We start from the raw sequence: 127530 nt of genomic DNA, 5'->3' as shown, positions 1-127530 counted from the left end.
AGATGGAGACTGAAGCTGTTCCTATTCGGCCATCTTGCTCCGCCCCTCCCCAGCACCATTTATTAAATAGGGAATCCTTTCCCCATTTCTTGTTTTTCTCAGGTTTGTCAAATATCAGATGGATGTAGATGTGTGGCATTATTTCTGAAGGCTCCATTCTGTTCCATTGGTCTATATCTCTGTTTTGGTACCAGTACCATGCTGTTTTGGTTACTGTAGCCTTGTAGTATAGTTTGAAGTCAGGTAGCGAGACGCCTCCGGTTTGTCCTTTTGACTTAGGATTGTCTTGGCAATACGGGCTCTTTTTTGGTTCCATATGAACTTTAAAGCAGTTTTTTCCAATTCGGTGAAGAAACTCATTGGTAGCTTGATGGGGATGGCATTGAATCTATAAATAACCTTGGGCAGTATGGCCATTTTCACGATATTGATTCTTCCTATCCATGAGCATGGTATGTTCTTCCATTTGTTTGTGTCCTCTTTGATTTCACTGAGCAGTGGTTTGTAGTTCTCCTTGAAGAGGTCCTTTACATCCCTTGTAAGTTGGATTCCTAGGTATTTTATTCTCTTTGAAGCAATTGTGAATGGAAGTTCATTCCTGATTTGGCTCTCTGCTTGTCTGTTACTGGTGTATAAGAATGCTTGTGATTTTTGCACATTAATTCTGTATCCTGAGACTTTGCTGAAGTTGCTTATCAGCTTAAGAAGATTTTGGGCTGAGACGATGGGGTTTTCTAAATACACAATCATGTCATCTGCAAACAGGGACAATTTGACTTCTTCTTTTCCTAACTGAATACCCTTGATTTCTTTCTCTTGCCTGATTGCCCTAGCCAGAACTTCCAACACTATGTTGAATAGGAGTGGTGAGAGAGGGCATCCCTGTCTTGTGCCAGTTTTCAAAGGGAACTTTTCCAGTTTTTGCCCATTCAGTATGATATTAGCTGTGGGTTTGTCATAAATAGCTCTTATTATTTTGAGGTACGTTCCATCAATACCGAATTTGTTGAGCGTTTTTAGCATGAAGGGCTGTTGAATTTTGTCAAAAGCCTTTTCTGCATCTATTGAGATAATCATGTGGTTCTTGTCTTTGGTTCTGTTGATGTGCTGGATTAAGTTTATTGATTTGCGAATGTTGAACCAGCCTTGCATCCCAGGGATGAAGCCCACTTGATCATGGTGGATAAGCTTTTTGATGTGCTGCTGAATTTGGTTTGCCAGTATTTTATTGAGGATTTTTGCATCGATGTTCATCAGGGAGATTGGTCTAAAATTCTCTTTTTTTGTTGTGTCTCTGCCAGGCTTTGGTATCAGGATGATGTTGGCCTCATAAAATGAGTTAGGGAGGATTCCCTCTTTTTCTATTGATTGGAATAGTTTCAGAAGGAATGGTACCAGCTCCTCCTTGTACCTCTGGTAGAATTCAGCTGTGAATCCATCTGGTCCTGGGCTTTTTTTGGTGGGCAGGCTATTAATTGTTGCCTCAATTTCAGAGGCTGCTATTGGTCTATTCAGGGATTCAACTTCTTCCTGGTTTAGTCTTGGAAGAGTGTACGTGTCCAGGAAATTATCCATTTCTTCTAGATTTTCTAGTTGATTTGCGTAGAGGTGTTTATAGTATTCTCTGATGGTAGTTTGTATTTCTGTGGGGTCGGTGGTGATATCCCCTTTATCATTTTTGATTGCGTCTATTTGATTCCTCTCTCTTTTCTTCTTTATTAATCTTGCTAGCGGTCTGTCAATTTTGTTGATCTTTTCAAAAAACCAACTCCTGGATTCATTGATTTTTTGGAGGGTTTTTTGTGTCTCTATCTCCTTCAGTTCTGCTCTGATCTTAGTTATTTCTTGCCTTCTGCTAGCTTTTGAATGTGTTTGCTCTTGCCTCTCTAGTTCTTTTAATTGTGATGTTAGAGTGTCAATTTTAGATCTTTCCTGCTTTCTCTTGTGGGCACTTAGTGCTATAAATTTCCCTCTACATACTGCTTTAAATGTGTCCCAGAGATTCTGGTATGTTGTATCTTTGTTCTCATTGGATTCAAAGAACATCTTTATTTCTGCTTTCATTTCGTGATGTACCCAGTAGTCATTCAGGAGCAGGTTGTTCAGTTTCCATGTAGTTGAGCGGTTTTGATTGAATTTCTTAGTCCTGAGTTCTAGTTTGATTGCACTGTGGTCAGAGAGACAGTTTGTTATAATTTCTGTTCTTTTACATTTGCTGAGGAGTGCTTTACTTCCAATTATGTGGTCAATTTTGGAATAAGTGTGATGTGGTGCTGAGAAGAATGTATATTCTGTTGACTTGGGGTGGAGAGTTCTATAGATGTCTATTAGGTCTGCTTGGTGCAGAGATGAGTTCAATTCCTGGATATCTTTGTTAACTTTCTGTCTCGTTGATCTGTCTAATGTTGACAGTGGAGTGTTGAAGTCTCCCATTATTATTGTATGGGAGTCTAAGTCTCTTTGTAAGTCTCTAAGGACTTGCTTTATGAATCTGGGTGCTCCTGTATTGGGTGCATATATATTTAGGATAGTTAGCTCTTCCTGTTGAATTGATCCCTTTCCCATTATGTAATGGCCTTCTTTGTCTCTTTTGATCTTTGATGGTTTAAAGTCTGTTTTATCAGAGACTAGGATTGCAACCCCTGCTTTTTTTTGTTCTCCATTTGCTTGGTAGATCTTCCTCCATCCTTTTATTTTGAGCCTATGTATGTCTCTGCATGTGAGATGGGTCTCCTGAAGACAGCAGACTGATGGGTCTTGACTCTTTATCCAGTTTGCCAGTCTGTGTCTTTTAATTGGAGCATTTAGTCCATTTACATTTAAGGTTAATATTGTTATGTGTGATCTTGATCCTGCCATTATGATATTAACTGGTTATTTTGCTCATTAGTTGATGCAGTTTCTTCCTAGGCTCGATGGTCTTTACATTTTGGCATGTTTTTGCAATGGCTGGTACCGGTTGTTCCTTTCCATGTTTAGGGCTTCCTTCAGGGTCTCTTGTAAGGCAGGCCTGGTGGTGACAAAATCTCTAAGCATTTGCTTATCTGTAAAGAATTTTATTTCTCCTTCACTTATGAAACTTAGTTTGGCTGGATATGAAATTCTGGGTTTAAAATTCTTTTCTTTAAGAACTTTGAATATTGGCCCCCACTCTCTTCTGGCTTGTAGAGTTTCTGCCGAGAGATCTGCTGTCAGTCTGATGGGCTTCCCTTTGTGGGTAACCCGACCTTTCTCTCTGGCTGCCCTTAAGATTTTTTCCTTCATTTCAACTTTGGTGAATCTGGCAATTATGTGTCTTGGAGTTGCTCTTCTGGAGGAGTATCTTTGTGGCGTTCTCTGTATTTCCTGAATTTGAATGTTGGCCTGGCCTGCTAGGTTGGGGAAGTTCTCCTGGATGATATCCTGTAGAGTGTTTTCCAATTTGGTTCCATTTTCCCCCTCACTTTCAGGCACCCCAATCAGACGTAGATTTGGTCTTTTGACATAATCCCATACTTCTTGCAGGCTTTGTTCATTTCTTTTTCTTCTTTTTTCTTTTGGTTTCTCTTCTCGCTTCATTTCATTCATTTGATCCTCAATCGCTGATACTCTTTCTTCCAGTTGATCGAGTCGGTTACTGAAGCTTGTGCATTTGTCACGTATTTCTCGTGTCATGGTTTTCACCTCTGTCATTTCGTTTATGACCTTCTCTGCATTAATTAGTCTAGCTGTCAATTCTTCCACTTTTTTTCAAGATTTTTAGTTTCTTTGCGCTGGGTACGTAATTCCTCCTTTAGCTCTGAGAGGTTTGATGGACTGAAGCCTTCTTCTCTCATCTCATCAAAATCATTCTCTGACCAGCTTTGATCTGTTGCTGGCGATGGGCTGTGCTCCTTTGCAGGAGGAGATGCGCTCTTATTTTTTGAATTTCCAGCTTTTCTGCCCTGCTTTTTCCCCATCTTTGTGGTTTTATCTGTCACTGGTCTTTGATGATGGTGACGTACTGATGGGGTTTTGATATAGGTGTCCTTCCTGTTTGATAGTTTTCCTTCTGACTGTCAGCACCCTCAGCTATAGGTCTGTTGGAGATTGCTTGAGGTCCACTCCAGACCCTGTTTGCCTGGGTATCAGCAGCAGAGGTTGCAGAAGATAGAATATTGCTGAACAGCGAGTGCACCTGTCTGATTCTTGCTTTGGAAGCTTCCTCTCAGGGGTGTACTCCACCCTGTGAGGTGTGGGGTGTCAGACTGCCCCTAGTGGGGGATGTCTCCCAGTTAGGCTACTCAGGGGTCAGTGACCTACTTGAGCAGGCAGACTGCCCCTTCTCAGATCTCAACCTCCGTGTTGGGAGATCCACTGCTCTCTTCAAAGCTGTCAGACAGAGTCGTTCGCGTTTCACAGGCTTCTACTCCTTTAGCTGAGCCCTGTCCCCAGAGGCGCAGTCTACAGAGACAGGCAGGTTTCCTTGAGCTGCTGTGAGCTCCACCCAGTTCGAGCTTCCCTGCGGCTTTATTTACCTACTTAAGCCTCAGCGATGGCGGGTGCCCCTCCCCCAGCCTCGCTGCTGCCTTGCGGTTAGATTGCGGCAGACTGCTGTGTTAGCAAGGAGAGAGGCTCCGTGGGCGTGGGACCCTCCCGGCCAGGTGTGGGATATAATCTCCGGTGTGCCGGTGTTACAGCGCAGTATTGGGGTGGGAGTTACCCGATTTTCCAGGTGTTGTGTGTCTCAGTTCCCCTGGCTAGGAAAAGGGACTCCCTTCCCCCTCGCGCTTCCCAGGTGAGGCGATGCCTCGCCCTGTTTCAGCTCTCGCTGGTCGGGCTGCAGCAGCTGACCAGCACCAATTGTCCGGCACTCCCGAGTGAGATGACCCCAGTACCTCAGTTGAAAATGCAGAAATCGCCGGTCTTCTGTGTCGCTCGCGCTGGGAGATGGAGACTGAAGCTGTTCCTATTCGGCCATCTTGCTCCGCCCCTGATCTTGAACTCTTGAGCCCAAGTGATCCTCCAGCCTCAGCCCAGATGGGATGAGTTTTCATTCTTCCTCCACAATTCTCTGTGTGCTCCTGGGGAGGTCACTGAACCTTTCTAAGCCTTAGTTTCTTCATTCATAGCAGGGAAAATAGCTGCTCTACAAACCTCAGGCAATCATCATGGGATCAAATAAGAAAACATGTGAAACATTTTGAAAACTGTGGTAGGCATTTGTAAGCTCTAAAGAGGCATAGATTTTTGTCTGTTTGTTCACTGTTGGAGCCCTAGCATCTAAAACAATGCCTGAATCACAATGAATTCACAATACAAATTTACTGAATGAATGCACATCATAATAAAGGAACTCACCTTTTCACTTTAAACTATTCAAGATTATGGTAATCAATTATATTCTATTTTACAAAAGGAGAACACTAATTTTTTTTTTTTTTTTTTTTTTTTTTTTTTTTTTCTGAGATGGAGTTTTGCTCTTGTTGCCCAGGCTGGAGTACAGTGGCGCGATCTTGGCTCACTGCAACCTCCGCCTCCTGGGTTCAAGCAATTCTCCTGCCTTAGCCTCCCAAGTAGTTGGGATTACAGTCATGCACCACCAAGCCTGGCTCATTTTGTATTTTTTGTAGAGATGGAGTTTCTCCATGTTGGTCAGGCTGGTCCCGAACTCAGGTGATCCACCTGCCTCAGCCTCCCAAAGTGCTGGCATTACAGGCATGAGCCACCATGCCTGGCCAGAGAACACTCATTTCATATAATTTCTAGAGTCACTGTTTTTCTCAGGGCTGGAAGGCATCTTAATGAGTACATAATCCAGTCTTGCAGGTTGATGAACGCCTCGACTCTGTCTTTGCCAGGTGCTTATCCAGCGTGTTCCAGATCATAGCCACCAAGGGGGAACTCTCTGGGCCAGCTGGCAGAAGTTCCCCTCACTCAACTGAAACCTGCCTCCACCTGAGGCCCAGAGCAAGTCTCCCTCAGCTTCTGGGCCTTCAGACATTTGGAGACAGTTATCACCTCTCCCTGCCCTCAGGTTTATCATGTCCAGGCTAAATGGATGATTTCTCACTTATAAACGTAAGTCATTTAATAATTACATTTCTTGATAATAAGATAAGGAGAAATTTAGGGTTTTTAAACAAAAACTTTTATTGGTATATGTCTGCTGTTACCCACAGGGGGCCCTTGTTTGCAAAGCTAGATATTGCTGGACCCACCAAGGTAGACATCTGAAAAATTTCTGCAAATGTGAAATGAATATTAAGGTACAGAGAGAATAACTGTATTTTGTAATATCTGTCATATAGCTGTGTGTTTTATCATATCTGCCTTTATATAAGATAAATATAAATATCATTGCAGCAATAGTTATAGTAGAAAATAATCTGGAGTCTACCTAAATGTCTATTCATAATGAGATAGTTAAATAAATTATGGTGTCTACTCAGCCATTAATAGTTGGTGTTTGGATTTAGGTGCAGTTGTGCCTGCCTGTAGTACTGGCTACTCAGGAGGCTGAGGTGGGAGGATCACTTGCACCCAGGAATTTAAGGTCAACTTAGGTAATATATCAAGACCTCCCTCTCAAAAAAGAGTCGATGCTTATAAAGTTATATAATAATATAGAAAATGCCTACAATATAATGGAATTATGTGAGAAAATCAATATACTTATTTAAAGGTACCATATGATATGGTCTGGCTCTGTGTCCCCACCCAAATTTCATGTTAAACTGCAATTGCCAGTGGGAAGTGGGAGGCAATTGAATCATAGGGGTGAATTTCCCCCTTGACTTTCTTGTGATAGAGTTCTCACAAGATCTGGTTGTTTGAAAGTATGTAATACCCTGCCCCTTCTCTCTCTCTCTCCTGATGGCCATATGAAGATGTGGTTGCTTCCTTTTCACCTTCCACCATGATTGTAAGTTTCCTGAGGCTTCCCCAGAAGCAAAAGCCTATACAGAACCATGAGCCAATTAAATCTCTTTTCTTTACAGATTACCCAGCCTCAGGCATGTCTATATAGTAGTTTAAGAATGGACTAATACACCATATGGTTACTATGTAAACAGCCATGTTTTACAACAGTCTAAAAGTAAATGCAATATGTTAAGTAAAATAAGCCTGACACAGAAAGACAAATATCTCATTCTCTCACTCATATATATAGGAGCTAAAAAAAATTGAACTCATGGAGATAGAAAGCAAAATGATGGTTACCAGACACTGGGAAGGGTAGTGGGGAGAGAGGATAAAGAGGAATTGGTTAATGGGCACAAAAATACAGTTAGATTAAAAAAAAAAAAAAGATCTAGTGCTCAGTAACCCAATAGGGCAGCTATAGTTTACAATAGCTTATTGTACATTTCAAAATAACTAAAGAGTAGAATTAGAATATTCCTAACACAAAGAAATGTTAAATGTTTTAGGTGATGGATATTCCAATTACCCTGCTTTGATTATTACATTTTGACACACTGGTACCAAATATTACATGTACCCCATAAGTATTTACAACTATTATGTATCCATAAAAATTAAAAATAAAAATATTTAAAAATAAATAAAAGTACAAAATGCTATCATTGGTGGTTTTACAGTAGTGAAGTTATAGATGATTTTATCTTCTATTTCATTTTCCAAAAAGTGGAAATATTTAAATAATAAAAAATTTAAATATTTCATATTTATTTCAACATTTCTTTCTGAGGTTTTGTACACACACATACCCAGATACACACACACACGCACATGCACACGCATGCACGCTCTCTCACACACACACACCTCCTTCTTTTTATTATTCATCTTCTTCACATTGGGTCAGTTTCTACAAAATGGGCATGAATTTTGGTGGGACCAGAAATGCTAAGAATAGTATTAAAGATAATTTGAGCAGAGGCAGAAGAACGCTGAATGCTTTCAGCACATAGTGATCACAGAATATCTTTGAGGTAAAAGAACCAAGAAGAGAAAAGTGACCCTCATGGGCAGATGAAACCACCCAGGGCTGCAAGACCTCATCTTCCCCTCACTGCATAGACAGATGTGCAGGCATGTGGGAAAGAGAGGGGGCATGAGTATGTGTGAACTCCACCCACACTGCTGTAACAGTCAATGTCTAGGCTCAACGTGTTTCTCTATTTCGGAATAATTCCGTCATGCCTTATACTGGCTGTGACACAATCGAAGGAATAACAAGGAGCAAGGCACCAGGACAAGCTAGTCTCTCTTTTCCATTTGCTCTCTGAGAGTGGCTGAGCTCCGTGCCAATAAACCAAAGCTTCCTCATTATTGTGTGATAGTAAACAAGAAGCCATCAGGCTTTCACTTCAAAATGCACCAATTCAATTTTGAGGGGAAGAAATTTGCTAGTGTTAGAGCCTAGGGCTACACGTGATTGCCATGAGGCTACAGTTTCTCCTCGGTGCACCATCTCTCTCTCTTTCTCTCTGGTAGTGTAAAATGAATTTTAGCTGGCATTTCAGCATGGCTCACAGCTTTGTCTTCTTGATTGAATGCCAAGCATGAACTAAGATATATCAGATGTTTTGTCTGCCTAGTGCCATGTTATGTGGGTGAAAATCTGTGCAGTTCTACTGGAGGAACAAAACAATAGGATTAGCACCAAGAGGGAAGCTTTAAGTAAATGATTAAACATTGGAAGGGAAAGAAAAAATGAATATTACCAGGAGGTAGGGGCTGAGGTCCTGTATGTATGTGCCTGCAGGGGTGTGCGGTGCCCTGGCATGTGTTTCCTGGAATAAAAAGGAATGATTGGCAAGTAAAAGCAGTGCACATATATTCAGGAATAATTGTGCTAATTTGAAAAGAACAACAGTATAAAAGCAAGACAAAGCAAATGAAATCCAATTGATGCCAAAGAGTAAGAAAGTTTATAATATACAATAAACCCTCAAATCACCTAAGAAAGAAATGGGCAGAGAATTATTGCCATTAATGAGATGGGAGCAATTCATAATGAGAACATGACCATCTGCAGCATGCCCTCCTCACATCTTGGAAGCCTCTAGGTTTCTGAACACTCATTCCTTTTTATTTTCTGAAACTTAATTGAGGAAAAGGAGGAAACTGTATCCTTGATATGAGTTGTACTTGCTGCTCCCTGGGATGGCTTTAGCTAGTAGAATTCCTGGGTTCCAGTGTGTGTGTGTGGTTTTGCCTTTGATTTGACTGGATGATAGATTATCCTAGTCTCTAAAGGAAACAATCAAGTTAGAGAGGTAACTGTGTCATAGTATGTACTTTAACATCTGAAAACAATGTCAATTTTTCTTTCTCATCACTTTCTTCATTTGGTCCTGCCTCGTTGTTGGACTCATTATTAAAAAAAGCCAGGTTTTCCATGCCCAGACACATTAACTATCAGGGACGTGTTCTTCTTCTCTAAGACAAATCTTGATTTTACTGCTTCCTGCTGAGCCTGACTGCTGGCATTGGTCCTAATCAATTGGAAAATAAATGGAGTTTCCCAGGTCTCGAGTCAACACTGAGCCCCTGTTTTCCTGATGCTGAGAGCTGCCAGACGGCCAATTGCCAAGAGACAATGCCAGAGCTCATGTTCCCTTATTTTCTCTCTACTTCCTTTTCCGTATCTCCTCTCCACCTCTGCTGTAATGCCTCTGGGCATTTTCTCAGTTCACTCTGTTTTCAAATCTTTCTTTATTACTCAGACTTCTGGGAATATTCTTGCTGTGTTTCATTGCTGTGTATTTTTTCTATAAAATACTTCTTAACTAGATGGTGTCACCTTGAACAAATGGAAGGGAATATATCTTACGTTTTCTTTTGTATCCATCCTGACTCTCCAACCCTTCAGTATCCCGACCCCAGAAGGGCTCAGGAAAATGCAAGATACTCATCATTGAGTGACTAAATGATTAAATTTCCTGAAGGATAATTCAGGTTTTTTCCCCCTCCAGAAATTCTCTTGATTTATTCTCTTACTCTTTATTATCTTATTTCATCAATGATTTCCTTTCTCAACTCTTATCTTCAACTTCTCTCTTCCTTTGGGGTCCTTGTTCTCAATCTAGAAACATGTTTATGTCTCTCATCTGAAACAAATGAATAAAGAAAAAACAAAACAAGCACAACCGTTCCCTTGACTCTGCATCCCATTGGTTTATTCAATGTTTGTTTCCTGTGCCTACTATGTGCCACTGTTCTGGGGGCTGCATGGAGGCAGAACAGTTGCTTCTCTCCTGGAGCTAGGGAGATGATTCAGATATATAAATATATCTGATATATATATATCTGTGTGTGTGTATATATATATATCTGTGTGTATACACACACACACACACATAAGAAAAGCTACAGCTAGAGCTTTGTTATTCAAGCCTAGGCCATTTGGAGTCTTGGTTAGAAGGCCTTCTACTGGCCCTTCCAGCAGGCTGATTTAGCTTTGACGACTGGGCATGGGCTGGATATTAGGCCTCCTGACCTCCTGCCTCCCATAAATCTACACCAAGGTCCCTCAGCAACCCCCTTCTCCTCCTTCCTCCCAAGCCTGCTTAGAAGAGTAGCCTGTAATTGCACTACCTTCTGTTTTACTAGCAGCAACCTGGCCCCAATGCCTACCACGTGACCTCTATGCTAGGGTCCATGGGGTTTGGTTCTTAAATACATGTCCTTGGGCCTTAGACATTATTACCCATTTCTCCACTGGGTTCCACCTTCTTTTATTCACCTCTATGTCCCTAGTTGCTCTTTCTGACATCAGCCATCTTCTCTTCTCACTTTATGTTTCCAAGAAGCAATCTCACCCATCCCCCATCTTTAATCACACCACCTCACTGATGAACCCCAAGTTGTCTTCAGATCTCCATTTCCCAATTCCCAAGGCCTAGCTTCATGGGTATGTGACTGGTGCAGTGGCACAGGACACCATGCTCAGAAGGGCCCCTCCCTGGGGATTTAATGCTCTGTGGTCACCATCTTGGAATTCTTTAAAGTTATCTTTGAAATTCGAATTGGTATCCTATAAGTCTATCAGTCTGCTCAGGCTGTCATAACTATGTACCACAGACTGGGTGGCTTAACCAGTAGAAATTTATTTTCTCACAATTCTGGAAATGAAGGCCAAAAGCAAGGTGCCAGCAGGGTAGGCTTCCTCTGAGGGCCATCAGGAAGGGCTCTGTTCTAGGCCTCTCTCCCTGCCTTGCAGATAGTCACCCCTATGCTGCCTCTTCACATTGGTGTCCTTCTGTAGCCACATGCCCCTTTGTGTCTCCCTGTGTGTTCTAGTCCCTTCTTATAACATCAATCAGATTAGATTAGGGCCCACCCATATGATCTCATTGAACCTAATCACCTTTTTAAAGGCCCAATTGCCAAATACAGTCACATTCTGAAGTACCAAGGCTTAGGACATAGGAATTTTGGGGGACACCATTCAGCCCATCGCAGTAATTGAAGTCAGATGAGGCAATGAAGTATGCACTTAGGGCTTAGAGTCATGGCTCTCTGTGGTCCTGCTTTCTGCCACCTTCCCAGGACACACTCTTAGGTGCCTCCCTGCCTCTTGGCCTTCTGGCCACCCAGCAATCCCTTCCTTCCACACTTAGAAGGCACATGGGTGCAGGTGCTGGGAGGACCAGGGCCCAGCCATCCTTGCCCGGGGATATCAGTGCCACTGCATGTTTGGATGTGATTTGGCAGGGGCAAGGCTTGCACTCACCCCAATCCAGGTATCCAGCATATCCTGGTTGATGTTGCAATTCCTTGGGATTTCCTGTAGTCCATGGACCTACGGAAGGCTGTGGGAAAGGAAAGTGATTCCCTACTTCCTAGCCCTGGGTCATTCAGCCTCTTTGAGAATCTGACTAAAGTTAGATAACCTCTAGCCTGGAAAGTTGACATACATAGACAGCCATGATTTTTATACATATTAAGGGAGTGATGAACTTCATAAAGCTACTCTGTGCACCTCTTGTGATTTGGTCCTGCTTACCTTTCCAGCCTCATGTCAACTCTGCTCTCACCATGCTGCAGCCCTCTTGAATTGGCATACCCATTCTCAGAATGCATTGTATCCTTCCATGCTTGTGTTTTTGCAAGTGCTCTTTCCTCTGTCTACCATATGCTTTTCTTCATTATCATTGTAACAAACTTCAAAATTAAAATTACATTCTATCTTCTTCGAGAATCCTATTTGTCATCTCCTACTTCCCACAACCTAAGTTAAACCAAGTGCTCCTCTAGGACCTCCATCAGTCTAAAAGATTTATAATACTAAGTTTTTATTATTTCCTTACCTTTGTCCTTTCTACACGATTGTGAGCATTTTGAGGACAAGGACTGTGTTTTAATCATTGCTATTTTCCTGATATCTAGGACAGAGCTGAGCACAGTCAATGTTTGCAAATATCTGGAAAGATCAAATGAATGTATTCCTGAAAGAACAACTGAAAGAGGAGAAGTATGAGCTTGTGGTGAGCTCATTTTGGAGCCAAACAGCGCTGGGTTTAAATCCTGGCTCTCTTGAAGACTAGTATTGTGACCTAAGGGAAATTACTCTAAAGCCTCCATTTTCTAATGTCAACTTATTGTCAACTTATATTGTCAACTTATATTGATGAACAACAGCTATAGCTACATATAACTCAGTCCTGTCACTAAATTTCTGTGAGTTATCTTGGAATGAAAAGACAAAAAAGATCTGTATTCTTGCAGATTAATTTATTAACAACAACAGTAAAAATATACTCATTGAATGTCTACTGGGTAGAAGACATTATGCTAGGACCTGTGGAGAAATGAAATGTAAATTAATATTTGGCCTATGGAGAAGTTAAGGTATACAGTATAGGCTAAATTTTAAAATAAAGTAGAAAGTATCAGGTGCCATAAGAGAGGTATCATGTTTTAGATTAAGAGTTCGTTTGTAGCTGAGACAATGAGGAAGGCTTTCTGGGAGAAGTGGTGTTTGAAATGAACCCTGAAGGAAAGGTCAAAAGATTTTTGCTGACAGTGGAGGAAGGAAGATGGGAATGAATGCAACCATGAGGAGGTGGAAATACCTAGGAGAGAAATGTGGGCTCCGCCTATTGTTATTGTTGTTTCACCAGATGCTGCAGTTTCATCTTCTGAAACTAAGGGTTAGTGACCTGCCTTTTTCACAAAGTACAATGTGCCCTGGTTTTCTGTCTGGAGCCATTGACACTCTGCCCAGAACAAGGCCACCTGATGGCAACAGCTAAGGCAGAAACTGGCCTGTTCATGCCGTAGCCCCTCAGAAGCAGCAGTTCTGTCATTCTGTCTCGCGATGCCCTGAAGACACTTGGCAGAGGTTCTACAGCAGGGGTGAGGAATCACATCCCTGTGAATAGGAATGTGCAACTGGAACTGGTGTGGACACTTGGGGAATGACTAACAAATCTTATCACAGATTGTCAAATTATGTTATTTAGAATCAAACTGCTTGCAAATGAGGCAGAAGATATACACACATGCTGTAAAGATGGTTTTCTCTAATGAGCAGTGATGATGAGCTTTTTTCCATATGTTTGTTGGCTACATAAATGTCTTCTTTTGAGAAGTATCTGTTCATATCCTTCGCCCACTTTTTGATGGGGTTGTTTCCTTCTTGTAAATTTGTTTAAGTTCCTTGTAGATTCTGGATATTAGATCTTCCTCAGATGGATAGATTGCAAACATTTTCTCCCATTCTGTAGGTTGCTTGTTCACTCCAAATGCCCATCAATGATAGACTGGATAAAGAAAATGTGGCACATATACAGCATAGAATACTATGCAGCCATAAAAAAGAATGAGTTTATGTCCTTTGCAGGGACATAGATGAAGCTGGAAACCATCATTCTCAGCAAACTAACACAGGAACAGAAAACCAAATGAGCATGTTCTCACTCACAAGTGGGACTTGAATAATGAGAACACGTGGACACAGGGAGGGGAACATCACACACCCGGGCTTGTTGGGGGGTGGGGGTCAAGGGGAGGAAGAGCATTAGGACAAATACCTAATGCAAGTGGGGCTTAAAACCTAGATGACGAGTTGATAAATGCAGCAAACCACCTTGGCACATGTATACCTATGCAACAAATCTGCACGTTCTGCACATGTATCCCAGAGCTTAAAGTAAGAAAAAAAAAAAAGATGTGTTCAAAATATTTCGTTTCACACATGGTAATGAAACTGAGCTTTAAAAAAAAAAAAAAAAAAAACAAATCAATGATGAGATGTCATTTCCAGGAATCCTTTTCTGGCACCATCAGGTTGAGTTCATCACACTGCCACCAGCCTGCATGGGTGCTGCATTTCCCCTGCTACCGTATAATGGTGGTTAAACTATGGTTCTGGGGCACCAGGCTTCCTGACCTTGAAGGCAAGCTCCTCTATTGACTAGCATATGACCTTGGGCAGTTCTTTTAGCCTTCCTAAGTTACAGTTTCTCATCAGTAAAATGGAAATGGTGGTAATACCTGCCTAATATGGCATATGGAGAGTAGTAAAAGAAATGACGAGTGCAGTAAAGAACATCTCAGTGCCTGCCACACAGCAAGTGCTTTCTCTCCAGATACCAGCGTGACTTCTTTCTGTCTCATCTCCTTTAGATCTTCACTCCGCTGTGAGGCCATCTTTGACCATCCCATTTAAAAATGCACCCCCTACATCCAAACATTATCCCATTATCTCCCTTCTTTTTTGTCCACCGCACTTCATCACTATCTCACATACTATGTATTTTAGTTATTTGTTATGTTTATGCCTGTCTCTTTAGTAGAACGCAAGCACCAAGCATCCATATTCCCAGATCAATGCCTGGCATGCAATATGGACTCAAGGGAGAAAGAGATGAGCCAGCCCTGCTATGCTGAAACTACTCCAGACCCAGTGCTAGCCCTTTGGGACCCCGTTTGAACGTTTGACTGCCCTTTGACACCTGGACCAGTGGGCAGGAAGTAAAACTAAAATCGAGGTAGTAATTTAAGTAGCACATTATGGGGGACTCTGACCTTACTGAACTTGAACTTAATGCTGCCGATTTTTCATAAACCTCGATTCATGCTACCCCACTCCCTCTCGCTCAGCTAATGAGCTCCTCCTGTTACCCAAAGTTCACCCGAGAGACCCACTGTAGTGCCCGGGATGGCAAAGAATTCTCTGACTCAGGCTCTGACCCGGACTCGGAGGGGCAAAGCGAGCAGGAAAGGGATCTGCAAAGCTCACCTCCTCTTGGCCAAGGCGGCCTCGCGCCGGGGAGGCGGCCCCAGCGCTGCAGCCCCGGCTCCAGCGCCCCGCGCCGCCTCCGCGGCGGTCGGGAGCGCGCATCTCCGCCGCTCCTCGGAGACAGGAGCTACTCGCCCGGCCCTGGGCGTGGGAGACGGCGGCGGCTGCGCTCGCGCACCTCGGAGGAGCCGGGAGCCGAAACCAGGGCCGAGCCCGCTGGCCGGGGCGAGCCAGCTGGTAACCACGGGCGGGACAGGGCACCCAGGGCCGAGCAAAGCCCGGGCGCTGGGTGCGGGGCGCGTGCAGCTTTGGTCAAGGCAGTAGGGCTTGCTTGGGTTTGGGGACAGTCTTTAGTTTGGAGGGGCTGGAGAATGGGGTGCGAGGAGGAGAACTGGGATGTGAGGACCCCCAGGGAAAGAGTGTGGACCCTGTGGAGAGCACCAAGTTTAAAACCTTTCCCGGCAACCCGCTGATATGCGTTTGGACGCCGCTGGGCGTCCGAAAAGCCTGGAAGCGGCGGCGCTCGCGGCTTGGGTGGGCTTCCTCCCCTCCGCTGGGCCCCAGCGGCAGAGGCACACCCTTTCCCGCAGGTGAGAAAACTTTCCTTGCTGCGGCCCTCCTGCCGCGTTGGTGCGCTGCGGCTGAGAGAGCCCCCCTGCACTGGGGAAATGTGCTGACTCCTGGCCCCGGGCTTGCACCCCATACATTGGGCAGGGTTCTCAGATGATCCCTGGCTTGACAGTTGTATTCATTTTATTTGAACTGGGGAGCCTGCTCTGCTCGCAGGTCATTTTACTGATTAGAGGAAAATAGGGGTTTCACACTTTCCCCGCCGCCCCACCCCGCAATCCCCCCACCCTCCCGCGCCCCGTGCCTTCCCATCCTTTGTGCAATTGAAGAAGGCAAAGAGCAGTCTCTGCCGAAACCTGTTTGGAGGCGTTGTGATTTCCACAGCATGTTAGATGGCGCAGAATCTCAGCCACTACTCTGCTTTTAGTTTGACAACAATGAAACACTCTGATGTTTTGAAAGCAAAGGAAGCTTGAATGAATGTGTCCAGGGAGACGAGAGAAGGGAACTCTCATGCGTAAATTAATTCTTACGAAAACCCCAAAAGTAAGTAGTGTTTTCAGTTTGCAGGTGGAGAAAATTAGATTGCGATATTAAATACGTTTTCCAAGGTGACTATCCCAGTTAAGTAATAGTGAGGAGTAGGGGTCTGGAAGCTAGGACTGTGAGTCTAGTGTCCTTTAGGTACATTGCATGGGATACATAGCCAAGAACAGGTGCTGGAGAGTGACATGGGCCTGCAAGGATAAGGTCAGGAAAGCCAGAGGCCACTGTGAGCTCGGGTACCCACAAGGAGTTTTGTTCTTATGAAGAAGACCATCCAGTGTTTATGGAAGAATAGATGATATTAACAGGTGATAGGAAAAGGAAGAGTTGCTTCCAGTCTGTATCTTTCTTTTCAAAATGGGAAGGCCAGCCTAAACCCTTTAAAGAGGGTCTCAAAGCCCCAAACTGGACTGGATGTTCAAAGCCCAAATGGCAGATGTCCTGGAGTAGTGAAAGCGATTATAGTCATCTTTGTGCAGGTATGAGAGATGAGAACGGACCCAGGAGGCTTTTCAAGAGGGAAACATTGAATCCTCAAAAGAGGGAAATATTGAATCCTGGCAAAGTTCTAGAACAAATTCTTTAAGATAGCTCAAAACAACCCAGGGAAGCATTTACAAAGACTTATGCCAAACCAACTCCCCTCCCTTTTCTAGCAATCTCCTGGGCTATAGATCAGGGTATGCTGTATCCATTGTCTTGAAATGGATCAGTTTAGTGAGTTGCAAACAGCAGTTTTTAAAACATGAAAACCAAAAGAAAGAAAGATAAGATATCAGAGTGTATTGCATGAGCAAGGGGAAGTATTGTTTTTGGAAGCACGCGCTGGTGATGCATGTGTCCTGTTCTGCGTTGCTGATCCTGCTGCCTCTGCGTGAGTGTTCATATCCATCGCTGGCTGCCCCCTTTCAGCCTTCTGAGCTAGGCCCACTCTGGTCACAGCGGGGGTCATCTTCTTTTACCTTGCAAATTATATGTCATCAACATATTCTGGAAAGGTGTTCCCTTCCTCCTCCCCGTTTCTGTTGGTCCCTAGATGCTGAAGTATTTTGTCAGTCAGAATTCATCTCTGAATTATTTATCTGTGAACTTTTTTTGATAGCCACAGTTCATAGATAACTTTTATCAAACATATTAAATTAGTCCAAATTGCGTAAAGAGAATATCACATCTGTCCTTTTTAGCTTTCAAGTGAAATGTTTTTGTTATTTGGAGTACAAAAAATACGGGAAAAACAATATTCTTATGATGTTTGTGTAATACATTTAAGGAACTGTTATTATACCAAGCTATGATATTTGGGAGATTACCAGATAATGCCTCAATGTGTCATTTTCTGTCTAGTCTTTTTTTTTTTTTTAATTTTTCTTATTTTGGCTTTTTTTCCTAAATGAAATATCAAGGTAGATATATGAGAACCTCTCCATAACTCTTGAACCCACTGGTTACTTCAAGAGTATGAGGGTTCATCATGCAAAGGAATATGAAGAAATGTTTAAATAAACAAAACGAAAAATAATGTAAGGGTTGAGCAAGGAGGCTTTGTTGAACAGATTTACTTCCTTCATCCCAAAGATAGTGATGGGGCCATCTGAGGGTGAGTTGAGCTGTCCATGTGCCTCTTGCATTTGGGGCTCACACAGCGGCCTAGGCGGCTGGATCACTCACTTTCCCAGAATTTGTTGGGCAAAGGATGTCTGATGATGATCTGGGAGCCAGGTTGGGGCCACATGGGAAGAAGAGGTGGCCTAAGGGCGAGGACATCTGGCAGCAGAAGTAGGAATGAGCAGCCAGCTGAAGGAAGGTGAGTATTACTAATGCACCCATGTGAGGTATGAAGATAGATAATTCAGTCCTGTCCTCCTGCTTTGATCTTGGAGTGATTTGAAACTGGCCAGCACTTGAGTGGATGTGGAGAAATAGAAAAGAAGTTTACCTTCCCCTAACCCCAGCAGGAGACCAGCATGCAGCAGGACATTGCTGAAATAGGGCAGATTCATGTTATAATGGGTCAGTTTCTTTTGTTTCCAAAGATTAGATATTTTAATTCTTTTAGGTTTTTATATTTCTTATTTATTTATTTATTCATTTAAGACAAAGTCTCTTTCTGTCTGTTGCCCAGGCTGGAGTGCAGTGGCATGATCACAGCTCACTGCAGCCTCAACCTCCTGGGCTTAAGTGATCCTCCTATCTCAGTCTCTCAGAGAGCTGGAACTACAGACACACACCACCATGCCCAGCTAATTTAAAAAGTTTTTTTTTTTTTTTTTTTTTTTTTTGTAGAGATGTGGTTTTGCTATGTTGCCCAGGCTGGTCTTGCATTCCTGGGCTCATATCCTTGCCTCCACATCCCAAAGTGCTGGTATTAAAAGTGTGAGCCGCTGTGACTGGCCTCTTTTGGGACTTTGAAGTTGTTGCATGAGCAGAAACATCATGGGATCTACTCAAGTATTTGTCTGAGGGCAGGGAAGATGAATCCTTGAATATATTTTAAGGAGCAACAGAAAACCAAAATACAATTGACATTTGAGTAGGCCCCACAAGTTGTGCTAGCTCAGAGTAGGTAATATATGCTTGGGTTAAAATTAAGTAGAATAGCAATCTGTGTTTATTGTTACATTTACTTTTGACAAAGGAAGACTTAGAGGCAGAAGCAGTTAGAAAAGGAAAAAAAATGTTTACTTCCCCAGAGTGCAAGGGAGTCAGACTTTATAAGACTGGCCCATCAAATAAAATCACAGTAAATACTTGAAAGAAAATATTCCTCCAAATCACCAAAGTTCTCCATGTACATTAGTCTGTTTTTCATGACTGAAAACAATTTTCTCACACAGTTACCATATTCCTAAAAGTTGTGACTTGTTTTCAGACATCAGCATAGCAAACAATCAAGGGAAAAATGGTTTCTTTAAGGGAGTGAGATGTGTTTGAAATTTTATTTTGGAGACCAACTTTCAGGCAGGGTGATCATGTTATTTTTGCTTCATGTCAGGGTACAAAGTGATTTTTTCTTGACTGCAGTGTGAGAAATACTTAGTACTATTGGAGAAGAGGAAAGTATGCATTTTCCTTGCAAACATGATTCTGCAGTCCTTTATAGTATTGTTGAGATGTGAGGTAAAAAAGCAGTTGAGAATATCTCTATGAGATGCTAAAATTATGTATGTTAAAATCTGAGTTTAATTGTTGCTCATGTTTCTGTTATTAAGACCTGTGTAATTTTTGCCTCACTAGAGAACATTAGTAGAATTTCATAACCCTTCAAGTGAAAATAGTTTGTAAGCTTCAAATAATTCTCCTGCAAGGTGCATTTTGTTTTCTTCTTGCATGTCCTTGGTAATAGCAAAAACAACAATCACTGGAAGGCAGAGCAGGCTGAGGGAGGGGCTTCTGAAGGATTAGTTTGGAAGTTGCCTGGTTGAACAAGAGAGAAAAATTAGGAGCTGAGTGAGGGAATGTGCTTATAAACGTTTTCTATCTTTCTACAAACCTTTGTATAGATTATTTCAGGAAATATAATTCTGTCTTGTGTGGGGAAAAAAAGAAAGAAGAGAGAGAAAGAAACAAAATTAAGATCTACTATATCATATAAAACCTACGTCATATTCCTACCAGTGTGATATGGTTTGGCTGTGTCCCCACCTAAATCTCATCTTGAACTGAATTCCCACAATCCCCATGTGTTGTAGGAGGGACCCACTGGAAGGTAATTGGATCAGGGGGCGGGTTACCTCCATGCTGTTCTCATGGTACTGAGCTTTCAAGAGATCTGATGGTTTCAGAAGAGGCTTTCCCTGTCTCCACTCTGACTTCTCCTTGCTGCCACCATATAAAGAAGGAAGTGTTTGCTTCCTCTTTTGCCATGATTGTAGGTTTCCTGAGGCCTCCCTAGCCCTGCGGAACTGTGAATCAATTAAACCTCTTTCCTTTGTAAATTACTCAGTCTCATGTATGTCTTTATTAGCAGCATGAGAATGGACTAACACAGTAAATTGGTACTGAGGTCATGGGGAGCTGCTTTTAAAGATACCAGAAAATGTGGAAGCGACTTTGGAACTGGGTAATGGGCAGAGGTTGGAACAGTTTGGAAGGCTCAGAAGACAGGAAAATGTTGGCAAGTTCGGACTTTCCTGGAGATGTAGAGGGCTCGGAAGAAGACAGGAAAATGTGGGAAAGTTTGGAACTTCCTAGAGACTTGCGGAATGGCTTTGACCAAAATACTGATAGTGATATGGACAATGAAGTCCAGGCTGAGGTGGTCTCAGATAGAGATGAGGAATTTGTTGGGAAGTGGAGCAAAGGTGACTCTTGCTATGGTTTAGCAGAGAGACTGGTGACATTTTACCCCTGCCCTAGTGATCTGTGGATCATCAGAGAGATGATTTAGGGTATCTGGTAGAAGAAATTCCTAAGCAGCAAAGTGTTCAAGAGGTGACAGAGCATAGAAGTTTTGGAAAATGTGCAACCTGACAATGTTGCAGAAAATGTTGTAGAAAAGAAAAACCCATTTTCTGGGGAGAAATTCAAGCCAGCCGGTTGCAGAAATTTGCATAAGTAACAAGGAGCCAAATGTTAATTGCCAAAACAATGGGCAAAATGTCTCCAGGGCATGTCAGAGACCTTTCCAAGCAGCTCTTCCCATCACAGACCTGGAGGCCTAGGAAGAAAAAATGGCTTTGTGGGCTGGTTCAGGGACCCCCTGCTGTGTGCAGTCTAGAGACTTGGTGCCCTGCATCCTAGCCATTCCAGCCATGGCTAAAAGGGGCCAAGGAATAGCTCAGGCTGTAGCTTCAAAGGGTTTAAGTCCCAAGCCTTGGCAGCTTCCATTTGGTGTTGAGCCTATGGGTACACAGAGGTCAAGAATTGAGCTCTGGGAACCTCCACCTAGATTTCAGAGTATTTATAGAAATGCCTGGATGTCCAGCCAGAAGTATGCTGCAGGGGCAGAGCCCTCATGGAGAACCTCTGTTAGGGCAACATAGAAGGGTAATGCGGAGTCAGAGCCCTCACATGAGTCTCCAATGGGGCACTGCCTAGTGGAGGTCTGAGAAGAGGGCCACTGTCCTCCAGTCACCAGAATGGTGGATCCACTGACAGCTTGCACCATGCACCTGGAAAAGCCACAGACACTCAATGCCAGCTGTGAAGGCAGCCAGGAGGGGGGCTGTACCCTACAAAGCCACAGAGGTGAAGCTGCCCAAGGCTGTGGGAGCCCACCTCTTGCATCAGCATGACCTGAATGTGAGATATGGAGTCAAAGGAGAATATTTCAGAGTTTTAAGATTTAATTACTACTTTATTGGATTTCAGACTTGCATGGGGCCTGTAGATGTGAGACATAGAGTCAAAAGAGATTATTTCAGAGCTTTAAGATTTAATTACTGCTTTACTGGATTTCAGACTTGCATGGGGCCTGTAGCCTCTTTGTTTTGGCCAATTTCTCCCATTTAGAACAGGTGTATTTACCCAATGCCTGTACCCCCATGGTATCTAGGAATTAACTAACTTGTTTTGTATTTTATAGGCTGATAGGTAGAGGGACTTGCCTTGTCTCGGGTGAGACTTTGGACTTGAACTTTTGAGTTAATGCTGGAATGAGTTAAGACTTTGGGGAACTGTTGAGAAGGCATGATTATGTTTTGAAATGTGAGGACATGAGATTTGGGAGGGGCCAAGAGTGTAATGATATGGTTATGCTTTGTGTCTCCACCCATCTCATCTTGAACTGTAGTGCTCATAATCCCCATGTGTCGTGGGAGGGACCTGGTGGGAGGTAATTGAGTCATGGGGGCAGTTATCCCCATGCTGTTTCCCTGATAGTGAGTTCTCATAAGAGCTGATGGTTTTATAAGGGGCTTTCCCCTTTTTGCTCACACTTCTCCTTGCTGCCGCCATGTGAAGAAGGATGTGTTGGCTTCCCTTTCCACCATGACTGTAAGTTTCCTGAGGCCTCCTTAGCCATATTGAACTAATGTGAATCAATTTATCTTCTTTTGTTTATAAATTACCCAGTCTCAGGTATGTCTTTATTAGCAGTATGAGAATGGACTAAATCTTCCACTGAATTAGCCCAATAGGAGAGGAGAGTTAATCCTTATTTCTAGGATTCTGAAGCAGAGGCCAAAGGTGGCAGGAGCAAACATTTATTTGGTTCTTACAGTTTACTCTGTAACATATCTGCACTTATTTAATATAAAATATAATCCTCCAGGTCCTGTATTATTGATGCTCCAGGAAGATTAACCAGGTATGCCTTGAGACTCTGGGGACTATTTGGGACCCTTAGACCTAGGCAAGCTGAAGGACACTACATTCTTGCCCTCACTTTATAAAGCCCCTCTTTTCTGGCCAGGCCCCTCCCTGAAAGATGAGGAGGCTATGGTGTGCCTTGAGCCTGCACTGCCCTTGCACCCCAAGCTCTGGTTTGCTTGTAATTGATTGTACTGAGGTGGCAGTGGGTGCAGTAGGTGGAGAAACTACAAGAGCTACACATCCTAGTTTAAGACCCCAGGCCTCAGAAGATAAGATGTCATTAGAAAGTTCAGCTTTTCTACTGCTCTGTCTTAAGCTCTTAAATAAACCACTGCTCTAGCTTACATTTCCATTTCTGCGGAACACAGCTGGAAATACCTGGTACCGAGAGATGACAACACGCTAGGAGCCCTCGCTCTCCGCGACTCCTCAGCCTTGGAGTCCACTTTGGCGGTGCTTGAGGAGCCCTTCAGCTCTCCCAGGGCACTGTGGGAACCCCTCTCTGGGCTGGCTGAGGCCAGAGCCAGCTCCCTCTGCTTTTGGGGAGGTGTGGCAGGAGAGGCGTGGGCAGGAACTGGGGCTGCGCCTGCAGCGCCCACAGCGCTCCCCAGCCAGCGTGAGTTCTGGGTGGGCGTGGGCTTGGCAGGCCCAGCACTCGGAGCAGCCAGCCAGGGGCACCAGCCCCCGGCAGTTAGGGGCTTGGCACCTGGGCCAGCAGTTGCAGAGGGTGTGCCAGGTTCCCCAGCAGTGCCAGCACGCTGGAATTCTCCCCGGCCTCAGCTGCCTCTGTGCGGGGCAGGGCTTGGGACCTGCAGCCAGCAATGCTGGAGCTTCCTCCCCTCCGACGTGGGCTCCTGAGCCTCCCGAGCCTCCCTGACAAGCACCGTCCCCTGCGCCTCCCCACTAGGTCCATGGACCGCCCAAGGGCTGAGGAGTGTGGGCGCACAGCTTGGGACTGGCAGGCAATTTTGCCTGCAAGCCCAGGTGCCAGATCCACTAGGTGAAGCCAGCTGGGCTCCTAGGTCTAGTAGGGACTTGGAGAACCTTTATGTCTAGCTAAGGGGTTGTAAATACACCAATCAGTACTCTGTATCTAGCTAACCTAGTGGGGACTTGGAGAACTTTGCTAGCACTATGTCTAGCTAAAGGATTGTAAACGCACCAATCAGCACTCTGTGTCTAGCTCAGGGATTGTAAATGCACCAATCAGCACTCTGTCAAAATGGACCAATCAGCTCTCCATAAAATGGACCAATCAGCACGATGTGGGTGGGATCAGCTAAGGGAATGAAAGAAGGCTGCTGGAGCCAGCAGTGGCAACCCTCTTGGGTCCCCTTCCACACTGTGGAAGCTTTGTTCTTTTGCTCTTTGCAATAAATCTTGTTGCTGCTCACTCTTTGGGTCCATGCCGCCTTTGTGAGCCCTAACACTCACCGGGAAGGTCTGCAGCTTCACTCCTGAAGCAGCAAGACCATGAACCCACCAGAAGGAAGAAACTCTGAACGTGTCTGAACATCAGAAGGGACAAACTCCAGACACACAGTCTTTAAGAACTATAACACTCACCATGAGGGTCCATGGCTTCATTCTTGAAGTCAGTGAGACCAAGAACCCACCAATTCCGGACACAGTACCTCTCCTTTTCACTCGTTTGCTAAAAGAATAATTCAGCTCAGGACCGTAATAAATAGTGTGTGATATGGTGTGTGCTGCTTGGAGACAGATACTATGAGCCAAAAATACAAAATAGTCTTGTTTGGCAAGTCATCCTCACAGTGATTTAAGACACGGTCAGTCTCTCTTATTCTTATTGTGCCAAGTGTTTCAAAAACTCCACTAATTAGAATTTAAAGAGTGGTTGATTCCCTGGTATTCTTAAAATGGTCTAATTTGAAAGTTTAAAATCTTTAAAGTTTTAATTCACTTAGCCAGGCTGTTTTAGAATAGCAGCTATATAAAACAGTATGACTCAGTGAGAGGCCAAGTCTAGTCTTTGGGGAGTCTGATGTATACTTTCTTGCTGCTAAAATGAGAGACTCAGATAATCCAGGTAATGGGATTTGAGAGAAGAGAGAGATCCTCATGTGGTGAAATAGTTGGAGAGATCTCTTTGGAGGAGGTAATATCTGATCTCTACCCACAAGGGTAGACAGGAATCTGGAGAGGAGAAAGAGGAAGTCCAGCTTGCAGGTGGAACTGAATGGGCAAAAGCTCAGAGGACCATCTTTAAGGGTTTCCCCACCCCAGGTTCCTGTACCATCATGAGCTCTCCCTTTTTTAATGACCCTGTTGTTTTTACTGTCTATGTCTTCAGGCTTTTTTGTTGCCCCTTAACCCGTGTGTGTGTGTGTGTGTGTGTCAGGGTGGGTGTGACACAGTGTTTAGAATATCCTTGTTGATCTGAATGGACTCATAATAATTTTAACATGTTCAAAACTAGTGCTCTTTCTCCAGGAAGGGCATATTTATGAGAACTTAGTGGACGTGTTTGCTGAAGATGGCATGAAGTGGAATAGATTAATGACATTTTGTAAATGTTTTCTTTTCAAAAATGTATTTATTTTTTAGTTATAGTAAGAGTGATTGGTATAAAGTTAGTCATTTTTAATGGACTTCCCAGGACAGTTTAATTAGTGCACCAAAGAGAACATTCCACATCCATGGATTTAGCCAATTGTGGATGGAAAATATTTAAACAAGAAAAGGATAGTTAACTAGATTTGAACAACAACAAAAAAAAGGATACTGAACATGCACAGACATTTTTTTCATTGTAATTTATTCCCTAAATCATACAGGATAGCAAATATTTACATAGCATTTATATTGTATTAGGTATTATAAGTAATCTAGAGATTAAAGTATACTGGAGGCTGTGCATAAGTTCTATGCAAATACTACACCGTTTTATACTGGGGACTTGAGAATCTCTGGATTTTGGTATTTGAGAGGTCCTGGAACCAAGCCTGCACAGATGCTAAGGAATGACTGAATATATGTATACACAGTAAATAATGGTAGTGACACTGGACATGCTGGATATGGGCAGCCAAGATGAACTTGAATAAGGTGTCGGTGGAGCTGTCAGATGCAGCTGATGAGGCTGCAAAGGCAGAGATCCAAATCTGCATTGAAGTCAATAAGGCCCTGATGAAGGCCCTGGAATTGGCAAGCCTGTCCCCGAGACCTATGTGCTCTGGAGCCACCTCCACAAATGACCTGCCCCCACCCCTCACCCTTCCTTAAAGATGAAGAAGCCTGAAAAAAAAAAAAAAAAGGTATACACACAGGCTGGGCACAGTGGCTTACACCTGTAATTCTAGCACTTCAGGAGGCCAGGGGTGGGCGGATGACTTAAGGCCAGGAGTTTGAGACCAGCCTGGCCAATATGGTGAAACCCCGTCTCTCCTAAAAATACAAAAATTAGGTGTGGTAGTGCACGTCTGTAATCCCAGCTGCTCGGGAGGCTGAAGCATGAGAATGGCTTGAACACAGGAGGCAGAGGTTGCATTGAGCCGAGATCGCGCTACTGTAGTCCAGCCTGTGTGAGGAGCAAAACTCTGTCTCAAAAAAAAAAAAAAAGTATATATAGACACACACACACAATGTGTATGTTCACATGCGTGTGCTTTCACATGCATGTGAACACGCATACACACCCATAATACAAATAGATACAGACCACTGAGTTTGTGATACAAGTGAAAAGCAACTTGATAATTTTGTTAAGTTACAGAATCACAGATCTGGAAGGATTTTCACTACATCCCTTTCAGTTCTTTTCCTTTGTTTATAAAGGGGGTGAATATTTCAGCCATAATAGGTAACTCTCATGTGAATGTAGTAGACAGAGGCAGTGTCATGCGAACCCCCATGGAAGTGTCTGCTTGCTGTGAAAATATCGATGTCAAACTGCTAGCCCTCCTGTCTTGCAGAGGACTGCCTTTATTGTGAAATTATATCTTCTCTACCTGGATGGTGTTTAAGATAACTGTCTACAAAATGATAATTATTAACAATAGTTCTTTTTAAATTTTTTCCTTACTTTGCAAAATAAAAATGCTGGCAAGTCTGTATTCCAGGTCCATGAAAACTGGCTGGTCTCTAGAAAACATTCCCCAGAGACTGGATGGAACCAGTTTAATGAAATTAAGGTGCTTCCTTTTTGTTGTTGGGAAGCTGCTAATTTTAAATGTTATCCATGAGAAGGGCCTGAAAGCTTTGGAATGATAATTTGTAGTGGACTTCTCCTGAAATGAATTGGGGTAATGACAGGTACGACAGAAGGTAAAGCTTATAAAAAGGAGAATTTGACCAGGTGCGGTGGCTCATGCCTGTTAGGTTGGTGCAAAAGTAATTGTGAATTTTGCCATTAAAAGTATTTGCAAAAACCACGATTATGTTTGCACCAACCCAATACTTGCTGTCTTTAAGAATCTGGCTATTCTAGGTACCTCATATATGTAGAATCATGCAATATTTGTCCCTTTGTAACTGACTTATTTCATTTAGCATAATGTTTTCAAGGTTCATCAAAGTTGTGGCATGTTTCAGAACTTCATTGCTTTTTAAGGCTTAATATTGCATTGTATATACAACATTTGGTTTGTGATTCATCTGTGATTGGACACTTGGGTTGTTTTGACCTTTTGGCTATTGTAAATAATACTATTATGAACATAGGTGTGCATAAATATCTGTTGAAGTCTCTGCTTTCAGTTCTTTTGTGTATATATCCAGAACTAGAATTGCTGTATCATATGGTTATTCCATGTTTAAATTTTTGAGAAACTGCTATACTGTCTTCCACAGTGACTGTACCTTTTTACCTTCCTACCAGCAGTGCACAAGGGTTCCAGTTTCTCTATACCCTCACCAACACTTATTTTCTGATTTTTGATAATTACCATGTTAATAGGGTGTGAAATGGTATCTCATTATGAAGATTTCTTTTTGATAGTTGGTTCTTTGACTTGACACTAGTAATTTAAAGCATGCTTTCCCTAACAGTTTAGAGATAGAGCAATAATCAAGTAGTCATGGGAACTCAGAAAGCCTAACTCTAATAAAAGTGACTGACTTGGTATTCTACTGGTGCCCTCAACTAGGCTAGAATTTTTTGAAGGACAGACCAAGAAAAGCAAGGTCTAGAAAAGGCTGGAGTTAAGCCTATGCCTTTCCTGTGATTGGGGAAGCCAGCTCCACCATGATAGCATGTTGTGGTGGCAACAGGACATTGACATTGGAATACAGGACGGCAGTCTAACACATAGACACACGTAGTGGGGTGGAGCATTACGGTTCTGTTTTGTCATGTTATTACAACTCCCTTGTCCTGATTCTACTTTCACCAGCTAATCTACTGATCTTAAATTTTATTTCCCAGACCATGTAAAACATGTGCTGTGGTCAGCGTGAAAATTGTTTTCCTTATTCAACAAATGGATATGCTCATTATAAATCATTCTGCTATGCTTGGTTAGCATGACTGAGTCCATAAGGGCTTTCTCATCTCTGGAAGACTGAAAATTCAGTTCCCTGAATCTGTAGAGCCAGGGGCAGAGGTGCAGTCGTATCTCAGGGCCATGCCTCTTCTCTTCTCTGGAAATTTTCTCCAGATGGAGACTTTACAGCTTCTTTCCTGGGTGTGTAACATGAACTTCTTCTTGATGTCCAGCTGAAGTCTATTAGAATGGGACTAACCTGTGGAGTACTACAGAGCCAGGAAACACTCACTTTAAAAATTACTTCTGGCTGGGTACAGTGGCTCATGCCTGTAATCCCAGCACTTTGGGAGGCAGAGGCAGGCGGATCACCTCAGGTCAGGCGTTTGAGACTAGCCTTGCCAACATGGTGAACCCTTTCTTTACTAAAAGCACAAAATCTAGCCAGGCATGGTGGTGCATACCTCTAATCCCAGCTACTAGGGAGGCTGAGGCAGGAGAATCGCTTGAACCCAGGAGGCGGAGGTTGCAGTGAGCTGAGATTACACCACTGCACTTAAGCCTGGGTGACAGAGGGAGACTCCATCTCAAAAACACAAAAACAACAAAAAAAAACTTCCTAGCCTGTTTACTACCATATAGGTGCCCAGGCATAACAGGAAGAGGTAGATTTATGAATACAAACTGCTTGTCCCCTTTGAGACACCAGCTGGTGAAAGAAGGGTGCCTACTTCTTAATTAAGCAATCTTTATTTCAGATGGTGACTACATATCTATCAGTGTAAAATATTAAGTCCCATTTCTGTTTTTGGAAGTTGTTCTTCTGTTGGCATTGATTTTTATGTTAAGATGGAAGAAGTCTTCAGGCTTGGGAACACTTTTTGTTCGCTGCCTTGCTGCTGGAAACAAGTTGCTGACGTGCACAGGAGAAGCAGGGATAGGCAGGAAATAGATGTATCCTGAATTCTCTGTTAGCTGTCAGTCACCATTTCTTGAGGACTGCTGGGTAATTGAGTACTTTCTAGGAAACACTAGAGAATGGCATAAAACTTGGCAGTGTAGAGAAATTTGGGAAGTACGTCCATTTGAAAAGGAAGAGCCCAGCATGCGTACGTTTGTGTGTGTGTGTGTGTACGTGCGTGTAACACCTCTAGACTTAATTGAGTGGCCAGAGCATCAGACTTCAAAAGAGTCACACTTGAGTCAAAATAGTAGTAAGGAGAAGACTACAAAGTCCTGGAAGCACGATCTTTTTTATTTAATTGGAGGAAAGAAAAATCCGCGCCCCATGAAAGACACCACTGACTTAAAATGGCTTCACAGAAAAAGAATCAGCAGACCTGGGAATTAAGTAGGAAGTGCCAGTAGAAGGTGGTGGTTTACGCAGACTCTATAAAAAGGAGAAGTAAACTGGAGAATAGCACCATGTTACTATTTTTAAAGCACTGCCCTGGGAGGACAATGTGGCAGCTTTGATTGAGAGGGTCAAGCATGATCCCTTGCTGGGAGGTGCTGCCTTGTAGAGATGCTTTAAGAAGATCCAGCTGGCTCAGAGTGTGATTCATAATGTTGAAGTCTCTCATTTTCTATGTGACCCTACCCACTTAGACATGGGTAAGCTGGGTGCACCATTGTTCTGTGCAAGGAGGAGATTAAGCTTCTAAAGTTGCAGTTCTGAAGTTCCCACCTTGGGCTCATCAGCTGCCAAAGTGCAGCGTGGCTGAGCTTTATCTTTGGTTTCTCAAGTCTCTTTGCTGGAAGAGAGAGAGGGTTATGAGTCACAAGGGTGACTTCTCTATGTTGTGTGGGGGACAGTCATTCCTGGAAGTAAGAGGAAGAAGGATAAGAAGAGGTAACTAACAAGACCTTCCTGGCCTGGGCCAGAACAGAGGTTGGTGGTCCTGGGTGGCATGCCTACTTTTGGAGTTTGAGGATTGAAGAGGAAGGTAAGAGAGTCATTGCAGTTGGGAATTTTGATCATCTGACTGGCCATTAGGTCTTCCCCAGTACAAACTGGTCAGCATAGGTCTTTGGATTTGTGGCATTGGCTGGCAGTTTCTTGGAATGCCTTAGTAGCTGCGCTGTCAGTTGTGTGCATGTTTGTGTGGGGGCATGCTCATTTTTCAGGGTTTCTGGCACCTTTTGGCTTTCTTCTTAATGTGCTAGTCCTGTGCCTAGGTTAGTAGTTACTTGAAAAACTCATCTGCCGATGTTTACCCCTTAACATGGAAAAAAAGTGTCTAACTCCAAAGAAGCAGCCCTCTTACCGTGCATACCATCGTAATCCACCAAGGATATTGACACAAAGCCATTTATTCATAGAATAATGGCTTTTTTATTAGAATAGAATTTATTCATAGAACTTCTTTGGGAAGTTCTATGTCTGAGTACATCTCCTCAAATTCAGGGAGGTGGAGAGAATTGCTTGGTCCATTTTTAAGAAGGTAGAGAGGGCTGGGCGTGGTAACTCACGCCTATAATTCCAGCACTTTGGGAGGCCTAGGCAGGCAGATCACCTGAGGTCAGGAGTTTGTAGACCAGCCTGGCCAACATGGCAAAACCCTGTCTCTACCAAAAACACAAAAATTAGCTGGATCTGGTGGTATGTGCCTGTAGTCCCAATTTCTTGGGAGGCTGAGGCAGGAGAATCACTTGAACTCAGGAGGCAGAGGTTGCAGTGAGCAGAGATCGCACCACTGCACTCCAGCCTGGGTGACAGAGGGAGACTCCCCTCAAAATAAAAGAAGGAAAAGAGGCCAGGTGTGGTGGCTCATGCATGTAATCCCAGAACTTTGGGAGGCCAAAGCAGGAGGATTGTTTCAGCCAGGAGGTCAATGCTGCAGTGAATTGTACCATTGCACTGCCCCTTGGGCAATAGAGTAAGACCTTGTCTCAAAAAAAGAGGGACGAGGAGGAAAAGAGAGTGCCCAGGAGTGGTTTAGGAACCTGGGTTGGAGCGGGGAAAGATTGGATAGTCCGAAAAAGGGATGAAAGTGCTGGGAATGTGGGCTGGAGAAGAGGTGATGGTTTAGTGAGAGGTGTCTGGGCCTGCTCACCATGCTTTCTCTGTTTGGGTTTGTGATCTCCCCTCTTCCCCGACAATGGGCTGGCCTGGGCCACACCACCCTGTGCACACCTGGAAAAGGTAAGCTTCTTTTCAGGGCTAGCTTTGGGGTGCAGTCCTAATCTTCATTTTTGCTTTTGTTGGCAATGATGCTTTCAGCTGTTCAAAAGAGCAATTTAGTCTCTGGGATGTGGAAGCTTGTTTAGGATGTGTTCCCTGTCAAAGAAGTTATTTTCCATGACTCTAATATTATAAAGAAATCTGACATTAAGAAAATCTCAGTGCGGGGAGGGTGGTTCTCAGGAGTGATAGCCACACAGACAGCAGCTGCCCGTGGAGCTGCCACTTCCTGCTGTTGTGTTCAAGAGAGAGCAGCTGCTGGCCTGTCAGCACCCCAGGGAGTGAGGCTCAGTGCCAGGCTGCCTCCCTTACTGCTTGGATGGCCCAGATCATGCACACTGTGGTGGAATAGCAGACTCTGGGGGCTGCTGCTTGGACATGCTGGCAGTTCCCAGCTTATGTTTCAGCAAAGCTTGGAGAGTCACTGCGGGCTTGGTAATGGGGATGACACAGAACACTTCCCTAGCACTGCCTTATGTTTGTTGTTGGTCCTTGTGCATCTGATGGCCTAAGCTGGTTAATTTGAGACTTGCATGAAAAAATAATGCCTCGTGGACTTTTTCAAGGGCACTAGGTGACTGCTTTAAAGAAGAGGTCAGAGGTTCTGTCCTCCAAAGCTATCTTTGGGATTCAAGAAGTGAGAGGAAAGAGCCAGTGGAGACAAATGCCCCTCCTTTTGTTTGAAGGCTACTCAGGCAACTGGTGGCTGCTTGGGGAGAGCTGGTGTCACATTTCATTCTGCAGAATGAGAACCTTCTGTAGGTTGGCTCTGTTATTCAGTCATTCTTGTCTGTCAGTGTTGGTCAGAACTTCACTCCTCTCTGGAGTTTTGCAAATGTAACTTACATTACCCTTTGGTAATGCCCTTTAGTAATCAATCTCTAAATAGTTCATTTAGATGAAAGGGGATAGTGTAAGGGGGAGAAAAAGAAGGCATATCTCTGTTACAGGGTGGGTGGTTGATATTCCTTACAGTTAACTCTTACACGGACATATTTTATTGACTAGTTCCTGACCGGCCCTATGAGGGTGATGTTACTGCTGCTTTCTGACTGGTCCTGTGGACCCTGGCAGCCACAGATGAGGGTCCCCACTGTGTGCTGACTTTGAGAACTGTGTGGCCGTGGGAGAACAGCTGTTGGTTCTGTGGTGTCCTGAATACACACCCTCCATCTTTATTTTCTTCATTCCTTTAAGTACTTTTCACTGTTTTTCTGTTCCAGATGAAGTTTAGTGCCTCCCTCCGCTCTGCTGTTACAGTAGCTGTAATGTTGATTTCTACTAAAAATGATATGATCAAACCAGACTTCATCTTATTTTCCTTAATAAAGAAAAACAGGAGAGAAATATTATTTTATTTTTGAGTTGGTAGAACAGCATGAATCCCAGGATGTAAATGTTGATCATTTTAACTTTCAAATGATCTAAACACCTTTAAGTAATTTTTGGTCATAGTTTTATTTATTTGTCTAGGCACCGTGGCTCACAGCTGTAATCCCAACACTCTGGAGGGTGAGGCAGGTAGATTGCTTGAATCAATCAATTCACACTTGGTGCATTTGGTAAGAATTGGCTGGCCAGGGAGTTGGGTGTGTCTGAAGAACAAAGCGAGGCTTTTCTATTCAAGATCAGCATTTCTAATTAATAGTTGTGCGGACTGCTAATATTTTTCTTAATTTTTCATGCAACATCACATTTAATTTTTATAGCAACTCCATGAAGTGGGTACCATAATCATCTTCATGTTATTAGTGGGAAAACTGAAGCTCAGATTTTTTTTTCATGGCTCTATAGCAGGGATTGGCAAACTTTTTCTATAATATAAGACCAGAAAGTAAATATTTTAGGCTTTTTGGGCCCATCCTTTGAACAGTATGATGACATGGGGTTGGAGTCTTTTTCTGTGGAGTCATGTCTGTGATGGGAAAGAAGGGGTGAGGGAAAGGGGAGAGTGATGTAGAAGTGTGGCGGAAGGGTGGTGGTGGTGATTTTGCCCCAGCTTCCCTGAGGATTGTGCCCTGGAGGCAGTGGGGAGGGGTGCGGGCGAAAGAAACCTCAGAAAGCTCTTGAAGCGGGCGCAGTGGTAGTGACTGCTCATGAATCTTCGTTTCCGCTGATATTTCATTCAAATTTTCCCTTATGTTACTGCTATTTGTCGCTTTGTCTCCCTTTCTCCATTATAAGGGAAGGCCTGTGGTGTACTGATCTGTCTTATGCATCTCTGCCCACCCCACAGTGTGCAGTGTCTTGCACACCGTAGGTGCTCAAACACAGTTATTGAACACAGGCTGCATTGACTTAATCACCTTCGGCATCCATGCTGTGCAGTGCAATCATCTTCTCCCAAAGAAGTCAGGATTTTTTGGTCTAAAATATTCACAGTTAACAAAGATACTTGGGAAATCCTAAAAATATGATAAATTTCAGGAGTAAGCAGTTGGACAAGTTGTGGACTTCTGTTGAGGATCTTCTGCAAGATCCACTATGCAACTTTTGTTGCCTGTTTTTCTTTATTCACTCCTTTTTATTAAACTTAGTTTCCTCCAACCCCACTGGAAGCAAGAAAAGCAAACAAACAAACAAAACCTTAGGTTGCTTATCTCCGTTGTTGCATAGTAGGTGTTCAATGGATACATACTGAGCTAGTTCATTTCTGATACTAATTTAATTACTTCTCCTAAACATTCTTTCTTCTTACAGACCTCTCTGTCCTCTACCTCGCAAATCCCACAAAACATCTCACCTCCACATATAGGCTGATTACTCGGGAATGGTACAGGAGGCCCTTGGTGATTCTAATTGATGAAAGACTAAAAAATTCCCTTATAGGAGAATAGAAATCAATGTCAATCTGAGATTGAGTAATACATCAAATTAGTATCAGAAATGAACTAGCTTCAGCAGACTCTTTACATACTCTTGCAGGTATAGGTGCTGAGGCTGAAGCTGTAAGCTCAGAGATTTTGACATACTCTTTCCCTCCTTTCCTTCTTTCCTTCATCAATTACTGAACATTGGTTATGTGTCAGGCATTGGGTTAAGTTCACAAAAAAATACGGTGTCTGGTTTAAAATACATTTATTCCAGTCTAGTGGCGAGATGGAAGGAAGTAGTGGCCATATGACATGAGGTGTGGGCAGCTAGTAAGAACCTCTCCTGGCCTAGGGGGTAAGACCTCCTCAAGGGGTTTGCTGCCAATCTCCTGAATGTGATCAAGAGTAATTAAGGTAACTGTGCAGCTCTGGATGAATTAGCAGGTTCTGCACTTGACTTTCTCCATTTGTACAGGTTGAAGATGTCTGCCCAGAGGTTAATTTCTAACAGAACTTCCCAGCAATCAGCATCTAATTCTGATTACACCTGGGAATATGAATATTATGAGATTGGACCAGTTTCCTTTGAAGGACTAAAGGCTCATAAATGTAAGTTTTATACAATTCCTCATTGTAAGCATAAATTGTATTTCTCTTAACCTGTGAAATCCCCAAGGATTATTTCTCCTGAACATTCTGTCTTGTTACAGAACTCTCTGTCCTCTACCTCCCAAATCCCACAAAACATCTCGCCTCCATACATAGGCTGATTGCTTGGAAATGGTACAGGAGGGCCTTGGTGATTCTAATCGATGAAAGACTAAGAAATTCCTGTAGTAGGAGAACATGAATCAATGTCAAGCTGAGATTGAGAATTTTAAAAAAGCATTTGCTATTTTAGCTCCTCCAAACTGTGAATGTTTGAACTATCAAAAATATGTATAAAAATAGGATCTGGAACTGTTATTTGAAGAACCTTCTTTTGTAACACAGCAGCATCTTTTCATCCTAGTTGGTTTTCTAGAGCTGTGGAGAGCAGTGTATCCATGTGTGTTCATAATGACGGGACAGAATAGCCTGCGATCATTTCTAACCCTGTGTTCTAGGCATGAATTGTGTTTCATGCTATTGGAGTAATTAAGGGTCCAGCACAGAGCAAGGAAATGTAATTCTGTGAGACGTTGCTATTCAACTCCAGTCATAACTGAATGCTGACTGGCCAGCAAGAGACATCCTTGCTTCACTAAGTAGAGTTAACAGTTAACATGGTAGGCACGAACTGCTACCCAGTCTCAGGTCCTGTCTTGGACCCTGTAAATATCCCTGAAATGTTCATTTTTGTCAGAGTGAATTATCCACAGCACTGTAAAATTTTTACGTTCTTAACTGGTCCAGGTTAGTGGGACACATTAGGAAATATAAGAGGACTTGGAGACACAAATGTAGCAAAGAAAGTGTTTTCATTCCTTTAATTATTTCCTGGTTGCTTCTATCCTGACCTGTTTTGGCATTCATGATCTCTTGCACCAGCTTGGTGCTCTTTTGCAAGAAGGGCTTTCTATTTTTGTTCCTTTAGCAAAAATCATTAACTAAACCACATGTCCTTTACCCCTTAAGTGAGTAGTAATAATTAAATACTTTCACTCATTCCTTTATTGACATCTACTCAGTATTTCTTTGTGGAAAAAAAGCACATGGCATTCATTAAGGTATGCTGTCATTGATTATCTGATAGAAGGCTGTTGGGTGTGAAATCACCCTCCTTAATTTACTTAAATTCTTTAATATGTTGTTTTTCTAGGATAACTTTTATGTAAAGACAATTGCTTGTTCTGAATTATAGTGGAAATCAAAATGACTGGGAAAATTGCCACATATTTTCTTGAAATGTGGGCTTTTACAGCTTGGTGACATCAACTTTATTTTTGTGTCAGCTTGCTCCTGTCTCTTTTCCTTAGTTTAAGAGGCACAGAAGACAGGCCTACTGCTATAATTTTGGTTGGTACATTTCCGGAGACAATTGAATAAAATCTTTTTTGAGGATATTTCATTCTAGAAATAATTATAGCTGGAAAACTTCCTGAGAAACATAGACAGAGGTGTGACTCATTCTTTCCTTACTTACACTACCTACTATACCATTAATAACAACTGCTTTTGTTAATTTTAATATTCACATCAAGATAAAACAAAAATACCTGAATACTTACTGTTCTGATATAAGAGAGCTGATAAGTAGAAGCCCTTAGCTTCAGAAACCTGACAATATGTGAGACACATTGATAACAAAAAACAAACAAACACAAAACCCCAGATATACAGGAAAGTGAAAAGATCATGTCAACTGTTGAAATGTGTGCTTTGGTACAGTCTCTTTCATTTAAAAATGCTGTGATTCTGACCTTCAAGTATGACTCCTTGTTTTGCTGGGCAAAATACAAAGCCAATTAGATGCAGATTCAAAAGAACAGAAGCAGGACATTTCAAGGGGAAGCACTCATTGAGGACAGGAATGACCATAACAGTTATCTTTATTTGCCCTACCTGTAATGGATCATACTTGGCAACAATAGCTCCATCTTTAGACTAAGTTCCTCTGCTGAAATTAAGATTCCTACCTTCAAAGCATGTTTCATCTGAGAAACACCCTCAGATGGTCATTGATAATTCTTGTACCATTGGTTTTGAATCCCATATTAAACCTTACCATATATCAGAAGTGGACATGTATCTTATACAAATTTGGCACCAACAGAGTGGAAATTTATTTATTCATTCATTCAATATCTATTTATTGAGCACCTGTTATGTGCGGTACTATTTTAAGCACTGGAGAGACAACAGTGAACTGAAAAGACAAAAATATTTCCTCCTATAGAGCTTGCATTCTAGTGGGAGAGACAGACAATAAATAGTTAAATATATAATGTCAGATGGCAATATGAAAGGATAAATAGAGTGAGGGGAAAGGAATGTGGAATGTGGAGTGTGGAGGTGACAGTATAGATAGAGTGGCCATGGAAAGCCTTACTGAGAAGGAGAGATTTGATAAAAGACCTGAAGGAAGTGAGAGATTGAGCTATAATATATCTCGGGGAAAAACATTCCAGCAAAGAATCCTTGGCGGGAGTGAACTGGATCATGCAAGGAACAAGGAGGCCAGCATGATACCAAGGGAGTGATAAGAGGCAGAACAGCAGGAAATGAAGTCAGAGAGGCTATGGGGACATGGACATGGTCGGGGGGCTTAGAGGTCATGCTAAGGACTTTGCTTGGCCTTTTACTGTGAGCAGTTACTTGAGGGTCTGGAGCAGAGGAGTGCCATCTGGCTTAGGTTTCAACACATCACTTTGCAACTGGGGAGTGAAAGGTAAGAAATTAGAAGCAGAGACCATTCACGAGGCCTTTGCCATAGTCCAGGCAGCTAATGATGGTGGCTTGGAGCCAGGTAGGGAGAGTGAAGTGGTGAGAAATGCATACATTCTGGATATTTTTAAAAGATGGATCTGGCAAGATTTGCCAATGGATTGGCGGTGTGTGTAAGAGAAAGAGGAGTCAAGAATGATTTGAAGATCTGTGACCTGAGTAACTAGCAGGATGGAATTGCCTTTAACAAATTGGGAAGAGTATGGGAGAAGGAGGTTTCAGAGAGGAACGCCAGGAGCTCCATTTTGGACTTGTTACATTGAGACACCTATCATATCCAGGAGGACAAGGGAGGAGAGGGTAGGGGGAAGCTGTCGACTTGAGAGTCATCAGCATGTAAATAGTATGCGTTCAAAGCCAAGAGGCTGGATAAGTGAGTGTAGATAGAAAACTGAAGAGTCCAAAGCTGAGCCCTGGGCACGCTTGTGTTTTGAAGTTGGAGGGTTGCATAGCAGTATAGGTGCCTGAGAGGAATGTACAGAAAGTAGGAAGAAAACTAGGCAATTTTGGTTTTCTGGATGCCAACTGGAAAAAGGGTTGCAAAGACAGACTGTGTCAAATGCTGCTATTAGGTCAAGTTAATTGAAGACTGAGATTTGACCATTGGATTTATAATGTAGAAGTTACTGGCAATGATTTGAAAAGCAGTTTTAGTGGGGTGCTGGGGGTAAAAGGTTGATGGAATTGGTTCAAGAAAAAATGAGAGGAGAGGAACTGGGGACAGCATGTACAGACGCATCTCTCAAGTGTCTTGCTATAAAGGGAAGGAGAGGAATGGGTCATCTATGAAGGGCGTGGCTGGGTGAGACAAGGTGTTCTTAAAGCAGCAGAAGCAAAAGCTGATGAGTCAATGAGTGGACAATCACATTTTAGCAGGACCACTCTGACCGCTGTGTTGAGAAAAAACTGAAGGAATATCCTCTTAATATGAAGCATCAGTGGTGGCCAAATCCATGCTTTTTTATGTGCCGCCTTGCGGATATCAGACCTATGCATGGATGAGTCAGCAAGAAGCCAGGTCATTAGGATGAGAAACAGAGCTAGAGCTTGCAAACACTTGGAGTAAGACAGTAGAGACAAGTGTGAGAACATCACTGTTGGCTCTTTGCCAGGAATTCGTATCACAGAATTGACCCTACTGCCTTAGGAACCAAAAGTGGTGTGAGAACAGTGTCAGGAACCCTCTCTTTCAAGTGAAATATGAACCCTTGTTTTTCATATAACCACGAAATGGGAAGTTCACCATTTATTCTCAAGAGGTGGAGAGGAGGGTGAGTTGGATGGAGTAGTTAACCTAGTCCTACCCTAGAATGGGAAGGAAAAAAATCATGTCAGCTTTCAGCTCTCTTGTTCCATTCCATTCACTAAAGGTTAGGTTAAGGGGGGTTACTTTATTATGACACATTCCATTTGCAATTCCCCTGGGCAATTGTTCTACCCATTTACAATAGTAGTCTCCAAGTATCTCAGTGTCTAGACAGGACAGACCGTGGTAGCTTGGCTGTGGTGGAAACTCCTTTGGAAGGCTTCTTTTGACTTTCTTTTTTTTTTTTTTTTTTTGAGACGGAGTCTCACTCTGTTGCCCGGGCTGGAGTGCAGCGGCGGGATCTCAGCTCACTGCAAGTTCCGCCTCCCGGGTTTACGCCATTCTCCTGCTTCAGCCTCCCAAGTAGCTGGGACTACAGCCGCCCGCCACCTCGCCCGGCTAGCTTTTTGTATTTTTTAGTAGAGACGGGGTTTCACCGTGTTAGCCAGGATGGTCTCGAACTCCTGACCTCGTGATCCGCCCGTCTCGGCCTCCCAAAGTGCTGGGATTACAGGCTTGAGCCACCGCGCCCGGCCTCTTTTGACTTTCTTAACCATCTAGCCACATTGGAGCTTTGCTCTGTATAAAACTTTATTCTGACTTCTTCCCAGAAAAGGACGCTTTTGGGAAGACAAGGGGCTCCACTTTTCCCATCTTACTGTAGTGCCTATGCCCATGAAGCTTAACATGTGAATAAAACTTCAGGAGAATTTGGATATTTCTGGGATAAGATGGGGATCTCTGACGTTTCTTGTAAGAGGCTCAGGGTGAGAAAGTCCCCTGGGGATGGGTCATAGGGCAGAAGATGAGGTTGGGGGAAATTAGTGGAAATAACTTGAGGAAGCTAAATTTTGTTCAAAGTGGAATGTGAATAAGCAGAGCTACTTAAAGCATATTGCCATGGAAAACATAGATGCCGCATTATTAAAGAAATGTTTGAAAATGCTGTTGGATCATGAGGATTCTCAGCTTCTACCCACAGCCTGCCTCTCCCCAACATTGTCGCCGCCTGACTTCTCTGAAGGCTGTAGCCCTCCCATGCTTCACATTATTGCTGCTTTTTGATTAGCTCCCTGGGGCACTTAGAAGGGCAGAGGGAAGGGGGACTGGGCTGGGTTGAGGGTACACTTTCCTCCGCCTCCAGGAGTCAGTCCACCATTTGCAGTGTGAAAGCTGTCCTTAGGGGAACACCTTCCTAGTACACAGATTTGAAAAATGTCAATCAACATGATTCAATTCTAAACCAAAGATTTAAATATAGCATTGGTGTATAATTTTAGAATTTGCTTTTGTTATGCAGGCAGTTGATAAAGTACAGTGCAGGGAACTGTTATTTAACTGTACAATGTGTCTTCATAGTCCACGCCTAGATAGTTGAGATTTTATTTTTTCATGTTAGTTGTACCTCAGTACATATGGTGTTTGGTATTCGTCCTTGCCTTTTTTTATGCCTCATTTCTACTATATTAAAAGGCAAAGTATACAATTTCTATTTCTTTGGCATTTAAGGTTAGACACGTTAGTTTTTCAGAGTGCCAAATACACATTGTTAACCTCTAGGCAATAGTATGTGGAGGATGAAAGTATGAATTATGCAGAGTAAATTGTTAATCTGATTTCTTCACTTTGGAAAAAGTGCTACACATACATAATTTAATTAGAATAAAGCTTTGCATTTAAACACATTTGATATTTAAACTCCAATCACTTATTTTTAGAAAATTGCTAAGCATCCTTAATGTATTTCCACATAGATAAGCTTCATAGTATAGGCCAAAAAATGTAGAATGATTCAACTCTGTTGTGTCCTAGATTTGAGGCCCTACTGTGCATATACCACGTTCTGTAGACAATCCAATCTAACCCTGAACCTAGAGATAAAGAATTGTGATTGTTATCCAAGATAGGACCAAGGAGAGCCCTGTTTAGGGAAGTACAGACAAAAGTGTTATTGGGTTCAAAGGAGGGAGAGAGCACATCAATTATGGAAATTAGTTGAGGCTTAGTAGATACTGTAGCGGATGGACTTGAAAGGATGGATACACTTTCATTAGCTCCAGGTTGGGAAAAGTTGTTCCAGGCAGGTAGTGGTCAGAGCCCTGGTAAGGTGTGGCTGTAAGGAAGCTGTGGCTAAGGTTACGGTAAATACAGGGACACAGTGTCCCCTAGTATGATTGGAAACACACGGTTTTTAAAGTGAGGTAAATTGGGAGAAAATGACAATTCTAATGACAGTAGCCAGCACCTGTGGTGTACCGTTTTCTCAGCTGTCAGACATTGTATAAGGTGCTTTACATATGGAATCTCTTTTAATCTGGAAAAGTGGGTCAGTCCTGTTTTTGTTGGAGAGCTTTTCACGAAAGAGCAATATCATGAGGGCTGTGATTAAAGCAGACTTGTACAGAAATAAAGCACAGGGAAAGGCAGAAGGCAGAGAGAGCACTCAAGAGGCTGTCTGTATGTTCTCTGCAAGAAGTAATGACAGCCTGAATTATTCCATGGTGAACATAAGTGAGAATGCAAAGTTGCTACCTAATTGAGCTGCTAACCAATAGAGTTGCTGAACTAAAATTTGGCCCAAGAAGGCCTCCATATTTGCATACTTGCATTCTTAGGTATGATCTGTGACCTAGCTTACTAGGTAAGGCCTCCATATTTGCATACTTGTATTCTTAGGTATGAGCTGTGACCTAGCTTACTAGGTAAGCAAACTGAAAACCTAGTGAATGCTTCCGTAACAATAGCTGAGTCTCAGCTAATCATGCAGCTACACTTCAGGCACTCACAGGCAGACAGCTGTTCAAATGGTGTTCAAATCCAGCTGTTTCCGTACCTTGTTTCTTTTTTCTGTACATCATTTTCCTTTTACTGGCCCTAAATCTTAACCAACCATGAGGCAGACCAGAGTCTCTCTGAATCTGTTCTGATTCTGGGAGCTTCCTGGTTCAAGAATTTTGTTTCCCTTGCACAGTTAATATCTGTTAAATTGAATTTGTCTACAGGTTTTCTTTTAACAGTAGGAATCCAAATGCACTTAAAACTTGAGTTGGTAGTGTGCTAAACATTTTATTTTCTAACTCAAAACACATTAGTGGAATCTTGAGGCCCTAGATGACCTATGCTCTGGCCTAAGTTCCTTCCTTGAGATATGGAAACCATGAGTCAATGAGGCCTAAATCCCTTCATGCTATCTGAGACAGAAACCTGGAGGCAGAGCAGACTCTTCCTTCCCCGTCATCCTTTCCATCTTATCAATCTCCAGCCAACTGCGGATCAGACTGTTGATTTCCTTTCATGTTTCATGTACCAAAGCTTCTCCAAGAAGCTCTGATTCTTGAATGTTCAAGTTTTAAACTACTGTGAAATACTAATCGCAGTATTAACTGTCTTGCAGATTCCATTGTGATTGGATTTTGGGTTGGTCTTGCAGTCTTCGTGATTTTTATGTTTTTTGTGCTGACCTTGCTGACCAAGACAGGAGCCCCACACCAAGAGTAAGTTTGGGCTGTTCCTAAATGTCTCTTAAGCCTCACAGGAGACGGAGGAAATGGAAACTACTACACAGGGGTGGAGGTGCTTCCAGTGGATGAAGAGAAGGGGGTGGTTATGGATTTGCTGTCTGAACCCAGATGCCTGTGGATTGGATCCAACTATTCTCCTGCTTTTTGTTTCTTGCGTCTTGGGCTTATTTTCAAGTGGACTTTTATGAAATTGGGTTTCTTGGTCCTTTCCTATAGTCTTAATGATGATGCGGGGCTGATTTTTACATTGAAATGTTTATTAATTACAATGTATTTTATCCATATTCCCAAAAGGATTTAGATGATTCACCATATTAAAAACAATGGAAAAGATAATGGCAAAATAGGATGAAAACCAGTTTTAAAAATTATTTCAAGAAGCAGAGTAATAGTTGTTCCTGGATACTCAACTCAATTAACTATTGACAATGATTAATACATTTAACAGAGTTTTCTTGAAACCAGGATACAAAGGCCAACACTGTGGTTTACATAATTCTCATAACATGGTAGGACTTATGATGATGCTACACTTTGGATTGAAGTATTACATGAGTGCTTAAAGAACACTGAGAAACATCAAAAAGCATTTGTTCACTAATGGCTTGTAAAAAATTCAGAAATATCTTAAAGGATTTATATATTTTATACCAAATTTTTAATAAAAGGGAAAACAGATAATATTCAATACCTTATTAGTCAGCACCAGCAGGCAACAGTAATTAAAAGAGTTTTTGGCTGGTATGGTGGCTCCAGCCTGTAATCCCAGCACTTTGGGAGACCAAGGCAGGCAGATCAGTTGAGTCCAGGAGTTCAAGACCAGCCTGGCTATGGTGAAACCCTGTCTCTATTAAAAATACAAAAAATTAGCAGGGTGTGGTGGAGGGTACCTGTAATCCTAGCTACCTGGGAGGCTGAGGCACAAGAATCACTTGAAGCCGGGAGGCGGAGGTTGCAGCGAGCCAAGGTCGCACCACCGCACTACTGCCTGGGCGACAGAGCGAGACTCAGTCTCAAAAAAAAAAAAGTTTTTGATAAAGGGGCTGTTCAGAAGTTATGGACAGGGAAGAGGGCAACTACACAGGCTCATGCAGGACAGCAAGGCTGGCAACACTGAGGAGCAGCCATCTTAGATCCCAGGAAGCAAGGGGCGGGGCCACAACTAGAACCCGCGAGTCTGCTGAGAGTAGCTGTGACTTTGGGCTGAGGGACACAGCTAGTCCAGTGTGACCTCTTAGGGAAGGAGCCTCAAAGTGAAGACCAATACCTCAGTCTTCTCCCTCCTTCCCATTTCTCACCATTGCTCCCCACTGGCTGAACACAGCCAGCAGCCAGAGGCTGCATCAAAGGCCATTTTCCCATGCACAGAGCATGACAGGGGAGGGTTGGAGAGACCCGGGAGAGTGAATAGAATAATTTTCACAGGAATCCTGGCATTTTTATATTCAGTATCTTATTTTTGCTTCACAGCCTGGGAGCAGCTCTCTTTCATGGTTGTGTCTCATCATAGCCTCCAGCATCTGTTGTTCACTCTTCAGCCTGCACTTCAACTATGACAAACGCCTGTGCAAAGGGAACAGTTCTTGTCATCACTCAGCTATTTGTAGATATCAGGGGCTAGAAAGAAAAATGTAAGCACAGCCAGGTGCGGTGGCTCATGCCTGCAATCCCAACACTTTGGGAGGTGGAATTGAGAGGATTGCTTGAGCTCAGGAGTTTGAGACCAGCCTGGGCAACATGGCAAAACCCTGTCTCTACAGAAAATACAAATATCAGCCAGGCATGGTGGTGCACACCTGTAGTCCCAGCTACTCGGGAGGCTATGGTGGGAGGATCACTTGAACCCAGGAAGTTAAGGCTGCAGTGAGCTGTGATTGTGCTGCTGCACTACAGCCTGGATGACAGAGTAAGACCCTGTCTCAAAAAAAAAAAAAAAAAAAAAAGTAAACACAAACATTTTAAATGAAAGGAAAACATCATTTTTATTGACGCATTTGGAGACATATGGCTGAGAATCTATTTAACAGCCACTAAAAAGACACGAGCTTTCCTTTTTCTCTCTTCATGTCATTGTAAATATTCGCACATGCTTCACTTCTATTATATTGGCCCGGGGAATTTGAAAATATGGTATGGGTTACAAGAGGGGTAAGAAAAGCCTAGAATAAACTCAGATTAAGGCACAACTCATAGAGTGGTCAGGGATTAATAATACCCTGTTATCTTCCTTTTCCTCAGAAGAACCAATGGATTTTTGTGGGTTATTGAGATAGATGTGTGTGATGTAGAAGGCAGGAGATTTTAGGACTAGGAACACTAGCACAAAATAGAATGTGACTTTCTGTGATGGTTAATTTTATGTGTTAACAATTCTAGATGTTTCTGTGAAGGTATTTCTTAGTTGAGGGTACCATTTATCAGTACTCTTTGGGTTAAGCAGATTACCCTCCATGCTGTGAGTGGGCCTTATCCAGTCAGCTGAAGGCCTTAGGAGAACAAAGACTGACCTCCTCAAGCCAAAAGGGATCTACCAGGACACTGCCTTTGGACTGTCCCCACCCTGCCAGCCCACTCTGTGGATTTTGGACTTGCTGGCCCCCCAAGTTTCATGAGGCAATTCCTTAAAATAAAACTCTGTCTTTATACACACACACACACACACACACACAGTGTTGGTTCTGTTTTCTCTGGAGATCCCTGACTAATCATCACTTCTGTGTGGTGTCATGGCCACCCTGGGTAGTTGAGACTTGCCTTTTAGCCTTCCAGTTGGCAGCTCACTTTTGCCACTAGACAGTCTCTCTTTGATGGTTGTTCTGAACAATGCTCAATCACAGAACAGAGGTCATTGTAACCCTGAATGCTTCTAACAAGGTAAAGGAAAAATAACCTTTTTCAACATTTAAGAAAATAATGGATCTTCCCTCAGGACCACATTTTGAATGCTTCTGTACACAGTCTGACACAGCATAAGATATGGCATTTGGTTGCACTTTTTAATAATAGAAAAGTAAAAGAATCAGACATGTGGAAAAACATTGAAATAAATCTGTTATAAAGGCTTTTAGGTCTTAACAAACTTGTTATTTGTTTGTCAGGAATTTTCTTCTTAAGTGGACATTTTTTTTTCCATATAGCCAATATTAATAGAAAACAACTAATTTTAAGTTTGCCTGTGATAATTAGGGTGTAGGGGGAAGGACAATACAACATTGAAAATAATAAGAGCCATTTTTTTGATGCCAGGGTCAACTAATTACTTTATATCTCACCAAGTCCTCACAAGAAGACGAAGTAAATTCCATGTGTTACCACATTACAGATAAGAAACATGAGGCTGAGACACTTGTCTAAGGCTTCACAGGTTAAAGAAAAAATGTGGAGTCAAACCTCAAACTAAAGTCTCTTCAGTGCTGAAGTTCCTGTCATTAACCACTACACTATCTCAGATTGGCAATTTTTAATCTCTTTCTTCTATTAAACCAAAGATGTTAGCAAGCAACCAGATTTGTTATTTTTTCTGTAAGTGACTGGGGTACAGGTGGTATTTGGTTACATAAGGAAGTTCCTTAGTGGTGATTTGTGAAATATTGGTGCACCCATCACCCAAGCAGTATATGCTATACCATATCGGTAGTCTTTTATCCCTCACCCCCTCTCACTCTTCCCCCCAAGTCCCCACAGTCCATTGTTTCATTCTTATGCCTTTGTATCCTCATAGCTCCCACGTTTTCAATACCTGAGTTACTTCACTTAGAATAACAGTCTCCAGTCTCATCCAGGTTGCTGCAAATACTGTTAATTCATTCCTTTTTATGGTTGAGTAGTGTCCCACCATATATACATATATATGTATATACATATATATGCAAAATATATACAAAATGTGCATACAAAATATATACATATGTATGTATACACATATGTACATATACATATACCAACAATATGTGTATTTTTTTTGTTCCATATGAATTTTAGAATTATTTTTGCTAATTCTGTGAAGAATGATGGTGGTATTTTGATGGAGATTGCATTGAATTTGTAGATTGCATTTGGCAGTGTAGTCATTTTCATGATATTGATTCTATCCATCCATGAGCATGGGATGTGTTTTCATGTGTTTGTTGTATCTATAATTTCTTTTGATGTATATATCACAGTTTCTTTATCCACTTGTCGATTGATGGGCATTTGGGTTGGTTTCACGATTTTGCAATTGTGAATTGTGCTGCTATAAACATGTATCTGCAAGTATCTTTTTCATACAATGACTTCTTTTCCTCTGGGTTGATACCTGGTAGTGGGATTGCTGTATCAATGGTAGATCTACTTTTAGTTCTTTCGGGAATCTCCACACTGTTTCCCATAGTGGCTGTACTAGTTTACATTCCCATCAGCAGTGTAGAAGTGTTCCCTGATCACTGCATCCATGCCGACATCTACTGATTTTTGATTTTTTGATTATGGCCATTCTTGCAGGAGTAAAGTGATAATGCATTGTGGCTTTGATTTGCATTTTCCCTGATCACTAGTGATGTTAAGCATTTTTTCATATATCTGTTGGCCATTTGCGTATCTTCTTTTGAGAATTGTGTATTCATGTTTTTAGCCCACTTTTGGATGGAATTGTTTGTTTGTTTTTTCTTACTGATTTGTTTGAGTTCGTTGTAGATTCTGGATATTAGTCCTTTGTCAGATGTATAGATTGTGAAGATTTTCTCCCACTTTATGGGTTGTCTGTTTATTCTGCTGACTGTTCCTTTTGCCATGCAAAAGCTTTTTAGTTTAATTAAGTTCCAACTATTTATCTTTGTTTTTATTGCATTTGCTTTTGGGTTCTTGGTCATGAAATCCTTGCCTAAGCCAACGTCTAGAAGCATTTTTCCAATGTTATCTTCTAGAATTTTTACCATTTCAGGTCTTAGATTTAAGTCCTTAATCCATCTTGAGTTGATTTTTGTATAAGGTGAGAGATAAGGACCCAGTTTCATTCTTTTACCTGTGGCTAGCCAATTATCCCAGCGCCATTTGTTGAAAAGGGTGTCCTTTCCCCACTTTATGTTTTTGTTTGATTTGTTGAAGATCAGTTGGCTGTAAGTGGGTTTATTTCTGGATTCTCTGTTCTGTTCCATTGGCCTATGTGCCTATTTATATACTAGTACCACACTGTTTTGGTGACTATGGCCTTATAGTATAGTTTGAAACCAGGTGGTATGATGCCTCCAGGTTTATTCTTTTTGCTTAGTCTGCTTTGGCTATGCAAACTCTTTTTTTGTTCCATATGAATTTTAGAATTCTTTTTGCTAATTCTGTGAAGAATGATGGTGGTATTTTGATGGAGATTGCATTGAATTTGTAGATTGCATTTGACAGTATAGTCATTTTCACAATATTGATTCTATCCATTCATGAGCATGGGATGTGTTTTCATGTATTTGTTTTATCTATGATTTCTTTCAGCAGTGTTTTGTAGTCTTCCTTGTAGAGGTCTTTCGATTCCGTTGTTAGAAGGAGTTTTCTTAAGTTTGTTTTTTTTCTTAAGTTTTTTTTTGTTTGTTTGTTTTTTGGGTTTTTTGCAGCTATTGTAAAAGGGGTTAAATTCTTGATTTGATTCTCTGCTTGGTCGCTGTTGGTGTGTAGAAGAGCTGCTGATTTGTGTACATTAATCTTATATCTGGAAACTTTGCTGAATTTTTTTTTTCTTTTCTTTTTTTTTTTTTGAGATGGAGTCTCGCTCTGTCACCCAGGCTGCATGCAGTGCAGTGGCGTGATCTCAGCTCACTGCATCCTCCGCCTCCTGGGTTCTAGCAATTCTCCTGCCTCAGCTTCCTGAGTAGCTGGGGCTACAGGTGCACACCACCGTGCTTGGCTAATTTTTTGTATTTTAGTAGAGACGGGGTTTCACTGTGTTGCCCAGGCTGGTCTCAAACTCCTGAGCTCAGGCAATTCACCCGCCTCAACCTCCCAAAGTGCTAGGATTACAGGCATGAGCCACTGCACCTGGTCTGCTGAGTTCTTTTATCGGTTCTAGGAGCTTTCTGGAGGAGTCTTTAGGGTTTGCTGATGATCATATCGTCAGCAAACAGTGACAGTGTGACTTTCTCTTTACCGATTTGGATGCCCTTTATTTCTTTCTCTTGTCTGATTGCTCTGTCTAGGACTTCCAATACTATGTTGAAGAGGAGTGGTGAGAGTAGGCATCCTTGTCTTGTTCCAGTTCTCGGAGGGAACTTTTCAACTTTCCCCCACTCAGTATTATGTTGGTTGTGGGTTTGTCATAGATGGCTTTTGTTACATTGTATGTCCCTTGTATGCCGATCTTGCTGAGTTTTCATCATAAAGAGATGCTGGATTTTATCAAATGTGCTTTCTGCATCTATTGAGATGATCATGTGTTTTTGTTTTTTAGTCTGTTAATATGGTGTATCACATCTGTTGACTTGCATATGTTAAACCATCCCTGCATCCCTGGTATGAAACCCACTTGATCATGGTGTATTACCTTTTTGATATGTTGTTGGACTCAGTTAGCTAGTATTTTGTTAAGGATTTTTGCATCTCTGTTCATCAAGGATATCAGTCTGTAGTTTTCTTTTTTGGTTATGTCCTTTCCTGGTTTTAGTATTGGGATAATGCTGGCTTCATAGAATAAATTAAGGAGAGTTCCTTCTTTTTCTATCTTGTGGAATAGTGTCAAAAGGATTGGTACCAATTCTTCTTTGAATGTCTGGTAGAATTCTGCTGTGAATCTGTCTGGTCCTGGACCTTTTTTGTTGGTAATTTTTAAATTACTATTTTAATCTCGCTGATTGTTATTGGTCTGCTCAGGATACCTAATTCTTCCTGATTTAAGCTAGGAGGGTTGTATTTTTCCAGGAATTTATCCATCTCTTCTAGGTTTTCTAGTTTATGTGCGTAAAATTGTCTTTCTTAGTAGCCTTGAATGATCTTTTGTATTTCAGTGGTGTCAGTTGTAATAACTTCTGTTTCATTTTTTAATGAGGTTATTTGGATTTTCTCTCTTCTTTTCTTGGTTAATCTTGCTAATGGTTTATCAATTTTATTTATCTTTTCAAAGAGCCAGGTTTATATTTATCTTTTGTATTTTTTTGTTTCAATTTCATTTAGTTCTGCTCTGATGATCTTGGTTATTACCTTTCTTCTGCTGGATTTGGGTTTGGTTTGTTCTTTTTTCTTAAGTTCCTTAAGATGTGACCTTAGAATGTCAGTTTGTGCTCTTTCAATCTTTTCGATGTAGGTGTTTAGGGTTATGAACTTTTCTCTTAGCACTGCCTTGGTTGTATCCCAGAAGTTTTGATAGGTTGTGTCATTATTGTTTTCAGTTGGAAGAATTTTTAAATTTCCATCCTGATTTCACTTTTGACCCAATGCTCATTCAAGAGCAGGTTATTTAATTTCTGTGTATTTGCATGGTTTCGAAGGTTCCTTTTTGAGTTGATTTCTAGTTTTATTCTACTGTGATTTGAGAGAGTGCCTGATATAATTTCAGTTTTCTTAAATTTATTGAGGCCTGTTTTATGGTCTATCATAAGGTCTATCTTGGAAAAGGTTACATCCGCTGTTGAATAGAATGTGTATTCTGTGGTTGTTGGATGAAATGTTCTGAATATATCTGTAAAGTTCATTTGTTTAAATCCATTGTTTCTTTGTTGGCTTTCTGTCTGATGACCTGCCTAGTGCTCTCCATGGAGGATTGAAGTCCCTCACTTAGGTCTATAAGTAATTGTTTTATAAATTTGGGATCTCCAGTGTTAGGTGCATATATGTTTAGGATTGTGATATTTTCCTGTTGGACAAAGCCTTTACCATTACATAATATCCCTCTTTGTCTCTTTTAACTGCTGTTGCTTTAAAGTTTGTTTTGTCTGATACAAGAATAGCTACCCCTGCTTACTTTTGGTGTCCATTTGCATGAAATGCCTTTTTCCACCCCTTTACTTTAAGTTTATGTGAGTCCTTACATGTTAGGTAAGTCTCCTGAAGACAGCAGGTAGTTGGTTGGTGGGTTCTTATCCATTCTTTGGTTCTGTATCTTTCAAGTGGAGCATTTAGGCCATTTACATTCAATGTTAGTATTGAGATGAGAGGTACCATTGCATTCATTGTGCTCTTTGTTGCCTGTATACTTTGTTTTTTTTTTGTTTTTGCTTTTTAACTTGTATTTTTGTTGCATAGGTCATGTGTGATTTATGCTTTAGAGTTCTGTTTTGATGTGTTTCCAGGATTTGTTTCAAGACTTAGAGCTCATTTTAGCAGTTCTTGTAGTGGTAGCTTAGTAGTGGTAAATTCTCTCAGCATTTGTTTGTCTGAAAAAGACTGTATCTTTCCTTCATATATGATGGTTAGTTTCACTGGATACATAATTTTTGGCTGATAATTGTTTGATTTGAGGCGGCTGAAGATAGGGCCCCAATCCCTTCTAGCTTGTAGGTTTTCTGCTGAGGAATCTGCTGTTAATCTGATAGGTTTTCCCTTATAGGTTACCTGATGCTTCTGTCTCACAGCTCTTAAGATTCTTTCCTTTGTCTTAACTTTGGATAACCTGATGACAGTGTGTCTAGACAATGATCTTTTTGTGATAAATTTCCTAGATGTTCTTTGTGCTTCTCGTATTTGGATGTCTAGGTCTTTAGCAAGGCCAGGGAAGTTTTCCTTGATTATTTCCCCAAATATGTTTTCCAAGCTTTTAGAATTCTCTTCTTCCTCAGGAACACCAATTATCCTTAGGTTTGGTTGTTTAACATAATCCCAGACTTCTTGGAGGCTTCTTTCATATTTTCTTATTCTTTTTCTATGTCTTTGTTGGATTGGGTTAATTTGAAGACCTTGTTTTCGAGCTCTGAATTTCTTTCTTCTACTTGTTCAATTCTATTGCTGAGACTTTCCAGAGCATTTTGCATTTCTATAAGTTAGTCCAGTGTTTCCTGAAGTTTTGATTGTTCTTTCTTTCAAGCTATCTATTTCCTTGAATATTTCTTTCTTTACTTCCTGTATCGATTTTTAGATTTCTAGTATTGGGCTTTGCCTTTCTTTGATGCCTCCCTGATGAGCTTAATAACTAACCTCCTGAATTATTTTTCAGGTAAATCAGGAATTTCTTCTTGATTTGCATCCATTGCTGGTGAACTAGTATGATTCTTAGGAGGTGTTAAAGAGCCTTCTTTTGTCATATTACCAGAGTTAGTTTTCTGGTTTCTTCTCATTTGGGTAGGCTCTGTCAGAGGGAAGGTCTAGGGCTGAAGGCTGTTGTTCATATACTTTTGTCCCATGGAGGGTTCCCTTGATGTAGTACTTTCCCCCTTTCCCTATGGATGTGGCTTCCTGTGAGCTGAACTGCAGTGATTGTTGTCTCTCTTCTCGGTCTAGCCACCCAGCAAGTCTACCTGGCTCTGGGCTGATACTGAGGGTTGTCTGCACAGAGTCCTGTGATGTGAATCGTGTTTGGGTCTCTCGGCTGTGGATACCAGTGCCTGTTCCAGTGGAGGTGGTAGCAGGGGTGCAAATGAATTCCATGAAAGTTTTTAGCTTTGGTGGCCTAATGCTCTATTTTTGTGCTGGTTGTCCTCCTGCCAGGACATGGTGCTGTCCAGAGAGCATCAGCTGTGGTTGTTTGGGGAGGAACAGGCAGTGGACAGGGCCCTAGAACTCCCAGGAATATATGTCCTTTGTCTTTAGCTACCAGGGTGGATAGGGAAGCACCGCTGGGTTGGGGCAAGGCTAGGCGTGTCTGAGCTCAGATCTCCTTGGGTGGGTCTTGCTGCAGCTACTGTGGGAGATGGGGGTGAGGCTCCCAGATCAATGGAGTTATGTACCTAGGAGGATTATGGCTGCCTGCTGAGTCATGCAGGTTGTCAGGGAAGTGGAGAAAAGCCAGCAGTCACAGGCCCAGCTCCCATATAAATCGAGGGGCCAGTCTCATTCCCACCATGTCCCCACTAACAGCCCCTAATTTGTTTCCTGGTAATGGGCAGCCAGACTTGAGAACTTGCCCCAGGTTACCCTCCTCCCAGCTGCAAAATAAAAGGGCTTGTTTCGTCCCCCACCTGTGGAGTCTGCACACTGGATTGTGTCCTTCCCTGAGTTCTGGCCAGGAGGCTTCTTGTCCCATTCAAATTGTTACAAAGTTCAGCTGGAGATTTCCTTCTCCCTGTGGTGTTTCTCCCCACCAGCCCCCGGCTTCTCTGGCCGCCCTGCTGATAGATTCCTATGGTGCTAGGCAGGAATGGCCTGCTTGTGGACCCAGCAAGCTCCTAGGACCTTTCTGCTGGTTCCTCTGCCCCTGTATTTCACTCGGCCCTCTAAATTGACTCAGCTCCAGGTATGGTCAGAAACTTCTCCCAAAAATAGACCTTCAGTTTCTCTAGTGGGGACGTGTGTTTGGGAGAAGAGGCTCTCCCTTTCCCACTTCTGCAGTTGGGGCACCCACAGTATTTGGGGTATTTCCTGGGTCCTGCAGGAGCAGTCTGCTTCCTTCAGAGGGTCTGTGGGTCGTCTTGGAATTGCTGGTTTGTTCTTGCAGTCGATCTGGAGCTAAAATTCACAATGCGAGCCTCTGCACACTGCTCTGTCCATCCAAGTTGGAGTGCAGTCTAGTCCGCCTCCCATCTGCTATGATGATTACTTTTGTTTTTTTGTTTTTGTCACATACCGTGCCAAGCACGGGGCTCTGAAATCAAGCATTTCCAGGTTTACTTATTGAGACTTTGGCCTGGATTCTTAACTTCTCTGTGCTTGAGACTCCTTGTATATAAATAAAGTGTCTGCCTCCTGAGTTTATTGTAAACCAAGCTTATCCAACCTGTGGCCCAGGATAACTTTGAATGCAGCCCAACACAAATTCGTAAATTCGCTTAAAACATTATGAGATTTTTTTTGTGATTTTTTTTTTTTGGCTCATCAGCTATCATTAGTGTTAGTGTATTTTATGTGTGGCCCAAGACAATTATTCTTCTTCCACTGCGGTCCAGGGAAGCCAAAATATTGGACATCCCTGTTGTAAACAGTGAGCAGACTGTGGAGCTTCTTGCAAAAGCTGAGCTCGGTGCATCCCTTAGTAAAGATGAGTCACTGTGTGAGCTGAAGGGTCTAGGTAAAGAGTAGGAGGGAGAAGAAAAAGGAACCCATTCTCCCATGGGATAGCCAGACCCTACGCATTATATCTGCACTGTTCGAAATGTTGCCTCATCTATCCCAGCTTAACCTTGGCTGAGTCTCCAAGTGAAACAGTGAGATGAATCTAGAATAGCAGCTAGGTAGAGAATCCTGGTGATGAGTCAGAAGGATCAACACCTTTGAATTCTGATTGCTTTACATATCTGGCGCTCTGGGTGGTTTGTCACTAAGACAGTTACTTCCTAAAGTAGGACATCAACAGCATCCTTTTGGAACGTGATTCCAACAACCAGCATGGTTAAGATATCTGAGTAAGTCTAGAAGCTCAGAGTGGACTGGTGCTGGATCTACCACTGAATTTAATATTTTTCTCCATGGAGGCATCTTAGGCTAGGGCCAAATGGCCTCCTAGGATCTCATCATTGCTGACACATGGAAGTGTGTGAGCTTCCCTTTGATAGTAGTAAGACACAGGATGACAGATAACACCACCTGTGCCCTGACTCCCTGTGCCCGTGCCCACAACAGACATCAGCAATGGACTGCATCATCTTCCCCGCATAGCCAAGACTTTTGCCTGAGAATCATTTTCAAAACAGATCTCCAGGCAGCCACCAGTAACCAATCACAGTTTACCTGAAAGAGAATGTTTATCTGCCATCCCTGGCTGGACTTTCCTTTAACGTACTGGATGGCAGGAGCTGAGATCCATGTAACTGCACAGGGCCAATCACACCGCAATAAAATGGGTATTTTTTTCCCCTGAATTTTTGACCTGGGATCATGCTAGAATGAGAACTTCTGGAATCACTAACTACTTAGTGGCTTCTGTTAAGGGGGGAAATATGTGCTAGGCTAGGCTGTCAGACAATAAGAAGTTAATCCTCAAATCTTGGTATAACACAACAAAGGTTTATTTCTTGCTTAAACTCCATGTCTGCTAAGGTTGGCAAGGGGCAGACAGAAACATCTCTACTTGCAGCTGCCCTTTCCCCACCACTCGGCCTCCTCGGTTGCTGTGACAGGATAAGAAAACACTTGGAGATCTCAAGGCTGCCCCTCCATTCTTCAGCCAGAAGCAGCGCACATCCCTTCCTCCCACAGCTCATTAGTCAGAACTAGCCACACCCACCTGACTGCCCGGGGCTGGGAAGGGTGGTCTTCTGTGTATCCAGAAGGAAAGAGGCAGGTATTGGTGAGCACTGAGAAGGTAGACTGCAGAGGAAGAAAGACTGTTATAAAGCTGACATCACCCTTCTTAAAAGCTTTTAGGCCTAAGAAGTGGCTTTGATGGGGATTATTTTTTCCATGGAATACTTGCTTTTTTACGGTGGGGCAGGCAGGGGATCTCTTATCTGGATTTTTTAAGGACAGTGAAGATAAAAGAAGCATTTCCTCCTGCCTTCTGACCTACGGAGTCATTTACTCTGCATGCTGTCTTGTTTAAAGCATTGTGGCCCCATTATCATAAATCTGCCAGATAGAGAGCAATGGGAAAAGCTTGGGTCACATTTTTATGTAGAATACTTTGGACTTGTTGAAAAATTGTCAAACCCCAGACATTACGTGCCTCGCATACCCTCCTTCTGTAGCCTTTGTTAAGTACACCTCATCTGGGTGGGCCTGTTCTTCACTTAGGGGCCAGTGCAAGATTGCTCAGGACCTTGTAAAAATGGGAATTATATTCTACCTTGAATAGCAATTTACCTGAATATAGCACTCATTAAAGAGTGGGTACATGAAACTAAAAACTAACAGCAGGGAAATGTCATTGTTCTAAATTTTTGATATTGACCATGGCCATAGGAACTAGATGGCAAAGTGCAGATGTAGTGAGTGATTCCTGAGGAAGCCCTGTCATTCTGAGGTATCTACCGCTATGAATGGGTAGAAAATCTATTTTATGTGTCTGGTTCTGTCTGTAACTTTTGTTCAGGAGTTATTATTTTTTTTCTTTTGAGATGAGGTCTCACTCTGTCACCCAGGTGGGAGTGCAGTGGCACGATCTCAGCTCACAGCAAGCCTCGACTCCCCAGGCTCAGGTGATCCTCCCACTTCAACCTCCTGAGTAACTGGGACTGCAGGTGTGTGCCACCACACCCAGCTAATTTTTTTTTTTTTTTTGAGACAGAGTCTCACTCATCTCAAATTGTAATCTCCATGTGTCATGGGAGGAACCTGGCAGGAGGTGATTGGATCATGGGGGCAGTTTCCCCTATGCTATTCTTGTGATAGTGAGTTTTCACAAGATCTGATGGCTTTAAAGTATGTGGTGATTCCTTGGCCGGGCACAGTGGCTCACGCCTGTAATCCCAGCACTTTGGGAGGCTGAGGTGGGTGGATCACTTGAGGTCAGGAGTTCAAGGCCAGCATGGCCAACATGGTGAAATCCTGTCTCTACTAAAAATACAAAAATTAGCCGAGGGTGGTGGTGCATGCTTGTAGTCCTAGTTACTTGGGAGGCTGAGGCAGGAGGATCACTTAAACCTGGGAGGCAGAGTTTGCAGTGAGCCAAGATCAAGCCACTGCACTGCAGCTTGGTTGACATAACAAGACACCATCTCAAATATAAGTAAATGAATGAATAAATAAATAAATAAAAGCATGTGGTGGATCCCTGTCTCTTGCCGCCATGTAAGATGTGCCTTGCTTTCACTCTGCCTTCCACTAGAATTGTAATTTTCCTGAGACCTCCCTAGCCATGCAGAACTATGTGTCAATTAAACCTCTTTTCTTTATAAATTACCCAGACTCAGCCAGTTCTTTATAGCAGTGTGAAAACAGATTAATACAGGTGCTTTGGTGAACATTAGACTTGTCCCTTAAAATTCACCAAGTTTAAGGTTATAGGGCTTCAGAAAGAGAACAGTTTGTATTTTTAGTAATTCCATGGTAGAGAGTTGGATTGAAAGAATCTAGAATAATTCAGGATCCAGTCTATTCTGTAGGCAGATACCAAGAACTTGAAAATAATGCACAAGGCTAAAAACCTAATAACAAGAGTGTTGTAGTTTTTCTCTAGAAATATCTTTTTCTCTCTTGTATTAGTGAACTTTTAATATTAAAGCTCACTCTTTAGTAAGGCTTATAGCTAATTTCCTTCTAATTATAGCCTTCTTGAACCTTTCATGACCTGCTCAGATCTTCAGTAATATGCTTAAGCCTTTAGTTTTGTCCCATTCTTCCTCTTTCTTAAATAACCATTTTACTTTAGCGCAAAAATTTACTAGATAGATTCTTTCTTATACAAAATTGTTCTGTTTTCTTTTTAACCTTCCTTACCGAAAGTTCATCTTCTTTCTTATAACTTTCTCCATGTGTCTCTCTCCTGCTTACCAGTAGAAATGGGCTTTTGCCATGTTGCCCAGGCTGATCTCGAACTTCGAAGCTCAAACAATCCTCCTGCCTTGGCCTTCCACAGTGCTGAGATCACAGATGTGAGCCACTGTGAGATATGACAAGATTTCTCTTCAAATAGCCTGATCAATCCTTTATTCTTTAATTCATAGTACCCACCCCTTCACCCCTTTTTTCTTTTTCTCTTTTTTTTCTTTCTGCCTTTGTTACATGCCCGAACACGCCACAGTACCAGGCTTATCAGTACGAGCTCACGTTCCTTTCCTTATTTTAAAAAAAGACTAGCCCTCTCTAGCTCATTACAGACACCTCTTCCCCTTTTCCCCTCTCTCCCTTACATGCCCACCTTATCTAAAAAAAGTTCAAATGTCTAACCCACCGAGATTAGTTCGGATTGCGCAACTCGACCCCAGCCAATAGAAACAGAGTACAGGGACAGGACTTGCGTCAGAAATACAGGCTTTCATGCCCCTTTATTCAAGTGTGCTCTCGTGGCAACTGGCCAAAAAACAAACAAACACCCCTCAACACAAAAGTAAAATTGCTTTGCTAAAAATCCTTTGTTTGAGTGTTCAAGCTCTTTAAGATTTTGAGGGTTATTCCCAACAGCCACCATACCTGGCCTCTTTACTTTTAACAGTTACACCTGGATTCTCATAGAAACTGCGATATTAGACAAAGCTAGTCATCATTTTAAATTATTTCCCGTTAATCATTTTTATAGCCTGTGAATATCAGGTGTTCACCTAAGTAAGAACCTTAAAGTTAAATATATGGGTATTTTGTCAATAACTCAGAAGATACAGCTGCTTTTATTAAGCCAACAATATGAAATTAGTCTTACATACCAAAGAGTTTCAGAAACAAATTTATTCTGTTTTTAGAGTGAGTTTGTAATTTCATTACCTTAAAATATCTAGTACAATCTTGATGAACTGTTACCCCAGGCAAAAATGTATGCTGACAATTTTGAAGACCTCTCTATTTTTATTTTATCAACAAACTTAAAACCAACTTATTTATCAAAAATTTACTTAAGTAATGTGAACTAAAAACACTTGGATTAGTTACTATATTTTTGTTACAGTACTCAATTTAAGTGCTTTTGTTCCTTTTAAATTTATTAATCAGATCTCTTTAATATATTTTAGTTGAAAAATATTATATACACACAACATTAAAACATACAGACAACACAAATACATAGAAACAGATTCTCTAGCTTTCCTTTGGATATTTTAGTCATGAGACAATGTAACATTGTAATACAAACTCAGTTTATAAAAGGACAGTTGAACTCAAATTATATTTCTGACAAAATGGGACCTGTTTACATGGCTAATGTTTATTTGCCCCAATAGATAATCTTATTAAGGCTGTGAACTAAAATTTTGGATAAGGAAATTTTCATAGCAGTTTGATAATCATAATAAACCTTTATTATTATCCTTTATTTCAGTTTCAAATGAGTTTAGGGTATATTTTTAATATTTATATTTTAGCCAGGACTGGCTAAATTGTATAAGAAAAATAAAATCTTCAAGTGGTCTTGAATTTTTAGTAACAAATCTATCTTTTGTTTGCTAGTCTGGTTTGCTTTACTAGTCAATGTGGGTGAGGAAGCATTTTAACGGTTTTTTTTTTTTTTCGGGCTTTTTCTAGTCCCTCCATAGTATATAAAGCAATTTTTATGCCAGACAAAGATATAATATTCCTCTGAGCTCAAGATTTTGACTTGTTTGATCTGAGAGACTATTATAAACATTTATGTAGTTATTTGCTTTTAGAATACCAATCCTTTAATTAAGTGTTCCATTACACAAAGCACTTTTTAGTCAGACAAACCTAGATTTACATTTCCAAAGGTGTCTAAATTGTTGGTTTTCATGAACCTGTTGTAATCTCTAAAGCTGTTAAGTTTTTTTGCATTTTGACTGGAATGCTATAAGCAGTGAGTTTGTCTTAACACCAGCAGAAAAGTCAGCAGATTCAAAATAGGCAGAAAAAAAAATAGAGAGAGAGAGAGCCTAAAACCCTTTGTGTATTAACTCTGTAGTTGCAGTTTCTATTTCAGCTCTAAGAAAAACAGGCTTGGGGAGTTTGAATGATCTCCATGATGCCCATTGAGTTTGTGTGCACCAGGAAAAGCCATGTAGCCAGCTGGAGTCCCAGAAGACCTGGCATGCCTTGGTGTTTGAGAATTTCATTTCATTTCTTATTCATTTCTTAAAAGCAAAGAAGATCCCATAAATCGTGTCAGGGGAACATCAGGAGTTTGTACTGGCGTGCAAAGAAAATTCATTAAATCTTGTCAGGAAAATGTCAGGAGTTTAGACTGGTGTCTTATGCAGTGGCAACCGACATAGTGTTTTTAAATTAGCCATCCTGCATCCACCATTTAGGATGTTTATTTTTGCTCTTGGAAGATTTTCAGAAACAAGCAAGGGGGAAGGGCCAAATCATTTACACACATGCATAACCAAACCCAAATCAGAGTGTTCACAGAAATTTTAACCCAGGCATGCAGATCAAACAAAATATTAAACTAGGCATGCAGAAAGAACCAAAAATGAACTCACCGGAAAAGACATGCTTCCAAGACAGATTGTAAATTCTGTAGAAACTGGAGTACTCTCCACAAGGACGCTTCTCAGGAAAGGCTTGCCAAAAAAAAGAATTTTATAGTTCCAAGAGAGATGCAGCATTCTTCACTGAAGGTAGGCTTATAACCAAACCAAATCTCAGATAAAGTCAAAAAGCCTCTATCAGGAAGAAGGAGCTTAACCTGAATGAAGACTTGCCAGGGCAGAACAGGTGAGCCATGGAAGCAGAGAGCTCAAAGGGCTCAAGGTGAGCACAGCCCACAGGTTCCAAGAATCACTGATTCCTTCCAAAAGTGATCTTGCTTCAGGTTCCACTTCTGGAAACCATTTATGTCAACCTAAATAACAAACACTGAGAGGTTCTCTAAAAGAAAATGATGTTTACATGGTAATGGGTCATTGCAGTGGGAATACTCATGCCATATACCTATGTGCATATTCTGGGAAGTAAAAGAAGACAAAGATTTTTAGAGGAAAAGTGAGGAGGATTACATGGTGGTTTGGAGAGAGTGATCCTTAGCTACAAGGAACAATACGGGTGGTGCCAGTTCCAGATTGGACAGGCAGTTGCTGGGCAGATGTCCTTATAGTATTTTTTTGTGCAAGGTTATGGTTTTTGCAGTCTTTTGTGATGGTTTTTGTTATCAGACATTTGTGAGTGAGAATTCCTACTTCATGGCCTTCCCCAGCTCTATTCATCAGGATTTTTTTTTTGTATAACATTAAGTGACTTCAGATTTATTCTGACAACTTTCACAACTTACAGGTCCTTTTGTTTATCAGTCAAGGAAAGAGGAGACAAATAAAAGTCCAGTGTATTGAGTGTTTAATATTTACTGGACTCTAAGAGTACAAAGATGAACTTTTTGCTCTTCTCAGGAAGGGAAAATCAGACACATTGTACTGTTGCCATACCAAGGGATCATCAGGAGGAAGCTAGAGGGGAGGGGGTAGCCATGGGAGCACAGGGTAGCCTCAGGGAGCAGGAAAGGCACCTCAGAGGGGCTTTAATGTACACTACCTTGGCACTGTCCTGGGGAGGGACAGAATTCTCTTGGTCTCTTGTGCCTTAGTTCTCCAACAAAGGTAATTAATGGACTTTAATTCCAGGAAACATAGCTGTGTTATGGAAGAGCAACCACACACAGTTGGGCTTCTGGGTCTGCTGTCACACTCAGCTGGTGCCACAGGTAGGCAGAAAAGCTATTTCTCAGAGCTTCTTAGCCTTGGAATTGAGGAATGGTGTGGGCCCCAGCAATCTTAATTATGCTTTCTCCAAATGCTTTGTGAACCCCCAAAATCTGAGAGACAGGTCTCAGTTAATTTAGAAAGTTTATTTTGCCAAGGTTGAGGACACGCACCCATGATTCAGCCTCAGGAGGTCCTGAAGACATGCACCCAAGTTGGTTAGAGCAGTTTGGTTTTATCCATTTTAGGGAGACATGAGACATCAATCAACATATGTAAGATGAACATTGGTTCGTGTCGGGGGAACCAGCCCCCACTATTTCAACATACGTTCTTTTCTATTTTCCCTAAGTGTTGGCCAGTCTGAGAAATAAAGAGAAAGAGTACAAAAGAGAGAAATTTTACAACTGGGCCTCCGGAAGTGTCATCACATGTCAGCAGGTTCTGTGATGCCCACTGAACCTCAGAACCAGCAAGTTTTTATTAGGGATTTCAAAAGGGGAGGGGAGTACAAACAGGGAGTAAATCACAAAGATCACAAGCTTCAGGGAGCAATAAAATATCACAAAGCAAATGACAGAGCAAGATCACAAGGCCAGGGTGAAATTAGAATTACTGATGAGGTTCCATCCCACTGGGCACACATTGTCATTGATAAGTATCTTAACAGGAAACAGGGTTCAAGAGCAAAGGACCAGTCTGACTAGAATTTACTAGGCTGGAATTTCCTAATCCTAGCAAGCCTGAGAGCTCTGCAGGAGACTAGGGTGTATTTCATCCCTTATCTTCAACCACATAAGACAGACACTCCCAGAGCGGCCATTTTAGAGACCTCCCCCTGGGAATGCATCCTTTTCCCAGGGCTATTCCTTACTGAGAAAAGAATTCAATGATATTTCTATTCGCTCTCTGCAAGAAGAGAAATATGACTCTATTCTGCCCAGTCCCTCAGGCAGTCAGACCTTATGGTTATCTCCCTTGTTCCCTGAACATCGCTGTTATCCTGTTCTTTTTCAGGGTGGCCAGATTTCATATTGTTCAAACACACATGCTTTACAGACAATTTGTGCAGATAATGCAATCATCACAGGGTCCTGAGACGACATACATCCTCAGCTTATGAAGATGACAGGATTAATGTAACATAACAAGATTAAAGACTGGCACAGGAAATTATAAGAGTATTTGATTGGGGCAGTGATAAATGTCCATGAAATCTTCACAATTTATGTTCAGAGATTACAGTAAAGACAGGTGTAAGAAATTATAAAAGTATTAATTTGGGAAACTAATAAATGTCCATGAAATCTTCACAATTTATGTTCTTCTGCCATGGCTTCAGCCGGTCCCTCCATTTGGGGTCCCTGACTTCCTGCAACAGGTTCAGTCTGGAAACGTGGGACAACTTGAAGCAGGGAGGGGGCTTCCAGGTCATAAGTAGAGATAAGAGACAAATGGTTGCATTGTTTTGAGCTTCTCATTGGTCTCTCCAAAGGAGGCAATCAGATATGCATTTATCTCAGTGAGCAGAGGGGTGACTGAATAGAATAGGAGGCAGGTTTGCCCTAAGCAGCTCCCAGCTTGCCTTTTCCCTTTAGCTTAGTGATTTCAGGGGGTCCAAGATACTTTCCTTTCACAGCTTTAAGCCACTCTTTTTCCTAGGTGACATTTTAGTTTATCAGGTTACAGGTTGCTGGCACACTCATCCCTTTTCTCAAATATATTTTAAACCTGAGTGAAATGACAATTGAGGGAAACTCATTTACAGAAAGACAAAGAAGTCCATGTAAATTTGCACTAAAGCATAAATCTTCAGTCTCTCTAAAATGATTTTCTCTGAATTCTGAATACCTGACATAGTAGAATACTGGATTCTTACATAAACCCTTGACCTTCACAACATGTTTGTGTAGTGGGCAATGAAAATTGTTAACCAGGCTTATTACTAAAAGGAAAAAGCAGGTTTCTGAGAGGATTTCTTGCCTGATGTCACCCAGGTAACCATGCTAGGAGATAGATCTGATATTAAAATTCCTTCAGCTAGCTGGATTACAAACCTTCTAGGGTTGCTGACCTCTGAAATCCAGGTGATTTTGATAATTTGGAGTTTAGTGATATATGATCAGGTTTTCCAGACTTGTGTTTTTTTTTTTTTTTTTCCTCCTCTGCCCAAATTCTTATAGAATTTGGTCATAAATGCTTTTTCCCTGAGTGATACGACGGGAAGGAAGAGATTTAAGAACTGGAAACACTAAGAGGATTACGCATCTGTTGAGCACAAACTCCAGAGCCTGATTTTTGTCAGGTTCTGTTCTGGACTTGAAACACGTTCAGTAATGATTTGTGCCCTTAAGGAGTCACTACCTTACACGGGCAATTCTTATTTAAGAATTGCCTGGAAAGGATGGTGATGAAAGTAGATGAAGTATCAGGTTCTCAGCTTACCTGGGCTCTTTCACGTACTTGTGGGACTAACTGAGAGTTGTTTTATTCACTCATTGACTCATTTATTCCCCTTGAACTGCTTATTTGTTCCACATTAAAGGAAACAAGGAATTAGGAAGCTTGGATTTATTCCCACTCATATCACAAACTGATTGTGTGACTAAGTGGGCAATTTGACTGTTCCTTACCTTAGTTCATACGTTTGTAAAATGCATATCATAATTCCTGCCCTAAGTGACTGTTTTGGTTACTTTAGAGAATCAAGTGAGAAAAATTGATATTATAGCATTTTGACAAATATTTAATGTACCCCTATGAGATAGTATTATTATTTTTAGGCCAGTAGTTCTAAACTTCAGTATGAGTAATGATCCTTAGAGAATATATGAAAATGCATATTACTGAACCTACATTCACAGTTTCTGAGGGTCTGTGACCAAGGAATCTGCATTTTAAGAAGCACTTCAAGTAAGTATGATGCGAATGGTCCAAGAATTCCACTGAAAAATACTAGTGTGTCTGCAGAATATTGGGGAATTCCTCAGCAAGGTGTCTGTTTTCAGGATGATCTGGGGGCCCTCATCTCAAACCCTTTTCCTTGGGTTTATTTGTACATGTTCAGAAGGGATTTCTCTTATTTCTCATGTTTGTCTGCATGCCATGCAAGGGGCTTACAATCAATAGGTGCTTAGTGGAAATGTGCTGGCCTGCCCTACATGCAGAAAACCATGATTCTGCAGGTGAATGGGCTGGAGTGTAAGCAGTCTTTTGTTTTCTTTTTTTAAAATAGCAATGCAGAGTCCTCGGATAAGAGATTCAGAATGAACAGCTTTGTGTCAGACTTTGGAAGACCTCTGGAGCCAGATAAGGTATTTTCTCGCCAAGGCAACGAGGAGTCCAGGTCTCTCTTTCACTGCTACATCAATGAGGTGGAACGCTTGGACAGAGCCAAAACTTGTCACCAGACCACAGCCCTTGACAGTGATGTTCAACTCCAGGAAGCCATCAGAAGCAGTGGGCAGCTAGAGGAGGAGCTGAATAGGCTCATGAAATTTGACATCCCCAACTTTGTGAACACAGACCAGAACTCCTTTGGGGAGGACGATCTTCTGATTTCTGAACCACCTATTGTTCTGGAAACTAAGCCACTTTCCCAGACCTCACATAAAGACCTGGACTGAGAAACATGCTCTGTAAAGGGTCTTCCTGAGGATGTGGATTCTATCTTTATGTGGCAAGAAATCTACACCCACCAAAATTGTGTGTATTTGGGGGAGAGAGAGACACAGAGATACAGAGAGACAGAGAAGAGACCCCTTTAGAAGAGAGCGGAGCTGATTAAGCTGAGTGGTTTTTTGTTTTGCTTTGTTTTTGCTTTTTAATACATTCGGAGCTTTGGTGGTATTAAAGTATTTACAACAAGCTTGTCCAACCCATGGCATGTGTCCCAGGGCAGCTTTGAATGTGGCCCAACACAAATTTTAAACTTTCGTAATACACTATGAGATTAAAAAAATTTTTTTTTTTTTTTTTTTTGCTATTTTTTTAAAGCTCATCAGCTATCGTTAGTGTTAGTGTATTTTATGTGTGGTCCAAGACAACTCTTCTTCCAATGTGGCCCAGGGAAGCCAAAAGGTTGGACACCTCTGATTTATACTAGCTCATCTTCCTTGTTGAAAAATTTGGCCAAATACTTATTCTCAGCATTCTTGGGTGAGGATTAGCCTACCACATTCTAATCTGGCCCTGCCACTACCATGCTCTACCTTTAGCAAGTTGCTTTACCTCTCTGGGCTGCCCCATTTTTAACTGTAGGTTGACGTGTCTGAAGTGATCCATCCACCTCTAGTATTTTGTGAATTTATGACTTTGCCTTCAGATGAGGCTAAGCTATACACAAAACAGTATAAACTAGGGTACTGCCTTGTACCTCTTGTAGGCTCTCCCAAATCTCTGTACCTTCCACTCAACCCTTAATTGAACCAAGCTTTAGTCAGGGGGTCTGAGTGTCTGCCAGAATATCAGGAGACTCATCTTGCACAGTCACAGTGGCCAATGTTTCTGGTGGGTTGTGCTGAAACAGCTCCCTTCTGAGAACTTCCAACCACCCTTGCTCTAACCTGGGGACAGCCATCCCGTGCCTCAGAATAAGTACCAATTCATAGGTCATGCATGGTACTCTTGTCCCCAAGAAAAGTTAGGAAGGTTGTCAGCTGAGTGAGGGGAGGTGCCTTCTGGGTATCTCTGTGTTGGTGTATCTGTGCCATTGGCTACAGAACAAGAAAAATACTATTTGCCATGCTATTACCTTGGCAGATGTGTGGGTGATAGTCATCTGTATTTGAGTTGAGATGGTCAGTGGGTTGTAAATTCCCCACTAGCAGATATTCAGGGTGGCCTGAATTATGTAAACTTGTGAGCAACACAGAGTTAATTTATGGAGGAATCAAAGCTGCAGACTGGTGTTAAAACAGCTTGGTTTTGTGCACAGTTGCATGCATGGCAAGCTGTTAATCTCTGGGTGGCATTTTCATTATGAATTTGTTCTCCACCTGTCTTGCTTAAGCTATAAAATAAATGCATTTGACTGCACAGAAATTTTCTCTGGTTCTTTATTTTCACACATCCAATTTTTTATTTCCCAAAAAGTTGTACCATGTTTATAATGTCTCTTGGAGTAGGCAGTGCTGACTCTTCCTTAATATCTGGGATTCTGGTGATCTGAGTCATGCATGAGATTTCATTTGGGGATTATTTCGCTAAAACAAATCCTTTTTCTATGATGTATTTTAAAGAAAATATCATTCTTTAAGACTATAACACTAAACAGTAAAACAAAGCATGGAATTTTTTTTTGTAATTAAAGTGACTAACATATTTTTACAAATAGATGCTTTTTCATGAATTTTTTATGCAAGAGAGCAAGAGTATTAAAGAATGCTGAGTTTGTTAACTTTTTTTTTTTTTTTGAGAGACGGAGTCTTGCTCTGTCACTCAGGCTGGATGGCTCACTGCAACCTCCACCTCCTGGGTTCAAGTGATTCTCCTGCCTCAGCTTCCCAAGTAGCTGGGACTACAGGCACGTGCCACCATACCTAGCTAATTTTTGTATTTTTTAGTAAAGACGAGGTTTCACTATATGTTGGCCAGTCTGGTCTCGAACTCCTGACCTCAAGTGGTCTACCTGCCTTGCCTCCCAAAGTGCTGGGATTACAGGTGTGAGTCACCATGCCTGGCCAGTTTAACTTCTAATATGAGTATGAATATTCGTAATTTATTTAATGAGCTATAAATCATGGGCTATTATTAAAGTTCACAGATACTTAGTGGTATCTTATTTAGAAGTAGATGTATTGATCAGAAGATTGAAAGATATTTAAAAGTTAGACAAATACCCATGACTATATTATCATTTTTATGAACAAAATATTAAGAACTGTGAATAGTCTAAGATTTTGCCCCTCCTGCAAGTTAGCCTGCCAAAGTCTCGTGGATGCTGCCAGAAGACACAAGAGTCTTGGGTCAGAGACAAAAACTTCATTACAGCACAGCAGACCACATATGCTTCATACTCATGTTGGTTCCTGAGTTTGTTTCCTATTGCTGTTGTAACGAATTACCACAAATTTAGTGACTTAGAGCAACACAAATTTATTCTCTTACAGTTGTAGAGTAGAGAAGTCTAAAATCAGTTTCAGTGGGCTAAAATCAAGTTGTCAGCACAGCAGCATTCCATCTGGAGGCTCTCAGGATTAATTAGTTTTCTTGCCTTTTCGGTCTTCCAGGGGTTGCTCCCACTCTCTGGCTCCTCTTCTTCCACTTTACATCTCTGTCTTTAACCATCCTGCTTCTCTCTTATAAGGACCTTTGTGATGACACTGGGTTACCTAAGATACATTCTCATCTTGAGATCCTTCACTTAATCACATCTGTAAAGTCCCTTTTGCCACATAAGGCAACATATTGACAGGTTTCAGGGATTAGGATGTGGACATGTTTCAGGAGCCATTAGCCTACTAGTCTTCCCTTTGGCCCCAAAGGTTTCTTATATCCATTCTATATGCACAATACATACACCCTATCCCAATATACTCCACAGTCTCAATTCACTATAGAATCAATTCAAAGTCAGATATATTACCTAAATCTTATCAGCTTAAGTGTCCCAAATCTTATCTTAACCATCTGAGTTCGGTGTTAGTGACATCCTGGGTATGATTCATCCTGGGGAAAGACTCTCCATCTGTGGACCTATAAAACTAGAAAATAAGTTATTTTCTCCCAAAATACAATGATGTGACCAACATAAGATACTAGTTACAAATATAGTTGTCTTTCAGTATATGCAAGGGACTGGTTCCAGGCCCCCTGTGTACACCAAAATCCTAGCATACTTAAGTCCCGCAGTAGGTCCTGCAGAACCTGTGTATGTGAAAAGTTAGCCCTCCATATATGTGGGTTTTACATCCCAAGAATACTGGATTTTCAATCCCCATTTGGTGAAAAACATCTGCATACAAGTGGACATGTGCAGTTCAACCCTATAAAAGGAGAGAATGGAAGGAAAAATGAATCATCAGTCCAGAGGAAGGGTAACTATGAGTTGAAGTTTAAATCTAAGTATGCATATGGGGCCTCAGGGAAGCCCCTAATCCCCTAAAGCAGGAACTTGTGGTTAACAGCTTTTTGGATCTTTTATTGCTGATTGTCTGGAAGTTAAGTAAGCTACAACTTGAGTAAGGAGCTTTTGTTCTTTTTCTCGAAACCACTCCAAAACAGGAAACAACCAGCCTGCCTGTCTGAAAGTTGGCAGTGTTTCTGCTGGTATAACATTTTCAAGAACTAGGGTGTCTCCTGGATATATCACAGAAACTTACTACATTAGGCAAGAGGTTCTTGTGTGGATCACTCCTGAATAACCCTATCTCTATTCCTAGCTTGTACTTAAATGGATAACATGATCCATGAGTCACACTCCTAATTTTTTCAAAGAGAGCCTCCCTGTGTGATTTAATACTCTTTTGTTTCTTTTGAGACAATAGCAAAGGTTGCCGAGTCATGTCCTTGGCTTTCTCTCCAGAGCATGCTTTCCTGATGGTGAATCTCCTAATTTTAGTGTTTTTGCAATGTAATTGGCTGAGAATTTTCCAAATCATCAATCCTGATTCCTCTTCACTTAAAGTTCTTCCCTCAATTTATCTTTCCTCTTGCATTTTACTATCAGCAGCAGGAAGAAACCAGGCCTCATCTTTAACATTTTGCTTGGAAATCCTCTCAGCTAAATATTCAACTTTATTATTTACAGATTTTGCTTTCTACATAATTTCAGGGCACAATTCACCTAAGCTTTCTGCTGCTGTGTAACAAGGATCTCCTTTTCTCCACTTTCCAATAGCATGTTCCTCATTTCCATTTTAACTTTCATCTGCAGTACCTTTAATGTCCATATTTCCACCAATAGTCTGTTCATGATGATTTAGGTAGTTCATAAGTGTTTTTTTTTTTTTTTTTTTTTTTTTTTGAGATGGAGTCTCTGTCTGTTGCCAGGCTAGAGTGCAGTGACACGATCTCGGCTCACTGCAACCTCCGCCTCCCGGGTTCAAACGATTCTCCTGCCCCAGCGTCCTGAGTAGCTGGGACTACAGGTGTGCACCACCATGCCGGATAATTTTTGTATTTTTAGTAGAGATGGGGTTTCATCTGTTGGCCAGGATGGTCTCGATCTCTTGACTTTGTGATCCACCTGCCTCGGCCTCCCAAAGTGCTGGGATTACAGGTGTGAGCCACTGTGCCCAGCCAGATAATTTTTTTTCTGTCATGCTCAGCACTTCCCTCTGAGTCCTCACTTACAGTTGTTCACATCCATATTTCTAGTAACAGTCTACTCAAGGCAATCTAGTCAGTTTATATCATGTTCTTCAATATTCTACCAGCCACTGCCTATTGCCAGCTCCACATTTTTAGTTGTGTTTTGTTTTTTTACAACAGCAACAGAAATTAATATAGTTCCTCTTGTCTTTAGGTCTCACAGTGTGGAGATGCAAGGACTCAGGGAGATGCTGTGCACACAGTGGGTTGGCGTCACGGCTGTGGAACCCTGAGCTTAGGGGAACTCTGTGTTTTGACAATGGGTTGCAAGCAAACCTGCCTGCCCTTTACCTTAGAAGGAGATACTATCTTCATTATGCTGGATAGTCAATAAACCTGCTCTGTGCTCCAGAGGGAGACCCTATCTCCATCTTTCAAGGCTGTTCACTTTGCAAACATTGTTGAATAGACAGCTGAAACAAAAGCTGTCAGTGCCCCTGCTCACTATACATGCAGAAACTTGACAGGCCTTTGGAAACTGCCTCCCAAACCAAAAATGATCAAAGAGTATATTGTATAAGTCACTGGGGATTTTTAAGAAAGAAACAACTTTGAAGAAATTGTGAAAAGAATGAAGGTGACTTTTTAAATGCCTGAATTTCTCTTTTAGAGATGTACAACCATGTCAGGTTAAATTCAATGAATTTTTTTCCCTTCTGAAAACTGCCAAGACTTTGCCAAAATATATATAGTATATGTGAGCTATTTATTACCAACTGAAAAATTGTCTATTATTGGTAGAACAATAATCCATCCTGTCACCCAGAAATGATGTATAGTAGAAATAGAAAGTCTTTATGTCTAGGCCAGGCTTTTAGACATATTGAGAGAGGCAACTTCAGGCAGCCTATGGTCAGAGGTGGTGAGTTGGTAGCTTGTGCTGATTCTTGAGACAGATGTATATGAGTAGCACAGAGAAAATATTCTTGTTTTTCTATGGAGTTGGAGTTTTTGAATAAATTTTGCAGAAAACTTGGGATCCTCAGCTAAGAACAACTCTTAGGAAGTTCGTTTACTGTATAGCTAGTGAGAAGTCTCCAGAGAAATATGCTTGCCTTGGGAAGAATGTGTGTATGTTTTAAGGAAAAATACTTCATAAAATCCAGAGATACTGGAGAGAGATATATATACATTTCTAGGATCCTTTCCATCTGTTCTCTGTGGAGCAAAGTTTTTTCTTCCTCATGTTTTGCCTCTTTCTCCTGTATATAAACAGAGGAATTCTTTTTTTCTCCATCCCTCATCTAGGACACAGATGTTGTATGTATAGGAAATTTTAACCTAATTTGCAGTGTTACTTCAGGGGTAGAATTGGGATGTGAGGGACCATGTGCTTATGGATGGCTTTTAAAATGAATAATGAGAATCTGAACTGACCTGGATAACCTGGGGTATACATTTATGATAAAATTAATAAAAACAAATGTTAAAAATTTAACACAAATGGTGTTAGACTTCATTCCAAAAATGCCTCATTAGAGAGCAGAATAGTGTCAAGTGTAAGTGTAGGAGAGTTTGTACACACGAGTCGCTCCGTATAGTACCCACGGACCCTATGAGCTGCCAGTGTGAGTTTGAAAGCACCAGCCTTTGGCTTCAAGTGAAATGTATGCAAACAATTTGCATTAAAGAAATAATAAATTCAGAGGTAATTATGATAACAACAGTGTCATAGGCTGTGTTCCCTAAAAGCCCGAAAAGATTTATTGTAGGTGAGCTATAAGAAGGGGAATGATTGAAGCAGTTAGAGCAGGGGAAAAGCCACCAAGAATGTCATCTCAGCTGCAGACTGGCCACATTCTGATCTCACAGGAAGTTCTGGGGCACAAATTGTACTACAGAATCAGTCCCACCCTGAGGCAGAGGCATGATCTTTTGCTGCCCCAAGCTAGTCAGGGTAAGATGACTTCTACTTTGATCAAGGGTAATTTTTGAGAGAAGAGGGTGCTGGTTAACATCTCTAGCAGCTGAGAACAGGCACTGGCTAGTAAAGGACCCTGTGTGGGCACTAGCAGCATGCATTACAAACAATAACAGGTGACATTTATTAGGCACTAAGCTGCCCCTGTCCTGAGTTAATTTTTGTAAGCCTACTATGAGGACTCTCAACAGAGAGGTCTAAGTGATCCTTTAAATATCACGTCAAGTTACTTCTCTGTTCAAAATCCTTCAATGGCTTCCTATTTCATTCAGTGAAGAAGCCACAGTCCTTATGATGACCTGAAAGCTCTACGTGATCTATGTTCCCCTCCCCTGCCCATCACAGAAGCAGCCCTTCCAATAACTTTTATGTGTGTGTGTGGCGGGGTATGGCAGGTGGTCTTAGTAAGCCAAGAGTCGTTACATCTGGGATGAGCCCTTTTCCTGCATAGATCTGAGCCTACTCCCTTCAGGGCACTGCGTTGTCAGCTCACAAGCTTACGATCGTGACTTTAAGTTTCCTCTTTATTTTTGTCACCTGGGAACTTCACCTTCTTTCATGCTTAGCTCTATATTACTTTTGTTGTATTTTATACAACATTACTAAAAGTTTTATTTAAGAGGGATTCAAATTAGCTCAGTTCACTGTGTTTCCAGAACTGGAAACATGTTATTTATTCGGTTTTAGAATACCTGTTTGATTCTCCTTAAAAATATATTTAGTCTATTTCTCAGGTGAAAATCTTTGTCTTTTCATCTATTTTGTCCATCATTTCCTCTTTGCTCTTAAAATATTGCAATTAATTATAGTTTTTATAAAAAGACTCTACTAACTCTAATGCCTAAGTAATCTGTGGATTTGCATCTATTGTTTAGTGTTTCTTATTCTTGTACTGTTAATCATATGGTCTTGACATTTTGCATGTCTAGATATTTTTTATTATTTGGCAGACATTGTATATGAAAAATCCATTGATACAACATGGGAAGTTATCTCACATGAGAGATGTATTCCTCTTTCCTCTGTTAAGCAGATAGGGCAAGAGGCTGATTATCTCACTTGAATCAGGCATTGAAGTGGGTCAGGACTGGATTGCATTTTTAAAATATCTTTGAGGTATAACTGACAAAATAATTTTTACATATTTGAAGTGCACAATTTAATACATTTTGACACAGTATACACTCAAGAAATCATCACCACAATCAAGATAATAAACATGTCCATCATCCATAAAAATTATGATGCTTTTTTATAATCCCTCCCTCCTATCCCTTTCTCTGAAACTACAGATCTGCTATCCATTACGATATATCAGTCCATATTTTCATGGTATTTATATAAGTGAAATCATGCAGTATATACTCTGTTTTGCCTGGCTTCTTTCATTCAGCATAATTATTTTGAGATTCATCCATGTTGTTGTGTGTGTCAATAATTCATTCATTTTCATTGCTGAGTAGTGTTTCATTTAAATATCATGTCAAGTTACTTCTCTGTTCAAAATCCTTCAATGGCTTCCTATTTCATACAGTGAAGAAGCCACAGTCCTTATGATGACCTGAAAGCTCTACGTGATCCTTTTACAATTCTGGACATTCTATTTACCTATTTGACACTCATTCCACACTTCTTGATTATTATAGCTTTAGAAGTCTTGAAATCAGGTAGTAATATAGTTTGGATATTTGCCCCCTCCAAATCTCATGTTGAAATATAACCTCCAAAACATACCATAATTTGTTTATCTATATATTTGTTGATGGACGTTTGGGTTACTTATAATTTTGGCTATTGCAAATAAATATTTTCTATGAATATTTGCTGTAAATATTCACTTATAAGTCTTTGTATGAACATGTACTTCTGTTTGTTTAAGTTCCTAGAAGAGGAATGTCTGGGTCATATAGTAGATAGGCGTTTGTCTTTTTAAGAAACTGCTAAACAGTTTTCCAAAATGGTTGTACAATTTTAACTTTCTCACAGTGTATATGAATTCTGGTTGCTCTGCTTCCTATCCAACATATTGTAATATCAGTCTTTTAAATTTTATCCATGTTAATATGCACTTGTAGTAGTATCTCATTTTTCAATTGCATTTCTCTAATGGTATTCAGCATTTTTTCATATGCTTATTTTTCATCAGTATATCTTTAGTGAAGTGCCTTTTCAAGTCTTTGTCCCATTGTTTTATTAGGGAATTTGTTTTATTATTGTTTTGAGAGTTCTTTATATTCTGGAAATGTAAGTTGTTTATCAGATATAGGATCTGCAAATAGTTTCTCTCAGTTTGTGGGCTGTCTTTTCCTATCCTTAACAGTGTCTTCAAAGGACAGAAATTCTTCATTTTGGTGAACCTAATCCATAATTTTTTAAAAAGATATGCTTTTGGTGTCATATGAAAGAAATCTTTGCCAAACCCAAGGTCATAAATGTATAATCCTATGTTTTGTTTTCTAGAAGTTTCATAGTTTCAGATTTTCATTAAGGTTTATGATTCATTTTGAGGTTTTTTTCTTTTTTTTCTTTTTTTTTTTTTGCTTATGGATATCTAAACATTCCAGCATAGTTTGGTGAAAGGATCCTTTCTCCAGTGTATTGCCTCTGCAACTTTACTGAAAATCAGTTGTCTATATATGTGTGGGGTTTTTTTGTTTTTCCTTTTACAATTCTGGACATTCTATTTACCTATTTGACACTCATTCCACACTTCTTGATTATTATAGCTTTAGAAGTCTTGAAATCAGGTAGTAATATAGTTTGGATATTTGCCCCCTCCAAATCTCATGTTGAAATATAACCTCCAATGTTGGAGGTGGGCCTAGTGGAAGGTGTTCGGGTCATCAGGGCAGATTCCTCATGAATGGCTGTCTTCACAGTAATGAGTAAGTTCTCTAAGAGTCCACACGAGAGATGGTTATTTAAAGGAGCCTGGCACTTCCTCTCCTTCTTGCTCCCTCTCTCACCATGTGATGCACCTGCTCCCCCTGTGCTTTCCCCACAAGTGAAAGCTCCCTGAAGCCTCACCAGAAGCTGAGCAGATGCTGGTGCCACACTTGTGCAGCCTGAATAACTGTGAGCCAAATAAACCTCTTTTCTTTACAAATTACCTACTCTCAGGTATTCCTTTGTACTAATGCAAATGGATTAATACAGACAGTGTATGTCTTCTTCTTCTCCTTTCTTTTTTTGTTTTTTTTTTTTTGTGACAGGTTCTTGCTCTGTTGCCCAGGCTGGAGTACGGTGGTGGGATCTTGGCTCCTTGCAACTTCCACCTCCCGTGTTCAAGTGATTCTCATGCTTCAGCCTTCTGAGTAGCTGAGATTACAGGCGCATGCCCCCATGCCCACCAAATTTTTATATTTTTAGTAGGGATGGGGTTTTGCCATGCTGGCCGGGCTGATCTCAAACTCCTGGTCCCAAGTGATTCACTTGCCTTGGCCTCCCAAAGTTCTGGGATTACAGGCACGAGCCACCACACCCGGCCAAGTCTTCTAATGTTGTTCTTCCTGTTTATTGTTGTTTTGACTATTTGGCATCCTTTGCATTTCCATATAAATTTTAGAATCAATTTTTTATTTTTATTTTTATTTGTTTATTTGTTTTCTGAGACAGGGTCTCACTCTGTCACCCAGGCTGGAGTGCAGTGGCACAATCATGGCTCACTGCAGCCTCAACCTCCTGGGCTCAAGCCATCCTCCCACCTCGGCCTCCCAGGTTGCTGAGACTGCAAGCACATGCCACCATACCTGCCTAATTTTTTTCTTGTATTTTGTAGAGATAGCATTTCGCCATCTTGTCCAGGCTGGTATTGAACTCAAGCAGTCCACCTGCTTCAGCCTCCTAAAGTGCTGAAATTACAGGTGTGAGCCACCACACCAGGCCAGAATCAGTTTTTAAATTCCCTTTCTTACATCCTATTCTCCCTAAATTCCACTTATTTCTTAAGATACAACTTGAAAGCTATATTTTTCAAAAAATGTGCTCCAGATCCCTGGTGAAAGAAATTTGTACCTTCTCTGTGCTCTCTTCACACTTCATAACATTTTTATTTCATATATTCACATTTGGTTATATGTACATGTCTGATCTTTTCTGCCACACAGTAAACTTTTCAAGATCAGCAATCTTGGTGTGTTCCCTCTGTCTGCTTGAAAAACTAGTTTTATACTTTGCAGGAGTGAGCCCTGTATTGAGAGACCTGTGGAAGACATGTAGCTCATTTCCTGTGTATTGTCAAGGCATCCAAGAGATTTACAATTGTTTATTCTATTGTTTGATGTCTCCAAGATCTCTCAGTCTTTGTTATTTCTATTGACACTAATGTACTTTCAAAGATTAATGGGATTATTATTTTCCAAATATCCAAACATACTCTAATTGACTTGTGATGGTAATAAATGCAGCTGCATCTTAATCTATTCATTGTTCACATCCTTCTTCATTCTTGAACTCTTGGAGGAATGTCACATCATTAAAGATATTGATATCTTTGGCCAGCAGTGCAGTAGTACATCAACTCAGACCTACTGAATATACACCAGCCCTCTATCTTATTATTCTGAGGAAGATTATTTTCATGGAGTTTAATTATGTCCTTCTTAGGGAAGAAGTTCAGCTTAGTGACCTGGCAGGATGGGAATATGTGTAGTCTGCTTTCTGTAGGGCCTAAATTGTTTCATATTTATTAGGGACAAATACAATACAGAAATTGTTTTAGCATCTAACAAGTTAGCAGCATAACTACATGAGTAGGGAAATCAACTTTCCCTTCCCACTCAGGCATTATGCCACTGTGACACTCACCCTGGGTAATGGTTTTCCCCATGAGCAGTTTAAGGCTCCAGGACAGTTATGAATTTGACTTTGTGTTTTTCTTCCTTAGTCTTTCCACATTTATTACACCTGGTGAGATTATACGACTCCTGTTTATTTGCAGCACAGCACTAATCTTTATTAAAGCATCATGTGTTTAAAAGCTAGTAGACAATTTGTTAGAAAACAGAAATGCTCTCAGATTTTGTCCTAAAGTAGAATCTTGATTAGTGGTTAAAGAAAATTTATGTTAAAAATTTAAATACAGAGATATTAAAACAAAAAAATGATTATTAGTTGATTCCATTAAATACTATAGAAGTCATTTGCCTTTAAGCCTATTTCTGTGGAAGCTTTGCAATGATTCTCTCTTAAAGTCCATCAAAGGCCTGTGTCATTATCATCATCATCTTCATCATTGTAGAATTAATTGCTCTGGAATATCCCAGGGAAATAAAGAGCTGAACACACAGGGGATGTGTGCATGTCAGTGTGTGTGCATGTATACAATGAGAATAATAATAAGACATTAGATCTTGGATATATATTCCACTGAGAGAAGGATGTGATCAGAAAAACCTGGTGTGGTGAAAAAATAAAGTGGTAGGAGATGGTCAAATGGAAAGAAGTCATAGCAAAGGTGGTAGTAGAGTGGCATGGTTAGAAAATTCATAGAGAGGTTTGAAGGAAGGGGAGTGTTGTAGACAAAATTATGCTACCCACCACTCACCCTCCTATGTCTGTCTGTGAATATGTTATGTGTTTGGCAAAAGGGCCTTTGCAGATTAAGGACCTTGAGATGAGTCTGGAAAATGAGCTTGCATTATCCAGGTGGGCCCAATCTAATCACATGAGTGAGGCATAAAATCAGAGAAGCTGAGTTAGAGCTGGAGGGAGCTGTGACCACGGAAGAACGCTCAGAGAGATGTAAAGTTGCTGGCTATGAAGATGGAGGAAAGGAGGCACAAGCCAAGGAATGTGAGTGGTTTCCACAAGCTGGAAAAGGCAAGAAAATGGATTCTTTTCTAGAGAATTCTGAAAAGAGCAGAATCTTGCTGATACCTTGATTTTAGCCCAACAAGAACTGTGTTGGACATTTGACCTACAGAACTGTAAGACGATAAACTTGTGTTGTTTTAAGTCATTGGGTTCGCTATAACTTGTTACAACAGCAATAGAAAACTAATATAGAGAGGATTTATGTAAGACATTAGAGGTCTGTTATGGAGTGTGGATAGGAAGACTGGGATCAGAGCGAGGAGGACCTCGGTGATTAGGGCAAGGATTCTGATGTTTACAACTTAAAAAAAAAAAAAAAAAAATAGTGTGAGGTGGGCAGGTGGAATGTGTCAAGCAATTTTTTAGGAAGAACTACCTGTCAATGCTGTTGTAGACTATTTGGAGTGAGGGCAGCATTGGAGTAGAGGAATCAGTTAAGCTCCTAATAGAAAATCAAGAAGCAAAATGCTGACAGGGCTTCAGTAATGGTGGTAGCTATGAAAATGTAGACAGACAAATATGTGCATTATTTTGAAGAAAGTGGCTACAAGTTTGATGACTCCATGTTGGAGAAGATAAGTAAAGGATGCTTCAAAGTTTAAAACTGGCTGAATAGAGATGATGAAACATAGCGAGTAGGCAGCTGAGTTTAATGGGGACAGATTCTGGAAGAGATTGGAAACAGATGTTGGCATTCAGGAGCAAGGGGAGAGGAAGGGTAGAAACGTAGATCCAATGTTATCTTGTTATCCCACTAGTGGTGGTATTTGTGCCATTATGGTACAAAAATCTCTGGGGATTTGAGGGGAAGGAGTGTTTTATTTGTGGAAGGAGATCAAGGGACGACAAAGGTGATTGATTTTCTGAGCCCCTACTTTGTGTGTGAGGCGGGGCTGCTGTGAAGGCTCTGATCCCAAACAAGGGGAGTGAGCACCTGTCCTTTTTTGCTATGGCTTCATTCACTCATTCCTGATAATGAGCAAAATAGGTAAGAAGTCATGAGGTTGCAAAAGTATGATTCCTTACCCTGATTACCAGTGAAAGACCAAGATGCTTTATTGCACCCAGTTTGCTCCAGTAAGCAGACTCAATTTCACCCTTTATAAATAACTCAAATTCTTTCCTTCATGAATTCATTTGTGTGTACCTCACAAATCCTTTTCAGAAAACCATTCCAGAATTTTCTCCAAGAAGTTTCATAAACCTTGTGTAGCTCTATTTCTATTATTTGTCCTCTGTATCCGCATAAGGGTTTTGTTATTGTAATAGCAATACCGTTAGATAGGAACCATTGGTAGCATGACCAGAAGGGGTTTAAGTGCAGGGCACGCTTTACTGAGACTAAATACACTTGGTCAGGCTCCTGATGTGTTCTTGACTTCATTTTTGTGCTCTAAGAATGCATAACTTGTATAATTACCCTCTCCATTAGTTTGGTCTGCTCCTCTATAGTCTATTCCATTTTTGTTTGACTTGAGTTTACAACTCATTTTATTCTACTAAGGAAACCTGATGCCTCTTCTCCTATAGATTTCCCCTCCAATTAATACTGTACTTCAACAAACTTAATTCTTCTAACAATCTTATAAAATAGGAATAGGTGGGAAAGAAAAGGGTTTCCCCCAATTTGCATTATTTGGATAGCTGTGCCAAGGCTTGGGGCTTACAGCCTCTGAAGTCACATCCTGAGCTCTACATTGGCCACTTTCTGCCATGGCTGGAGTGGCTGGAATGCAGGGCACCAAGTCCCTAGGCTGCACACAGCATGGGAACCCTGGTTTTTCCTCCTAGGCCTCTGGGCCTGGGATGGAAGGGGCTGTTATGAAGACCTCTAACACTCTCTGGAGACATTTTCCCCATTATCTTGGGAATAAACATTTGGCTCCTCATTAATTATGCAAATCTCTGCAGCTGGCTTGAATTTCTCCTCAGAAAATGAGATTTTCTTTTCTATCGCATTGTTAGGCTGCACATTTTTAGAACTTTTATGCTCTGTTTCCCTTTTAAAATTGAATGCCTTTAACAGTACCCAAGTCACCTCTTGAATGCTTTGCTGCTTAGAAATTTCTTCCATCAGACACCCTAAATCATCTCTCTCAAGTTCGAAGTTCTACCAGTCTCTAGGACAGGGGCAAAATGCCACCAGTCTTTTTGCTAAAACATAACAAGAGTCACCTTTGCTCCAGTTCTCAACAAGTTCATCTCCATGTGAGATCACCTCAGCCTGGATTTCATTGTCCATATCACTATCAGAATTTTGGTCAAAGCCATTCAACAAGTCTCTAGGGAGTCCCAAGCTTTCCCACATTTTCCTGTCTTCTTCTGAGTCCTCCAAACTGTTCCAACCTCTGCTTGTTACCCAGTTCTAAAGTAGCTTCCACATTTTTGGTGGAAGCTACTTTTTGGCAATGCCCCACTCTACGGGTACTAATTTACTGTATTAGTCTGTTTTCATGCTGCTGATAAAGACATGCTTGAGACCGGGCAATTTACAAAAGAAAGAGGTTTAATTGGACTTACAGTTCCATGTGGCTGGGGAAGCCTCACAATCATGGCAGAAGGCAAGGAGGAGCAAGTCACATCTTACATGGATGGCAGCAGGCAAACAGAGAGAGCTTATGCAGCAGAATTCTTTTCAAAATCATCAGATCTCATGAAACTTATTCACTATCATGAGAAAAGCATGGGAAAGACTTGCCCCCATGATTCACTTACCTCCCACTGGGTCCCTCCCATAACATGTGGGAATTCAAGATGAGATTTCGGTGGGGACACAGCAAAACCGTATCAGCATTGTAGTACTAAGAGACACCCTGAGAGATCTTCTGTATTCCAGAGGTACTGTTCCCTACCTCCATTTCGGAGTAGTAGTCCAATTTCCCCTTGGCAGTCTGGATCAGTCAACCTAGGCAATACCATAACTTCCTTCTTGGTCTGTTGACTCAGAGGCATGAGGAGCCCAAAGCAGCTGGATTGTAATCTTAACTTTCAGGTCAATGAAATCATAGTTGTATCTCCCGGTGGAAGTATCCTTCCCTCTGGAACTAAGACCTCTAAGTCAACAGAGCATAAAGTCACAGGAACAGAAAGTAAAAATTTTGCTAGTGGGTCACTAAGGGTAATGTGGAGTGGTGCCATTTCCATTTCTACCCTTTGATTCCTAGACCTATAAATTTTTCCAATAAGAGAAACTATCACTGATTCAGAACATCTATACCCTTCTTGAGAACCTTGCCCTGGCCCTGCAAGATACTGTCACTTAGCTGTCAGTGTAACTGTATCTTCAAATGACCATCCCACCATTCTATCAAGCCAGTTGCTTCAGGATGTTGAAGAACATGGTAAGACCAGTGAATTCTATGAACATTAGCCCACTGACATACTTCTTTGGCTTGTGAAATGATTTTCTTGGTCAGTAGCAGTGCTTTGTGGAATACCATGACTGTGGATAAGGCATTCTACAAGTCAGTAGTTGGTGATTTTGGCAGAAGCATTATATGTAGGAAAGACAAATCCATTTCCAAACTAAGTGTCTATTCCACTAAGGACAAAATGCTGCCCCTTCCATGATGGAAATGATCCAATGTAATTAACCTGCCACCAGGTAGCTGATTGATAACCCCTGAGGATGGTGGCATATTGAGGACTCAGTGTTGGTCTCTGCTGCTGGCATATTGGGCACTTAGCAGTGGTCATAGCCAGGAAGGCTTTGGTGAATGGAGGTCCATGTTGTTGAGCCTATGCATATCCTCGATCTCTGACTGCATATTACAGAATTATCTATAAACCATGCCTGAGTTTCTCTTCCTTTGTCAACTGATTGTAGGGTACTCCCCTGTGAGGCCATAGATGCAAGCTGGGAGAAAGAAGACAATGTAACAGGAGTAGGAACCATGGGCATTTGGGCCACCTCTTCATGTAACATACTTATGCCTTCAGAACCTGCTCAGGGCTGATCACTTATATACCACTTCCATTTGATGAAGGAGTGCTGCTGTTCATGCCCAATTTTTACAGTTCAATGGGTCAGATAACATGCAGTTCATGATAGACAGCTTAGTTTTCATGGTAACTTTGTGGCTCATGGGCAAGGGTTCAGTTTCTACTAAGGCCCAGTAGCACATGAAGAGCTGTTTCTCAAAAGGAGAGCCATCTATGGATAATGGTAGGACCTTGCAGTAAAATCATAAAGGCTTGAGCTTCAATTCACATATAGGGTACTTCCAAAGACTCCAAACCGCATTCTTGTTTTCCACTGAGACCTCAAGCACCATTGGATCTGCTGGATCATATAGCCCAAATGGCAGAGCAGCCTGTACAACAACCTAGACCTGTTGGAGAGCCTTCTCCTATTCTGTACCCTACTCAAAACTAGTAGCTTTTTGGGTCACTTTGTACATGAGACAGAGTAACACACCCAAATGAGTAATATGTTGCCTCCAAAATCCAACTAGGTCCACTAGGCATTGTGCCTCCTTCTTGGTTATAGGAGGGGCCAGAAGCAAGAATATATATTTTACCTTAGAAGTAATATCTTACTATTCCCCACACCACTGGACCCCTGGAAATTTCAGTGAGGTAGAAGGACCGAGAATTTTAGTTGGTTTTATTTCCTACCCTCTTACATGCAAATCTCTTAATAAGTCTAGAGTAGCTGCTACTTCTTCCTCATTGGATCCAATCAGCATAACATTATAAATGAAATGGAACAGTGTGATACCTTGTGAAAGGGAAAGGCAATCAAGACCCTTGTGAACCAATTTGTGACACAATGCTGGAGGGTTGATATACCCTGAAGTAGGACAGTGAAGGTGTATTGCTGGCCTTACCAGCAGAAAGCAAACTGTTTATGGTTGGTTTTATGGACAGGTGTGAAGAAAAAGGCATTTGCCAGATTAATAGCTGCATACAGCTCCCAAGAGATGTGTTAATTTGCTCAAGCAATAAAACCACATCTGGTACAGTAGCTGAAATTAGAGTCACTACTTGGTTCAAGTATAACAATCTGCTGTCATTCTTCAAGAATAAACCAAGCCAGGATATTAACCATTGATCTAGCAACAATGTGGGGTCAGACATAGCTTTGATTTGTTGGTACATGTCTTGCAGGGCCATCAAGACATTTCCCAAATTATCTGGGATGTATACACAGCATTTAGTCTTAATTATTATGCCCTTTCCCCACTGTCAATTGTACTTGGAGGTCCTGTGGGGATATGATGACAAGTTGGCTAAATATATATTTAATATATGTATGCATGTGTCTTTATAATAGAGCCATTTACATTCCTTTGGGTATATGCCCAGTAATGGGACTGCTGGGTCAAATGGTATTTCTGCCTCTAGGTCTTTGATAAATTGCCACATTGGTTGAACTAATTTAAACTCCCATCAACAGTATAAAAGTATTCCTTTTTCTCCACAATCTTGCCAGCATCTGTTGTTTTTTGACTTTATAATAGTAACCATTCTAACTGGTGTAAGATGGTATCTCATTGTGGTTTTGATATGCATTTCTCTAATGATCAGTGATGTTGAGTTTTTTTTCATATGTGTGCTGGCCACATTTATGTCTTCTTTTGAGAAGTGTCTGTTCATGTCCTTTGCTTACTTTTTAATGTGGTTGTTTATTTTTTTCTAAATTTAAGTTCCTTATAGATGCTGGATATTAGACCTTTGTCAGATCCACCAATTGCCAAAAATCTTCTCCCATTCCATAGGTTGTCTGGTTACTCTGTGGATAGTTTATTTTGCTAGGCAGAAGCTCTTTAATTAGATCCCATTTGTCAAATTTTGTTTCTGTTGCAATTGCTATTGGCATCTTCGTCATCAGATCTTTGACCATGTTTATGTCATAAATGGTAATGCCTAGGTTTTCTTACAGGGTTTTTATAGTTTGGGGATTTACATTTAAGTCTTTAATTCATCTTGAGTTGATTTTATATATGGTGTAAGGAAGGGGTTCAGTTTCAATTTTCTGCATATGGCTAGCCAGTTGTCCCAGCACTATTTATTAAATAAGGAATCCTTTTCCCCTTGCTTGTTTTTGTCAAGTTTGTTGAAGATCAGATGGTTGTAGGTGTATGGTCCTATTTCTGGGCTCTTTATTCTGTACTGTTGGTGTATGTGTCTGTTCTTGTACCAATACCATGCTGTTTTGGTTGCTGTATCCTTGTAGTATCGTTTGAAGTTGAGTAGTGTGATGCCTCCAGCTTTATTCTTTTTGCTTAGGATTGTCTTGGCTTTTTGGGCTCTTTTCGATTCCATATGCATTTTAAAATAGTGTTTTCTAATTCTGTGAAGAATGTCAATGGAGTTTAGTGGGAATAGCACTGAATCTATAAATTGCTTTTGGGCATATGACCATATGGTCATATGCATGCTATTGATTCCTCGTATCCATGAGCATGGAATGTGTTTCTATTTGTTTGTGTCTTTCTCGGATTTCTTTGAGCAGTGGTTTGTAGTTTTCCTTGAAGAGGTCCTTCATTCCCTTGTTAGCTATTCCTAGGTATTCATTCTTTTTGTGAGTTGTGAATGAAAGTTCATTCGAGGTTTAGCTCTCTGTTTGCCTGTTGTTGGTGTATAGGAAGGATAGCAAATTTTGCACATCGGTTTTCTATATCGAGATTTTGCTGAGGTTGCTTATTAGCTTAAGAAGTTTTTGGGCTGAGATGAGGGAGGTTTCTTTTCTTTTCTTTTTTAAACACTCCACTTATTTATTATTATTATTGTACTTTAAGTTCTGGGGTACATGTGCAGAATGTGCAGTTTTGTTACATAGGTATACACGTGCCATAATTGTTTGCTGCACCCATCAACCTGTCATCTACATTAGCTATTTCTCTTAATGCTATCCCTCCCCTAGCCCCCCACACCCCCCCAACAGGTCCTGGTGTGTGATGTTCCCCTCCCTGTGTCCATGTGATCTCATTCTTCAACTCTCACTTATGAGTGAGAACATGCAGTGTTTGTTTTTCTGTTTTTGCATTAGTTTGCTGAGAATGATGGTTTCTAGCTTCATCCATGTCCCTGCAAAGGACATGAACTCATCCTTTTTCAGGACTGCTAATAGTATTCCATGGTGTATATGTGCTACATTTTCTTTATCCAGTCTAACACTGATGGGCATTTGGATTGGTTCCAAGTCTTTGCTGTGGTTAATAGTGCTGCAGTAAACATACATGTGCATGTATCTTTATAGTAGCATGATTTATAATCCTTTGGTTATATATCCAGTAATGGGATTGCTAGCTAAAATGGTATTTCTGGTTCTAGATCCTTGAGGAATTGCCACAATGTCTTCCACAATGGTTGAACTAATTTACACTCCCACCAATAATGTAAAAGTGTTCCTATTTCTCCACATCCTCTCCAGCATCTGTTGTTTCCTGACTTTTCAATGATCACCATTCTAACTGGCATGTGACGGTATCTCATTGTGGTTGTGCTTTGCATTTCTCTAATGACCAGTGATGATGAGCTTTCTTTCATATGTTTGTTGGCTGCATAAATGTTTTCTTTTGAGGAGTGTCTGTTCATATCTTTCACCCACTTTTTGATGGGGCTGTTTTTTTTCTTGTAAATTTAAGTTCTTTGTAGATTCTGGATATTAGCCCTTTGTCAGATGGATAGATTGCAAAAATTTTCTCCCATTCTGTAGGTTGCTTGTTCACTCTCATGATAGTTTCTTTTGCTGTGCAGAAGTTCTTTAATTAGATCCCATTTGTCAATTTTGACTTCTGTTGCCATCGTTGGTGTTTTAGTCATGAAGTCTTTGCCCATGCCTATGTCCTGAATGGTATTGCCTAGGTTCTCTTCTAGGGTTTTTTATGGTTTTAGGTCTTATGTTTGAGTCTAATCCATCTTGAGTTAATTTTTGTAAGGTGTAAGGAAGGGGTTCAGTTTCAATTTTCTGCATATGGCTAGCTTGTTTTCCCAACACCATTTATTAAATAGGGAATCCTTTCCCCATTGCTTGTTTTTGTCAATTTTGTCAAAGATCAGATGGTTGTAGATGTGCAGTGTTATTTCTGAGGCCTCTGTTTTGTTCCAGTGGTCTATGTATCTCTTTTGGTACCAGTACTATGCTGTTTTGGTTACTGTAGCCTTGTAGTATAGGTTGAAGCCAGATAGCATGATGCCTTCAGCTTTGTAGTTTTTGCTTAGGATTGTCTTGGCTATACGAGCTCTTTTTTGGTTCCATATGAAATTAAAAGTAATTTTTTCCCCCAATTCTGTGAAGAAAGTCAGTGGTAGCTTGATGGGAATAGCATTGAATCTATAAATTACTTTGGGTCGTATGATCATTTTCACAACATTGATTTCTTCCCATCCATGAGCATGGAATGGTTTTCCATTTGTTTGTGTCCTCTCTTATTTTCTTGAGTGGTGGTTTGTAGTTCTCCTTGAAGCAGTCCTTCAGATCCCTTGTAAGTTTTATTCCTAGTTATTTTATTCTCTTTGTAGCAATTGTGAATGGGAGTTCACTCATGATTTGGCTCTCTGTCTGTTGTTGGTGTATAGGAATGCTTGGATTTTGCACATTGATTTTGTATCCTGAGACTTTGCTGAAGTTGCTTATCAGCTTAAGGAGGTTTTGAACTGAGACAATGGGGTTTTCTAAATATACAGTCATGTCATCTGCAAAAAGAGACAATTTGATTTCCTCTTTTTCTATTTGAATACCCTTTATTTCTTTCTCTTGCCTGATTGCCCTGGCCCGAACTTCTAATACTATGTTGAGTGGGAGTAGTGAGAGAGGGCATCCTTGTCTTGTGCCAGTTTTCAAAGGGAATGCTTCCAGTTTTTGCTCTTTCAGTATGATATTGACTGTGGGTGTGTCATAAATACCTCTTATTATTTTGAGATACGTTCCATCAATACCTAGTTTGTTGAGAGTTTTTAGCATGAAGGGCTGTTGAATTTTGTCAAAGGTCTTTTCTGCATCTATTGAAATAATCATGTGGTTTTTGTCTTTGGTTCTGTTTATGTGATGGATTACATTTATTGATTTTCATATGTTGAATCAGCCTTGCATCCCAGAGATGAAGCCGACTTGATCATGGTGGATAAGCTTTTTGATGTGCTGCTGGATTTGGTTTGTCAATATTTTATTGAGGATTTTCGTGTTAATGTTATCATAGATATTGGCCTGAAATTTTCTTTTTTTGTTGTGTTTCTGCCAGGTTTTGGTATCAGGATGATGCTGGCCTAATAAAATGAGTTAGGGAGGAGTCTCCCTTTTTCTCGTTTGGAATAGTGTCATAAGGATTGGTACCAGCTCCTGTTTGTACCTCTGGTAGAATTAGGTTGTGAATCCGTCTGGTCCTGGGCTTCTTTTGGTTGGTAGGCTATTAATTGTTCCCTCAATTTCAGAACTTGTTATTCGTCTATTCAGGGATTCGACTTCTTCCTGGTTTAGACTTGGGAGGTTGTATGTGTTCAGGAATTTGTCCATTTCTCTTGATTTTTCTAGCTAATTTGCATAGGGGTGTTATAGTATTCTTTGATGTTAGTTTGTATTTCTGTGGAATCGATGGTGATATCCCCTTTATCATTTTTTATTACATCTATTTGATTCTTCTCTCTTGTCTTTATTAGTCTGGCTAGCAGTCTAACTATTTTGTCAATCTTTTCAAAAAACCAGCTCCTGGATTCACTGATTTTTTTGAAGGAATTTTTTGTGTCTCTGTCTTCTTCAGTTCTGACCTGATCTTAGTTATTTCTTGTCTTCTGCTAGCTTTTTAATTAGTTTGCTCTTGCTTCTCTAGTTCTTTTGTGATGTTAGGGTGTTGATTTTATATCTTTCCTGCTTTCTCCTGTGGGCATTTAGTGCTAAATTTCCCTCTACACACTGCTTTAAATGTGTCCCAGAAATTGTGTACATTGTGTCTTTGATTGGTTTCAAAGAACATCTTTATTTCTGCCTTAATTTCATTTTTTACCCAGTAGTCATTCAGGAGCAGTTGTTCAGTTTCCATGTAGTTGTGCGGTTTTGAGTGAGCTTCTTAATCCTAAGTTCTAATTTCGTTGCACTGTGGTCTGAGAGACTGTTTATGATTTCCATTTTTTGCTTTCGCTGAGGAGTATTTTACTTCCAATTATGTGGTCAATTTTAGAATAAATGCAATGTGGTGCCGAGAAGAATGCATATTCTGTTGATTTGGGGTGGAGAGTTCTGTAGATGTCTATTAGGTCCTCTTGGTCCAGAGCTGAGTTCAACTCCCGAATATCCTTGTTAATTTTCTGTCTCCTTGATCTGTCTAATATTGACAGTGGGGTAAAGTCTCCCATTATTATTGTGTGGGAGTCTAAGTCTTTTTGTAGGTCTCTCAGAACTTGCTTTATGAATCTGGGTGCTCTTGTATTGGGTGCATATATATTTAGGATAGTTAGCTCTTCTTGTTGCATTGATCCCTTTACCATTATGTAATGCCCGTCTTTGTCTCTTTTGATCCTTGTTTGTTTAAAGTCTGTTTTATCAGAGACTAGGATTGCAACCCCTGCTTATTTTGCTTTCCATTTGCATGGTAAATCTTCCTCCATCCCTTTATTTTGAGCTATTGTGTGTCTCTGTATGTGAGATGGATCTCCTGAATACAGCACACTGATGGGTCTTGACTCTATCCAATTTGCCAGTCTGTGTCTTTTAATTGGGGCATTTAGAACATTTACATGTAAGGTTAATATTTTTATGTGTGAATTTGATCCTGTCATTATGATCCTAGCTGGTTATTTTGCCCATTAGTTGATGCGGTTTCTTCATAGTGTCGATGGTCTTTACAAGTTGTTATGTTTCTGCAGTGGCTGGTACCAATTGTTTCTTTCCAAGTTCAGTGCTTCCTTCAGGAGCTCTAGTAAGGCAGGTCTGGTGGTGACAAAATCTCTCAGCATTTGCTTGTCTGTAAAGAATTTTATTTCTCTTTCACTTATGAAGCTTAGTTTGGCTGGTTATGAAATTCTAGGTTGAAAATTATTTAAGAATGTTGAATATTGGCCCCCAGCCTCTTCTCGCTTGTAGGGTTTCTGCCAAGAGATCTGTTAGTCTAATGGGCCTCCCTTTGTGGGTAAGCTGACCTTTCTCTCTGGCTGCCTTTAACATTTTTTCCTTCATTTCAACCTTGCTGAATCTGACAATTATGTGTCTTGGTGTTGCTCTTTTTGAATAGTATCTTTGTGGTATTTCCTGAATTTGAATGTTGCCCTGTCTTGCTAGGTTGGGGAAGTGCTCCTGGATAATATCCCAAAGAGTGTTTTCCAACTTGGTTCCATTCTCCCCGTCACTTTCAGGTACACCAATCAAATGTACATTTGGTCTTTTCACATAGTCCCATATTTCTTGGAGACTTTGTTCATTCCTTTTTCTCTAATCTTGTTTTGAAACTTTATTTCATTAAGTTAATCTTCAATCTCTTATATCCTTTCTTCCACTTGATCGATTTGGCTATTGATATTTTTGTATGCTTCATGAAGTTCTCATCGTGTGTTTTGCAGCTCCATCAGGTCATTTATGTTCTTCTCTAAACTGGTTATTCTAGTTAGCAACTCCTCTAACCTTTTTTCAAGGTTCTTAGCTTCCTTGTATTGTGTTAGAACATGCTCCTTTAGCTTGGAGGAGTTTGTTATTACCCACCTTCTGAAGCCTACTTTTGTCAAACTCATTCTCTGTCCAGTTTTGTCCTTTGCTGGTGAGGAGTTGCAATCCTTTGGAGACGAGGCATTCTGGTTTTTAGAATTTTCAGCCTTTTTATGGTGATTTCTCTCCATCTTTATGGATTTATCTACCTTTGCTCTTTGATGTTGGTGACCTTCAGATGGGGTCTCTGCATGGACGTCCTTTTTGTTGATGTTGATACCATTCCTTTCTGTTTGTTTTCCTTCTAACAGTCAGGCCTCTCTGCTGCAGGTCTGCTGGAGTTTGTTGGAGGTCCACTGCAGACCATGTTTTCCTGGGTATCACCAGCAGAAGCTGCAGAACAGCAAAGATTGCTGTCTGTTCCTTCCTCTGGAAGCTTCGTCCCAGAGGGGGACCCACCAGATGCCAGCCAGAGCTCTCCTGTATGAGGTGTCTGTCGACTCCTGCTGGGACGTTTCTCCCAGTCGGGATAAACGGGGGTCAGGGATCCCCTTGAGGAGACAGTGTGCCTGTTAGCAGAGCTTGAACACTGTGCTGGGAGATTAGCTGCTCTCTTCAGAGCTGTCAGGGAGGGACATTTACGTCTGCTGAAGCTGCACCCATAACTGCCCCTTCTCCCAGGCACTCTGTCCTAGGCAGGTGGGGGATTTATCTATAAGCCCCTGACTGGGCTACTGCCTTTTTTTCAGAGATACCCTGCTCAGAGAGGAGGAGTCTAGAAAGGCAGTCTGGCCACAGTGGCCTTGCTGAGCTGCAGTGGGCTTCGCCCAGTTTGAACTTCTCAGCGGCTTTGTTTACACTGTGAGGGTAAAACCTCCTACTTAAGTCTCAGCAATGGTGGATGCCCCTTCATCTACCAAGCTTGAGCATCCCAGGTTGACCTCAGACTGCTGCGCTGGCAGTGAGAATTTCAAGCCAGAGGAACTTAGCCTGCTGGGCTCTGTGGGGGCGGTACCTGCCAAGCCAGACCACTTGGCTCCCTGGCTTCAACCGCCTTTCTAGGAGAGTGAACAGTTCTGTTTCACTGGTGTTCCAGGTACCACTGGAGTATGGGAAAAAAAAAAAAAACAAAACAAAACTCCTGCAGCTAGCTCAGTGTCTGCCCAAATGGCTGCCCAGTTTTATGCTGGAAACCCAGGGCCCTGGTGGTATAGGGCACTGCAGGGAATCTCCTGGTCTGCTGGTCATGAAGACCATGGAAAAAGCACACAGCATCTGGGCTGGAGTTCACTGTTCCTCATGTCACAGTCCTTCACAGCTTCCCTTGGGTAGGGGAGAGAGAGAATTCCTTGACCCTTTGTGCTTCCCAGGTGAGGCAAAGCCCCACCCTGCTTCAGCTTGCCCTCCGTGAGCTGTACCCACTGTCCAAGCAGTCCCAATGAGATGAACCAGGTACCTCAGTTGGAAATGCAGAGATCACCCACCTTCTGCACCGATCTTGCTGGGAGCTGCAGACCAGAGCTGTTCCTATTTGGCCATCTTGATGGGCTTTTCTAGATATAAAATCATGTCATCTGCAAACAAAAAGAGTTTGACTTCCTTTCTTCCTATTTAAATACGCTTTATTTCTTTCTCTTGCCTGATTGCCCTGGCCAGAACTTCCAATACTATGTTGAATAGGAGTGGTGAGAGAGGGTATTCTTGTTGATATGGTTTGGGTGTGTCCCCACCCAAATCTCATCTTGAATTGTAGCTCCCACAATTCCCATTTGTTGTGTGAGGGACCTGGTGGGAGATAATTGCATCACAAGGGTGATACTTTCCAGTGCTGTTGTTGTGATAGTCTCATGAGATCTGATGGTTTTATAAGGGGAAATTCCTTTTGCTTGACTCTCATTCTGTCTTGCCTGCTGCCATGTAAGACGTGCTTTTCACCTTCTGCCATGATTGTGAGGCCTCCTCAGCCACATAGAATTGTGAATCTATTAAACTTCTTTTTCTTCATAAATTACCCAGTCTCAGGTATGTCTTCATCAGCAGTGTGAGAACAGACTAATACACTTGTCTTATGCTGATTTTCAAGGGGAATGTTTTCAGCTTTTACTCATTCAGTATGATATTGACTTTGGGTTTGTATTTATGGCTCCTATTATTTTGAGGTATATTCCTTCAATACCTAGGTTTTTGAGTTTTTGACATGAAGCAATATTAAATTTTATGGAAGGACTTTTCTGCATCTATTGAAGTAATCACGTGATTTTTGTATTTAGTTTCAGCAATTATAGCCTTGTGGCTCTAGGAGATGAGATTCTCTCTCAGGGCACAATAGAAGCTCTTAACTTACTTATGCATTGCTGAGCCAGAAATTCAAATCTCTGAGCTCATCCTTTTAAAAATTACTTTGTCTAGCAACATTAGGGGTAAGCAACTGACATAATTATATTACGTAGTTTTCCACAAGTGTTTGAAAGTGTCATATACAGAATCACTAAATTACATGCCTCTTACAAGTGGTTGATCAGGAGTACTCAATCCAGATGTTTTGTATATCACAATAAGCAGTTCATTCCATTCATCCTATAGACTATCAGTGCTCCCTGTACTGTTGGAAATAGACTCCTTAGCACTTGAAGTCCAATCAGATTAGAAAGCAAACTCTAGAAACCCCAAAACCAATTAAGAAACTCATCCTAAAAATTCTATTCCCCTAGAATAACTCCTGGTGCCACAAATCTGTATTAGGGTTCTTTAGAGATGTAGATAAAGATTAATCATGGGAGTTGGTTGACACATGATGGAGGGGCATAAGTCCCATGATATGCAACGTGCAAGCTGGAGAAATGAAAGCCAGTGGTGTAGTGCTGTCCAAGTCCAACAGCCTGAGAACCTGGGGGACACTGGTTTAAGTCTTGGAGTCTGAAGGCTAGGAAACGTACAGTTCTGATGTCCAAGATCAGAAGGGTGTCTTCGCTCTAGAGAGAGGGTGCAAATTTGTCTTTCTTCTGCCTTTTTGTTCTATATGGGCCCTCAACCATTTGGCTGGTGCCTGTCCACATTGTGTGAGGATGGATCTTCCTTACTCGGTCTACTGATTCAAATGCCAATCTCTTGAGCAACAACTTCACAGACATACCCAGAAATAATGCTTTACTAGCTCTCTGGATATCTCATAATCTAGTGGAGGTGACATCTAAAATTAACCATCACACTAGGAGAAGACAGATCACTTCTGGAGCTTCAATCTTTATAAAAACAGCCAGATGTATCCATCTTCTGTGTCCTCATCCTGGCCCCTAAGTGCAATGATTAAGGAATAGGATATGGCTCCTGGGTTTTTAGTTCTAATAACTTTTAGAGTACTTATGGATCTTTACATATAGAACCAAAGACTTGCCATGTATATAGCTTATTCCAAAATAGAATATAGAATCGTCATCAAAATAGGATATACCTTTTCTGAAAGTAATTATATGATGTGTGGGGAAAAGAGAGATCAGACTGTTACTGTGCCTATATAGAAAGCAGCAGACATAAGAGACTCCATTTTGTTCTGTATTTGATATGCTGTTAATCTGTGACCCTACCCCCAACCCTGTCCCTGCAAGAGACATGTGCTGTGGTGACTCAAGGTTTAATGATTTTGGGGCTGTGCAGGATGTGCTTTGTTAAACAAGTGCCTGAAGGCAGCATGCTTGTTAAAAGTCATCACCATTCTCTTAATCTCAAGTCCCCAGGATACTGCGGAAGGTCGCAGGGACCTCTGCCTAGGAAGCTAGGTATTGTCCAAGGTTTCTCCCCACCTGATAGTATGGAATATGGCCTCGTGGGAAGGGAAAGACCTGATCTTCCTACAGCCTGACACCCGTGAAGGGTCTGTGCCGAGGATTAGTATAAGAGGAAAGAAAGCCCACTGGCAGTTGAGATAGAGAAAAGCATCTGTCTCCTGCCGTCCCTGGGCAATGGAACATCTCAGTGTAAAACCCGATTGTATGTCCTATTTACTGAGATAGGAGAAAATTGCCTTAGGGCTGAAAGTGGGACTTGCTAGTGGCAATGCTGCTCTTTATGCACTAAAAAGGTTTATGGAGATGTTTGCATATGCATATCAAGGCACAGCACTTTTCCTTAAACTTATTCATGTCACAGAGATCTTTATTCATATGTCTTACTGCTGACCTTCTCCTTACTATGATCCTATTATCCTGCCACTTCCCTTTTTCCGAGATGGTACCGGTCCCCTGGGCCCACTTTTTCTTTCTCTGTACTTTGTCTCTGTGTCTCATTTCTTTTCTCAAGTCTCTCGGTCCACCTAACGAGAAACGCCCACAGGTGTGGAGGGGCAGGCCACCCCTTCAAGATGTTCGCATGTCCCTGTGTTCCAGAACCAGGCACTGCTTGCATTTGGAATGAATGGCCCACAGACAGTCAAAAGGACAAAGGAAAGGATGGGTGCAGCCACACATTAATAGGCTCACAGATAAAAATACACAAAACACACTCAATAAAATTAGTTACTTATAGCTTAAAACTTCTTTTACATAAACAATAGCAAACTGTAATACTTTTACTACCTTCTAGGCATATGATTACGGAGCACTTGAAATATGGCTAGTCCAAACTGGGATGTGCTGTAACTGTAAAATGTATTTTAAAGATTTAGTATGACGAAATACAAAAACTCAATTTTTATGTCAATACTGGTAATATTTAGGTAGATTATATACATTCGTTCCACTTGCTTTTTACCTTTTTATTTTTTAATTTTTTTTTTACAGGCAGGGCCTTGCTCTGTTCCAGGCTGAAGTGCAGTGGTGCAATCATAGCTCACTGCAGCCTTGAATTCCTGGACTCAAGCAGTCCTCCTATCTCAGCCTCCTGAGTAGCTGGGACTATAGGCACATGTCACCACACCTGGCTAATTAAGAAATATTTTTTAAGAGATGGGGCTTTCCTATACCATGGTGTGGTATCTTTCTATACCATGGTAGAATGAAATTAGAAGTCAATACCAAAAGGAACTCTCAAAACTACACAAACATGGCCAGGCACGGTGGCTCATGCCTGTAATCCCAGCATTTTGGGAGGCCGAGGCAGGCAGATCACCTAAGGTCAGGAGTTCAAGACCAGCCTGGTCAACATGGTGAAACCCCATCTCTACTAAAAATACAAAAAATTAGCCAGGTGTGATGGCGTGCACCTGTAATCCCAGCTACTCGGAAGCTGAGACAGGAGAATCGCCTGAACCCAGGAAGTGGAGGTTGCAGTGAGCCGAGATTGCACCATAGCATTCTGGCCTGGGTGACAGAGCAAGACTGCGTCTCAAAAACAAACAAAAATTGCACAAGACATGAAAACTAAACAACTTGCTCCTGAATGACTCCTGGGTAAACAATGAAATTAAGGCAGAAATAAAAAAATTCTTTGAAATAAATGAAAATAGAGACATAACATACCAAAACCTTTTGGGATACAGCAAAAGTAATGTTAAGAGGAAAGTTTATAGAATAAATGCCTACATAAAAAGACAGAAAGATCTCAAATTAACAACCTAACATCGTACCTCAACCTCAAGGACCTAGATAAATAAATGGTGCTGGGAAAACTGATTTGCCATATGCAGAAGAAATAAACTAGACCCTTACCTCTCATCATATACAAAAATTAATGCAAGATGGATTAAAGACCTAAATGTAAGACTTAAAACTATTAAAATGTTAGAAGAAAACCTATGAAAAACTCTTCTGGATGTTGGCCTCACCAAAGAATTCACAATGAAGACCCTAAAAGCAAATGCAACAAAACCAAAAATAGACAAATGGAACTGAATTAAAATTAAAGGCTTCTGCACAGCAAAATAATCAACTAAGTAAACAGACAACCTACATAATGGGGGAAAATATATGCAAATTATTTCCCTGAGCTAGGATTAATATTCACCATCTAGAAGGAACTAAAACAGTAAGAAAAAACCCCAAACAATCCCATTACAAACTGGGCAAAGGACATGAACAGACATTTATCAAAAGAAATACAACTGACCAACTAACACGTGAAAAAATGGTCAACATCACTAACCATTAAAGAAACACAAAAACCACTCTGAGATATCATCTTATACCACTCACAATGGTTATTATTAAAAAGTTGTAAAACAACAGATGATGGTGTCAATGTGTAGAAAAGGGAACATGCGATAGTTTGCTGAGAATCCCAAGAACAGAAAACCAAACGCTGCATGTTCTCACTCATAAGTGGGAACTGAACAATGAGATCACTTGGACACAGGAAGGGGAACATCACACAATGGGGTCTGTTGAGGGGTGGGGGGAGAGGGGAGGGGTAGCATTAGGAGATATACCTAATGTAAATGACAAGTTAATGCATGCAGCACACCAACATGGCACATGTATACATATGTAACAAACCTGCATGTTGTGCACATGTACCCTAGAACAAAGAATGATAATAATAAAAAAAAAGGAACATGAATACTCTTTTGGTGGGAATGTAAATTAATTCAGCCTCTATGGATAGCAGTATAGAGATTTCTCAAAGAAGTAAAAATAGAACAATCTCATTACTGGGAATCTACCCAAAGGAACAGAAATCATATAAAAAAGATATCTGCACATGTATGTTTATTGCATCAACATTTACAACAGCAAATTCATGGAACCAACTTAAGTATCTACCAACAATTGACTGGATAAAGAAAACGTGAGAGAGATTATATATAGAGATACATATAAATGGAGTATTATGCAACTATAAAAAAGAATGAAATCATGTCATTTGCAGCAACATGGATGGAGCTGGAGGCCATTATCCTACGTGAACTAAATCAGAAGTAAAAAATAAAATATTGCATATATTCTCACTTAAAAGTAGGAGCTAAACAATGGGTACACACAGACTTAAAGATGGAGATTAGACACTGGGGACTCCAATAGGGTAAAGAGTGTGCTGAAAAATTACCTATTGGGTACAGTGTTTAATATTTGGGTAATGGGTACACTAGAAGCCCAATTCCCACCATTATTCAATACACCCATGTTACAACAAGCACATATATCCCCTGTATCTAAAATAAAAATTAAAAAAACCCCACATTATCAACAAAAATGTGGCAGAGTATGTTCAATTTTCTTTTCTTTCTAGCATACAAGTGAGACCTTCTCGGCTATAAAGGAACCTGTCCATAAATCACTTAAAATGTGACTGGTTAATGATTTTTAGTAAAATACACCACGATACGTTTTTTTTTCTTATTGGTTAAAGGCAATTTATTTTGAAATGTTGCTTTGGTTGTTTGCTTTCTGGAAACATATTGGAACACTTGTTTTTCATAAGCTGTCCTGGCAGTGGCACAATCCCATTCATTTTTTAGGCCTTTTAATAAGGTCATTATGAAATCTGAGTTTCTAGGAATACTCTGGTGCATTCACTTCATCTGCAAAAGCAACTGGTACAACCACCCCTTGCCGGTGCAGCTCTCGGAGAACATCTAATATTGAGTCTAGTTCTATGCGGAACTTCTGCAGCTCACGATTCTTTAACAGTGCTAGTCTTTTCCATTTTTCAACTTCTTTGTTTTGCTCAGTTTCCACTGCTTGGTGTGTTTGCTGTATTATCTGCAAATACAAAAATGCCACATTGCTGTCATAGTTCATAGTGGTGGGTGAGGAACCTTTAACAATCTTAAAGTAGGCAAACCTGGGGTTTCTTTGGGGAACTCACATAAACTATAATGCTCTGCATGGATGCAGCATTTTCAGTCTTCAAGGAGTATATACATCCCAACTGTGTTAGGGACTAAATGTTTGTGTCCCCCTCAAATTCATATGTTGAGGTCCTAACCCTTAATGTGGCTGTATGTGGAGTAAGGAAATAATGAATGTTAAGTGAGATCATAAGGGTAGGACTTGATTTGATAAGAATTAGTATTTTCACCACTAGAGACACCAAAGAGATTCTCAGCAGAAGAGACACCAAGGAGATGTCTCGCCCCTCTTCCTCTCCTCCACGCACGTGGCACTGAGGAAAGATCATGTTAGAATGAGAAAAAAGGTGGCTATCTGCAAGCTGGGAAGAGAGACCTCACCAGAAACCTAACTGACCAAAACCTCAATCTGGGACTTCTGGCCTACAGAACTGTGAGAAAATAAATTTCTCCTGTTTAACCACCCAATTTATGATATTTTGTTACGTCAGCCAAAGCAGACTATATACTGTTCAAACAAGTAAAATTTCAGCACCAAGGCAAGTGCCTAAAAACACATCATGCCTTTAGATCTGCTATTTTTAATCTATCTGTTTGTAATTAAGTATAGTAATATTACTAGTGCTAGCTATATAATTTAAATAATCATATTAAAACAATTTATTTCTTATAAACATTTGCTGAAATGACTTGAATATGGAACACCATGCCTTGTTCCAGGGTAAGATGTGTAAGTTTTTAGGAACCCATCAATAATTAAGAACATGATACAAATTTTTGCTTTTTTTCCACATATAAGGATACCAATCTTCAAGCACTTGAGATATAAAGTCTCATTTTTCTCGTAAAAGTTATAAATTTATTAAATTTTTAACAAGATCAAAATACACTGGAAACACTTTAAGTGGTAATTTTTGTTAGGGATGACAAAACTATAGCAAAGTAAAGGCATTTAAAAGTAAAGACCTATATAAATATGTACAATGATTTACTTTACCTGTTGAAGTTCCTGTTCTCTTTGTGCATGTCTCATTTCCATCTGCTTAATTTTCTTTTCTAGGCCCACGAAATGTTTCATCTCTGGTGTATGGTTTTCCTTGGCTTCTCTCAATTCTTCTAAGAGTTTTGTAACCTAAAATTGACATATGAAGCAAATGAAAACCTATGATCACAAGAACTAATTATTTTTTAATAGGTAATCTTGAAAATCAGAATATTTGTATCAAATTTCTCTACGTAAGTAAGAGGCATCTTGGATTGTTAGAGTAATTAATAGCTTTCATTCTCTATATCCAGAAAGTAAAGGCTCATCCTAGCTCTGAGCTGACCTCACATTCTAAGAGGTTCTAGATGAATGGACCATTTTCTACCTCCCAAGTATGGCAGTCTGGTAAAAGGGCTGAAAATGAAGTTGGCACTTTCTTTAATGCATTAAGTTTCACTACAAGGTATTTGTTAGTAAGGTGGTTACTTTCAGAATTTAAAAAAGTATATTTAAAGCACTCAACACAGTATAGTGCCCCATGCACAGAAAGAGTTCAATGAAAATGTATTTTTCTTCTGTTAACTCCCTATAATTCTATTTGTAATTCTCTATGGCCCTTATCACTTTATAATTTGTAGTAGTTCATTCCACAAATAAATGTACACATATAAAAACAGATAATGAAGTACTGAGCCCTTTCTGTGTTGGCTGCTGTCTTAGGACCTGGGGATCCAGAGATTAAAGACATAGACCCCAACCTCATAGAGTGTAATGCAGTGCCTTCATATTGAGCTTGGGAAAACAATTAATTGTATCTTCTTTATTCCATATAATCATGAACAGAAATTCCAACAAGAATCAGATTTTGCTAATTGTTTACATCAAATGGCAACAAAAACCAAATGAAAATGGATAGAATTAACAATCACTCCTGTTTTCTATGAAAATGCCCATTACCTAATAACAATCATACCAAAAAATCCCAGTATCTTACCTACATTAGTTGAAAAACATGCAAAGATACAAGCAAATTAAATCAGAGGCAATCTATTTTAAATGTGGAGCATCCCTGATGGTATCATCACTGAACAAAGAACTATGCAGACTATCCTTGGGATGATTTGCAGAGAGCTCAGGGAGAGGCGCCACAGAACATGTTGTGCTGATGAGTGTTGGTTGGGCATAAAAACTGCATGTGTGAAAATAGTGATTACTAAAATGATTGTTTAAAGAACTAATGATGACTAACCTAAGAAAGCTGATAAAGGCTCAGTCATACACAGAATGGTCAAATATTACTTCAATTCCTGTAACCTTTTTAATGGTTGAAAAATGATTTTGAGTAACATTTCCAGCTGTTACTATCTTGTGATATACCTGTTCCTGGTACACCAGTTAGGAAGCTCTGGTTTTCTGAATGAAGCAGTCAAGTGAATGAGAACTCCAATATGGTGTGCTATGAAACAGAGATGGCCAATGAGTAGTGAGATAAGTGAGAACACCTAACTTGAAGAGAAGATGGGCCACAGAGAATTTCTAAGGCAGCTGTGCTTGAATTGAGTCTTAAAGGGTAAGTAGTAGTGAGTCATTACATTATGATGTGCTAGGCATTAGGCTAAGCACTTTACAGATGTTATCTCATTTTTTATTAAACCTTATCTATGTTTACTGTCTGACTCCTCACATAAAATGTAAACTTCATAAGAGCAAAGATTTTTGTCTTTGTTCTCCTCACTATTCCTAGCACCTAGAGCTGCCCATGGCAGAGAGGTAGATGTTTAACAATTATTCATGAATTAATTAGTGCATTCACCTTTTGATGATTAAACCTTCGTTCGTAAATCATATCAACTTAGAAATCTGGTTTTAGACAAATAGAGAAAATTTCCTTTTAACTGCACGTACCTAAAAGAACCTTTAAGAATATAATGAAAACTGAATATGTATATATATTTAAAAAATCCTTTTATTTTAATGAATTATCCTATAGAGATAACTGAATACTTAATAAACACATATGAAAAAAACACTTCCTGCTATGTACATATTATTAAAAAAACTGGAAACAACCTGCATACCAACAATAAGGGATTTGTGAAATAAAGTAGTAAAGATTAATAAGAGCCTGAGATCTAGAGTCACAGGCAACAGGTTCTAATGGTGGCACTTCTATCTGGTGGTTGGTAAGCCTGGACAAGCTTTTTCACTTTCCTTAGCATCAGTATCTTCATCTAAAATAGGAACAGTAGTAGCAACTACTCTTTTGGTTGTGATGAGAATCAAATAAAATAAGGCATATAAAACACTTTGTACAGTTCCTAGTACACATTAAACTTAAAAAAAATTATACTTTGTTCTGGAGTACATGTGCATAATGTGCAGGTTTGTTACATAGGTATGCACGTGCCATGATGGTTTGCTGCACCCATCAACTTGTCACCTACATTAGGTATTTCTCCTAATGCTATCCCTCCCCTAACCCCCAACCTCTCAACAGGCCCTTGCGTGTGATGTTCCCCTCCCTACGTCCATGTGGTCTCACTGTTCAACTCCCACTCATGAGTGAGAACATGCTGTGTTTGGTTTTCTGTTCTTGCCTTAGTTTGCTGAGAATGATGGTTTCCAGCTTCATCTGTGTCCCTGCAAAGGACATGAACTCATTCTTTTTTATGACTACATAGTATTCCACGGTGTATATGTGCCACATTTTCTTTATCCAGTCTATCACTGATGGGCATTTGGGTTGGTTCCAAGTCTTTCCTATTGTGAACAGTGCCACAATAAACATATGTGTGCATGTGTCTTAAGAGAAGCATGATTCATAATCCTGTGGGTATATAGCCAGTAATGGGATTGCTGGGTCAAATGGTATTTCTAGTTCTAGATCCTTGAGGAATTGCCACATTGTCTCCCACAATAGTTGAACTAATTTACACTCCCACCAACAGTGTGAAAGCATTCCTATTTCTCTACATCGTCTCCAGCATCTGTTTTTCTTGACTTTTTAATGATCACCATTCTAACTGGCCTGAGATGGTATCTCATTGTGGTTTTGATTTGCATTTCTCTAATGACCAGTGATGAGCTTCTTTTCATATGTTTGTTGACTGCACAAATGTCTTCTTTTGAAAAGTGTCTGTTCATATCCTTTGCCCACTTTTTGATGGGATTGTTTCTCTTCTTGTAAATTTGTTTAAGTTCTTTGTAGATTCTAGATATTAGCCCTTTGTCAGACGGATAGATTGCAAAAATTTTCTACCATTCTGTAGGGTGCCTGTTCACTCTGATTACGGTTTCTTTTTCTGTGCAGAAGCTGTTTAGTTTAAAGATCCCATTTGTCAGTTTTGGCTTTTGTTGCCACTGCTTTTGGTTTTTTTAGTCATGAAGTCTTTGCCCATATTGATTTTGGACTGAGATGATGGGGTTTTCTAAATATACAATTGTGTCATCTGCAAACAGACACACTTTGACTTCCTCTCTTCCTATTTGAATACCCTTTATTTATTTATTTTTTCTTGCCTGATTGTTCTGGCCAGAACTTCCAATACTAACTTGAATAGGAGTGGTGAGAGAGGGCATCCTTGTCCTGTGCCAGTTTTCAAAGGGAATGCTTCTAGTTTTTGCCCATTCAAAATGATATTGGCTGTGGATTTGTCATAAATAGTTATTATTTTGCAATACGTTCCATCAATACCTAGTTTGATGAGAGTTTTTAGCATGAAAGGCTGTTGAATTTTGTCAAAGGCCTTTTCTGCCATCTATTGAGATAATCATGTGATTTTTGTCCTTGGTTCTGTTTATGTGATGGATTATGTTTACTGGTTTGCGTATAGTGAATCACACTTGCATCCCAGGGATGAAGCTGACTTGATCATGGTGGATAAGCTTTTTGATGTGCTTCTGGATTTGGATTGCCAGTATTTTATTGAAGATTTTTGCATTGATGTTCATCAGGGATATTGGCTTGAAATTTTCTTTTTTTGTTGTTTCTGCCAGGTTTTGGTGTCAGGATGATGCTGGCCTCATAAAATGAGTTAGGGAGGAGTCCCTCTTTTTCCATTGTGTGGAATAGTTTCAGAAGGATTGGTACCAGTTCCTCTTTGTACCTCTGGTAGAATTCGGCTGTGCATCCATCGAGTCCTGGACTTGTTTTGGTTTGTAGGCTATTACTTCCTTAATTTCAGAACTTGTTATTGGCCTATTCAGGGATTCGACTTTTTCCTGGTTTAGACTTGGGAGGGTGTTATGTGTCCAGGAATTTTTCCACTTCTTCTAGATTTTCTAGTTTACTGGCATAGAGGTGTTTATAGTGTTCTCTGATGGTAGTTTGTATTTCTGTGGGATCAGTGGTGATATCCCCTTTAGCATTTTTTTCTTGTGTCTTTTATTCTTCTCTCTTTTCTTCTTTATTAATTTGTGCTAGCAATCATATCTATTTTGTTGATCTTTTCAAAAAGTCAGCTCCTGGATTCACTGATTGTTTCGAAAGGTTTCTTGTGTCTCTATCTCCTTTAGTTCTGCTCTGATCTTAGTTATTTCTTGTCTTCTGCTAGCTTTTGAATTTGTTTGCTCTTATCTCTCTAGTTCTATTTTGTGATGTTAGGGTGTTGACTTTAGATCTTTCCTGCTTTCTCTCATGGGCATTTAGTGCTATAAATTTCCCTCTAAACACTGCTTTAGCTGTGTCCCAGAGATTCTGGTACGTCATGTCTTTGTTCTCATTGGTTTCAAAGAACTTATTTAATTCTGCCTTAATTTCATTATTTACCCAATAGTCCTTCAGGAGCAGGTTGTTCAGTTTCTATGTAGTTTGTGGTTTTGAGTGAGTTTCTTAATCCTGAGTTCCAATTTGAATGCACTGTGGTCTGAGAGACTGTTATGATTTCCATTCTTTTGCATTTGCTGAGGAATGTTTTACTTCCAATTATGTGGTCAATTTTAGAATAAGTGTGATGTGGTGCTGAGAAAAATTCTGTTGATTTGAGGTGGAGAGTTCTGTAGATGTCTACTAGGTCTACCTGGTGCAGAGCTGAGTTCAAGTCCTGAATATCCTTGTCAACTTTCTGTCTCATTGATCTGTCTAATGTTGACAGTGGGGTGTTAAAGTCTCCCATTATTACTGTATGGGAGTCTAAGTCTCTTTGTAGGTCTCTAAGGACTTGGTCTATGAATCTGGGTGCTACTGTATTGAGTACATATATATTTAGGTTAGCTCTTCTTGTTGAATTGATCCCTTTACCATTATGTAATGGCCTTGTCTCTTTTGATCTTTGTTGGTTTAAAGTCTGTTTTATCAGAGACTAGGATTGTAACCCCTGCTTTTTTTTTTGTTTTCCATTAGCTTGGTAGATCTTCCACCATCCCTTTATTTTGAGCCTATGTGTGTCTCTGTACCTGAGATGGGTCTCCTGAATACAGCAAACTGATGGGTCTTGACACTTTATCCAATTTGCCAGTCTGTGTCTTTTAATTGGAGCATTTAGCCTATTACATTTAAGGTTAATATTGTTATGTGTGAATTTGACCCTGTCACTGTGATGTTAGCTGGTTATTTTGCTCGTTCGTTGGAGCAGTTTCTTCCTGGCATTGATGGTCTTTACAATTTGGCGTGTTTTTGCAGTGGCTGGCATCAGTTGATCCTTTCCATGTTTAGTGCTTCCTTCAGGAGCTCTTGTAAGGCAGGCCTGGTGGTGAAAAAATCTCTCAGCATTTGCTTGTCTGTAAAGGATTTTATTTCTCCTTCACTTATGAAGCTTAATTTGGCTGGATATGAAATTCTGGGTTGAAATTCTTTTCTTTAAGAATGTTGACTATTGGCCCCCAGTCTCTTCTGGCTTGTAGAGTTTCTGCCAAGAGATCTGCTGTTAGTCTGATGGGCTTCCCTTTGTGGGTAAGCTGACCTTTCTCTCTGGCTGCCCTTAACATTTTTTCCTTCATTTCAACTTTGGATAATCTGACAATTATACGTCTTGCAGCTGTTCTTCTCGAGGAGTATCCTTGTGGCGTTCTCTGTATTTCCTGAATTTGAATGTTGGTGTGCCTTGCTAGGTTGGGGAAGTTCTCCTGAATAATATCCTGAAGAGTGTTTCCCAACTTGGTTTCATTCTCCCCTTCAGTTTCAGGTACACCAGTCAGACGTAGATTTGGTCTTTTCACATAGTCCCATATTTCTTGGAGACTTTGTTCATTTCTTTTTCCTTTTTTTCCTCTAAACTTCTCTTCTCACTTCATTTCATTCATTTGATCTTCAATCACTGATACCCTTTCTTCCACTTGATCGAATTGGCTACTGAAGCTTGTGCATGCGTCATGTAGTTCTCATGCCTTGGTTTTCAGCTCCATCAGGTCATTTAAGGTCTTCTCTGTGCTGTTTATTTTAGCCATTTGTCTACTCTATTTTCAAGGTTTTTAGCTTCTTTGCGATGGGTTCGAACATCCTCCTTTAGCTTGGAGAAGTTTGTTATTACTTATCTTCTGAGGCCTACTTCTGTCAACTCATCAAAGTTACTCTCCGTCCAGCTTTGTTCCATTGCTGGTGAGGAGCTGCATTCCTTTGGAGGAGAATAGGTGCTCTGATTTTTGGAATTTTCAGCTTTTCTGCTCTGTTTTCTCCCCATCTTTGTGTTTTTATCTACCTTTGGTCTTTGATGATGATGACCTAGAGATGGGGTTTTGGTGTGTATGTCCTTTATGTTTGTTAGTTTTCCTTCTAACAGCCAGGACCCTCAGCTGCAGGTCTGCTGGAGTTTGCTGGAGGTCCACTCCAGACCCCGTTTGCCTGGGTATCACCAGCGGAGGCTGCAGAACAGCAAATATTGCAGAACAGCAAATGTTGTTGCCTGATTCTTCCTGTGGAAGTTTCATTTCAGAGCGACACCCAGCTGTTTGAGGTGTCAGTCGGACCCTACTGGGGGGTGTCTCCCAGTTAGTCTACTCGAGGGTTAGGGACCCACTTGAGGAGTCAGTCTGTCCATTCTCAAATCTCAAACTCCGTGCTGAGAGAACCACTACTCTCTTCAAAGCTGTCAGACAGGGACACTTATGTGTGCAGAAGTTTCTGCTGCCTTTTGTTTAGCTATGCCCTGCCCCTAGAGGTGGAGTCTACAGAGGCAGGCAGGCCTCCTTGAGCTGTGGTGGTCTTCACCCAGTTTAAGCTTCCTGGCAGCTTTGTTTACCTACTCAAGCCTCAGCAATGGCAGATGCCTCTCCCACAGCCTCGCTGCCACCTTGCAGTTCGATCTCAGACTGATGTGCTAGCAGTGAGCAAAGCTCCGTGGGCGTGGGACCTTCTGAGCCAGGCGTGGGATATAATGTCCTGGTGTGCTGTTTGCTAAGACCGTTGGAAAAGCACAGTGGTAGGGTGGGAGTGTCTTGATTTTCCAGGTACCATCTGTCACGGCTTCCCTTGGCTAGGAAAGGGAATTCCCCGGCCCCCTGTGCTTCCTGGGTGAGGTGATGCCCTGCCCTGCTTCAGCTCACACTCCTTGGGCTGCAGCCACTGTCCACCAAGCCCCAGTGAGATGAACCCAGTACTTCAGTTGGAAATTCAGAAATCACCCGTCTTCTGCATCGCTCACGCTGGGAGCTGTAGACTGCAGCAAAAGTTCCTATTCAGCCATCTTGCATTTCAGATGGGGTTTTTTTCTATAAGACCCTCACTGGGGCTGCTGCCTTTCTTTAAGAGCTGACCTGCCCAGAGAGGAGGAATCTAGAGAGGCATTCTGGCTACAGCGGCTTTGCCAAGCTGCAGTGGGCTCTGCCCAGTTCGAACTTCCTGTAGGCTTTGTTTATGCTGTGAGGGGAAAACCGCTTACTCAAGCCTCAGTAATGGTGGACACCATTCCCCCCACCAAGCTTGAGTGTCCCAGGTCACTTCAGACAGTTATGCTGGCAGTGAGAATTTCAAGCCAGTGGATCTTAGCTTGCTGGGCTCTGTGGGGGTGGGATCTGCTGAGCTAGTCCACGTGGCTTCCCGGCTTCAATCCCCTTTCCAGGGGAGTGTCTTGCTGGCATTCCAGGTGCCACTGTGGTATGAAAAAAAAAAAAAAAATCCTGCAGCCTGCAGCTAGCTCAGTGTCTGCCCAAATGGCCTCCCAGTTTTGTGCCTGAAACCCAGGGCCTTGGTGGCGTAGGCATGCAGGTGAATCTTCTGGTGTGTGGGTTGCGAAGACCGTGGGAAAAGTGTAGTATCTGGGCTGGAGTGCACCATTCCTCATGGCACAGTGCCTCACGGCTTCCCTTGGCTAGGGGAGGGAGTTCCCTGACCCCTTGCACTTGTCAGGTGAGGCAATGCCCCACCCTGCCTTGGTTCGCCTTCTGTGGTTTGCACCCACTGTCTAACCAGTCCCAATGAGATGAGCCAGGTACCTCAGTAGCAAATGTAGAAATCACTTGCCTTCTGTGTTGATCTCACTGAGAGCTGTAGAACAGAGCTGTTCCTATTTGACCATCTTGCCAGCCTCCCCCCACAGATTAAACTTTTGATAAATAATTATTACTACTATAATAATGACTCTATTTTCAAATGGTATAACAGAGGTGCCAATAAAGATAATATACTGTCATGAAAAGATTTTATGCACACATACACACACACACTGTTACATTAAAAATGCTTTGAAAATCATATGCATGCATACATATACATGAACAAACATGTATTTGCATGTGTACACACATGAGAACCATATCCACAATATTTGTATTTCTCTATATTTATGAACAGAAAAAAATCTGGAAGGATATAGAGCAAAATATAACTAGGTAGTGGGATTATAGTGATTTTATACCTTCTAATTGCTAATACTAATTATCATGTATTAATAGTATAAAAACACATTGTATATTGAATCCATGCTCAACTAAGGACGGAAATAGCACCAATAAAAAGCATAAAAGCATATATTCTTTAATGAATAAAACTCTGTTATCTTATTCATTGTTTATTACTTTGCTAAAGTGAAAAAGAGTGATTCACCCAGATGATGTCACTTAAAGGTGAGTGAAGATGCTTTCCTACTAGAGAAGACAGATATCACTGACTGCTGGCAGGAGGTGGCTCAGGTGCTAGAGTTCAAACAATCTGTGCATAGCCCAGAGACTGCTTCTCAGAGAAGACATTTGTCTTTGTTCTCTTACTTGTTGGTGAGTAGATAATCTTACAAACTACACATTTCAATTTACACTGAACCACAAAATTACTACTATTTTTATTACTTGAAACGAGCCTGGGCCGGTCGTGGTGGCTCACGCCTATAATCCTAGCACTTTGGGAGGCCGAGGTGGGTGGATCACTTGAGGTCAGGGGTAGTGGGATGACCAGTCTGGCTGACATGGTGAAACAACTCCATCTCTACTAAAAATATAAAAATTAGCAGGGTATGGTGGCACAACCCTGTAATCCCAGCTACTCGGGAGGCTGAGACATAAGAATCACTTGAACACTTGAACACTTGATCACTTGAACAAGGAAGGCGGAGGTTGCAGTGAGATGAGATTGTGCCACTGCACTCCAGCTTGGGCGACAACAGTAAGACTGTCTCAAAAGAAAAAAAAAATGAGCCTGGTACACTGTGTCTGTGTACTTTTCAATCATGTCATGTGCCTTCGTGCTTTGTAACTATTGGCATAAGTTTTCCTGGTCACTTTGCTAGAGGAATTGTGAGTGCTTACTTAATCTAGAGGGCTTAGATTCTAATTAGACTAGCACTGAAGGAGACACTGGGCACTGTGTCTTAAGCAGCCATTCCTGCCTTCTTTGCTGACAAGGCCTTGATATTGTTCAGGTGTTCGTGTCATGCTGGGGTAAATTCTGATCAGTTTTACTGTCAGTTTACTGGATAACTACTGGACAAAAACAACTGATTAGATATAGCTGTCCAGTTTTTCTTGGCAGTGATTGGTTTAGAGGTGGGCACATGTCTTAGTCTGTTTTCTGCTGGTATAACCAAATACCACAGACATTTATTTGGCTCACAGTTCTGGCATCTGGACAGTCCAAATGCATGCTACTGGCATCTGGGAAGGGCCTTTTGCTGCGTTAACCCACGATGGAAGGGCAGGCAGATGATGAGACAAGAGGGAATGAGAACCACTGAACTTATTCTTTTATCATGAGCTTACTCCTGTGATAACTAACCCATTCCTGCTTTAACATCAACTAAATTTAAACATAAGTTTTGGCAGGGACATTCAAACTGTAGCAGCATGTGACACAGTTCTGAAGCAAAGGCAGTTAGCGGGAGACATAGACTGTATGTATCTGTTTGATTATTTTTCTGTCCCACTGGTTAGAATGTTGCTTGAGAGCAAGGACTTCAGATGTTTCATTGCTATACCTTAAGAAGCATATAACAGGGACTGACATCTGCTCACTAAGTATTTATTAAATAAATGAATAAAAAGCACTCCAGCCTGGGTGACAGAGCAAGACTCCGTCTCAAAAAAAAAAAAAAAAAAAAGTGCTATGAAAGTCTTATTTAACTTGACAGCTGTAAAAACTGAGGCCGAGGGAGTTTAAAGGCACTAGAAGTGGCTATGTAAAGATAACTTTTTTCTTCTGCATGAGAAACTGACCATGGGTTCAGTTTTCTGTGTCTGTTCTCCCCTTGATAAAGAATGGCCATCGGCCACACACCAGGCACCTAGGCTTGGGGGACTTTGTATGAACTGAAATACTTCATAGGAAGACAGTTTTGGGCTCTCCTGAGCATGCTGCCTCTTGTAACTGAGCATGTCCTTGCGGGAGCCACCGCGCAAGGATTAGTATGAGAGATATCGATTCTTGTGGAGCATGGGGCATCTAAGCTAGCAAGGGAATAAGACTCATGCCTGGCAGGTGGTATGAGTCTTACTTCCTTGCACCTGTGTTGTCACCCGGACAGCTCCTGGACAACTATATGAACCGCTGTGAGAATGACTTGCACTGAAGAGAAATGCCTCACGCTGCCTTGCTAGCCTGCTGTTTCCTAGCCTGTATCCAGCATGCCAAGTACAGCCTTATGGTTGTTGTGTGACTCTAAATGTTTACTTGAACATGCTAATGAGCATATAATGGCAAGTCAAGAATTTAAACCCAGATCTTATAAATGCTATGATCATTTCACTATCTGTTCATAAAACAACAGCAGCTAGCTGTAGAATATTTGGGACAAATTACAGTAAGAATTTTGATAATTCTTATGAGTTGGCCACAGTAGTCCCTGGGGTCTTATTAGAGGTTAAGTCTTAAATATTTTCTTTTTTTTTTTTTTTGAGACGGAGTCTGGCTCTGTCGCCCAGGCTGGAGTGCCGTGGCCGGATCTCAGCTCACTGCAAGCTCCGCCTCCCGGGTTTACGCCATTCTCCTGCCTCAGCCTCCCAGGTAGCTGGGACTACAGGCGCCCGCCACCTTGCCCGGCTACTTTTTTTGTATTTTTTAGTAGAGACGGGGTTTCACCGTGTTAGCCAGGATGGTCTCAATCTCCTGACCTTGTGATCCACCCGTCTCGGCCTCCCAAAGTGCTGGGATTACAGGCTTGAGCCACCGCGCCCGGCCTTAAATATTTTCTATATCTTTTATAAAATATTTATGTAGATTAAAAAACAAAATAAAATCCCACGAATGAAAAAATCTATAATCAGTAAAATGCATATCCTAATAGGAAAAATATGAAAATAAGCAATAATAGCATCAATCCTTAGTTATCTGTAGGGATCATGAGTAAAGATTCATGTCCTTTCTCTACAACTGCAAGGTGTAAAGAAATAAATGAACTGAAGATTTTTGCAGTCAATTAGAAGTGGAATAATAGACTGAAAAATCTATGATGAATATTAAAATACAAAAGATTACCTCTAGAGTCTTAAAAAAACCAAAGATTTGAAAAACACATGCCTCAGTTAGCATCAACTGAAGAGGTGCTAGATGCTTAATAAGATTTTCACCCCATTGCAGCAGACATAATTTTAAAATATGTGCTTGAAAATATTTTAGGTGACAAAGGCATGAAACATAATGAAGAGTTTAGAAACATCCTTTCAGATTTCTATAACTAATACACTAAGTGGGAATTATCTCCAATGACATTGAGGGATTTGCTTTATGCTGAAAACTTCTAAATCATTATTCAGTTATCTCATGGCCTATAAAATGTTAGAAACACATAAGCAATCAAAAGTCCACTGATGGTTTAAAATGTATAGTGTGTTTTCATCTGTGGCGATGTATAGTGCACTTTCACTTGTGGCCATGTGGAGACAAAGGGAGACTCCTCCTTTCAACAACCAGAAAACGGCACAAAATATTTGAAACAACTGTTTTCAGACACTGGATAAACAGCACGACAGACTGTGATTTCTGGGAGAAGAGAAATAAGGTGAGCTCTAGAGTTGTCCGGCTTATTGCCAAAACTGCTGGAGGCAGTTTTGAAGCCAGAGCATTTCCTGGAGCTCACACAGAGGTGGGAAGAGTTCGTATTTCCATCAGCCTGAGAGGAAATGCCTCATAATACACAGGACGTCAGGGAGAGTTCTCGGAAGGGTATCAGCAGTAGCAATAAACTAGTCTTGTCAAAACAGCTATTTTATAGAATATTACACATAATATAGCCATTATAAATAAACCCCATATTAAAAGGTAGGTATTCCAATTAAAAGGCAGAGTGTCATTACCTTTACTCAGGACACTGAGTGCTTAGCTTTCTAGTAATTACGCTTAAAAATCATGGGCTGTGGCTTTTCTGTTTTCAAATATTTTAGTTATTCTTAAAGAACTGTCTTATCATGGTATTGCTAAATTAACAACAAAGCTAAAACTGACTTCATTCTTTATCTTGCAAACACGCAATAAGTACATATACTTTCTTTTATTGCTTTTCCTAAAAACTTTACTTCACTTCTGAGGTTCTGTAAACTTAGTGCTTATGTTAAAGTTTTATGTACATCTTAAACATTGAAAAGAATGCACAATGTTGAACTAGCCTTTCAACTAGAACAGGATTTTAAAAACTGACACTCGCATAATTGTAGAGTGTTTTTACATTGATCTTTTCATAATACAATTGGCTCTATATTTTCCTGTGGGACTTAAGTCCTTGAATAACAATAAATGGTATATATGCATCAAAGAATAGGATGTGCAGCTTTCCTGGCTTTTCACACTTTTTAGAATCAAAACAATCTTAGAGTAATAAAATTACTTAGATCTTAGAGTAATAAAAATGGTAGGTTTCCAGAAAGATTTATTTTTGTAATGACATTGTTACTGGTGATCTAGTATGACTCTATCATGGTGGCCTTGCCTATTTATTAATCAAACAGTAGTAGTACTGAAGGAAATCAGAATATGTTATCTCAAAATATGCCTCTTTGACATAAAAATTATTATTATTATTATTATTATTATTATTATTATTATTTTTTGAGATGGAGTCTCGCTCTGTCACCCAGGCTGGAGTGCTGTGGCGGGATCTCAGCTCACTGCAAGCTCTGCCTCCCGGGTTCACACCATTCTCCTGCCTCAGCCTCCTGAGTAGCTGGGACTACAGGCGCCGCCACCTCACCCGGCTAGTTTTTTGTATTTTTAGTAGAGACGGGGTTTCACCGTGTTAGCCAGGATGGTCTTGATCTCCTGACCTCGTGATCCGCCCGTCTCGGCCTCCCAAAGTGCTGGGATTACAGGCTTGAGCCACTGCACCCAGCCGACATAAAAATTATTTTTAAGCTAAAGGAAATAAGCAGCAGCAAATGGAAGAAAAACTTTCTATCCTCCTTTTCTGCCTAAAAGTAGGAAATAAATTTTCCTTTAGTGAAGAGGGCTCTAGATGGTTATCAGCTTAGAGATGGCACCAGAGGAATCTGCAGTACTCCATGAGCTTCCTACCATATATTTACATTCCCCCACTTTCCCACCTTTGTAGCCTAAAACTGTTTTCCTCTGTCCTGTCTTTATCTACAAATTGATTGTTCTTTGTTAAAGATGGCTTGTAAGCCAGAGTTCTAAGCCACTGTTTTGAGTTACTTTTTGTTGAGGTTTCTCCTGTGATATGTGCTGCATACATTAATAAACCTGTTTTTCTCTTGTTAATCTGTCTTTTGTTCCAGTGGTCTGTCCCAACAGGAACTCACATGGGTTAAGAAAAAATTTGTTTCCTTCCTGACAGTTTTTGGCAATGCAGATGGGACTTTCTGGGATACCCTATCCACTCTGGAACCTGCAGATGAAATCCTAGCAAAACTGGCAGAAGCTGGTAAAAGGTAAGAATTCTTACCAAACTCAGCTCTCCCAGATTATCTGTCTATAGCAGCCAGTCAAGAAAGGAAGCTGAAATTTTTCCTGGTCCTTCTTTTCCATATTCAGATTGGTAGAAGAAAAAAATTTGTACAATTCTTTGAATTTGTGACTCTTGTGGGTTTGGTTTTGGTGACCTATTCATTATTATCTTTAGCCTCCTTGAAAAGATCGTTTTCTATTGTCTTTTGCATCATTTGTTGTAAGGAGGAGAATCACAGTATAGAACGCAGATATAGGTCATATAAGCCTGTTGTTCCAGCCACCCTCTCAGGCTGATGAGTTTATGGTTCTCACCAGACTGGTGTGCTCACGGTTCTCACCAGACTGGTGTCTGTTTAGACAAACTTTGCTGAGGGTCCCCAGTAAGAAAAAGAAAGGATGAGGTTCACCTTTTGTCTTGTTTTATGTCGTGAGAGCTTGGCTTTTATGACCACTAAGAACACTCTCTCTGGTCTCTGCCAGGTTGGGGTGGGGGGAGCACAAGCGTGTTGGCTTGTGTCAGGCAGCCAGGTGAACAGGGTGGGAACCCAAGACATAAGTGACAAGCAGCGTTCTCTTTGTCTGATGCAGCTCAGGGGAGTTTGTCTGAATAAGAGATGCCAGTCCATAAGGAGCCTTTGGCGTTTCAAACTTTGTTGCTTGGTTCACATACTGGAAGAGTCCTATCCCAGTAATGCCTGTGTGGTGTCACAGATTAGCAGGTCTGTGACTGGAGTTGTCTCTGTGGGAGGCTTGAAACGCCATTTTCACACAACTGTTCTGTCTGCAGAGCAATGAAGGTCTTTGTTTTCTTAGGCTATCTTTGGGAGAAGCTTTGGATATCGAGGGAGTTTTGATCTTTTGCAGACCTTTTGAGGAAGCCCCCGGCAACCATGGTTAAGCTACAAAAGGCTTCTTGGTTGTTTCTTATTTTATTTTTTGTAGAGACAGGGTCTTGCTCTGACACCCAGGCTGGGGTACAGTGGCACAACCAGCTCGCTGAAGCCTTGAACTCCTGGGCTTAAGCAATCCTCCCACCTCAACCTCTTGAATAGCTGGGACTAGAGGCACGTGTTACTGCACAAGCTAATTTTTGTATTTTTTGTAGAGATGGTGTCTTGCCATATTGCCCAGGCTGATGTCAAACTCCTGGTCTTGAGAGATCCTCTCACTTTAGTCTCCCAAAATGCTGGGATTTACAGGCATGAGTAACCCTGCTGACTTGTTTTAAACCATAAAAAAAGCTTATTGGTCTAGAACAGCAGTTCCCAGCCTTTTTGGTACCAAGGACTGGTTTTGTGGCAGACAGATCTTCCATGAAAAGGAGGATGGTTTTGGGATGATTCAAGCTTATTACATTTATCATTAGATTCTCATAAGCCCACAACCTAGATCACATGCATGTGCAGTTTACAACAGGGTTCACACTTCTATGAGAATCTAATGCTGCTTCTGATCTGACAGGAGGCAGTAATGCTCACTTGAACCCTGTTCATCTCCTACTGAGAGGCCAGGTTCCTAACAGGCCACAGACTGGTACTGGTTTGTGGTCCAGGGGTTGGGGACCCCTGGTCTAGAGTCACATTAAAATGGGTATACCTTTAAAAATTTGAGCTTTTATATCGAAAAATGATTTTTTTTGAATTTTAAAGGGAGCATTCATTCTAAACAAATGTCTTACTGGTAATTACAGTAAAATAAAATTTAAAAGAGGGCGTAAAAGAGTATCAAGTCTAGTCTAAAAAAGAAAAAAATAAACAAAAGTCAGACTAGACTTAAGTTAATATCCACACCTGCTATGGATTCCTTCTCACCTACCTATAGTCTCCTTTACTCCCAACTGCCTGACATTGATTTACCAGAAGATCTTCCGATCTCTGGGTCCCTGACTTAAAAATCCAGTCTCATCCTCTGAACAAATTCTTTTAATCTTAAAACTCCTCCAACTTCCCCAGGAAATCTTTTGAATGACCAGCGGCCTACTAACTTGCCTTCCTCTGAAAGATTTACAGAAAGTACTCCACTGATATACAGGGCCGGGGTGTATAGGTTACTTGTGTAAATACTGCCAACTAGGAAATAAACAGGACACTGTCTCAGGGAACTGGCAGCCAGGCTGGCTTTCCTGTACCTATATTCCACCTACTTTCCAGGGCTCTATAATCAACTCCATCAGCTCCAGGCCTTCCTATATTTTGGGTCCCCATTACAAAAATATTCCTTAAGACTGTCCTGTGCTCCAGGAAAAGAAAAACTTAAAAAAAAATACCCTGGATCTTTCATAATAGACAAATATGTCCTAAAACTCCTTCTTGGAGAAAAACTTCCATCCTTTCTCAGTCCCTCAGAGATGTAAATCTTACCATGTCTTTGAAATTTAAACATCCAAGGAGTTAACTAAAACAACCCCCACATACATTTGAGACTAAAGAGAAAAAGGCAGCCCGGGGGGAGAAGAGTTTGTTTTTTTAAACACACTGCTATAAAAACTCCTTTACCCCAAATTTAGTCCATACCCTCCATAAGATAACCTAAAAAGGGCAAATGAAAAATTTTAAGTCTTCCTCAGAAATACTAGTAAAAAGTTTGGCCATCTAAACAGGTAACCTTAATTTATTCTATCTGCCAAATATACAATTTGCATTCAACTATTCTTTTATAAATTAGTGAGTTTTTGGGGCATGCTCAAGATGGCCAAATAGGAACAGCTTCAGCCTCCAGCTCCCAGCGTGAGTGACACAGAAGATGGGTGATTTCTGCATTTTCAACTGAGGTACCCGGTTCATCTCACTGGGGAGTGCTGGACAATCAGTGCTGGTCAGCTGGTGCAGCTCGACCAGCAAGAGCTGAAGGAGGACAAAGCATCGCCTCACCTGGGAAGCCCAAGGGGGAAGGGAATCCCTTTTCCTAGCCAAGGGAAACTGAGACACACAACACCTGGAAAATCAGGTAACTCCCACCCTAATACTGCCCTTTACCAAGGGTCTTAGTAAATGGCACACAAGGAGATTATACCCCACACCTGGCCAGGAGGGTCCATGCCCACGGAGCCTCCCTCATTGCTAGCAGAGCAGTCTGAGATCTAACTGCAAGGCAGCAGCAAGGCTGGGGGAGGGGCGCCCACCATTGCTGAGGCTTAAGTGGGTAAACAAAGCCCTAGGGAAGCTCAAACTGGGTGAAGCCCACCCCAGGTCAAGGAGGCTGGCCTGCCTCTGTAGACTCCTCCTCTGGGGACAGGGCACAGCTAAACAAAAAGCAGCAGAAACCTCGGCAGAGGTAAAATGCCCCTGTCTGATAGCTTTGAAGAGAACAGTGGATCTCCCAGCATGGAGGTTGAGATCTGAGAACGGACAGACTGCCTGCTCAAGTGGAGTCCCTGACCCCTGAGTAGCCTAACTGGGAGACATCCCCCACTAGGTGCAGACTGACACCTCACACCTCACACGGTGGGGTACATCCCTGAGACAAAGCTTCCAGAGCGACAATCAGACAGCAACATTCACTGTTCAGCAATACTCTGTCTTCTGCAGCCTCCACTGCTGATACCCAGGCCAAGAGGGTCTGCAGTGGACGTCAAGCAAACTCTAACAGACCTACAGCTGAGAGTCCTGACTGTTAGAAGGAAAACTAACAAACAGAAAGGACACCCACACCAAAACCCCAGCAGTACGTCACCATCATCAAAGACAAAAGGCAGATAAAACCACAAAGATGGGGAAAAAGCAGTGCAGAAAAGCTGGAAATTCAAAAAATCAGAGCACATCTCCCCCTCCAAAGGAACGCAGCTCATCACCAGCAACGGAACAAAGCTGGACGGAGAATGACTTTGACGAGTTGAAAGAAGAAGGCTTCAGTCAATCAAACTTCTCAGATCTAAAGGAGGAACTACCTAACCAGCGCAAAGAAACTAAAAACCTTGAAAAAAGAATGAATGAAGGGATAACTAGAATAATCAATGCAGAGAAGACCTTAAAACAACTGATAGAGATGAAAACCATAACACGAGAACTACGTGACAAATGCACAAGCTTTAGTAACTGACTTGATCAACTGGAAGAAAGAGTATCAGTGACTGAAGATCAAATGAATGAAATGAAACGAGAAGATAAACGTGGAGAAAAAAAGAGTAAAAAGAAATGAATAAAGTCTCCAAGAAGTATGGGATTATGTGAAAAGATCAAATCTATGTCTGATTGGTGTGCCTGAAAGTGACGGGGAAAACGGAACCAAGTTGGAAAACACTCTGCAGGATATCATCCAGGAGAACTTCCCCAACCTAGTAAGGCAGGCGAACATTCAAATTCAGGAAATACAGAGAACGCCACAAAGATACTCCTCGAGAAGAGCAACTGCAAGACACATAATTGTCAGATTGGCCAAAGTTGAAGACACACATAGGCTCAAAATAAAGGCATGGAGGAAGATCTACCAAGCAAATGGAAAACAAAAAAAGAGAGCAGGGGTTGCAATTCTAGTCTCTGATAAAACAGACTTTAAACCATCAAAGATCAAAAGAGACGAAGAAGGCCATTACATAATGGCAAAGGGATCAATTCATCAAGAAGATCTAACTATCCTAAATATATATGCACCCAATACAGGAGCACCCAGATTCATAAAGCAAGTCCTTAGAGACTTACAAAGAGACTTAGACACCCATACAATAATAATGGGAGACTTCAACACCTCACTGTCAACATTAGACAGATCAACGAGACAGAAAGTTAACAAGGATATCCAGGAATTGAACTCAACTCTGCACCAAGCAGACCTAATAGACATCTACAGAACTCTCCACCCCAAATCAACAGAATATACATTCTTCTCCGCACCACATCGCACTTATTCCAAAATTGACCACATAGTTGGAAGTAAAGCACTCCTCAGCAAATGAAAAAGAACAGAAATTATAACAAACTCTCTCTCAGATCACAGTGCAATCGAATTAGAACTCAGGACTAAGAAACTCAATCAAAACCGCTCAACTACATGGAAACTGAACAACCTGCTCCTGAATGACTACCGGGTACATAACGAAATGAAGGCAGAAATAAAGATGTTCTTTGAAACCAATGAGAACAAAGATACAACATACCAGAATCTCTGGGATACATTTAAGGCAGTGTGTAGAGGGAAATTTATAGCACTAAATGCCCACAAGAGAAAGCAGGAAAGATCTAAAATTGACACCCTAACATCACAATTAAAAGAACTAGAGAGCAAGAGCAAACACATTCAAAAGCTAGCAGAAGGCAAGAAATAACTAAGATCAGAGAAGAACTGAAGGAGATAGAGACACAAAAAAACCCTCCAAAAAATCAATGAATCCAGGAGTTGGTTTTTTGAAAAGATAAACAAAACTGATAGATTGCTAGCAAGACTAATAAAGATGAAAAGAGAGAAGAATCAAATAGATGCAATAAAAAATGATAAAGGGGATATCACGACTGACCCCACAGAAATACAAACTACCATCAGAGAATACTATAAACACCTCTACGCAAATAAACTAGAAAACCTAGAAGAAATGGATAATTTCCTGAACACTTACACTCTCCCAAGACTAAACCAGGAAGAAGCTGAATCCCTGAATAGCCCAATAGCAGGCTCTGAAATTGAGGCAATAATTAATAGGCTACCAACTAAAAAAAGTCCAGGACCAGATGGATTCACAGCCGAATTCTACCAGACGTACAAGGAAGAGCTGGCACCATTCCTTCTGAAACTATTCCAATCAATAGAAAAAGAGGGAATCCTCCCTAACTCATTTTATGAGGCCAACATCATCCTGATACCAAAGCCTGGCAGAGACACAACAAAAAAAGAGAATTTTAGACCAATATCCCTGACGAACGCCGATGCAAAAAAATCCTCAATAAAATACTGGCAAACTGGATCCAGCAGCACATCAAAAACCTTATCCACCATGATCAAGTGGGCTTCATCCCTGGGATGCAAGGCTGGTTCAACATACGCAAATCAATAAACGTAATCCAGCATATAAACAGAACCAATGACAAAAATCACATGATTATCTCAATAGATGCAGAAAAGGCCGTTGACAAAATTCAACAGCCCTTCATGCTAAAAAAAAACTCTCAATAAATTCGGTATTGATGGAACGTATCTCAAAATAATAAGAGCTATTTATGACAAACCCACAGCCAATATCATACTGAATGGGCAAACACTGGAAACATTCCCTTTGAAAACTGGCACAAGATAGGGATGCCCTCTTTCACCACTTTTTAAAAAATTTTTTTATTATACTTTAAGTTCTAGGGTACATGTGCATAACGTGCAGGTTTGTTACATATGTATACATGTGCCATGTTGGTGTGCTGCACCCATCAACTCGTCAGCACCCATCAATTCATCATTTATATCAGGTATAACTCCCCAGTGCAATCCCTCCCCCCTCCCCCCTCCCCATGATAGGCCCCATTGTGTGATGTTCCCCTTCCCGAGTCCAAGTGAGCTCATTGTTCAGTTCCCACCTATGAGTGAGAACATGCGGTGTTTGGTTTTCTCTTCTTGTGATAGTTTGCTAAGAATGATGGTTTCCAGCTGCATCCATGTCCCTACAAAGGACGCAAACTCATCCTTTTTTATGGCTGCATAGTATTCCTATTCAAAATAGTGTTGGAAGTTCTGGCTAGGGCAATCAGGCAAGAGAAAGAAATAAAAGGTATTCAGATAGGAAAAGAAGAAGTCAAATCGTCCCTGTTTGCAGATGACATGATTGTATATTTAGAAAACCCCATCATCTCAGCCCAAAATCTCCTTAAGCTGATAAGCAACTTCAGCAAAGTCTCAGGATACAAAATTAATGTGCAAAAATCACAAGCATTCTTATACACCAGTAACAGACAAACAGAGAACCAAATCAGGAATGAACTTCCATTTGCAATTGCTTCAAAGAGAATAAAATACCTAGGAATCCAACTTATAAGCGATGTAAACGACCTCTTCAAGGAGAACTACAAACCACCGCTCAGTGAAATCAAAGAGAACACAAACAAATGGAAGAACATACCATGCTCATGGATAGGAAGATTCAATATCGTGAAAATGGCCATAGTGCCCAAGGTAATTTATAGATTCAATGCCATCCCCATCAAGCTACCAATGAGTTTCTTTACAGAATTGCAAAAACCACTTTAACATTCATATGGAACCAAAAAAGAGCCCGCATTGCCAAGATAATCCTAAGCCAAAGGAACAAAGCTGGAGGCACCACGCTACCTGACTTCAAACTATACTACAAGGCTACAGTAACCAAAACAGCATGGTACTGGTACCAAAACAGAGATATAGACCAATGGAACAGAACAGAGTCCTCAGAAATAATACCACACATCTACAGCCATCTGATCTTTGACAAACCTGAGAAAAACAAGAAATGGGGAAAAGATTCCCTATTTAATAAATGGTGCCGGGAAAATTGACTAGCCATAAGTAGAAAGCTGAAAGTGGATCCTTTCCTTACTCCTTATACGAAAATTAATTCAAGATGGATTAGAGACTTAAATGTTAGACCTAATACCATAAAAACCCTAGAAGAAAACCTAGGTAATGCTTCAGGACATAGGCATGGGCAAGGACTTCATGTCTAAAACACCAAAAGCAATGGCAACAAAAGCCAAAATTGACAAATGGGATCTAATTAAACTAAAGAGCTTCTACACAGCAAAAGAAACTACCACCAGAGTGAACAGGCAACCTACAGAATGGGAGAAAATTTTTGCAATCTACTCATCTGACAAAGGGCTAATATCCAGAACCTACAAAGAACTCAAACAAATTTACAAGAAAAAAACCACCCCATGAAAAAGTGGGTAAAGGATATGAACAGACATTTCTCAAAAGAAGACATTCATAGTGTCAACAGACACGTGAAAAAATGCTCATCATCACTGGCCATCAGAGAAATGCAAATCAAAACCACAATGAGATACCATCTCACACCAGTTAGAATGGCCATCATTAAAAAGTCAGGAAACAACAGGTGCTGGAGAGGGTGTAGAGAAATAGAAACACTTTTACACTGTTGGTGGGACTGGAAACTAGTTCAACCATTGTGGAAAGCAGTATGGAGATTCCTCAAGGATCTAGAAATACCATTTGATCCAGCCATCCCATTACTGGGTATATACCCAAAGGATTATAAATCATGCTACTATAAAGACACATGCACACGTATGTTTATTGCAGCACTATTCACAATAGCAAAGACTTGTAATCAACCCAGATGTCCATCAGTGACAGACTGGATTAAGAAAATGTGGCACATATACACCGTGGAATACTATGCAGCCTAGAAAAAGGATGAGTTTCTGTCCTTTGCAGGGACATGGATGCAGCTGGAAACCATACTTCTCAGCAAACTATCACAAGAACAGAAAACCAAATACCACATGTTCTCACTCATAGGTGGGAACTGAACAATGAGATCACTTGGACACAGGTAGGGGAGCATCACACAGTGAGTCCTATTGTGGGGAGGGGGTGGGGGGAGGGATAGCATTAGGAGATATACCTAAGGCAAATGATGAGTTAATGGGTGCAGCACACCAACATGGCACATGTATATATATGTAACAAACCTGCACGTTGTGCACATGTACCCTAGAACTTAAAATAAAATTAAAAAAAAAAAAAAAGAAAGAAAAAAGACAACCCTTTTCCTAGGTGAAGTCATCTATGTCCTCGGCACCTGCCATTGCGAGTGGAACTGTGAAACATACTTTAGATTGCATCCTCTTGACTAAGTGCCCTTGCACTAGGTACACGATTAAGGCAGTCAAATGATAATTGCAAAAGCAAATGGTCAGCAAGTGACAAGGAACTCATTATATGATACTCTGAGGGCTGCATGGTTTGGGGAAGTGTGTATGCTAGAGAAATTTATTAAATTTCATTCTACATAAAAAAAATTAGTGAGTTTTATATTATTGTGCCTGTCTCATGGCTAAAACTTTAAAATGAAATCTATATGATCTCTGCATTATGTTTATGTACATCTATGTGTGTGTGTGTATATATATATGTATACATATTTTTTTCTGCCTCTGGATGGTACTGTCAAAAGTAATTCATAAAAGAGCACTATTTAATTGGCTTAAAGAAAAAGAAGCACTTAAATAAATTAAGAATTCCAAAAACTCTCAGAAATATAGAAACTAACCCAAATGCTTTTCAAGTTCATGTGTCTCAGGTAAATCTGGTATATGATTAGTTTAACATTACTGACTTAATAAAAATAGGCATGCCTTCAGAGTTGTCAACAGTAAGTATAATGCAGACATACAACCCTTATGCTACCTGGGTTTACTAGTCAAATAAGTATCTCTGCTAGATATTTAAAATTAAAGACCTAGGAGTTCATTCCCAAATCAAACGTGCAAGTCGAAGTACAGTATCCATTATTCCATGTATATTAAGCACAGCAGGAAAAGAAAAACATGTATTTAACTTTGCTGCTTGCCTAACATGCATGTGTTGTAAAAATAGTTAACAGGAAAATAAGATGACTAGCTGTTTAATGGCTCATGAATTTTCATGAGCAATCCAAGCATAATTGTTAACAACAAGTACATTAAATAAATATTAGTGGGATAAAATTTATAGTCTTCAATAATGATTATGTTTGTAGAAAAAAATTAGTTGTCCAAATCTTTTTGGTATAACTTACATCCTTGGGGTTTTGCTAAGTTAAATAATAAATATTGATTGACTATCTAGATCATTTCCAAATATACTGAAACACTAACTTATGTTTCATAGACTCATGTTGCTGAATGTAAGATTATCTACCTTGGCTTCTTAATTTTTACAGAGAAACAAATCACCTGTTTTTATTGTCACAAAAAAAAACTATAAAAATATGCTTCTAGAAATCATGAAATGATAATCTACAAAATGCTCATATATGACAGGTCATAGCTGCTTTGTAGTTTTCATAAGAAATTAATGTTACTAAGGATTAAAAGTTCTCATATACATATATTTAAAACTACTAAAGATTAGGGAAACAACTTTGTATGCAAAATGTACAAGGAAAATAATACATAGTTTTGGTAAGCAAAGTTATGAGGAATGAAGATGTGTTTTTGTTAAAGGAAAAAGAATAAATCTGTACTAAAGTAGAATGACAGACTGTTTTAGAATGAAAAAGAATGAAGAACAAAAAAATGAATGAATATAGAAAGCTTGGAGAGGGAGAGAGAAAGTTAGAATGCATGAATATCTTATTTGTCCAAGCAGAAGATAAACAGAATGTATTTATTATAAGGGTTTTAAAAATGAGCCTTAATGTCAGAAGTACAGTGGACAAAACTAGAAACTGGTTTTCTCTTTTAAAACAACAAAGCTTTCTTGGAGCACTGGTCTGCTCTTGATAAGAGATTATAAAAGATTTTCTTTACCTTTAAGTTAATTTACGTAGAAAGCAAAGATTTCGTGTTTCAGTAAAATTAACTTCCTGTATTTCCTATGGTCTCTATCAGTTCTTTGATTACTTAGGGAAACTGAATCTTCTCACTATGCGATTTTCTGTATTTGCCTTTAGAATCTACTTTGGATAACTAAGTATTGTTTCATAATGACCTGTGATCCTATTTAATCAAATGTTTTAAACTTTTTGATATTTTTGACGACTTCCCCAAATCAAATTATATATTAAATTCTTCTGACCTCAAACTAGCTTTGGGATGTTCCAGAGGGCCCTGGAAAACCTCAAAAGAATCTGTTCTTTCTCCCAGATAAATTCAAAGGAATTAGGCTTATTTGACATGATAAATTGTATGGGAATCACTGACAAAGACAATGTTTAATCTTCTTTGAGTTATTTTTGTATGGATATGTTATTAACAAATGTTCTAGAAGTTGTATACAATTCCTAAAAATCTGGTATGCCTTGATATGTTATCAGTAATAATTCTAGTTAATATCTTAAAATGTTGTATTGTCACAAAAATAACCAAATTTCCGTATCAAGTGCATTATAATGAACTCTCATCAGATGTTTAACCATGGCAAGTTTAAAGTCTTGTCCTCCACAGAGAGTTAATTGTTTTACTCTGTTACTTTCCTAAGAGCTTTTGTAAGCAACTATAAATACGAAGTGTTTTATCTTCAGAAAGATTCATGGAAAGGATTCTGACAAGTACGGGTTTCTGATAACTTCAAGATTATACCATTTGGCCGGGTAATAATTTTTCAGAATTCTAATGAAAAGAATGATTGGTTCACAGAAGTGCTAACCCAACATCAAGCAGAACAAGAATTAATTACATGGGACTAAATAAACTGATGAAGAATTCTTTTTAGGGACTTTGTTTAAAACACTGCTGATTCTTTAATATTCTGTAAGAGAAGTTTTCCTCTTAAGCTATCCATAGCTTAGAGCAATTTGGTAAATTACACTTTTGTAAACAGAATTGAAATATTTATCTTTCTTTCCTCTCTCTCTCCAGAAACCATTAGTTGAGTATTCTTATTTTCATAGCTATGTAAGTATTTGCGTAAGTTCAGTAAGAATCTGTTCTCTTTAACACAACTGGAAACATCAGTTACATTACCAAGGCTTTGACTGGAATATCATATTTCAGAATGTGCATCGAATCAGATATAATCAGACAGTTTCGAAAAATACATTGACTTTCTGACACCAATAAAGTCCCTTGGAAAAAACTGGCACGGTTTCTGTACAGATGAGTAAGAAATGTCACTTCCTGGCAAGCCCCGGAGCCTCAGAATATTTGGGGGATCTCTAGAAAATAAAGGAATTTACCTGGATCTATCGGTATCGGAGGCAAAAATCTGAGGCAAGCCTTTGGCATGCATTCCTAGCCTGGAGAGGCTAATAAAGGGCCAATCTGAGAATCCTTATGACAAGTTCCAGCAAAAAGAACCTATATGATTAATCACTATTCTTGCTGCACTTTTTATGCAAATAACCAAGCCAAGTTTAATGAGACTAGACTTATTTTTGCCAACAAATTGGTCTTACTGTGATTATCTCTGAGAGAAATCAGGGTGACTGCAGAGAGAAAAATACTGTGCTTCATTAGAAAACTGTAACACACCCTTGTAGATAACAGATTCTAGCCTTGTTCTTTATTTCTGGGGTTTTATTATTTACATGTAATCTAGTCTAGATCTCAGTCTATAATTCTTCAAACTAGTATTTCGAATTTTTCTCCTACCCTCCTGGCTTGGAATCACTAAAATATTTAACTGCCCTTTTCCTAAAATCCTAATAAGCTGAAGCTGAATAACTTGATATTAACTGCAGAGAATCACCACAACAGCTCATATATGGACAATTTTCATGCCAATTGCTGCATGGGCCACACACTTTATAACTAGATATTCAAATTGTAAAAAATGCTTTGAGACCAACATCTAGAACTCTTGACTAGCTGCTCTTAGGATTCAGAAATTAGTACATAGACTACTCCTACCATTAACTTTTGTTTTTCTTTTGTTTCCACAGAAATGCCTCTTATTAAATCACCATATAGAGGCCTAACTTTGATGACAGCACACCTGCAATATCTCCTGAAATGAGACACAACTGCTTAATTGAATTGACCTGTTCTCAGCACTAACACAATGATTTGATATGGGACAATGTACTTAAATTTGTTCAGTTGCACTTGTTCCAATCGATGTTTTTCTCTTCCTTTGCCAACCTCTGATCTCACAATCTCTAACCCAAATCTCTTCAAAGCTACCAACTTGGAGAGTCCTAAGCCACCATTTTGAGTTACTTTGTGTTGCAGTTTCTCCCACATCGTGTGCTGCACGTGTTAATAAACTTATTTTTCTCTTATTAATCTGTCTTTTGTTATGGGGTCTGTCTCAACTAAAAACTCATGAGGGTTGAGGAAAAAACTATTTTTCCTCCCTGACAGTACTTAACACAGAAACGGCCTTCACTATTCAGTTGTCTCCTGAAGAAAACAAACAGAAAACCCAAACATCTCCCATCCCATTTTCCCCACTATCCACAAAATCTCAACAGCAAATAAAACGTAGACAACTTAATGACTTAATATCTGAACTTCACCTGGGGAAAGCAGATTTTACATAAACACTCTACTAATATTTTCTTGACACGTGATACTTTCAGGTTATGTCTATTTGTACATTTAGGTAAAAAATTTATAAATATGAATATGATTAAAATGCCTAAGAAACTTATTTTAGCCCAATATTTTGGCCATTTCTTACCTCTTTCTGTAGAATTTCTTCTCGAACTTGAAACTTATTTTAGCCCAATATTTTGGCTATTTCTTACCTCTTTCTGTAGAATTTCTTCTCGAACTTGAGAAACTACAAGAGACTCTTGTTTACTCTGCAGCTCATTAACTTGACTTTGGAAATGTCTTATAAGTACCTAGGAAATTGTTAGAAGTGCTGAGTTAATAAAGCTCCTCCTTGAACACTATCTGAAAAATATAAGAAAGCCAATTCACAAAAGGAAACTTATATACTGTTGGTGGGAATGTAAGTTAGTACAACTGCTATGGAAAAAAATTATAGAGATTTCTCAAAAAACTAAAACCAAAATTACTGTATTTTCCAGCAATCCCACTACTGGGTATCTATCCAAAGGAAAAGAAATTTGTATATCAAAGGGACACCTGGCACTTGCATGTTTATTGCAGCACTATTCACAATAGTAAAGATACGGAATCAACCTAAGTTCCCATCAACAGATGAAAAGAAATGTGGCATATATAGCCAATGGAATACAATTCAGCCTTAAATAAGAAGGAAATAATGTCATATGCAGCAAAATGGATGGAATTGAAGGTCATTATGTTAAGTAAGCTAGGCACAGAAAAATACTGCATGTTCTCACTCATATATGACAGCTAAAAAACTTGATCTCATGAACACAGAGAATAGAACAATAGATACCAGAGATGGGAGTGGGGGGTTAGGAAGGATGAAGAGAGGTTGGTTATGGGTACAAACGTACAGTTAGATAGATGAAATAAGTTCTAATGTTTAATAGCAGACCAGAGTGACAGTACTTAGCAACAATATTATGTGTATTTCAAGGTAATTAGAAGAGAGGGTTTGAAGTGATACCAAGACACAAAAATGAGTGCTCAAGGTGACAGAAATCCCAGTTACCCTGACTTGATTATTACACATTCTTTGCATGTAGCAAACATTCACATGTATCCCATAAATATCTAAATCATTATATGTCAACAAAAGGGGGGAAAATAAATATGAACATTTTTCATGACTAGAAAAAGTCCTTTTAAAATAAAGCTCTATAAAGTCTACACATTTGGAAAAAGGTAGACAACACTATCTTTATACTCTGTAGTTAAGTGTGATAGTTTTTATTTAAGAACTATTGATTAAATATAACACAAACCTCATAATATCTGTGAAATAATGTCAGTCTCATATTTTTAGGTAAACTGAAATACATGTACAGATACTTTAAGAAACTAAGAGAAATTGGGAAAAATTTATCTTATCTCTAATGCTGTACTTTTAATGATCAGACTATGCTGACTTCTCTTTAACTCAATTTTACAATATTACATTTATAATTCTGGGAAAATAACATTTATGGCACTACGGCATCATAATACTACCTTTCCCACCTCTCCCAGACTATTCCTTACTACAAAATCACTTGATAGAATGCTTACAGTTGCCTTCTGACACCCCATTCCTATGGAGGATAAGGCCAGAGAGGTTCTCTGTAAGGATGTATGGATTGTTACTTTCGAAAGGCACTTTAAGTATTTTTCATTAACGTAGTCAAACAGTCCTTTTTTTCCTCAGTGAACTGAAGTTCAGTTACAGACTTCATTACATTTTTGCCCCTAAGTACTTCAAATGTCACTCTGGGAGGCCAAAGTGGGCGGATCACTTGAGGTCAGAAGTTTGAGACCACCCTGGCCAACATGGTGAAACCCCATCTCTACCAAAAATATAAAAATTAGCCAGGCATAGTGGTGCGCACCTCTAATCCCAGCTACTTGGAAGGCTGAGGCAGGTGAATCACTTCAACCTGGGAGGCAGAGGTTGCAGTGAGCTAAGACAGCCCGGGTGACAGAAAGAGACTGTCTCAAAGAGACTGTCTCAAACAAAACCTTCAAATGCTTCAACATACATCTCTTTAGAATAAGGGCATTTCTCACAAAACCATCACATTTTATACCTGAGAAAATTTATAGTAATTTCTTAGTATCAATAGCCAGTCCATATTCAAACTTCCCCAATTGAGGAATTTATTTTTAATTAAGATGGTATTAAATAATTACAGTTGGTGAGATAATTCTTTCTTGATGTTTTTCTCCCTGAGCTTCCTTCTTAAAATTGAAGCCTACAGACAAGATGAACACAAGAAACATTCATATATTTTTCAATTTGATAACCCAAAAGGTGGCTGATTTGCCACCTTTTCGTTTTATTTTTCTTGGATATACCATTTGAAAGTAGATTGCAGATAAAAGTCCTGTTTTAATGCTATTTTTATAAGCGACAAACAGTATAGAAGACAGGCCACAGGGTAACGCTCATAGATATTTTAAGTAGATATACCTATTATTCAAAAAGAAACACACATTTATTTGAGGAAATGCTGATGAGTTGGCAGCATTCCCTTTAATAATTCTTAGAGGACTATGCTCCATCAGAGCGAGAGCTGTGTATCTCTCTGTTCATTACTTTATTCCAGTGCCTGATTGTCTATTGACCTGAATCATTTGTTCAATAAATAAAAGATCACGGGGCAGGAAGAATGCCTAAGGATAGCTGTCAGCTGGGACTTAGAGACTCAGTTCAACATCCAAGTTCAAGTACTACGGTCCTAATCATGTTAGACATATACTTCACCACCTGTGACAACAAATTTAGAGAAAAACTTATTTGAGAAGTATAGGGACAAAACTGTAAAAAACATTTATATGGTATAGTTTTAAAGTAGAAAAATTAAATACATAGTATTATCTTCTTTAAAAAAATTAAATATATAATATTTTCTTCTTTAGAAAAGAAATCAGGCCAATAATAGTTTCCCATTTCTATCACCAAGCTGAAAAAGTTAAAACATTTCCAAATAAAACAATGTTAACTTTAATCTCATTAAAGTCAAAACAAATTTATTCAAGTCAAAAGATAAAATAGATTTGTCATCTACCTCTTGAGTTGCTATTTTACGATTTAGTTCAGTTACTTTGGAAGAAGAATTTTCTACTGCATTTTGGCAAAGGAGTTTCTCTATTTCTCTCTGATGAGATGCTTTGAGGGATGCAATGTATGCTGCAGTATCTTCCTTGACCCTACAGAGCAAATGAAAGAAAACCACACATAAAAGCGGCTCTTCAACCTCTAATTCAGACTTAACACAAAAACAGTGTAAGAAATCTGGAAATTAAGAA

The 127530-nt window shown here is 40.6% G+C and overlaps 2 protein-coding genes across 10 annotated transcripts in view; one reads left to right on the top strand and one right to left on the bottom strand.

Annotated features, from left to right (window-relative positions):
* Positions 1–15243: 15243 nt before the first annotated feature.
* MRAP2 (melanocortin 2 receptor accessory protein 2) lies at positions 15244–65567 on the top strand. 4 transcript variants are annotated; one of them, XM_023205162.3, is made up of 5 exons: positions 15308–15415; positions 29599–29842; positions 34463–34596; positions 42114–42213; positions 63760–65561. In XM_023205162.3, exons 3-5 carry the CDS (start codon positions 34470–34472, stop codon positions 64148–64150), a joined length of 618 nt encoding a protein of 205 aa, XP_023060930.1. In that variant the 5' UTR covers positions 15308–15415; positions 29599–29842; positions 34463–34469; the 3' UTR covers positions 64151–65561. The 4 variants fall into 4 exon arrangements, with proteins under 4 accessions (XP_023060929.1, XP_023060930.1, XP_023060932.1 ...); XM_023205161.3 differs by lacking the exon at positions 29599–29842 and having other exon boundaries at positions 15244–15415; XM_023205163.2 differs by lacking the exons at positions 15308–15415; positions 29599–29842 and adding an exon at positions 15661–15768 and having other exon boundaries at positions 63760–65567.
* Positions 65568–94773: 29206 nt separating this feature from the next.
* Positions 94774–127530, bottom strand: part of CEP162 (centrosomal protein 162) — a 115270-nt gene continuing 82513 nt past the window's right edge. For all 6 annotated transcript variants that reach the window (XM_023205211.3, XM_023205215.2, XM_023205212.3 and 3 more), the window contains 4 exons: positions 127290–127431; positions 124413–124511; positions 96868–97002; positions 94774–95781 (listed from right to left, as the gene is read on the bottom strand). In XM_023205211.3, coding sequence (XP_023060979.2) covers positions 95572–95781; positions 96868–97002; positions 124413–124511; positions 127290–127431 — 586 coding nt within the window. In that variant the 3' untranslated portion in view covers positions 94774–95571. The remainder of the gene's footprint in view (positions 95782–96867; positions 97003–124412; positions 124512–127289; positions 127432–127530) is intronic.

Source organism: Piliocolobus tephrosceles, chromosome 5 (assembly GCF_002776525.5).
Source record: "Piliocolobus tephrosceles isolate RC106 chromosome 5, ASM277652v3, whole genome shotgun sequence".
Classification (NCBI taxonomy): domain Eukaryota; kingdom Metazoa; phylum Chordata; class Mammalia; order Primates; family Cercopithecidae; genus Piliocolobus; species Piliocolobus tephrosceles.
Note: the sequence above shows the minus strand (reverse complement) of the source record. Positions and strands in the feature narration are given on the sequence as shown.

What these genes read in the sequence shown, in the direction of transcription:
- MRAP2 (XM_023205163.2), top strand. Translation starts at nt 34,470, where the DNA reads ATGTCTGCCCAGAGGTTAATTTCTAACAGAACTTCCCAGCAATCAGCA. An exon ending in AGGACTAAAGGCTCATAAAT is followed by an intron (nt 34,597 to 42,113) that starts GTAAGTTTTATA and finishes ACTGTCTTGCAG; the next exon opens with ATTCCATTGTGATTGGATTT. An exon ending in ACAGGAGCCCCACACCAAGA is followed by an intron (nt 42,214 to 63,759) that starts GTAAGTTTGGGC and finishes TTTTTAAAATAG; the next exon opens with CAATGCAGAGTCCTCGGATA.